Source organism: Triturus cristatus, chromosome 5_2, assembly GCF_964204655.1.
Source record: "Triturus cristatus chromosome 5_2, aTriCri1.1, whole genome shotgun sequence".
Lineage (NCBI taxonomy): Eukaryota > Metazoa > Chordata > Amphibia > Caudata > Salamandridae > Triturus > Triturus cristatus.
The window spans coordinates 1,104,818,178-1,104,962,356 of NC_140588.1; the positions used below are offsets into that span (position 1 = coordinate 1,104,818,178).

The 144,179-nt window shown below is 43.8% G+C and overlaps 1 protein-coding gene across 1 annotated transcript; it reads left to right on the top strand.

Moving 5' to 3' along the window:
- Positions 1–35,060: 35,060 nt before the first annotated feature.
- Positions 35,061–109,092, top strand: LOC146829782 (nicotinamide N-methyltransferase-like). The gene is made up of 3 exons (XM_085608497.1): positions 35,061–35,305; positions 60,854–61,061; positions 108,393–109,092. The coding sequence occupies exons 1-3, from the start codon at positions 35,158–35,160 to the stop codon at positions 108,826–108,828; spliced, it is 792 nt and encodes a 263-aa protein (XP_085464623.1). The 5' UTR covers positions 35,061–35,157; the 3' UTR covers positions 108,829–109,092.
- The last annotated feature ends 35,087 nt before the right edge of the window (positions 109,093–144,179 follow it).

Sequence of the window (144,179 nt, forward strand, 5' to 3'; positions counted from 1 at the left end):
GCTAACATTGACTGGTTTAACTTGGAAATTTTTCCAAGTGTGCAGTTTTGAAACTTTAAAATATTCATCTAAAATCAGCCAAACTACAAATTCGTATTTACTCACCTGTTATTAGGAGAGACCTCAGTGCTGCATCTTTCAGCCCATAGGCGTCAGGGCTGTTATAGTTAGCTGGACATTTCACTCGTACACAACCATTGAAATTCCTCCGTTATAGTTAATTGTATTCACTATAACTCGCGCGCCCGCAATCCACTGCTGATAATGTCACATATTGCATCATTCATGACATGGTCAGTGACATCACTGATGACATCACTGATGACATCACCGATGACATCATCCATGTGACAATCATACACCTCATCATACACTAGTATAACCTTTCATCACTCACTGTAAAATACAGAGTACCATATTTGAATCCGTTGACACACCAATACAAGTTTCTAAGTGATTCCTAGATCTACACTCACCTAATCACTTACTTATAGATCACTCATACATGCTGTCAATGATCAATAGAACACTATCAAATATACTTATACACCTATATCAACATTACACACCAGCACACATCCTATTCACTTATGCAGTCATCCTACTCATTTATGCAAACAACGAATCCTACTTACATTTACTCAGCTACACACATATACAAACACCACTTCATTTATTCATATAGATAGTAACTCATACTTAGTGTGTTATAAAATCACTATTACAAGTATATAGTTATCCATACAGTCACTCAGACAATCGCGGAGTCTTATGTATACTTATTTATATACAACTGTCACATACACTGCCTTTTATTTTTCTAGTTTGTTGGACATGTACCATTAAGAGATATATTTGCTCATCAGCACACCCATAAAGATATTCACTCACCCAAACAACTGTTATAACATGTAGTCTTGACCTCATATACCTACTGAATCAACTATTCACACATCTTTCGGCAGTCACACACCCCCACCGAACCACACACATATTTACTCTCCCATACAAATACTCAGTTAACTAATCAACAACTATTATAGACTTTCACATAGCTAGTAACCAACTGGTACAGCGGTTTATACAACAACTGACAAAGTGATTCAGATATTCACACAGTTTAGTCACTATCCAATATATTTACTGAGACACTATAAAATAGTCAGGTATACAGTCAATCACATTGCTACTAAATCCTCCATCCAGATATTTATATTTATATATCCACTCATTCTTCAATGCAGATTGCTATATATATCATACATATTTAACTAACGAAAAAAAAAAACATTCACTGGATGATGTCATTAGTGATGTCATCAGTGATGTCATTTGAGATGTCATCAGTGATGTCATCAGTGATGTCACTGACCATGTCATGAATGATGTAATATGTGACATCATCAGCAGTGGATTGCGGGTGCGCGAGTTATAGGGAGTACAACTAACTATAACAGAGGAATTTCAATGCTTTTGTACGAGTGAAATGTCCGGATAACTATAAAAGCCCTGAAACCTATGGATTTTTCAATGACTATATATATATGTATATATATATATATATATATATATATATATATAGCCTTTTTTGAAGACACTTCTGCTGACTCCGAGGGTTCCCTGCATGCTGAAGCTTTTGCCTAGCAGTTGACTCACGTCCCCATGTCTGAAACAATAACAGGGTCCTACACTCATACCCACCAGTTAAAGTTGGTAGAACATCCAGAAGGTGGTTTCTTGGTAGACCATACATTCACACCCTAGACACACAGGTTAGGGTTATCATTGTAGGAGTACGCTGGACTGTTATAATATTTTATATGTACGCATATATAAGATGCCTTAACAAGATGCTGGAACTCTTCATTTTTTTCACTATTTTGACACTCATTATATCCGTTGTCTGCTTCGTTCTATTGATCATCGCTGCTCATATTTTTTATGCAAGAATCACTATGGTTCATTAAATACTGAAAAACGTCCCTTTGTGTATGCTTTGTATATTTCTCTGAGCAAAAGAGAGCATGAGTGACTGGGCAAAAAGTTCTGTCTATCTCCATGTTTCCTTTGGGAACAGAATTGTCATGTGCAGTTGTTGTCAGAACTGTTTGTTCCCTGTCCAGGTTAGGGGGGCTAACAGTGGCACGGTGCGCTGAGGTTCTGTAGCGATCCGAACCCGTAAATTCGGTATCGTAGTACTGACACGATTTCGGTACCAATGAACCGCAAATGATCCATTATAGGCATGACAGTGTTTTCGCTGCGCAACTAGCATGAATTCACTGGGAAATAGGGCATTCTGTTGTAAAGTCATGGCATCCATTTTAGTTACGGCATCCATTTTGTTTCTTGCCCTCACATAGTCAATGAACGGACGATGACCCCGGCAGAGTCACCTTGTTAAAGACACGTAAGCTCGAGCCCGAGAAAGGCTGACGCTGCATGACTAGGCAGAATCAAGCTGCCTCCCTTGCCTGAGGCCAGTCCTGCTATACTGGTTCTCGTGTCCGTTGTCCTGACTGAAAGGCCGAAGACGGTAGCCATGCCCGTTTATGATCCATAAACACCTCTTATCCTACTTTTCAATCCTTTGCACCTGGCTCTGCTCCTCTCCTTCTGGGCTTTTACAATGGGGAGGTTACGATTTTTATGATGGGGAGGATCGGGCGAAGAATGGAGAACTGTCGAGAGGATCTGATCGAATACTGAAAACCTACGACTAATTATTGTTTGATGTCAAATTTACTGTTTGTTTGGGATACCGGGCTGGGCATGAGAAATATTCGTGTAATGTTGCCTAAAGACATTTTGCGTGTATTTAAAGAGCAACCCACTTAATGCAATTTGAACAGTCTCGTAGATTCTGCCTCTGTGTGGTTCCTATGATTTCTGTGTCCCTGCAGTAAATAATCCTTGGTCTTTGACGCCACCATCGAGAAGCCCGTGTCTCTGTTTATTTGTGCACCGGGACAGGAGGAACTCAGGGGTCTTCGGGTGTTGTTTCCCTGGCACCTCTGGACTCTTAAAAGTCCAGAACCTCAGCGCTAGCTGGTCCAAAGCACAACATATTCATCGGAGTGCATGGAATCAGTCTGGCACCATCCTAAATTTATGTTGCCATCACACTTGCAGTTCCTACTGATTAGTGGAAAGTTCATGCAAAGGCCATGGAATAAGTTTACAGCGCAGTGTAATGCAAGCAGTGATTTATGCTGCGTTATCCCAGATTTATGAAGCTACTCAAAGCCACACAAGGTGGCCTTGCATGGCTTTATACATCACATGTTTTGCTTGTGTCGCACTTGCACCGCATTGTGTAGTAGAAGAGTGACACAATTCCGTTGTAAATATGACCCTCTGCTGCACTGCACTGTGGTGTGTGCAAAGGAAAGAGTATCAAAGTCTCAATATTAATGCATTCATCACATAAATGTAATGGTATTACAATTTATGAAGTCCAGTCAAGCCCTGCCAAGGTTCTCAGGTCTATGTTTGATGTGCTGCTCCAGTTCAGGTTGTGCTTTGAATCCTGAGATTTGCAGTGTGATGTACATTATTGGCTAGACTACAACTCCTACAACACAGGGGAAAACCTATACTGGAGCAATGCATCATGCATGGACCTTGTAAACTTGCCAGAAATACTAGTGCCAAAGCATGTCCCCTTGCACCATGATGCAAGGGAGCTTGTCTTGGGGTTAGGCAGCCAAAAGTGGAATGTAATGTTGCTTAGCAGAGAGTCAACATGTCACCTTTGAGGGTATCCAGGTGCTGAGCATGCACTCCTAGTAGGATAACTTGAAGAGCCAGGTGCACTGTAACTAACACATATCCGCATTGCACGCAGTAGTCATGATGTGATGGGTCAGGTTTTCATAAGAGTTACCTGCAATGTAAGGGGCCGCCCTACTGCCTGTTTTTCTCAGATGACTTTTGGGCTGGTGGTGAGTGCAAGTGATGCAGACCCGAGGCCCATGATTGTTTAGTGGAAGCATGGATGGTGTGTGAGCTGTGTGGGTCTCTGCTAGTGAGAGAAACATAGAGAAACCAAATACTGAATACTGATTGTATTCTGAAACCTGCACTGGAATACTTATTCCAAAGGAAGTGTGTCGTAAATTGGCTGCGATTAAATTAGCGTTAGCAGAATCCATCTGGTATTTAGAGGCTATCTTGTACATTTGGTGGAATCCATTTTGTATTTCTGGCAGCCATTTTGTTTACCCTTGTGCTCTGTTTAAAGGACTGGCTATACTTAGACTCTGCTACCCTGCACATGCGCCCGAATATCTAGCTGTCCATACATCTGTTTTTAGTCTGTAACTATCAGGTTGTTTCTACCAGAGTCAGCAACTGCTAGCTCCTCCTTTACTGTCGACTGTGCATTTCTGTATGACCATCTATGTATGTAACTCTTCTCATGTATGCTTGTACCGCCCTTTTTCTGAGCCCCTGTGTGGGTATAAAAGACCCATGGTTCTTCTACTCTGTGTGCTACCTTCATTCAGCACCACAGGGTGCTGGGTGAATGTGGTTCCACCTCATGAGGTTTATTAAACTCTGTATTTTCTATTTCAGTTTCTGTGCCAACTTCTTTCTAATAGTCTGAGGACTCTGTGCAGAGAAGGGCGAACCCCTTGCACCGGTATGCCTAGCTGAGGCCTATTTTCTACAATTGGCGCCTCAACGTGGGACTCATCAGTGACTCGGATGCCCAAAGGATTGGTCGCGACGAAGGATTGGAATCTCGCTCTGGACGTGATCACTGCCCGATAAGACCCGAGTCTTGGCATCCACGGCGGCTTTTCCTTTCTTTCTGATCCGACCATCCAGGTGGCGCCGGTCCTCGACTGAGATCTCTTCTGTTGATTTACCGTGCAGTGACCATTTGGTCGATTTTAGAACTTGGCAGGATGAATCTGGACACCAAGTGATTGGTAAGTGTCCTTCTGCGGCGCTTACTGTGGCTTTGAGTATGGTATATTTGTGTTGGCCAACTTGGTTTGTTTTGACATATGTGACTTGCAATTCACATAGGCAGGTAATGAGGAGAATTTTCTCTAACTGAATTGATTTGAACGGCACATCGTACTAAAGGTACCTTATGTGCTACTTTGATTATAATATTGCATATTCTGCACTATATTTGGCATGCCTGTCTTTAGCACACTTCTGTGTTGCTTTTGTAATGATACCAATTTGAGATTTGATGAAGCACAACCGCCCCCCCCCCGGAGAGGACACCTAATAGGGAATGTATATTAAGTATGGTCTTTCTTCTATAATGTACTGCACATTATGGAATAAATACACTTTTAAGGATCCTGAGTTGCGTTGGCCTATGTATGGGTCATTTGATTTTCGGAAAATTGAATATGTGGAACAATGTATGTTTAAGCAAAAGACTAGGCAAGAGATGTTTGATTGTGTACAAATGTGGGTGAAAAAGTACGTGAATGAATGAATGTGTTGCTTTCTTGGATGTACCATTTCTTTTGTATATAATTAGCCGGCTCCCCTAGAGGGGATACTTAACTAGGCTTAGGTTTATAAAAGTATTTCTTCTTTGGTGACTAGTACCCCGAGGAACTAAATATGTACATAAAAGGATCCTGGTCTGTGCACTTAGTAACATTCATAAGTGGTGATATGCAGAGCGTTTTTTTCTGGTGTTCTGCCAGCCAAATCTAGTGAATATGACTTGCAACCGGTATTTACAAATGGTTTGGTTTAAGTACAGTCTGTGGGCTGCCTTTTGTTTCTGTCTTAAATGTTGATCTGTGGGTTAAATGTGTGTTTAAATGTTGTGGTGTGGTAAATTGTGTTTTGGATGTTGCTAGCACTGGAAAAAGCGTGTGATTGAATGACTGTGAATATGTGATAGAATTCTGAGAAATGAAATTGTTAAGGAGTAAATTTACTTTGTGGGTATTTCGAATTTTCAAATTGTTCCCATGCAGCTTTGTGTTCTTGGTGGTTCAGTGAGCCAATGTGCTGGGTCCACAGGGATGTAGGTTCTAATTTAAGCTGAACCTGCTAATCTGAGAATTGAAAATAAACTTATAACCCCTGAAAAGAAATTGTATATCAAAATAAATTTTTCCATAGGGCAAATTATTACAGTTTAGATGAAATTAGGAAGGCTTTTTGTCTTTGACAGCTTCTGGGCTGTGCAAGGCAGATTTTGACCTTGCAGCCTGTAAGGTGGGGGCTAGAAATAGGAGCGACTGAACCAGGAGGTGAAATCACGGCTTAGAAAGCGTCTATGACATGAAAATGTGTAATGCTTGCAGTAGGAGAGCCTTGGAGAGAGGTGGGGGCCAGGAGTACTCGCTGTGGCCCGGTTCTGCGCTGAGGGGCTATTTTTAGCTTCTCTGATGAGACAGGGCAGCTGAGGAACGAAACTCAAGGAGCCTTCCTTGGCCCTATTTTGTGCAAGACTAGTTAGACTTTCCATAGAAAACTGTTTTTTTTTTTTTTAAACTGTTGCATTAATCCTAGACAAAAAGTAAAAAGAGGTTCTTGCTTGAAATTTTAAGGGCTCTATGCCTATATAAAAACGATTTTCCAAATAAGAATTAATTTTCTCATTGGAAATTGTGGCCCAAAGCTAACATGGTCTATCAGATAATAGTTTTACTTTTAGAAAGTTACAATTAACATGGTCTGTGTGTCAGAAGCGACACAGTCAGTTCAGCTGACAGCTGGTCATCATAGAGATGACCTACTGTCAGATGGGGGTGAGTAAGGCAAGGAAATCAGTTATTGATTTTAAGCCTGACAAATTAAGCAGGCCAGAATATTCGACTCTGAGCTGTAGGTTCAGTAATTGCGCATCACTGCTCATTTATATATGTTATTGTAATTTGTCTATGCTTTCTGTGCTTGGTATACTGATGGCTTGGCATATGTATTTTTATTTCATATATGTTTTGTTTTTGTCGTATTGACAATTCTATTTTAATACTAGTACAAGTTCTCCTGTGAGGTAAGGAGATGGTCGTGACGACGCCTATCTTTGCGTAGCAGATGGCTGGTACTTGTTCAAAATTACTAAATTCCACAGATATGATATTATCATTATCATGCTGTCAAAATGGCAGACAACACGTTATCAGTGTATGTCTAATTGGTATTGGAGATGAATACAAAAAAAAAGAGAAACAAAAAGGTTATGCAAGACTAAAATATGTGTCACTTGTGGTTAAGCCATGACTGCCCTTCTCTTATAGACAGGCAGCCGTCAGTCATATGTTTCCAGATTGGATATTATGGAACCATTATGATTTGTAGCCCCTGCAAAAAGGTGACCTGAATTTTTCTAAATATCGCACTAGCTAAATCCTGTTCTGTTTCTTTGGAAGTGTATAAGTATGCCTTTAATCCCTTAAAGGAAATCAGGTTTCCTTTTTTATATTCTTTATATGGGGATAAAAGGCCTAAAAAAAACAAACAAACAAAATTGTGTGTTTTACAATAGATTAAATTCAGATACAAAATGTCACAGCATTCATCCTTTTGTATAGGGTATTCAAAGGCATTCACATTATACAGAACGACAGAGTTGTGTTGGCTTGAAAGGTTAACTTGAAAGGCGTGTGAATTCGACGCCTTTACGCGTCAAACAGCTGTGTCAGCAAGACTATTTCTATTCTCTGCGGACTCCGGCCACAGAGAACAGCTAAAGTCAAACACGGTGTAAAATGCGGCATTTCAGACTGCTGTTTTAAAAGTTAGAAATATAGTTTCATTATTTTTGATAAACAGAGGACAGATTGACAGTAGGGATTTCTTTTGTTAATGCCTTTTTAAATAAGGATAAGAGTGTTTTTTTGATGTTACATAATAGAAGTGGCGCAGACTTAAAATGATTATATTAAAAATGTTATCTAACATAGGTGCATTAAATTCGTTTTTACTATTCATAATGCCTAAATCATGATGCTCTGACCTCCTAGCATCCAAATTGAATTTAAGCCGTGCTATACAGCAATAGGGGGTCAATTACATGTGAAAATGTCACTTTATCCAGGCGTACAAAACTCCTTTTTATAAGGGCATACATTATACATTTCTGATGCCACATCTCTGGGATATGTAGAGGACATTCTGGGGATGACTATTATGCAAAAACATTGTAGGATATTAATTTTTAAGTGCCCTACACATCAAAGTCGAAATTGAGTAAGATTCATTATTTAAATGAGATTTCTCCAGTCAGAGCAGCTTTAAACTGCCTTAGGCTCCAGTAAATGCACATATGTAAGCATAGACTTAATAGCTCACATCTATGCTGCTCAAGCACTCTGCACACTGCTTATACATATAACTATATACAAAAACTGGCAGAAGTTATTAAGCTTACCTCTGAATTGCTGGTAGACACATTGGAGTGGGTTTTGCTGTTTCGCCTTTGGTCTCTAGGGTCACTTTGACTTGGGAGCACCGCATGACAACCTTGCATACAAGATGGAACAGCTGCATAGGTTAAAGGCCGAACTCCTACATTTAGAAGCCTGGCAGGGCTCGGCTTCACATGAGCCTTGATATTTTGACATTTGAAAGACAAGTTTTTGTGCACACAATGAACATAGTATAATGGTATATGTGACCTCTCTTTAAAAGACAATGGCTCTGCCATATATATAGTCCAACTGCTTTTAGGGCTGAATTCAGGACGCAATGGGATTTAGTTTGAATTCATGCGGCCTCATGTTGCACTACTACATTTGCTAAGGGAATATGTTCTTTAGTTAGCTTACTGTGCTATTTCACTCCTCAGAGTTTGTTTATGCCCAGTTGCTATACATTGGGGTTGATAGTGTTGACAGAATGAAACCTATTATAGGTCTCTTACTGTCAAACATGGGGGAGGAGGCTAGCTCCTCTACAAATTAAGGGTAGGCAAATTTATGTGTTCTCTCTCTTTTTCTAAACTGTCTGTGAAATAGCCACGAGACATTTAATTGGCATTAATAAAATGAATAAATATATTTTGCTATGTTACTACCCATCCTCTCTGATGGAATTATGAGAGGATGAGTAGTCTAGATTGCTGCTTCCTTATTTGATCTTTAAGGGGAACTAGCTGTGGGTAGTTTTTGTTTGAAAATTCTCAGGTGACAACACCACTATTGTTTGTTATTCTCATGCTACATACAGTTTTGCAAGGGCATTGCTAGTTTTTATTAGCTAGTCTGTGTAACTAAACTGACAGTCCTTACTAGAACTAATGTTGCATAGTTTGGATTGTGAAAAAGTAGAATGCAGGGAAGAGGTCTATGCGATCCTTAGCAAACATTTTTGAGGAAAATATTGTTTTATGGGAGTCTGTTAGTCACAAGATGTTCCACTGGAGAATGTGTACCCATTATGTTGAAGTTTTTAGTTCTTTATGTAATAAGAATCTTTGTTAAATTAGCAGTGTTAGATTTTCCTGTTGCTCCTACAACATGAGAGCATGGTCCTGAGTATACAATGTAGGTGCTTTTATTAAGAAAAATCATTTTAGAAGTGTCTGCAGTCCTGTACAAGTAATGCAAAGTTTATGAGTATAACATTTCCTTTTTCTTGAGGGTCTTTAGAAATGAACACAGACTTCCTTGACTGCTTGGGATTGGGTGACGTATTACTCTTGTCAGTTCACTAAAGAGTTCCTTTTATACTTGCCAATAGGTCCAGGTTGTTGTTTTATTTACTCTCACATAGATGAAAGTGGTTCCAGGGTGCCTTGTTAATATATGGGGCGTCCCTAGACTAAGAAGTATTCTGAGACTATCCTCTCTGTTGATAGATTATTCCTGTGCCTTGTCTAAAGACCTTTTGTTCTGTCCACCAATAGATATTTGCTGCTTTACAACCATTGCCAGAGAGGCGCGGACATCAGATCCAGCTTGAGGATTCAGCAGCAGTCCAGCTTGAAGTCAAAGTGAAGGTAACCAGCACAGGCATTGCTGGCAACCAGGACCTCAGTGAAGGTAGAAGGCCGGAAGCATTGTGATGAGTGTACCCCTGCTACTATCTTGGGCGATACACGGGGCCACAAATCAGAAAGGAGAAATCGTGGATCAAGCTTTTGATGCCCAGCCGAGAATCACAGACCGACCAGGAAGGCGAGAAAGTTTTTGCTTGAGGTAACCCCCTTTGAAACAAGGGTTGCTTCAGAGATCCTAGCATCAGGCCTCTGAATCCTGGTCCTAAAGTAGCTATAAAGTTTTCACCTTTGTTGGTCAAGAGATGTGGCCCCAACGAAAGAGCAATGTGCCAGCAGAGCAATACAGGAGTTAGGGAAGGACTTGAGTACAGGGTACAGGTGCTGTGTCTCTGGTGCCTGTTAGATTGAAATGAAGAAAACTGGTGCACTGCCTGAGACACTGGACAGGATCGCTGAGCGCATTTGCCCTGGTGGGTGATTGCGCTATCCTGAAAGAAGAAACTTTTCCCTTGAAACTAGGCCCTGATTCCTGAGTTGCGAGTTGTGCAGCTCCACTGTGGGAACAACAAGAGCCTGCCTGTGAAGCTCAAACGGACACAGGGAGAAGACTCCCCTCTGGTTGGTTGTACAGCGGCTTTAATTTCCCAAGGACTTCTTTTTCTTTTCTTTTTGTTGGGAATGTACCCCATTGATCGTCCCATTTTTGAGGAGGAGCAACCCTTTGCAGCTCTTCGTCCTAATTCTCATGGTCCTGTGTAGTCCTCCTGGTCCTCTGGATCCAGGATCATTTTTGTAAATAATAAGTCTGACTGCTTTAATGTTTGTATTGGGTATAATGATAGACACTCTAGCCATCATAAAGGAAACACTGTAAAAGTCTAGCGAAAATGTTTTTGAAGTTGAAATTGATGGTAACTGAAATGCATAGGAGCCTTGAAAATGTTTTTACTGGATGGTTTTAGGATTTGCTTAGGACTAGAGAGCTAATAATTCTGTTTATGATAATAGTAATTACTTTCTCCTGCTATCTGTATGATCCAATTCTCTGTTTCCTTTTGTACTTCTGTTTATACCTTATACATACTCACTTAACAATATCTAGAATGAGAAATGCCCACCTAGCAATAAATTATGATATTTATGGAAGAAAAAAAATTAATGAAAAATTAATATGCATATTTTTCATTTTCATACTGGATTATGGGAGATGTCTTCAGCTAACGCTAAAAGGGTCATCTGTCGTAAATTGGCTGCGATTAAATTAGCGTTAGCAGAATCCATCTGGTATTTAGAGGCTATCTTGTACATTTTGTGGAATCCATTTTGTATTTCTGGCAGCCATTTTGTTTACCCTTGTGCTCTGTTTAAAGGACTGGCTATACTTAGACTCTGCTACCCTGCACATGCGCAGGAATATCTAACTGTCCATACATCTGTTTTTAGTCTGTAACTATCAGGTTGTTTCTACCAGAGTCAGCAACTGCTAGCTCCTCCTTTACTGTCGACTGTGCATTTCTGTATGACCATTTATGTATGTAACTCTTCTCATGTATGCTTGTACCGCCCCTTTTCTGAGCCCCTGTGTGGGTATAAAAGACCCATGGTTCTTCTGCTCTGTGTGCTACCTTCATTCAGCACCACAGGGTGCTGTGTGAATGTGGTTCCACCTCATGAGGTTTATTAAACTCTGTATTTTCTATTTCAGTTTCTGTGCCAACTTCTTTCTAATAGTCTGAGGACTCTGTGCAGAGAAGGGCGAACCCCTTGCACTGGTAGGCCTAGCTGAGGCCTACTTTCTACAAGTGGATACGGGTAGAGGGAGCAACCACACTGGGAGGCAACAGTCACGCACCAGAGAATTTGAGTACCCTCTACATTTGTGTAGTGTATAGCATTCATTGTTCTCCGTATTAACATACTTCTGTTTTCCAGAAATATGCAATGGGCTGGACAACATATTATTACAAACCTGGAAGTTTTTTGTGCTGATCCTCTTGTACCCTCAAACTTACTTGACACCAATACCATTGACCATTATTTGCTGAAGGAGCTGTATGGAGTCAAGTTTGAAGTGCGAAAGTATGATGGACCTCAGGATATCAGAGACCAATGTCTTAAGCCTCCTTGATTGTGACCCAGTAGCTCATGCTTGAGCTGTGCCCCCCAATGAGGTCTCATCACAGTCCATCATAAAAATAGATAACTAAGCTTGTTCTCTCAATTAGATCCTGTTCTGTGTCTGCATATTGTTGTCTGGCTAGTTAGCCATACTACTGGTTGGAGGAGAAGTTTACTTTAGTCCTTCCCCAAACAACAGAATGCCAGGAGGCATGTTTGTAGAGTGGTGGAGAAAGGGGGCATAGCCTCCAACTCCTCTTGGCAATCCCATTATCTGGGACTTACTGAAGGTAACAGTAGGGATTCAAGGACCCCAGGGACCATCAGCATCTAAGGGGACTTCACCCTCTAACCACCACTGTACCAGGAGGCACAGTTGCAGAGTGGTGGTAAAGAGGGTGGGCTATGTGGCCCTCCTTCCCTGTGTTATTTTTGTCGCTGGGGACCCATTCAATGGGTTTGGAGGGGTGGCGCAGTCCCCCAGGGGACCCCATCCCCTGTGGCCTGGCTTTTTACAGTGGGCACTCACTCACCACTGGGACCGTGGAGGAGCCTGAAGGCCCCTTGGTCCCTGCTGGCTCCCTGCCTCCTGCAGGAGGCGGCATTGCTTTTACACAACATGCAGCTCCCTGTGTGTAAAAGCAAATTGTGCTCTGCTTTGAGCAAGCAATAGCAAATATTATTGCTTGCTAAAAGCAGAGCACTGTTTGTTATGGCTGCTTGGTAGGAGCGGGTCTCCCAGCAAGCCATATCAAACTGTAATGTCTAGTGGATGGGCACCCCGAGACATTGCAGGCGACAGCCCTGGGGGTGGTGGTCCCCATGGCCATCTAGGGCTCTATGAGGGGGTCCTTGTTGTCCCCCTCCAATGCTAGTTTAACGCTGAGGATGTGTTGGTCTCTGGGGCTGTGGAGGGGGCATTTAAAGCTACAAAAGCCCATGGAAAGTGGCAGACCTCAAGGCCCCCGCATTATATAAACACAGATCCCGAGGCAGATGGTGGCCCCTGGGGCAAGGGGGGCCAGAGTCTCACTATTTATAAAACAATAAGCCCCAAGGATGAGGTGGTCCCCAGGGCAGTGGGGAGGTTGTACATTTAAAAAAAAGAAGCCCTGGAGCGGTGGTGGTCCTGGTCGCTTTAGTAAGCAACAGGAGGGAAACCCGTGCACCCCCTCCTATAATTACAAATGCCCTGGGACCTGGCTCACCCAAGGGCCTAAATTCAACCTAGTTTGGGAGCATGCGCAGAGTGTTTCACAGATCCATCACCACTCCAGCTGAAATAAAAAAAATGCTTTTTTGACCCCTAAGGCACCTAGTGTTTCTACCCTGCCCTCTTTCATTTTATTTTAACCTTTTTTCTGTGACCCAAGTCACAAGATGACTGTCAATACTTCCTGGTTTGAAGTATTGGCAGCCAATGAGATCTCAGCATGAGTTCATGAAGGGTCGTGGATCCACCACATCCCTTTATATACAACTGGAAAAAAATGAATAACTCCAAACCTACTGAATGGATTTACACCCTTTAGTTCCAACAGCCACCTTTCTGCAAATTTGGTGTAATTCTGCTCAGCAGTTTGGTCTCTAGCCTTATCTAAAGTTCCTATGGAAATTAACATGGGGCAAATGCATTTTGGAACCCCCATTTTGCACGCCCCTACTCTTCCTATGTAAACTACATCCTAACGCTAACTACCTACTGGCGACTGTCAATAGATTATACATGTATGTATGTAGGTAATAGGTGGATACAGTTATGTTCTATATCTTTGCCGTCGCTTGACGAATCTTCACAAAGTTTTCCCCCCAAAAATTGTGCTGTGATTCCTGTAGGGAATGAAAGGTTTTAGGTTGAGCCATAAAGTGGGGGCCGGGAAAAAGGGCAGGGCAAAAAATTAGCTTTTCTCATGTTAATTCCCATAGGAACCTTTTAGATACGGCTACAGTTTGAACTGCTGAACGGAATTACACCAAATTTGGCAAGAAGTTAGATATTGGGCCAGGGAAGGGCCTTTTTGTGATTTGGTGTTGAGTAGTTTTTTTAGATATTAACCAAAATCCAAATTTGGATATATAGAGATGAGGATCCTCCCACGATCTGACAGTCCCCGTCATTGGCTCCCAACAGTTCAAACCAGGAAGTGTTGGCAGCCATCTTGGGACATGGCTTGAGCTGAGTCCCTAGAAAAAAAAGAAAAGGTGACAAGGTAGAAATACTCTGACCCACTAGGCCTCTTGGGGGGCTCCCACAGGGACTCTGCAGTGCCAGAAAATTGATTTGTTTTTAAATTTTCCGCAGGATCTGAGGATCCAAAAGAAATACATAAAAAAAATAGAGCACTGGCTCCCTTGCCTCTATAGATATCAGCACCAGGTGGGCCAGGTCCCTATGGATTTTTAAAAATAAAGACGGGGGCACTTGCCCTCTGCAGGGCTCAATAATGCCCCGGGGGATAGGCAACCTCCATGGGCCTCCCCAGCATTCATTTAAAAATTAATGTGGGGGAGGCCCGTACTGCCTCCCATACTGCCCCAGGGACCACCACCTACCCAGGCTGATTGATTTATAAATGGGGGTGCCTCTCAGATCCACTCAGCTCCAGAGATGCCACCTTTCTGGGACTTTATCTTAAATCAATGTTGGGGGCCACACAGAATCCTCCCTGTAGCCCCAGGAGCTGTCCCTCTCTGGGTTTTTAAGTATAATGAATGTGTTGGCAGTGAGAGGAGCTTTTCTAAATTAAATGTGGGGGTTCCACACAGACCCCCTCACAGCCCTGTGGACCACCACCTCCCTAGTGCAAGATCTAAGAAATGAGGGGGCCATGCAGCTCCTGGAGCCATTGATGGACTTTGGAACCACCACACGTCAGGGCCAGCTCCTGCTATGTTCCAGGGTGGCCTAGCCTGGGACATAGCTGTTTGCTATTTGTTGTCATGATATTTACTGCACCTGCTAAGCCATAGCAAATGGTCCACTTTTAGCAAGCAACAGAATAAAAAATGCTGTTGCTTGCTAGAAGCATAACACATTTGCTTTCAGAGAGAAGGAGCTGCATGTTCATCAGCTCCCTCTCCATAAAATCAATGTCGGCTCCCTCAGGAGTGTGGGAGCTAGCAGAGACCACAGGGGCCATCAGGTTTCCCCCTCAGTTCCCAACAAATGCAAGTGGGTGTGCTTGGTGGGACCAGGGCACCCCCAATTGAGGTTAGGCCTGGGTGATTTAGCCCCCGGGGCCGAAATCAGCTCTCAAGGGAGTTTGCTTGGCAATCTCCATTCAATGTTCTACAAAAATCCACAAAAAAGGCCTGAACCCAGGGAATGGGGTCCCCGGTGCCCAAATCAGCCCAGAGAAGGGGTGCCACGTGGCTCCCTCCCCATATGAAATAAAAATGACAAACAAGTTGCCCATTGTGAGAAGTTGGCCTGATATATGCTGTCCACTAGTTATAATGGGCACCCTGTATCAGTCCAAACAACCCTTTATGGTGATGGGTTAAAGACAACCTTTATTGAAAGCTATCCTAGTGGCAGGTATGGAGAGCAGCCTTCAGGCTAAGTCTTGAAAGAATGTAAAGAAGCTTGTTTTACCAGTCTATAATCTCTTAAATGACCAAATGAAAGGACAACCACACCAGGTATATATTTAAAATATATGTATTTAAGATAAAACACACCCCCCTAGTCTCTTTATAAGGCTAGAGTTCGAAGTACTTAAGTTACAAGTCAGTATTCAACAGTAAAAGCACAAATACACGTTTGGGCCCTAGGGGCGTACCAAACCATATACCAATAAAGTGGTATAAGAACCATGACTGAACTAGACACGGGGCCTAGAGCCTGTAGAATCGCTGGGACCCCAAGGAACCACCCAAGGTAGTGACACAGGGGACCCACGGGGGCGTGAACACAGCCGCAAGCTCTCGTTAGCTTCTATGGGGAAAGTCACGGTTGGAAATTTAAAGGTTAGGGACACCTAGGAGTGAGTCGAGACCAATCCCTTTTGGACTTAGGAAGTTCTAGGGCTAGCACCCAGGGGAGCACTGGAGTACTCGTTTTACCTCACCCAGGGAAGCGGGGTGCATAGGTGTCTTTTGGTATTGGGTTGCGTCGTCGATTTCAATGGGAGCTGGCGAAGAAGTGCTGCTTCTGTGAAGAGTAGAAGTGTCCGTATCGAGGATGGAAGGAACCTGACAGCAGAGGGGACAGAGTCTGGTTCACTTACCAATGACCAAGGGCACGATAGACCAATGCCCACATATGTCGGGTGCTTCAGGTGAGTTGACAAGTGTCTTGACTCTTCAGCCACGAGATCCAGGAGGTGTAGGAGATGACCAGGAGCTGGATTTTAGCTGTCCCATAAAGTCTGTTGAGTGCTGTGGTATCAGTGACCAGATTGGACCAAACAAGCCTTGGCAACGGCAAGTCACAAGGAAATAGAAAAAGGATTTCGGTGCAGACCAGCATGGTCTGTAGGACTCACCCAGCAAGGGTAAGTCAGCGCAAGTCTGGAGCAACCAGGAAAGTCCAATCAGAAGAGGAGTTGCCTTCGTGGGGACCCACTAGCCAATGGGCGAGCGATTGCAGAGCAGCCTCAAACAGACGCACTGGAAACTGGCCCACGGGTCACTCGTGGAGTGGAGAACAGAGATCTTCGGTGCTGTAGATGCACAAGGCTGGGAATATTCAGAACCCAAAGCACAACTTCGAAGAAGACCAGGAAGTTGATGGATCAGCAAAAGAGCACGGTGTCCAGGGGTCACAGTTCCACGTCACCCACAATAGCCACGGGCCACAGCTTTGCTGTGAACTCAGGGTAGTCTCAGGGAAGTCTGGAAATCTACCTCTGGTAATGCAAAGACTTCAGCATCCGGTGGGAGCTTCAGCGATGCAGACTGGTCAGTTGCTTCTTTGGTGCCTGCCAAGCAGGGGAGTCACTCCTTGACCCCAAGGGAGATATCTTCAGTCTTCTAGTTGAAATAGAACATCGAATGTCCAGGATATATGTTGCAGAGTTACGTCCAGGGTAATCTAAAGTCTCAAGGACTGAGTTCCCATTCTTATACTAAGTTTGTGGGTTGAACATACTCTAGGGACCCACCTATGGGAGGGTTTGGAAAGAGGGGTGGTTTCACGCATTTCCTTTGTCCAGTTTCATGCCAGAGCAGGGACAGGTAGCCCCTGCAACCGGTTTGAACTGGACTATGCACAGGGACACCAAGTGTGCCCCCAGTGCAGGACTTGAAAGCACCAGAGTGTGCTCCCACCCAGCCCCAATACACATCTGCCTGTCTGGGCAGGTGGTTACACCTCCCTGGGACAGGAAACCTATTCTCCAGGCCTCCCCTGTCATAGTTTCGGTCGGCAGGAGGAGGCCAGACCAATGTCAGTGGCAGTGGCATCCATTTTGTGATGCCAGTGCTTTAGAAAGTCTTAAGCGGATAGACCAATGTGAACATGTCTCTCCCTCTAGAAGGGTGGAATGCTACCCCTGCTGCCAGAACTGGTGGGGGGGTAATATTCCAAAGCGATTGACACCAAACATGACATGTTTCCGTGCAGCCAGTGCAAAGTTAGCATTTACCGCGAGGTGATAATGCACTTAAGATTATATGGTCAGGCTGCACCGCAAACAGTATCAGAGGAGGTACTCTGAACGCTTCAGAGGGGCTCTGCTCATGCAGGGGCACCCTCTCATATAAAAACCAAGCACACTGCCTTCAGGATTGTGAAGGCCTGCCATAGGATTTACTTATAGGTTTTATATGTGTGTGCAATGGTACTGATATAGTTAGCCTATTCCACTGTAAGGGGTGCATGCACCACCTTACCCAGACTGCAGTACCAGGCCTGTGGTGTCATTTTGGGTGGCTTCCCAGGGGTGGCATAATACATGCTTCAGCACCTGGTAGGCTTCTGAGGTACCTATGCCCTAGGTACATAGTATATCATATACTAGGGGCTCATAAGGCACTCCAGAATCCAATTAGAAATGTACCTAATGTACATGGAAACCGTTTTAGAGAGAAAGCAGCTAGGCTGGGGTCCTGATTAGCAGAGCCACAGCCACACTAAGGTCGAAAAACAGTGAAACACCAGCAAAAAGTGGGGGGACCCATGTGAAGCAGATCCTACTCTCCTACACCAATGGTCCCGCCCCCTTTCACCACCACCCTGCAACTGTGCCTCCTGGTGCACAAATTTTTGGGGGCTGAATTCTCCTTAGCTGCCGAGGGTCCTTGGGGGCCAACAAACCCTCCTGTTACATCCAGTAAGTCCCATAAAGGGGAATTGCTGAGAGATGGTCAGAGGCCCCACTCCCTTTCTTAATAACTTTATAAATGTACCTCCTGGTTCATTACTGGTTGGGTAGGAAGTCCCTTTGGATGCGGATGGTCCTTGTGGTCTAGGAACCCCTTCTGTTATCTCCAGTAAGTCCTAAACAGCAGGATTGCTGACAGGTCTTTGGAAGCCACAACTCCTTTCTCCTCCACTCTGCAAACACACCTCCTGGCACACTACTGGTTTGGGAATAAAGTCCACTTTACTCCTGATGGTCATTTGGGACCATATACCCCTCTTGTTATTAGGGAGGGGTATGAGGGAACAAGAGCGGTTGTCAGAGGCCATGCCCCCTTTCTCCACCACTCTGCAAACATGCCTCCTGGCACACAACTTGTTACAGGATGAAATACCTGTGGCTCTTGAGGGTGTGTGGGTGCCAATTACACTTCCAGTTATTCCAGTAAGTCCCATGCAGCTATATTGGTGAGAGTTTGTAGTGGCCGCGCCTCTTTTCTCCACCACGTTGCAAATGTACCTCCTGGCTCATAACCGATTGGGGGATAAACTCTTTTTGGCTGCTGAGGGTGAAGTATCCCTTCTGTTATCTACAGTAAGTTCCACGTAGTGGGATTTCAGAGAGGTCTTTAGAGTGCCCGCCCCCTTGCCCCACCACTTTGCAAACCCACCTCCTGGTGCACTATTGGTTTGGACTTGAAGTCCTTTTGGATGCTGAGGGACCTTGGGGACCAAGAAGCCCTCCTTTTACATCCAATATTTCTCGTAGAAGGGGGATTCCTGAGAGCTGGTCTGGGGCCCCACTCCCTTTCTCCACCACTCTGCAAGCATGATTACTAGTTAAAAAAACATAGAAATTCACTTGAAAACCAAAGGTTTCAGGGACATTTAAGTTAGGAAATAGAATAACAGATTTCAATGGCTACATTTGTCTAAGATGTTATGGAAAAGCAATATTTTTACCAGTGTTTCTTTTAGGAGAACTTTGATAATGATGATTGGAGAACAAAGGTATCACATGATACTGTCTGTAACAGCTAGTTGTCTTCTTTCAACCTTAACATTTTATGTTCATGCCTGAGGCTGAACTGTCCTCCTCTCGCCAGTGTAGCTGCATGTATTTGGAGAGTTAGGAGATGGCAGCTGAGTAGCCTGGAGTGCCCTGAATCAGTAGTTGCAGACCTGGGTGACAACGTGGGCCTGTCTCCCTGAGGGGATGAGTGCAGGGATAGACAGCTGGTGCTGTATTTATGAAGCGTGGTGCTTTCACTTCAAGATGATGCCAGAAGTGACGTAGTGGCAGCAGCAGATACCTGCCTGGAAGCCTTGGTTAGCTGAGTTATGTGAGGGTGTCAGAGATTTGAACCGTATGTCAAACTCTCCAGCACCGTACCTTCTGATTATGGGTGTGAGAAATTGCGTTGTAGGTTGACTGTGGTGGCCCTGGTCAAGCAACAGCCACACTCCCAGGCAGGGTGAAGCATAACACGTCCCTAAATTAACCTGTGCTTAACCCTGAGTAGCTTGGCAAAAATGCAGTCAGAGTTAATACAAATGTAATGTGTAAAGTATTTATGCAGCACACAAGCAGTAATAAAGTATTAACACAGCACTAGAAAAAGCTCACACCAATTTAGAAAAATAGACTTCATTTTAATGAATTATTTGTCACAAAATCCTATCAGTAGAGACAGAGTTATAAATTTAAAATGTTTTAGTACAAACTAGCACCTTAAAGAGCAAAGCGCCTAATGAAGTCATCAAGTCGTGCTAGACCGGATCAAAGTATGAAAATATGGCAAACCATGATGGAGCACGGTTCGAATACAAGAAGGAGAATGGGCCCAGATTTAGAAGGATTTTCAATAAAAATGTACTGAGGCGGTGCAGTCCAGTGGGGAAAGGTTGGAAGAGGAATCTGGGAAGGGAGTGTCATTGTCAAGAAGCTTTGTGTCGACGCCATGGTGAGGATATTCTTCATTCATACTTAGTGCCTAATTTAGATAACAGCTGACAGGTTACACCATAACAAGGATGACAGATACCCCAAGCACCGATATATAAAAACATTTATATCCTATGGGATGTATATTTCGACAGATAGCCCATCCACCGAAATCTAATTCAGGCCCTCAGTCATTTTTATGGAAGTCAAAAATCTCCAGCAAGATGGGGCAAGAGGATGTAGTCGAAGATAGTTCCAGGAGCTCGGATGCCATTTTGGTAAAGGCTCGCTGTAAAGGATTGGCTGCTGAGGAGAACATAGAGGGAGTAGCAGACGATGTGATTATTCTCGACCTTACCCCATTCTGTCTCCAAAGGAATCTGGATGCACTTTCAACATATACTGAAAGGAATTTCTTAATCTCAAACATAGCAAAAACAAAAATAGTCCCTTTCCGAGGAAAACATAAACATACAAACTACAATTGGACCTTAGGAGGGAAATTGCTGGAAATAGTGGAAGAAAACACCTATTTGGGGCGTATTTTTACTCAAACTTTAAAAAATCTTTCCCTCTTCCAGCACTTGGCCCACAAAGCAGATGTTCACACTTGTGCGCTTCAAAGACTGTACTCTTCTACCGGGCGCAGGCATTTCTTATCCCTTCTGCAGGTCTTCAGTACAAAGATTCCATCTGTTCCTTCATATGCTCTCGAACACATCCCAATAAGTCAATGGCATTCAATACAACTTAAAGAAAGCCAGAGCCTCCGGAAATTAACTAAAGTGCCTCAATCTGTGCCCGTGCAAGCCCTGCGCCTTGAGTTTTCTCTAACCAGTACATATGCCAGGGGAATTACCAACATAATACGATGGGCATACAACATCTTGCACGCAGAACCAGGAACCCTAAGAGCACTATTAAGATCGGAAATTTTTGATCAAGGATCTACAAAATATGTTTTTTATCAAAATCTAATGTTTGCACTGAAGTTAACAGAATGTACAGTGGATCTGCTGAAATCCTGGACTCCGGCACATTTGAAACTTTTTTTAAAACACTCAGCTCCAAGAATAAGTAACAATCTTGACATTTGACACTGTTCAAAACTGCTACTGTACAAGGCATATGCAGACTCAATGGAATTTAAGCAAAGGCAACACTGTCTTACTTTTACTTTAAGTCACGGCGGCCGGTGATGCATGATTTTACTTCGACTTGGGATTCTCCCTTTTAAATCCCTAACTTGCAATTGGACACAGAATAAAAATGTCGGAAGCCTATGCGACCTCTGTCAAGGAGGAGTTCAAGACTTGATACGTGCACTGTTCATATGCCCTAATCCCACAGTCGATGCTGCTAGAAAGAGGTTCATAAAGCCTATCCAAAGAAAGTGCAACTGTGCAAATGTACAGAGTTTGATTTCTCTTTTAAAATAACCTCCTAATGAATTTACCTGTTAGAACCTGTACACATTTTTAAAACCTTTTATACATTTATATTAGGATGAATGTTACAAAGTCTTTTAGTCACAGATGTAATTTTGCTGTTTTTAAATTTCGTATTTGTTGTTCTCAGTAAAGAACTAAATCAAATAAAAAAAATTGAATTTGAATTTGAATTTGAGGGAGTAGCAGCAACGTCAGACCGACCAGTTATGTGCCATGGCTAGATGGATGATCAAGTGGATCCGGATCTTCCCTCAGTTCTTAGAACAGATTTTACCACAACATTATCAATGTCTCAATGATTTTTGTAACACAAAAAGTAAGGGTTCAGGACGGTTGGGACACCACTTGGGGTTCAGGGCTCACTCAGACTAGGTTTAGGTACAGGTTTAGGATCGCTGAAGCTTATGCTCTTGTGCCTCTTACCGGGATGCAAGCAAACTAGACCTTGGGGTCACTTTGGTTTAGGTAAAGATGTAGGGTTAAAAGAGCAGGGCTGGTCTCTGATTATTAAGGCAGGCTCCAGGCAGTAAAGCAGTCCTTTCAGGTGCAGCAAAGCAGTCTTGTAGTGGACACATCAGGCCACAATAGGAGGCAGTTCTCTGAGAGTCCTTCTGTAGGTCTAGAAAGTGAATTGAAGAGTGGGTCTAAGGGCCCTATTGTTATATCTGGTGCTTCCTTAAAAGTTGGGAGATGTGTCTAGGGGCTTGAGACTTCCTAAATCCACCTTCGCTGGCTCAAAACTGTCAGCAGAGCCTGTTTGGAGATGACAAGTCCTTTATGTGAAGACAGAGCACTGCCCTATTCAGTTGGAAGGGGGGCTGTGTCCAGCTCTGCCCCCATTCTGCCAGCAAATTTCCCAATTAGGCACACCTTATTTATTTATTTATTTAAGCGATTTATAGAGCACGCCAATACATGTGGGTGTCTCGGCGCTACGGACTGCAAGGAGTAAACGTTTATTGGGATGCTCATTGATTGAAAAGCCAGGTTTTTATACGTTTCCTGATAGTTTAATAGTCTGCCCTATTGTGTGACTGTTTGAGAGGAATTTACAAAGTTTTTCTGTGAGTTAAGCTCAGTCATGTAACCCAGGAGGCTGCAGGCACTAAATGTCTGATGGCAGGAAAATGACAACTTTTTAAAACTAGCATTTTCAAAATTGTAATTTAAAATGCAACTTTTCCATTGAAGAGAATTATGCTTATCTATTTTGTAGATACCAAATATGAAATGCTTACTTGTCCTCTATCAAAAGTTAGCACTTAATAACTGCAATAAGGCAAATCAATGTTCAAAACCTAAAGGTACGTGCCTAACCTTTAAACTACAATGCACAATGCCCTAGGGGCTACCTATGATCTACCTTATGGGTGACATATTGAATAAAAAGAGAGTTTGAGCCTGGGAAAGGAGATTATATTGCCAAGTCAAATTGCCAGTCTAGAACTGCATTCAGAATTCAATGTCAGGCCTGGGACATGTTTTGAAGAGCTTTTTAAGTGGGCGGCACATTACACACTGCAGGCATACCGGTACCCTTTAATTTACATGCCCTGGCTATATTGTTTATCACCCTACAAGGGTCGTATAAGTAAATAAAATATGCCAATCAGGTGTAAATCAATTTAACCATGTTTAGGGCCGTGAGCACACTCTCATTAGGCAGGCACCGGTTAGCAGTGGTAGAGTCCTAATGGCACCAAAAACACATTTTAGCAGAGAAATCAAGGTAAGTAGGAAAAACATTTGAGGGAAGATCACCCTCAGGCTAATAGGCCTAAAACTGAGCATCTTTATTGTCAACATATGTGGTACAGATGTGTCATGGCTTTGGCTAGTTCACTGGGCCCAAGTCTGCTTGGCAATATACAGCTGCCATAGTCACACAGAGAAAAGCTTTGTGTTGGTGATTTGCCCAGCACTCTAGCCCCTCATTTGACTTGATGTAAGTCAGGGGCTGTGTGCCATACATCCCAACAGATTCAAGCAAGCCTGGCTGAAGACGGCTGAAATGCCAGAAACCGGTCCTAGGAAGCTTGTTTCCGATCAAGGGAAGGCATGGCTTGGCAGTTCGGGCTGGACTGTTCCCATGAGGCACAGGGTCGGACTGATTTGCATATGGCCATGTCTGAACTGGGGTGGCAGAGTGGGCTAAAGAACGGTGATGGATCAAATCCGGATCTGTTGACTGGGTGTGAGTGTTTGATTGGTTCTGATGCTCCGTCCATCACCACCCCCTTTTGTACCGCTACATCCCAACAGCACCATAACGAAGATGGGACATCATCATGTTCAGCACATTAAACATGATACAATTCTCCTAATTACAAATAAAGTATTATGTGGTACATATCACTCCACAGGAACACCACACATAATCAGATAGTTGGGGAAATGAAGTGGGGATGCGAAAAACCGACTGCCTTTTATTATTTTGGTCACATGACCTGGTGATGCCTGTTTAGGGATACAAATGTGAGTGTGTGACAGAAGAGGGGGCTGTCGAGAGGCTGTCCCCTTTTGGGCACACCAGCACAGGCAGACAACTGTAAATCTGGCAGCAGCTGTAAACCACAACCTCATGATGATTCATACATCATCGCAACTTAGTGAGGCCCTCATTCTGAGTGGAATGGTAATCTTCTTGGGAAGCCTGCTGTGAGAAATATTGTTATTAGTTGTGACGCCTGTGATTGCTTCATAAGCAATGGGTCTGTAATTGATTTCCTACTTGGCACCAAATACTTCAGTGTAGCACTTGGATCTCTCAGGATAGCAAGGAAGAGCTACTGAAAGGAGGCGTTGAGGGATAGTAAACTGAGCTCACTGTTACTCAAAAACAACACTAACTAATTTATTGGAGAGTAAGTGTTTTTCTTTTAAAAAGAAAATGTACCGTTATTAGATACACAACTAAATACTTCACATTAAATTACAAATATGCACATCAGGCAGAGAAAAATACCTTTGTTGTCACCCTCATACCACATTAAATGCCTAGTGAGTCCTACAACTGATAATCACAATACCCACAACTATAACACATGTAACATCTGAAAAATAGGGGAGCCATTATCAATAAGGAAGACTGACTGGCTTTGTAAGTGTGTCACTTCATCATAAAAAGCAGCTCCGTGTTACACATCAGCAATCTAACCCCTTTGGAGTCAGTGGGGATAATATCAATATGCAATTTATCGCATGATCCACTATTGAAGTAAATTGCATTCCAACAATAGACAGTGGAGATTATACTGATGTCCCCTTCACCGCTGAAGCTTTCCCACTAGAATGCTGAGCCTTTTATTGCTATTTGGTTCACTTTTGTTTGCTCTTTCATAACTTTTTTGTTTTGACGTAAAGTATCCTCACCAAGGGCCTCATGTAGGTAGCCAAATACCGGTCGGTAACGGCCGATTTTCGGTAAATATGCCGTTACCGACCGGTATTCAGACAAGTGAGATGTAGGAGTCCAAAAACCACTTTTCGGTAAATATGAGGCGGTAAATACCGATTCATAGTTACCGAATTCTAAAATACCGATTCATATTTACCGAATACATTATTAACGAATCGGTAAATATGAAGTGGTAAATATGAAGTGGTAAAAATTTAAAATGACATGTAGGAGCAGTCGGTAATTAAGAAATCCAGGAAAATCGGTAAATAAGAGTCGGTAATTAACACGGATGGAAAGCAGGTGGTAACCATCAACAATGCACATAAGCAATCCCAAAATGCAACAGCGTGGACAACATGGCCGCCATGTACGTCATTGCAAGGCGCCTACGTCTACAGGCAGCAGGACTGAGGGTGTGGCGACGGGAGGAACAAATCTACAGACAGCGCATCACACTATTCCAGCTGACTGATGCAGAGATACATGAGAGGTACAGGCTACACCCCGAAACCATCATGGACTTAATCAGGGACCTTCACCCACTCCTGGACCAGCCAATAAGAAGGGCGCACGCCATACCCCCACATGTGCAGGTGCTCTGCAGCCTACATCTGTTGGCATCCGGCAGCTATCAGGTGGTGATAGCTGCGGTGGGTGGGGTATCCCAGAGTTGCCTGTCACGTTTCTTCAGGAAGTTCCTGGATGCCATGATGCAGAGAATGCACCACTACATCAGCTTCCCAAACACACAGGCTGCACTGCAGAAAACAAAAACAGACTTTTATCACATGGCACAGTTCCCCATGTCATCGGCTGTATTGATGGTACACACATCCCAATCTGTCCTCCAGCTGACACAGAGCACATCTACAGGAACAGGAAGTCCACCCACTCCATCAATGTGCAGGTGATCTGTGATGCAGGGAACATCATCACAGATATTGTTGCAAAGTTTCCTGGGAGCACCCACGACTCTTACATCTTCCAGAATAGTGGGATCTACACACGACTGAGAGCCGGAGAATTCGGAGACGGATACCTGCTGGGTAAGTAACAGTGACGCCCCTTGAAACCTGCAAATCAGAGTGTATAGAGGCATGTAACTGATGGTTCCCTTTTACTCATCCAGGCGACAGTGCATATGCATGCCGTTCATTCATCCTCACTCCCTACCTACACCCAGCAACCCAGAGTGAGAGACGATACAACGTGGCACACAAATCTACACGCAATGTGGTGGAGCGCACGTTTGGACTGCTGAAGAGCAGGTTCCGCTGCCTCCACAAGAGCGGAGGCGCACGCCAGTACAAACCCATCACCTGCTGCAAGATAATTGCCACTTGTGCAATGCTGCACAACCTTGCCACGAAAAAAGGTACAGATGTGGAACTAACATATTTTGAGGACAACGAGGATGAGTCAGGCCAGCCAGAGGGCAGCGCAGCTAGAGTGCCAACTGCAATCGATGGGAGAGAGAGACGGGCAGAGATCACATGCAACTATTTCTGAGTAAGTGAGGGGACACAGCGAGTCGTGAGAAGTCATGACGTAGTTTAATGTGGCACCACGCCATGAACACATGAACAGGCCAATCTGGCAATATGCCATCTATACAATGAGTATGTCCAGGGTTACGTCACCCAATGGCAAGTGGATAAGCAGGGCCTCATCAATGTTTGCGCATACGCGCTGCAGTGGTGGATTGCACGGCCTGTGCATCCTCACTAGAGCCAACCCCAAGCCGCCTGCTGCTCCTGCGTGCTTCTGGGACGGGGGGTGTGATGCTGCTGCTGGTGTCGATGCTCTCCGCAGCATCCCCTGCAGCAGTTGTCGACGCCTGACTTGTCAATAGCACCCCTAGTGCACTTGTCACCTGCACCATCCCCCGTGACAGGTCGCTGCAGCACTGTGTTAGGCCCTCCTGCATCGTCACAGAGCGCCGGCACAGTAGGGAAGTCGCAGTTGCCAGACGGTTGAGTGCCCTGCTGGTAGTGTCCCTTCTCTGGCGTTCCCGGCGCCGTGCTTCGATGTCAGCATCTAATTTGCTGCACAACTGCTGGATTGACTGGGACATGTCCCGAATGCCCGCAGCCATGCCGCCAATGTTTGTGTCCATGTTGACTAAGCTTGTCCTCATCACCCGCATGTGCCTCTGGACTGACATTACTTCCTTTGATTGCAGGCGCTGTTGCTTCAACATTTGGCCCTCGAGCCCCAAGAAGACACCATGGCCGTCAGTGGGTGCTGGTGGACTCTGGACACGCGACCTGCGGCGCCCTCTTGCTCCCGTCTGTGCTGCCTGTGAGGTGTGGGGCACAGTGGGATGGCTCCCTTCCTGGGGCATGGAGCGGTCTTCTGGGCCCATGCTGTCGTCTGACGAGGTGTCTAAGGCTCGTAGCCTGGCTGCTGGACGCCTCCTCATTCTCACACCTGCAAGCGGAGATGTGGCCGGTGAATCGAACATGAGTGGCGATGCTGGCTCTGGTGGTGGTGATGCTGGCTCTCGGTGAGGTGATGCTGGCTCTGTGTGCGGCGAGGCTGGCTGCGTAGGTGGTGCGGCTGCAAGTGGGCCTGCTCCCTGGTCTGCACTCGTGCTGGCTAGAGGTGATTTTTGTGGCCGGTGTGCCGTCTCCCCTGCAGCATGCCCTGTACTGCATGATGTCACATCTGTGGACAGAAAAACAACATTGGCTCAGTGTCCCCGAAGGGCTGCATTGCAAGCGTCACAATAAATCATTTCACATTCCAATCTGTCCTCTGTCTCCTTGTGCCTCGAGTGCGTGACATGCCTTGTTGCCCTGTGACATTTACGTCATGGTTAGTGTTGCCCTGACTACATCTCCCGGAATGCATTGCCTGTCTGCACTGACACGTGTGGACTGCAGTGTGATTCTCGTTTCACAATGGGGGATGTGGGATAGGGGTAGGGGCGGCTACATTGCTGTGCTTTCGTCTTACCTTGGTGTGTTGCGGCTCTGGCAGAGCTGTCGGCGTCCCCAAGACCCACGACGCTCTCTTGCTCGAGTGTGGCCGCCACCAGCTCCTCCAGTTCGGTGAGGGCAGGTGCCCTGTTGGTTCCACCTCCGGTCTGGCTGGCCTCCTTCTGGATGTCGCCCATCTTCCTCTTGGTCACAATCCTCAGGTCATACCAGCGCTTTTTGAGGACCTCAATTTCCCTGTGGGTCCCTCCCACAGCATTGACCTGCGCCTGGATGGCCAGCCATATGTTGCGCTTTTCGGCCTCAGGCACTTGCAGGGATTGCCTCCCAAACAGCTTCTGGTGCTGCTTCACCACCTCCTCCACCAGCACCTGGAGTTCCTTGGGGCTGAATTTGAGCTTCCTCCTCCTTTCCCCTCCGTCTTTCTGTGTGCTCTGGCTGGACATGCTGTTCGTTTCCCGCTCGCACATGCAACTGCTCCCTGCCTCTCCTCTGCACTCCGAGCCTCTCCAGGGTCGGCTAATTATGTACACCTGCCTGGGTGTGGCCACTTCGGCTAATTGTGTACACCTGCCTGGGTGTGGGCAGTTCCTGGTTGGGTGGGCTGTCGTTGCACAGGATTAGCTGTTTCGTCAAGTCATGTGATGTTATTTACCGAATCCGTACGTACCGATTCGGTATTTTCCGATTCGGTAGATTCCACCTCGGTATTTTCCGATTCGGTAGATACCACCTCGGTATTTTCCGATTCGGTAATTATCACCTCGGTATTTACCGATTCGGTGAATTCCGATTCGTATTTACCGACTGTTACCGAATCGGTAACTGTTACCGAATTTTTACCTACATATAACTTACCGATTCTAATTTACCGATTCGGTACGGCTCGGTATTTAAGAACCGGTAAAATTTATTTACCTACATGAGGCCCCAAATGAGTATGCTCTTTTCTACCATTTTGGGGATTCTAAAGATACCAAGGGTTTGTGCTTTCCCTGGAGGAGACCTTGGAAATAGCTAAATATAGCTACATTTTCTTTGCGGAAATGGTAAAAAAAAAGGCGCTGAACAAGGAAGCAAAAGTTTAATTTTCCAAAATTGCATTAGAAAAATGTTTGCTGCACTCATACCTTCACCTTACAAGCTTTTAGGAGCAAGCACATATAAATAAAAAAAAAAAAACAAAGTTTTAAATCCACTTGCAGTTTATGGTGCAAACAGCTAGACGGAAAGTGGAAAACCAGCTTCACAATCACAGACAGAGCTACCTAGAAGGCTGTACAACAGTACTACCATAAGCGACTGAGAGACACCAAGAAAAGAACACCAGCTTAATGCGTTAAAGGGGATGCCAACAGCTGAAAAGAAATGTTCTCCATCATCAAGGACTTCACTACACCCCCAGCCTTTGTTAACAGTATCACCCCCCTCAAAAATACAACAATGACCTATCAAACTGATTCCACAACAAAATCCCAAGCATCTACAGCAACTTTCCACACCAGCCAAATTCTGGCCATCTCATAGCCAGTCTGTGCATCACCAGCCTGTATACCAAAGGTATGGTTGTGTTATTAATGTTTGCATAAATAGTGTACATTTGTGCGGATAAATTGGAGAGTGGATTTAAAAGTACCATCCATCATCCAAATAGCACTATTCTCAAGACTTACCAGGTTACGTGTGTTAAAAAGATTTTTAGTCTTTTTTTTAGGGTTTTTGGTATCATTCAGTAGAAAAGTTTCATTAGTAAAAATAATGAAAACATTTGAGGAATATTAATATCCGAAAAGGTCTGTGGAGTGACCTGTTGGGAATTACTTGCCTGTTGTCCCTCGGTATCAACCTTCTAAGATAAGGTATTGAAGGCTCACTGGTAGCAAAATATTGCACATACCTTTAATGACTCCTGGCTCAGTCAATCTATCCTTTCAATAAACGTACTCACTATATTTCAACAGTTAATTACCCCTTCTTGACTATACATAAGTATAAGTATGAAAATGCTTATTAAGCGCTCGAATGCCGAGGAGCCTTGGTGCTGGTGTGTGTAAGTGAAGCGGAATGATAAACTGATAGCTACTCAGGGTTAAACAGCGAGATTTCAGGTCTTTCCTGAAGGAAGAACGATTCGTCTGGAGTCGCAAGGCCACCGGTAATTTGTTCCACAGTTGGACTGCGCAACTGGAAAATGAGCGGCTGCCCCATCTGGCCCGTCTATATCTAGAGGTGCAGATCAGGCCAAGATTGGCCGAACGTAGGACTCGTGGTGGGATATAAAGCCTAAACCTATCCTGACAGTCCACAGAGCCACCACCATATTGTGCCTTGTGTACCAAGCAGAGTGCCTTAAACTCAATTCCCTGCTGGACAGGGAGCCAATGTAATTACCTTCTTCCCTGAGAGGTGGGGTGGCCCTTGGGAAGCTTTAGAATAACACAAACTGCAGCATTCTGTAGTGATTTAATTTTACTGACCTGATGCTTATCAATGCCCAGAAACATCGCATTACAATAATCTAATCTGGACATTAGGAGGGCGGCCATTACCGTCTTCTGAAGTGCCCGGGGAATGAAGGGGAAGATTTTGCGCAGGGTCTTAAATTAAAAGAAGCAAGCTGAGGTTAGGCTGTTCACCTGAGCTGTCATGTTCAATTTGTCATCAAAAATAACCCCAAGATTCCTGACCTTTCTTACTGGTAGAGGACACTCTCCCGCCTCTAGTGGCCACCACAGATCGCTCCAAATTGGTGATCCGTTCCCAAATTCAATCACTTCTGTTTTCTTCATATTGATCTTCAGGAAACTCAGGCCCATCCACTCCATAACATGCTTCAAACACGCTGTTAACTCTGGCATGTCCGAGACAGATATCACCAATTGCGAGTCGTCCGCGTACGACACGAAGGTGAAGCCGTGTTTCCTCACCACCCTGGCCAGCGGCTTCACATAAACATTAAACAGTGTTGGGGACAGAGCTGAACCTTGTGGAACACCGCAAGGCAGATTAAAACTGTCCGATTGAAGGCCCTTCCAATTCAGACTTTGTTTCCTGTTGTTTCGAAACGAAGAGAAGAGGGCTAGAGCCAGCTCACTAATCCCTATCTCCTGTAGTCACCGCACCAACACCGTATGGTTAACGGTGTCGAATGAGGATGACAGATCAAGGAGAACAAGGATTGGCCCCCTCCATCGACTACAGACCGAATCCCCTCAGCTGAGGTGATTAGGGCAGACTCAGTGGAGTGTTTTGGACGAAAGCCATGCTGGGATGCTTACAAAGCTTGTCTAGTTGTATACATGTTTGCAGATTCTGTTGACAAAAAAAGAAAGAGAAAAAAGATAATGTGTTTTTACACTGTTTTAATTTTTTGCTAATTGTTTGGTGAATTCTGGCTTCTAAAAGAGAAAATACCAGGGTAGACAGATTGTTTGAAAATATAAAATTGCTTTGTTATTATGCACATAACATCCTAGAAACATAATCCTAGAATATTAATGTTTAACTTTGAACCCCTCTCGGTGGAAGGCTTCCATACCTTGGTCATGGCCACTCCCTCCGGCTACCCTCACCTACATATTCTCCCAGTTAAAATCTGTAAGGATCATGCAGAAGTTCTGTTTCCCCTGTTCAAGCTAATTTGTAATCAAACTTTTCTCTCAGTCATGATGCTCCCCAATGGGGCACATATAAACCAATTTCTCGCCTACCGTACCCGGTCAAACAAGTCTAATACCTAGAAAACAGCAATTACCTGGAAGAAGAGCAATTTGGGTTGAGGCCCGGGCACCAGAAGGAATCAGCTCTGATTACAGCTATGGGTGAACTAAGGATGTGAGTCGATGAGGCGCGATCAGCGATGCTGATCCTACATGACCTCTCGGGCACAATCAATACTGTCCGTCATACCAGGATTTTAGATCATCTGGAGTCTATTGGGTAGAGGTGAACAGTCCTCCATAAGCCTGATTCTGTTTAACATCTACATGGCTCTCCTGATTTGGCTCATTATGACCTATAAGGTGACATTTGTCAACTATGTCTACGTTACACAACTCATTATTTATTTGGCAAGCAATAAGCAACTTTCCATTTTTCATGACAGTATGAAGGATATCATACAGTGGCTCAATCTGAACTCCTCAAAATGCAATGATGATAAGACTGAGCTGCTCTGCTACACCACCCAAAAAGTTCCAGCTTGTACTTCTGTGATATTTATGGCCTAGGCACTTCGGGGGGCCAGCGGTTCCCATAAAATTGGTCTGAAATCCTGAAGTCATGTTTAATGACAAACTTAGTCTGGAGACTCACGTGAATAAGGTTGCAGGCACATGCTTCAAGCACATGAGATCCTTGAGAAGATCCTCCCAGTACTTCTTTATTCCTCTAGAGTTTTAATAGTTCGTTGTGCCATTCTTAGTTGCCTGGACTATTGTAATGCCCTTCTGTTGGCTACAGCGGAGCACCTATTATATCGCTTGTCACGGGTTCAGGCAGCAGCAGCTAAACTAGCCCTCAATAGACCTTGGAGAGCGTCTTCCACCCCAGCCCGAAAGGAGCTACATTGGCTACCACTCAAGCAAAGAATCTTGTTAAAATCTCTCTGCATTGTATTCAAAGTATTTCAGGGGGTTTTCCTGCCCCTTTGCACAAGAGGCTAAAAAGATATACTTCTAACAGAGCTCTCTGTTCTACATCAGCCTATCTGCTATGCACAACCAAGTTAAGGAAATCCAGGCAAGGTGGCCGGACATTTATGGTTAGCGCAGACAAGCTTAGGAACTCACTCCCTCTTTCAGTTCTCATTTATTCCTAGGTGATCCTCTTCTTTTTCTTTTTAGGGCTCTCTTTTTTGTGTTATGCAACTAGCTCCATTTGATATTTTATACATTTTATAAATAAGCACATTTTTTATAATTAAATATTAGAGATGGATAAATGGGAAGGGGAGATTTCTTTACCAGAAACATATTTTATTATGTTCAAAATTCCACTTTGGCTTTATGTTTGTGCCTTGCAATGTTCTTGATGTTCTAGTTGGGGAGTTAAAAATTCAGTAGGATTTAGTATTGTGTTTTTATCATTCTTTGTTATGTGTTCCACACTGTTTCTTGTACCTGTTTGGAAGAAAAGACAAATTATTTGGTAAATTTTGCCTACCAAGAGAGAAAAAGAACATTTTCAAACCCTGTTAAAAATGTGAAACAGCATTGACAATTTGTCCAGCACATCCTAGAAACAATGTTGCTTGCTACTGTTGGAGAAATGGAAAGACGGCATTTTTTTGCCTGAAGTTTATTGTGCTTTGTTTTATTAGACAGACTGTGATGGTCAAAATCTAGATTATCTTTGTGTTTTTCACTGTACAATGTTGTTTGTTTTCATGTTGTGGAGTAAAATAGATAGAGCATGTCATTAGCTTTGAATGCTGTACCATTGTTATGTTTTGGTTTGTGGATGACTTCATTGTAAAGGTTGGCTCACTTAAATATGTATGCAATGTCTCCTGTTGGCATGGGGTTGAAAGGTGAATCCTTTTGGAGACTTCACATTACTTGCAGTATATTGTTTGACACTGCCACAATAGACAAAAATAATCTATTTCTCTATTTCTAAAGTTAATTTTGGCCCCTAGTTTCTGTCCAATACTTGCCCTGAGGGACACACCCAGCAGAGTTAGATTTTTAAATTTGCCTCCAGTCACTTACCAGCACCTGCCCTGAAGGATGCCCCCAGCAGAGTTAGATTATTAAATGTGCCTCACGTCACTTACCAGCACCTGCCCTGAGGGATGCCCCCAGCAGAGTTAGATTATTAAATGTGCATCCGGTCACTTACCAGCACCTGCCCTGAAGGACGTCCCCAGCAGAATTAGAATAATAAATGTACCCCAGACACGTTAGATTAATTATTTTGCCCCAGTCACTGTCCAGAACCTACTCTGAGGGATGTCCCCAGTGGAGTTCTTATAACAAATGTGTCCCCAGTCAATGTCCACCACCTACCATGAGGGACAATCTGGACTAAAGGTAGACTATTAAATTAAAATTAAACTGACAGAATTTTTATAAATTTAAGGTAAATGTTTAAATTAGTTACAGGGAATGTCTAGTTGAAATTTACTCACATTACTGTTATTGAATTGATTGCAATATGAGTAACGTTTTTGGATGAGATGTCAAAATCTGTGAAATTAAGACAAAAAATATTAATATTTTAATTTCAGAACAATTTGCTTATATTGTGGATCTGTTTTGTGAAATGTTTGTACTCACTTTATCTGGTACGTGGTACTGTCTTCACATCTAACTTTCAAAGGTCTCACAGAGGTGAACAAACAGGTGGTAATAAACAGTGTCAGTGTACCACTAGTCACAAATGTAATCACTGCTGAGGAAGATTACCCAGGAATTCTAGGTCCACTATCCCTGGTAGTTCCTCATTTTTCAGTAGAGTTTCGATCAGACATTTTAGATGTCCACATCAACTGGAAATCTCCAAAGAAAAGTAAACAGGTCTGCAGTTTTGTGTTGGATCTCAAAAGTCTATTGGGGCTAGAACTTACAGTTACAAGTCCCACCGAAATTGAGTGCCCACTCATAATGAAGGGTAATTTTCTAGGGCTTGTGAAGCATTTGCCAGTCTGCACTGAATTGCTAACTGTACCTGTTTACGCCTTGTAAAAATAAGAGCCATTGGATGCTTTTCCATTTGGTCAAGGCAAAGAGTAGAGTTTTTGCCAAGGCCATCATTGGAGACCATCTTCATAACCTCATACGTTTGTGGACATATATTAATGTTGAGTAGGGAGTTGCATCATGCTTCAAAGTTCAATACTTGCAGACAGTAAAAACTCACAAACAGCCACAAGCTAAAAATGCTATGACAGTTGAGCATCATTGTTCCTGAGGGTGAAAGTGAAATTATGTGGGAACTAATATAAATTACACATGCATGAAGAGTCCTATCTATTTGAAGATAATTTAAAAGTTACATTTCAAGCCATATATAGCAGAGGAGCAAGTAGCACAGCTTCAAAGTAGGTAAAGGCTTCACCAGAAAAATGGCTTCTACTAAGAACGTGAAAGAACTCTTTGAAAAGTATTTCAATCCAAGAAAGGTCCTGGAGAGATATGGCATGCGAGATGCTGACTTTTTTGGTGATATCACTACTCGGGTTTTTTCTAAATTCCTCAAATGCACCTCATCAGGTATGTTCTATTCATGGTCTTACTTACTTTTTGATTTCTGCTTGCAGCAGATAAACTCAAAGTGTGGTACCAGAATAACGTCTAACATAAACAATGAGCTCAAACCATTTGCAGTAGAGGATTGAGTATAAATGTTATGCAACAATAATGGTATTAAGAAACAAAATCTCTAAATTATTGATAAGAATGTCTCTTTTTAAGAACTTGTGCTGTGGCCACTACAATGGAACAGGGAATACGGTAACTACTTCCACACCAATAAAATGATGCAATATAATTAACATCTGTCAGCTGGGGGATCTGGCCAGGTCACCCATGGACCATGTGTTTAAAAAAGAATCCATGAAGTCTCAAGCTACATGAATTTGTGCTCTTCCCCTCTCCTTCCTTTTAAATAACCCTTGCCCTAAATACTGACAAACGGTATACAGCCTGCATAAGGAGATCATTTATTAAGATCAGGTGTGTTTTGCACAGAAATGTAAGAAATGTAATAAGATTGTTTAAAATTGCTTTTTTAATTGCTGAAGAATTCAAAATGCATTTATATCAACACAAAAGGCTATTCTCAAAGGTAAATTACATTGTGAGCAGTTTATGTGTAATTTAGTGTTACACTTTGAAGTAACTTTGCTTGCTGTTGTCAGGTTTCAGAAGTACGAAAGTTTGCACAATGCAAATGTATTACAAATGGTTGATAGATCTGTAATATTTTTATCTTTGACTCAATAGACACAGACAACTGATCCCATTCTATATGGAATTGTGATCGATTAAATATTTTCTGAACGCTATTCTGCAACATCTTTAGAAGCTACTTTTTGTACAATTCAGATACTCAATTCTTGCACTGCTTTGATATTTATTATTCCACTGAACAGCTGGAAAATTACAAATGTTTATATTTATTCAAATGTTCGTGGGTCATCCAATAAATTTACTGAGGTAGAGAATTTTTCTCATTTTTTCATTTTGAGAAAATGAGTAAAATGTATCAACTTGGGGAATTATATGTGAAAGATCTGTCACGTTCAAAATTCCAGGACAAAGGGCTCAATGTTTATTGTTTAAAAATGTACAGGATTTTCTCTTTTGAATAATTTTATCACAATTGGTAACTTTATAAAATGTCAAGCACATATCCAATTATTTTTCAGGACATTGTATGCACATTGAAATGCAAATGGGATTTGCTAAATACAGAAGAGGCTCAGTCAGAATAAAAAAATGTCAATTCTATCAGAATTAAATGTTATTAAATGAAAAATCGTAATTTTACTATTTTTGACTGACATTCTGAGTATAACATTCATCAAAAGTTTAGACTTGCAAATCTCCCCTCCCTGAAATTAATGTAAAAGAAGTCAGTACATCATTTAAATAAATGACGACTTCATGTTGTTTTCTTAAGGAGGGAAATTACTTTTTTTAATTTAAACTTCAGTTAAACATTTTTTTATAATATTTAATATATTAATATTAATTATAATTCAACTTGGGTTGTGAATTCTTTTAAATGTTTTTGTCCCTTTAAATTGTATTTAAAACAAATATATAACAGATATTTACCTTCATATTTAACTTAAAAATACTTTATTAAGTTTAATATTTTGTAAGGGTGCTTTCCAACTTGACTGTAGATTTTATCTATAGTAAAATATAAAGTACATTAAAAAAGGTTATATAAGTCAAGAGAAAATAGTGAAAACTTATGATGCAATATAATTAACTTAATACATTTACTTTAAATGTGAAACAAAATAATACTGTTTACTTTAGTCAATTCAATAAAAACAAATACATTTTCAGAAGATAACATAAAAAAATGATTTCCCACCTCAAATGAAAATATATTTATTTTCTGAATATGCATTAATAATTGGTGTAGAGAATTAACTAAAAGTAATTTAAAAAAATATGTTTGAATAAAAGTTAATTTTACATTAATTTATTAATGCAAAAATGCTGTGGGCTGGGTGCTTGTGAGGGCACTGCATGTTTTGTGGTCGCTGGGGTGGCAGCTTCTCACGGACGACCTGGGTGGACACCTGTATTGAGAAGTGAGAGTTCCTAGGAGGGGTTGAGCTCTCTTCACACAAGCCCCCCACTGAAAACAGTGCTTATATTTATGTCAGACTGCTGAGAGCTTCTGAAAAAGTCTGGCTATAATTGAATTACGTTATTTAAATACCAGAGGCCTTCAACTGGGCCACTACTGAGTGCTGCGGCAGAAGGTGGCAAAAAAGGAGGAGAGATCTTGTGTCTTTACTTGACCAACTGCTCAGCCTAGTGAGAGGGTGGATGTGGTGACCTGGAAGAACAGGGGAGGCGGTGAGTGGACTTTCTATTGCTTTTTATCACTTCATTAATACTACCTGCTACCATACCTCTCACACAGACTTTGTGCAGCTTTTCATCCCTTCAATATTACTACCAACTATCATACCATACTTCTCGCACAGACCCTCAAGAGAACTAGGGAGCGGGGACTGTCATCTGAGGACCATATTGACCTCAGGGGGGCTATTCCCTGCCCGAATTGATCACAAAAGTGAGCCAGCACTGTTGGAAGAGCACTTCTCACCCACAACGCTAGAACCTGAACCGTCCATTTGTCTTCAAACTCCAAGGAAGGCCCAGTTTTGTTATAGATGCATAAGGTTCCTTGATCTCCAGTGATTGTCTGCTGCTTCCTGCTGCTCCTGCTTGCTTTTGTTGTACTGGTTCTGATACTGGTATGGGACTGGTCTTCCCCCTCAAGTTTTATTGTGCCCTGCTGTATTAGAGGTTGTGCAGTCTGTCCGAGTCCCTGCCCCTTTGCATACTATGGGGAAGAGATAGGCCTTGGAAGGAGGGCCGAGTTCATCAAAGGGGAACACATTTAAAAAAGACAGAAATCCGTGCTATCAACAGAATAGATCACCTTTTATCAGAATGTGAACAGTTTCTTGTTCCTTCCCCCTCTCCATCATGTTCAGGTGTTCACACAGGAAGTCCGATACCTAATGCTGCCCCTAGCACTGTCCTGCACAACTACAGGAGAGTTCCGGGTTGTTTACCAGGTGGGGTAGAGCAGGCAAACTGGGAAACCGGGGTAATTCAGGCCAGGAACCCATTGATAACCCTAGTGTAGGTCCACCCTTACCATACTCTTCTGTTTTCCCTACTCTAGCTCCACTTGATGACATACCTTCCAGTTGTAATTGCTGTGCTCTCATGAGTGAGCCACCTGTAGAGCAACTATCCAGTCATACTACACAATCCATATTGTTCCCCGATCAAATAAAAATAAAGCAAATAATTTGACCCATGCTAGTGACCCTAATTCACTTGTATCACCTGTATGACTCTTGAGGCCCACGGGGTTACTCCTTCAAAAACTTCTGGATTGATTCTTGGAGGTCTCACTCGAGAAGTTTTGAGCTATCCTGGCAGCCGGGATCACCCTCTGCTGGCCAGTTTCTATCATCTAGAAGGGAAACTGTTGATTCTGAAAAACCTTCCTACGGCCACTGGAAGAGAGGGACCACCATCTAGCCCAGTGATCTACCCTACCAGACCACTCCCAGTCTGTAACATGTGATTCAAGTTCTGTTGTCCAAACTCAACCACACGTACTTCTCCGGTTGAAGATTTCTAGTGACCAGAAAACAACGGGTATTCGGGAGGGTGAGGGTGGAGCCAGCAAAAGCAGGAAAAAGTTTCCATCCCCTTGACATGACAGCACTCCCCTAGTTTAGCCACACCTTACTTCTGAGTGTACCCCAGGTGATATTCCTGTGTTGTTGGGGAATAAGTCAGCACATTGGCTATAAACCAATACGAGGTGGCCCTGTGACTTGACCCAAGAGATACTCTCTGTCAGACATTCACTGTGGTTGGGCATCCACCCTAAAGCTCATCATGGGAAATATGTGTTAGTGAATTTTAAGTCCCCTTTAACTGTGGAATCTTTATTTAGCCAGCTTGATCTGCTGGCACCCTCAGCAAGACTTATTAAAACACTACTATTGGGGTATTTTTATCGGCCCTCCCGTCATTTGCTCTCCATGACCGTTGAGGCGAGATCAGACATTAAGTATGACTATTTCAGATTTTCATGTGCCCATTCCTATGATAAAAATCCTCTTCTAACGGTTTACCTTCTTCATGCTGTTATATGAGTTGGCCACTCTCTATTTACAACACTAAGTTAGCATAACCGAGTCAACTGTTAGAAAGCCAGCTTGCCGTTTCTGCTGCTTTGCACGCGACACTGTTGTTATATGTTATTCATTTTAGAAATGCTTACTCGACTTTGCCTTGCAGGATAACAGTTTATTATTTAACATTCTTAACAGTGTGCTGCGACCTTCGTCTGTACATCATGTAAAGAACAAGGCTAGGACACTAGACGGTGCAGAGTGTTGTGTTCAGATTGATCGTACCACTTTTTAGACATATCATACATGCAGCTGCCAATATCTGAAGGACAAGTGCCTTTAATATTACAGTACAGAATGTTTTAGAATTCATTCGAACAGAAGAGCTGATGCATGAGAGAGCTGATCCTTTGATGTGATTCTACTAAGCTGATCTATACGGTATGGGGTCCCCCCTGTTAGCCTATGAGGCCTTCTATTAGTCTAATAATAATTTATTAGTTGCTAGAGAAAGGAGTGTGGCTGTATACCACTGTCATTATTATTATGATTGCTCCTTTTATTCTGTATGGTATTGTAACAATGCTGATGGTTTTGATCTTAACCATTTGTCTGCTAGTGTTAGCCAAAGTACTGCATCTTAGGACGCGAGGTTTATAAAATAAACTCTTTCAACTTTACTGTGTCTGTATTATTCTGTTGTGGACTGATAAATAAGTACAAACTGGTATTTCGGATGCACACCACTCCTGAGAAATATCTAAGTCGCATCTTCTGGTTTGTCTATACATTGGGACCGCCTAGCTAGATCTAGGCTAACGAATGGGACACTAAGCTAGTCGGATATGGGGTTCTTGGTTCTGAGGGGAGTTTCTGGTACACCACAATTCTCTGAGGTCCTGGTTTCCTGCGCATAGTTCTGTGCATACGCAGAATCCCTGCAACATGGCGCCCAACGTGGTTAAGTTCTGATACGCCTTAGTAGCACTTTTATTAGTCCACAACGCCCTCACTCTGGTTTCCGGATAACGGGAGTGATGGCTTAATCTACCTGAGTTTCAACTAAAGGTTCGTTCAAGCTTGACAATTAAAAAGATTAGTTTTTACTGAACCCAAGTGCTACTGTGAGACTTGTCGTTATTCTTTAGTGTGTCCTGATGGCGGTCAATATAGCCACTCATAGTAGGGTTCCTCTACGTCAGCACTTGCGGACGTATGGGGTGCCTGATGATGGGCTGGCTGTGGTCTTTGTGGTAGCTGCTGACACAGCGCACCCTTATGAGTTGTTTTACTCTTGGGTGACTTTTCCAGAAGTGGATGAAGATGGTACGTTCCACGAGTATACTGCCACACAAGTACCTGCAGCTTATGCTCCGTATAGGACACTAGAAATACCTATTTCTGCCTGGCAGCATACAATTTGGTTTAATGGCTCCCTTCCCCATAGGGTGGCACCGCCAAGACTTGGCCCTTTGTCAATTGCAGGGGCTGATTGGCTGGTGCTAGCCGGTTTTACACCCCATCCAAATTACATGACGGTTGGGGTGGCAGATTTACGAGTACTGCACACTGCCCTGATTACGGTCCATAGGGCTTAGTGCAGTACGTGTCTCGCAACGTACAGGTGGGGGCACCTACTGTTGCGGGTTACACGACTGACCACCGAGCTGTGGTCATTAGTCCCGTGATGGTTAATGCGGTTGTGGGCAAGCGCCCCCAAAATAAGGATGAATTTCCTTACTGGCTTGCTGAAAAGTTTGATCAACTGGAAGCCGTGTTTCCAAACACTTCTCCTGTGGATAAACACAGGATACTCACCATTACTTTACCGAAGGATCTGGTACCTGATTGTAACAATTGGGGCACGGTCTTTGCTGCGACCTATTCGAAGTGCTATGGCACTCCGTCTATGTCTGTACTACCCTCTGTCATCAAGAAAGTTCAGGAAAATCATGGTGCAGAGGCGGCCATTGAATTGGGAATGAGGCTTGTCGACATCTTCGATGTGGTTTCTTCCATGGTAATGGGGAACCTAAAAGGAGATGCTCTGTAGTTCCAAGTAGGCAATATGCTGGAACTTGTGGCTCCTGCCGACAAGCCCAGGGAATTTGCAAAAATTATTGCAAAAGCCTACAGAATGGTGGGACGTAGCGCTTTAGGAGTGAAACCCACTGTTAAGATTCCTGATGTAGTACAGCAGACTAAGGTGAGTTTGTCTACAAAAGACGAAAAGCCCAAGTTTCCGAAAGAAAGTTGGCGTAATAAAAAACAGGGAAAACAGCAACAAAAGCGTAGGTCACGTTCTGCCTCACCAGTTCAGTCGACTACTGAACGCAAATATGATTTGCGCGATCGTTCTCATATTAAGTCACCTGACAGATTTCAGGTTTCTGAACGCTCTCCTCGTTCTTCACAGGAAACATCGGCTTCACAATCCGGTGGCGGAGATCGTGGAAGAGGAAGGGGTGCTCAAGGTCGTGAGCAACCTGTCAGACTGACGTAAAAGGCAAGCAGGACGACGCTGCGCGTCGAAGACATCCATTTCAGAAAAAGAAGGTTGCTGCTCTAACTGCGAGATATGCCTCAGATGGTACGGACACTGCTTCAGAACCAGACATGGGCTCTAACGGTGTTAGACAGCGCGGCGGAAGTTACAGTAGTGCGGCAAGCACTGCGTCCGTATCTGGAGGTGACAGCAACTGATACATATGTGAGTGTTGAAACTGCTGATACTCGCGAAAAACCCCCTGAAAGGATGTTTGACATAATCCTTAAAATAGAGGGTGACATACATCGTAGAATTAGAGTAGTTTTTTGGGATAATTTGTCCTCCTCCTGACATTCTGTTAGCGGAAGAGGATTGGCCTCCGGCTTTCATTTTAGATGCTCCTAGAGAGGAGGTGGTGATCCTCCCCTCCTTTGGGCACACAGTGCCTATGGAACATACTAACAGGTTGGACGGGGAGTGGGCGCAGGTGCAAGCGCCTGCGTTGTATCGCAATCAAGTGGGCTGGGATAAAATATCTCCCGACCATACGATTCCGTTGCGGTCTGATCCCCAGCCTCAACCCCGTTATCCCATGCCTCGCGAGGCTAGATCTCACGTCGCGACTATCCTTGAACAATTGGAATATCAGGGAGTAATTGAAACTTGTGTGTCACCTATGAATAACCCTTTATTCACTGTGACGAAGCCTGACGGGTCGTACCGCCTAGTTTTGGATTACCGGCACTTAAACTCTCACTGCCGGACGTGTGCGGTACAGAATACTCACAGTTCGGCTCTCGTCGATAGTCTTGTGAGAAAACGGTTTAAAACCACACTTGACATTTCCAATGGCTTTTACAGCCATAATCTGTCCCCTCAGAGTAGTAAGTGGACGGCTTTTACCTCGGGCGGTAAACAAAGAAAGTTCAAAAGGCTACCTATGGGCTATAAGAACAGCCCTGGGGTCTTTGCTGCTCGAGTGGTCTCGCTCCTAGAGTATATAGACCCGGATGAATACTCGTATGTCGATGACATCTATCTAACAGACGACGAGTTGCTCCCACACCTTGCTCGCGTGGATGGCATAATTACTGCGTTTGCAGACTTCGGATACAAATTCAATTTTGCGAAGTGCCACATTGCCGAGCTCACAGTGTTGTTCTTGGGGTACGAAATCAACAGTGAGGGTCGCGGCTTGGCTCCGCACTTCCTTGAGAAGTGCGCACGCCTTTGTCCTCCTACAACGCTGAAAAAATTACAATCATTGCTGGGTTTTCTGAATTTTGGTCGTACCTACATTCCTGATTATGCCCAGCGTATCAAGACGCTTTATGCCTTGGTACAACCTACTTTTACCAAATCATGCTGGCTGCCAGAGCATACAGCTGCAATACAAACTTTGCAGTCTGATCTTCTTGCTTCTAAATACTTACAAACTCGTGATAACCACACTAACCTGGTCATTAGAATTGTACCAGGCGCGGTGGGTTTCACGTACTTAACGTTCAATGAGGGCGACACCGTTCCCATTGCTTACAAATCACATCTGTACACATCAGCTGAGCTGCGCTTTTCCGCTGTTGAAAAAGTACTGACAGCAGTTCAGATGGCGATCTTGAAAGAACGAGCGCTATCACAGGGAAAGCACATGCTGGTGGTAACACCGTACCCTGCCCTCGAGTCAGTCACTTAAGCTAGTGTACCAAATTCTAAGGCTTTGCATCCAAGGTGGATACAATGGGCGACTTCCTTGGCTTTGCACGACGTCACATATATCTTTGACGCAGCGTTGCCGTCTCAGGAGTTCTTGGATTATGAATTCGTTCATCCGACTCCTTCGACATTGCGCCCACTTTAGGAGTACCGTTGTGTCATTTACACTGATGGGTCTGCGCAACCCGCTACTGGATCAAAGCACGCCTATTCAGCTGCCTGCGCAATTGTTGTGGGTACCTTCGTGAATAGAGAGTTCCAATCTGAAGCTGTGCATACACAGACTTTGGGTGATTGTACCTCGCAGTTGGCTGAAGTACGTAATCTGGTGCTTGCACTGGAGTACGCTGATCTTCGAATCCCCACTCTTGTGGTGTGTGATTCGTTCTATTGTGTTCAATCTTACAATGACAACCTACATTTTTGGATTCAGAATGATTTTCATGATTCCAAAGGTAGCACAATAAAGCATAAAACGCTTTGGGTTCAAGTGGCAGCACTTAAAGAAACGCTACCACTCGTGAATGTAATTCACACTCTTGGTCACCAACGAGTTGGTGTCCATGCTGTCGGTAACAGTTTGGCTGACGAGGCAGCAAAAACAGCAGTGGCAACATATCTAGAATCAGCAGTTACAAGATCCAAAAGTAAGATTGATGATGACATCTTGGCAGCTATTTGGACGACTTTTCCGAAAGGCTTCCCTTCACGATACCATTATCGCTTAAGTCCTGATAACGTCCCGTTAGTGAGGATTAACGACGTTGGTGACAGGGTGATTCCCAATGCGGACCGTAGATGGGCTTTGATATCAGCAGCTCACAAAGGTGTTGCGTCTGCGCATGCCGGAGTGTCAGCTACTGTATCTTTGTTGCAACAACGTTACTGGTGGTACCGTTTATACAAACAAGCGCGGGCATATGTTCTTACTTGTGACATTTGCCAGCAGATTAAACCTTCCTCTGCAGCGCGTCCACCACAAACACAGTTGCATATATCTAATCAACCACTAGCGTGCTTTAGATCACTGCGGTCCTTTTACCTCTGATACTGCATACAAATACATCTTGGTTGCAGTTGATTCGTGCACACGTTTCCTGTGGGTATGGCCACAAAGGAGTGCTGATGCCAGAACTGTCATCAAGGATTTGCGTGTCTTTGTAGGGAGTTTTGCATGTGGTACCCTTAATTCTGATCAGGGTCCTGCGTTCGCCTCACGGGCGTACAAGGAGGCCATAAGAGATCGGGGCGTCCAAGTCAAATTTTCGTCTCCGTACCGGCCTGAGGGCAACAGTGTTGTGGAGCGGATGAATCGTGACCTAAAGCAATCTTTGACAGCGAGGGTATTAGGTACAGGCCGGAACTGGCTCTCCCACTTGTATGACGTACAACGTGCACTTAATAATCTCCCTAGAAGGTCTCTGGGTGGGAGGACCCTGTACATGATGCTCTTTGGAGTAAGAATGTTTGTTCCGGACCTTGATGGTCTAGACATGGCGGCAGCAGCCGCCCCTTTTGACCTAGATGATCACTGTGCTGTATTGCAGAATCTACAAGAAGCCAGAGACACTCTAACGAAAGGACACATACCCTCTACATCAGAAGCTGCGCTCCAGATTCCGGTAGTCGGCTGGCTACCTCGAGTTGGTGACCTGGTCGGTGAGAAGGTGGAGAACAAGAAGGAGTTTGGTCCCTCTTATCGTGCACCGGTCCCGGTGCTTGGAGTCCTGGGTTGAGGTTCTGGACTTTTAAGAGTCCAGAGGTGTCAGGGAAACAACACCCGAAGACCCCTGAGTTCCTTCCTGTCTCGGTGCACAAAATAAACAGAGACACGGGTTTCTCGATGGTGGCGTCAAAGACCAAGGTTTATTTTACTGCAGGGACACAGAAGTCATAGGAACCACACAGAGGCAGAATCTACGAGACTGTTCAAATTGCATTAAGTGGGTTGCGTCTTAAATACACGAAATATGTCTTTAGGCAACATTGCATGAATATTTCTCATGCCCAACCCGGTATCCCAAACAGACAATAAATATACATCAAACAATAATTAGTTGTAGGTTTTCGGTATTCGATCAGGTCCCCTTGTCAGTTTTCCATTCTTTGCCCGATCCTCCCCATCATAAAAATCGTAACCTCCCCATTGTAAAAGCCCAGAAGGAGAGGAGTAGAGCCAGGTGCAAAGGATTGAAAAGTAGGATAAGAGGTGTTTATGGATCATAAACGGGCATGGCTACCGTTTTCGGCCTCTCAGTCAGGACAATGGTCACGAGAACCAGTATAGCAGGACTGGCCTCAGGCAAGGGAGGCGGCTTGATTCTGCCTAGTCATGCAGCGTCAGCCTTTCTCGGGGCTCGAGCTTACGTGTCCTTAACAAGGTGATTCTGCCGGGGTCATCGCCCGTTCATTGACTATGTGAGGGCAAGGAACAAAATGGATGCCGTATCTAAAATGGATGCCATGACTTAACAACAGAATGCCCTATTTCTCAGTGAATTCATGCTCGTTGCGTAGCGAAAATACTGTCATGCATATAATGGATCATTTGCGGTTCATTGGTACCAAAATCGTGTCAGTACTACGATACCGGGTTCGGATCGCTACGGAACCTCAGACCGTCCTTTTGCCCTTACATAGGCAATAGCTTACTCTATGTCAGAGTCCATTTCTATGTTCATCAGGTCACTGATATGTTGCTGAAGCATTACTCTATCCCGTGGCGTATCTCTAAAAACAGGTGGTCTTCTTACGCACGATGAAACACAAACGCTACATAAGGCAGGACCACACTGAACAATGAGACAGCACGAAAATAAAAATACCAACGCAACACCAGTGACTATCAGAACCTTCCATCCCCACGTAGATAACAGGCTCCAGAACCATCCCATTATTGACCAGTCACCTTCCTCTACATGAATGGAGTCCGAGATTTTGTGTAACTTAGAGATGGCCTTGTATACCGTTGGTGCATTATCTGGGATAAAAACACAGCAACTTGATTGGATCATCTTACATACCCCACCTCGATCTGCAAGTAACACGTCAAGGACCATACGGTTCTGTAACGTCATGAGGCGATCCGCTTGAAGTTCAGCTGTCAGGTTACTAAGGGCACCCGCAGTTTCGGTAATAGTGGATTCAACTACCCGTGTTAGTTGACGTAAGTTTCTACTGTTGGCCATAGACCCCCAGAATGGGAGGAAACCTTTAAAGAAGTCTCCTGCTTCTTGGCCAGCAGTATCTTCTTTACTGAAAACACCTCTCACAACTCTAGTTGTGTGATAGTCCGGTGCAGCAGTGTATGTTAGAGGTAACAGTTGAGCGATATAACATGAGCCTGAGAAATCAGCGGGCAGCCATGTGTATGCTCTGTCTTGACAAACAAAATAAGTGCCCTTAGCAGCTAAGAATGCAGGGGAAGACTGTGACGGGAAAACGTATGTTTCGATACAGTCACTCTTCCCAAGTCGAGCTTTCGGATTCCTCCCATTTCCTTGCAAACAGACTTGACCTTGGTGGGGTACGACCCAAATCGGAGTCGAGCTTTTACGTTTGTTCTCACCCATAGTAATGCCATATTCCGTAACGTTCCAACCCATGTAAACTCGCAATTCATCCTTGGGAATAAACGGAGTGTTATTGACATCTCTAACCATGTCAGTAATTCCCTTAACCAAGGCTCTATTAGCGGAATTATATCTAGTGGAACGCGGAGGTCGTGGGGGATAGGTCTCTAGGGCATAGGCGAACATGGTCTGAAATGCCCAGAATGATCCATTATAACTAAAGGGCAGAACCAGATAAGGGATGCCCTTATCCATGGTATGTGGTATCAAGCCACACACCCAGCAGTTCGTTGTGTTAATCACTAGTTGATGTTGGTGCAAGAGCTGAATGGAAGTGTTATTTATAAACTCGGAGCGTCGAGCTTGCTCGTGTGCAGGAAAAGGATGGAAAGAATGAATAGAAACAACAGTCGGAGAAACATGGGGAGATACTGTAGACGTAACAGGTGCAAAGATCAATTGAATACCAAAAATAATTCCGCCTACCAAAGTTATTAAAACAATCAGAAGTGTCAGAGCGCATTGCATTAAGAAACATTTGCTATACAATATGTCATATAGTTTTGTCTTGTGCACATTTATGACGTAAGACCGTCGCAGTTCAGGAAGCTCCATCTTCTACAACCGTTCGCAACGGATGGTTTGTACCTGTTAAAAAAATTGCCTCTGTTCACCCTGGGGGTTCCCAAAGTAAACAGAAGAAACCGACCTTGTGTCTGGTTCCCTGCAAATTAAAACAAGGCACACGTTACGACCCTACGGTAACCCAGACGGCAAGGTAAAAATTAAAGTAAACTTCCTGACTGAATGGAATGCGAGAAGATCAAAAACAGTTTTCAAACAAAAAGGTAATTATGCAATGTCATTAGTTCATAGCATGAGAACGTAGATTATATCTGTACTTTCCAGGTCTTGTTTGATTTTGAAATAGCTGGTCTACAGATGTAGAAATGTTTGACTCCACAGGTGATAAATGTTCACTTTGTACAATACTCTGTTCTGGGTTCGAAAGAGCGGTTCCTGCTGAAGTGTCAAAGTTCTGTGTTTCAGTTCGTTTGTCCGTTATGTACTCTGCGTCACTGAATGGGATGAGCCTAGGAACAGGTTCTGTCTCGGATACACCAAATCCCTGTCTAACCCAGTTGTCGTAGGGGAGTGGGAGAGGGACACGCTTCGTATGGCTGGTGTGCACCCAATTCTTTCTTCAGCTAGGCGTACAGCAGTTCTCGTTGCTAGGAGCACCTGGAACGGGCCCACGAATCTTGGCTGGAGGTTCCGGGTTCGTCCGAAATTCCGGACCACCACCTGGTCGCCGGGTTTCAACGTGTGGCCTGGACTCTCTGGCAGTTTAGGCAAGGATTCGAATACCTGTTGACGAATAAAGCTTAGTTTAGCAGTCAGGTCATATAGATAATCAATCAACATTGGATATTCGATCTGTTTGAATTCCTTTAGCCTAGGGACTCCCCAAACATTAGCAGGGCGACCGAACACAATTTCATATGGGCTAAGCCCTACTCGAGAGTGTACAGTCGCTCTGGTGGACAGTAGCGCTAAAGGCAGTGCATCTGGCCAAGATAGACCAGTGGAAGCTTGAATTTTAGCAAGTTTCAGCTTCAAGGTACCATTGTACCCTTCAACTAAACCTGCCGACTGTGGGTGATTCGCACTGTGGAACTTCTGGGTGATACCCAGACCCGTGCACACACTCTTCATAACTTTCCCTAGAAACTCACTTCCATTGTCCGACCAAACAATCCGTGGCATACCATATCTAGGGAAGTACTCTTTGAGGAGGATTTTGGCAGTGGACATAGCAGTGTTATCCTTTAATGGATATGCCTCAATCCATCTTGAAAAGGCACAGACTACCACTAGGACATACTTGAGATTGTTACACCTGTCCATGTGGATAAAATCCAACTGAATCACTTCAAAGGGACAAGAAGGGGAAGCAAAATGACGAGTTGGGGTTGGGGTTCCCTTGCCAGGATTATGCATCAGGCATATCATGCAGTTTTTCACCACTCTTTCCGCACACTTAGTAATTCCATCATTCTTCCATACTGGAGCTAACATTTTACAGATACCTTTCGAACTGATGTGCGCCGTTCCCTGCGCCATCGTGACTACTGCGAGCACATACGCATCAGGTAACATCCAACGCTGCTGTTCAGACAAATCAACCCAACATCCACTTGAATCCATTTTACCCGTTTTCTTCTTCCATTCATTTTTCTCATTTTCAGTTGCTTCATTCTGGATTGCCTTCACACTTTCAGTCGTTTTCTCACACATCCCTGATTCAGCAATCCATCTTGCAGACGTTGCAACGTACATTCGGCTCGTCATGTTCTTGGCCGTCTCTTTGGCGACCTCATCAGCAAACGCATTCCCACGGCCAACATCATCCGTAATCTTTCAATGTGCACTGCACTTCACAATCACAACTTCATTTGGTATGGTCAGGGATTCCAATAGATCGCTGACTAACTGTCCATGTTGGATCTTAGTCCCGTGGGACGTGAGAAAACCTCTTTCTTTCCACAGGCGTCCAAAACTATGTGCTACGCCGAAGGCGTATTGGCTATCAGTAAACACATTCACTCTCTTTCCCTCAGCTAAAACACATGCTCTTGTTAGTGCAATTAATTCTGCAGCCTGGGCAGAATTCTGACTCACTCTTGCGGTCTCCACAATTGTACTCAAAGTCGTAACTGCTTACGCGGCCGTCACATCACCATTCTGTAGTTTAAAACAAGACCCATCGACATATAAAGTGCCATCTGGATCAAATAAAGGAGTGTCTTTTAAATCAATCCGACCTTTTGTCTCTTCCTCAGTTCTGAAACAACAGTCATGAGGCTCTGAATCACTCGACTCTTGAGTAGTCGGCAACAGCGTTGCTGGATTCAGTATGTTGCATCGCTTGATCTGAATGTGACTTGCCAAAAGTGTCAGCTCATAGCCTGATAGTCTAGCACTGGTGAGGTGCTGAGTTTTCATTCGATTCATGAGTGTATCCACAGCATGTGGAACCATGACTACTAACATGTTGTTCATGACTAGTCCAGCAGACTGTCGAATAGACACTGCAGCTGCTGCTGTAGCTCTTAAACAACTTGGCAATGCTCTGGCTACCGGGTCTAATGTGGATGAGAAATACGCACAAGGCCGCTGTTTGTCACCAAATTGTTGCGTTAAAACAGTCAACGCACAACCTTCTCTTTCATGGACATATAGTGTAAACGGCTTACTGTAGTCAGGAGTACCCAACACAGGAGCTGAACACAGCGCATCACGTAAGTCGGAGAAGCTCTGTTGACATTCATCAGACCATGGCAAAGGGCTCGGAACACCTTTTCCAGTCAGGGCCACCAATGGTTTTGCCATGAGAGAAAAATTTGGAATCCATTGCCTGCAGTATGACGTAATACCCCAAAACGCACGCACTTCTTTCTGTGTGCTTGGTACAGTCATCTGCGAAATTGCTTTGATTCTCTCTGGGGTCAACCTTCTTCCCTCCTTTGACAAAAGATGACCTAAGTAGGTCACTTCTTGGCAACAATATTGTAATCTAGAAGGTGAAACCTTGTGATGCAAATCTGACAAGTGACGTAATAAAGAAATTGTAGCTGTCTTGCAAGTGTCCTTGTCATCAGCAGCCAGTAAAAGATCATCTACATATTGGATCAGAGCAACACCAGGAGGACTTTTCAATGCTTGGCTATAAATTGAAGGGCTCTCACAATAAGCTTGTGGAGCGCGCTTGAACCTGAAACTGCGACCTCCTAAGGAAAAACCAAAAATTTCTCTACTTTCCTCGGCTATCGGGATGCTAAAAAATGCATTTTTCAAATCGATCACTGTAAACCATGAGGCTGAGGCAGGAATCAACGTCAATAATGCAGTGATATCTGGTACCACAGGAAATTGCGGAATCACTATTTTGTTAACCTCTCTGAGGTCAATCACAAATCTGTAGATTGGAGGTTTGGAAGGGTCAGTGCGTTTCAAAATCGGCAGAACAGGACTATTGCAGACATTTCCTCTAGTTTCCTCTCTCACATCTTTCTGTATTAAATCTTTCACGATTAGTAAAAGTGCACGTTCACCTTCATTTGAAATTCGATACTGTGGGATTCGTGGGAATCTAACATTCGCTTTCAGACTTACCACATAAGGGGGAATTTCCAAAAGGCCTACATCGTTAGGACCAGTTGCCCAAAGAGTATCAGGGAGAGAACGCAGCTCCGGTGGGAGCTTATCCATCGACATGTACATTGGAGAAATGACTCTCTTGCCCAGCGTGAGCTGCACTCCTGAAGGAGAACAGTACAGTGTTGCATGCAGGCGTTTCAACAGATCTAAACCAAGCAGATTCTCATTACAACCGGTTGTTAGGATAAGGGGTGCTTCTAGTTCGCATGGCCCAACAGAGATTGACAAAGGACTAGAGACAGGATTGTAAACAGGGGCGCCTGAGAAACCTACTGAAGTGTTCGTTAAGCCAGACAAAGGTGCGCCAGGGAGTTTCGCATGCATAATTGAACTTTTTGCCGCACCAGTATCCAACAGAAACGGTTCAACCACGCCTGATGTAACTACTGCGACATAAGGTCCACTCTGATCAACTGGAACTGATACTACTCCCTCTCTTTGCCTGTGGCTGTCCTAGTACTCGCTTCTCTGAATCTCTTCATTATGATCATAGTAATCCTCAACATGATACTGTGAAGATCTACCTGGTTGCGCAGATTGTACATTTCGCTGATCGAAATAATTTGAGGGGCGATCGGCCTGTGGTGTCATAGTACCATGTCCTCTACCTCTAGGAGCTTGCATAAACCCGCCATTACCTCTCTGAGCTGGGACACCACTGGTCTGTGTGTGCAGTACTGGACACTTGTTCTTATAATGGCCCTCCTTTTTACAATAGGCACACTGATTCCATGCTAACTGTTGTCGAGGAAGACCATAATTAAATCTTTGGGACGTCCCTTGCTGGAATTGTGGCTGTTGCTGAAACTGGGGTCGCTGCTGTGAATCTGACTGATTCGAGCGAGGCGGATATGCCTGTTGCAATAGTACTTTAGTCTTTAAATCTTTTGTCTTCTTTTCTGACTTTTCTTTCTCTTCTTTCTCTCTATTCTCGTAATACTGAGCAGTTGCAAGTATCTGTGCTGTCGTCGACACTGCCCATGCACTCTCAGAATCTTTTAACTTGTTGCTAAGCTCAGGCAGTAAATTATACACGAACTTGTCGACAAACAACCTCTGACCTCCCTCAGTACTCATATCTTGCCCACTGTGGTCTATGAAGGTCTCTTCAAATGTAGTAAAGAAGTCAGAGACACTTTCGTCCTTCTTCTGTTTGCATGCTGATAGTTTATCCCAATTTACCCGTAACGCCGGCATCAGCGTTTTCATCAGATTAATTATTCTGCCAGGTAAGGCAGCAATCAGAGGTTCAGGTTTAGCACCGCCAACTTGTTGCGCATCTGCTGCTATAATAGCTGGCCAATCACCTCCTAGGGCGACTGGGTGGTTCTCTTGACGGATCTTGACCCATATAGGCTGTGGCACTACATTGCCAAATAGCATTTCCATATCTGCCAAATTCATGACACACGCTTGAACCGTCTGCGTTAATTCTTTATAATAACCAGCAGGATTTTTACGCGGATCCGGCAACGCTTGTTTTACTGCTAATACTTCGGCCCGCTTCCAAGGGATGTGTATCCACACTCTATGGAAATGTGCCGGAGCAGCTGCAACATTATTAACCGCATCAGCTTGAACTGCATCACGCCATATGGGTGGAACTTCCCTCATCGGATATTGATTTCTGTGGATTTGTGGCTCATGACAGGCAGAATGCCACTGCCAGTCTAGAATATAATTTACAGCCTCAGACCTGGCTGGACCATTTCCAAAAAATGTACATAGCCAAACCCAACTGGAGTATGCCTATTCAGAAAATGCTACAGGCCTGCTCCCAGATGAAGGCCTCCCCTTATCCTTCCATCTAAGGATGTAATGGCAGCAATAATGTCACTCCCAGCAGATAAAGCTCCAGACCTCGATTCCCTCCCCGGGGTCCTCTTCCGTTCAGAACCTCTGATCTGGGCCACATACTTCCAGGCACTGTTGCATTCTATACTTGCAGGCAGTCCGACCCCAGTCCCTGGCTTACTGCAGAGAATGTCCCTATTTACAAAAAAGGGCCTAAAGATGACCTGGGGACCTATAGGCCTATCAGCCCTATTGAAATCCTCACAGAAACTATTTTGCCACCTTATATTTGACCAACTGCTTAATTGGCAAACAACAATGCTGTTTTCTCAGAGCTCCAGGCGAATTTCAGATTTACTGTGGATCAAATACAATTTCAGTGCCCTATATCGGAAACAGGCCCTCATTATGTGGTTTTTGTTGACCTGAGGACAGCTTTCAATTCTGTGCCTAGGAGCAAGCTGCAGGAAGTTCTGGAAAAGATGGGTGTCGCCCGATACATTTTTTCTGTCTTTATCAGGTTGCATGGACTCAATACTGCCAGAGTCAGGTATGGCAACTGCGGTGTGTTCACAGACCATTTATAGATTAAAACTGGTGTTTGTCAGGGATGTTTGTCTTGCCCCGACATTGTTCACACTTTATATAAATGACTTTGTGCACATGTTTGATTTCCCCGAAAAGACACAAACCTGGCCCTTATAAAACTGCAATGCTACTTTTTGCAGATGACATGCTCTTAATTTCCAATATACCATGTGGTCTGCAGGCATAACTTTACCACTTTTTAATCTTCTGTAATGAGCATGGTCTGGATCTAAACATCAACAAAATAAAATGTATGGCTTTTAATCCATATAAATCGGGTGCAGGGCACTGAGTTGGTCCTCTCATATCAAGAGATATTCATTAAAACTTTAACAAGAAGTTGATTCAGTACGCAAACTGTGCAAATGGGCCTATGCATTCTCTAGAACCAGCGGTGGAGCTCTACAACATCAAAGCAAAAAGCTTAGCCATGAACGTGGTCAAATTATGGGGACACTTCAAAGGGAATTTTCTCGGGAAAACCAAAAAAAAGGTTCATGAGGAGCATTCTCAACCTTCCTCAGAGTGCCTCCCACCTCCCCCAACTGCTGGTTCTGGGAGTTGTTCCTATAACCAAACTTATGCAGTGTCACCCTATCTTATACTGGCATATGCTGTGGTCCATGGACGAACTAGAATCCCATAGAACTGTGATTATACCCTAGATGCACCTCCCTCTCCTTTGAAATCACCCCTTTACACACTATTGCACTTCTCATTTATTTTTTTCTTTCCTGATCTTATTGTCGGACGAGGTTTTATGAGATCGTTGATTTATGTATTTCTCATTTTTTTTTTTCTAACCATTTTAAATAGTCCTATGCCATTATTTTCTGTGTGAGGGTATTGTTGTATCAGTGGTTGGTCCAGTGGTCTTAATTCAGCTAAAAGTTGAAGTAATTATAGTTTTTGGTACCTCTGTGGCGATAGAGAAAATGGCTCACCCTTTTGAGGGTGGGCACATGCCCTCTGTAACCCTCCTTAAATCACTCCTAATTGCTCCCTACTATGTAGCGAAAGCACATGTAAGAATCTCCCAATATAAGATACAGGACAGTAGAGCTGGAGATTTATGCTTATACGTTTTTAAATAGCTTTTTTGTATTTTAGTATTACTTTTGCAGTACTTCTAGCTGTACTATTAAATGCAGGTTGTCAATATGGCCACTATTTTTTGCATTTCATAACTCTGCCAATTCCTCAAAAGGCTTGTTTGTCCTGAATTACTTTTGGGCATGTAAAGTATCTTGTACAGTAGTTAAAGTAAAGCCTAGTATTAGTTTACACTAATCTGACTAGATATCAATATAGATATAATTAATGACATTCACTAAAAAAAAAAGCATAAGTACAAGAATCATACAATACATTTTAAGTAGATTAATTATTCATGTAACAATTCAATCAAATTTATAAATTCATTACATCAATCCTCCCCAACAGTACTCATCGTTCTTTTGAGGAAGAACATCAAAACAATTATCAGTTGAGGATATTCTACCCGAAAAGATAGCTTTAGAAGTCGATGTTACACATGGTGCTAATGTGGGGGGGCAGACAACCAATATGGAATAGGAATTTTCCCTTAAGCTATCGACAAAATTGGCGAGCAGAGTGCTGTAGGCCCCTTCTAAGTGCCTGATCGTAATCAGCTGTTTGGCTTTCCAACTAACCTATACTGAAAGCCTCCAGTAATCCCTCGGGCAGCTCTTTCCGCACGACGGATTACAATGGCAGATTCTCACAGCCTTTCTGTGCCAGCCTTTCTGACACAGAAAGGCTGTAGGAATCTGATTTTGGGGGTCCCCAGCAGGGCCTCCATGGATTCAAGGCCGCCGGATGGTGGCCAAGGGAGAATCTATAGGCTGTGTGAGGAGGGGACGCTGTGCAAGATTTCTGCTTCTGACCAATACTGGGGGCAAGGACTGCTAGTCTCCCTGCTAGTGAATGGGACATCATGCAAGGCAACCAAGAAGACCTTTTTTGGAGCTCAAATCACCATTACCAGTCTGCTTGTCAAGATAAGAGTGTCCACTGAGGGAGAGCAATGCATTGGATGGGGTAAAATCATGTGGGGAGCCCAAGCGAGTGGACTCCCAGTGCAAGGTGTGTGGAGTCTGCAGTTGCATTAGTTGGCCATTGTCCAGGTGCAGATTCTAGCTGCAACTACTGTATCCCAGATGTCTTCACAATGATTGCCATGAGAAGAGTGCCTTGTACGGTGAGTGAAGTCTCCACAATGCCCTGATGACCCTATAGGCCAGGAGGAGCAGATGTGAAAATATTGCTAGAGTAAGTTGCCAAGGCCTGTGTGGAGTCTAGCAGTGACCCAATATGGCAGTAGGAACTGCTGTGGTATGGACTAACATATGGTGAAGGACAGTGCCTTGGCAGGTAGTGATACAGCAACTCCGTTTGCCAGGAGGGGCTGCTGCTATCAGGGATTGCGGAGGATCGGCCGTCGTCTGACAATTGTGAATCGCGCAACCCGTGAGTCACCACCAAGCATCAAGAATTGTGCCAGAGTTCCCTGTGACATGAGGAGTACTCTGGGATTCATGAAATCCAGTTCAGCCCCCCATTTGGGAGCATCAGGCTATTAAGGAGGAGCAATGCATCACCTATGGGTACTAATGGAGCCAGCTGCATAAGCTCTGGACACTGAGCATGCATGCAGCCGACACCTTCACCAGGACCAGAGCAGTGTGAGTATCCATGGTCAGGGCAATATCTGAGATCCCGCAAGCTACCTCGCTGCTGGAAGACTGGTTAGGGGCCTGTCATTGGACTTGCTGCTAAGGATGCTGAATCACCCAGACTACTTTATTTAGAGTCAGAGTGGACTCTTGAGTTAAGGCCTTTAATTAAGCAACCCTGGATTTGGCTCCAGTGAATAGGGAATAACACCTACCACATTATGAAGAGTGGTAGGACAGGGATTTTTCATCGAAACACTAGACCCCAACCTCATTTTTCCTGCATGTCACAATACTATTTGAATGTGTAGAGTTACAGATAAAATAGGTTTTTGACTGGACATCAATTTGTTGACACTGCTGCATGCTCTTTTAGTTGTGACTTGTGTTCACTAACCTGTATTTAGACTTGACATGCAAGGTAGCTTTGGACTGCTGAGCTACAGCTACCATTGAGAGTCAAGTGCAGAAGGAGGACTTGGCCACGTTGCTCAAGTCCTATAGTAGTTCAGGACCAGTACATCAGGAGTAAGAGGTCTCAACCCCCTATATTGCATCTATTAACCCCTGTATGCCCTGTGGCCCTCTGAAAGAGGTTCTGCCACATACTTTGACATGTCTATATGCTCCAACGTTGTTTCAGATAACAGTCTAGTCGATCAAGGTATCATTTTAGGTGCATAAGAAGGAGAGAATCAAAAGCACTCATTATCACACAGGTCAGGGAACAATACGCAGTGCAGGTATTGGTCCCACAAAATGACTCACTCCTTCTCTTGAAAGTGCCAACACAAGGTATCATGGGGTAAACAGCATATGAGCAAGGAAAAGTGAAATGAGAAAGGCGGAGAAAAAAACATGCCTCTTCGGCTTTTAATTCACAGACATTTCGCTGGTATGCACCCACAATCTGGTCATGCCCTGTACACTGGATAACATGGCACCAGAATATTGTGGTGTAAATGTAAGCTTACATACATAAAATGCCCACAATATCCTATACTAAGATTTTGCTTCATTAGGGGTAATAAAAGAAAACAATACTTAACGGGGCAATATATTTGTAAACAGCTGTATTGGATGTGATGTATTCAGTGTGAGATTGCTATGGTGGAAAAGCCAGCAGATAATTTAGCAATTAAGTTTAATGAAAGATTAGCCTGCATTTATAAAATCATCTTGGAAGTCTCCATCTGATCATATACTGCTCATGAGGCTGGTTCTGCTCTCTCTGTAAAGCATGGTGAGCAGCGCAAGGTGTCTATATTTATTGGTACTATCAACATAATAAAAACAAGGATGACATAGGCGAGTTTAATGTGATCAGGAAATCTCCACCTTTACTAGCACACACTAATGGTGAAAGGCATTGTAATTTTCTTTGCATTCACACATTTAATGTCATGCGTCGAGATAAACACCTGAGATCTAAAATCACTAAAAAAGAGAAGCAGTGCAGATAGAATTTATTCAACATGCAAGGACCTTGATGAGTCTTGAATAGTGCACTAAAAGGCCATGTTCAAAATGCTGTAATACTAGGTAAATGTTTGCGGTTGATACACAAGACTCAAATGCAGTTTTCAGGTGCAAAACTGAATTGGATAAGTCTAGACAAATTCCATATGTAGATAAACTTGACTCAATTTGGTGGAGGGCTGTTAATCTCCATTTTCAATAATGGTAAAATAATAATTCATTAAACAAATGAGAGATGTGCACATTTAAAAAAAACTTCGAATTAGCTCTTGAAGGACTTTCCCTACTCCCACCCTTTACTAAACTCATCCCTGCCTAGGTCACATTACTTTCCCTGTGACTCTTTCGTAGTTCCTCTCCTTATCTTTCTCCTCCTCCTCATCCCCTATTCCTCAGTTTCCCCATACAACTCTAAGGGCGTCTAGACAGTTAAAATGTTTTTCCCACATCTACTACATACCTGCTGGTTAGTAACTTCTACAACAACAGGACACGCATTCCTTGCGATGTTCTGTATCTCTTTCATTACATGGACATTGATGGAATTGTAATATGTCACTGTTAGAATATTAGAATGTATATGAGTCATTTACTGTGTCATCCACTGGGCTCATAGTGTTCTAGTGGAGCTTTGAAGATAAACTAAGGAGTTATTGTTGATGCTTGGATGCTGTTGGATGGGATCCTTATTGAGGAATAAACTGGAAAATATTCATCGTAAATGTGTCCTGATTTTGTCATCCAGAACACTTCATTCCTCTTCTGCCCTCCCCCTCAGTTGATAACTTTCTCCAACTAATTTATTTCCTTCCTTGGCACATTCCCCTACAGAGCAAATACATGAAAAGAGTCTATCATCAAGCTTTAACTGAAAAATATGTCCTAATATTTCTGAAGTGGGACCACTTTTAGAGTCCCATGGCCCTATTCACAGGTCTCTTGATTTGAAAACTTACTAAACTGTCCCCCATTTCCCCCTATGACACGAGGACACCTTTGATCACCCATAATCAGAATACTCTTATCGACAATCAGCACCGTTGTATCTCTGAAATGCCGTATTTATCTCACCCATTTTATTATTGAAAATTATCCTGTCCACCCTTGAATCTATGTTCAACCCTCTCCTTTTCTCTCATTGATCCACTAGTACCTCTAATGGTCATCTCAAAACATCTCTCCAATCCAATTATTCTCCCTGTCTCAGAATAGTCCAACAAATTTTCTTAAAGAGTGACATTCAATGCTATGACTATCTCATCCAGTTCTCTCACCTCCCAATCTCCTATTCATTCCGAAACCTCCAAGTCTTACTGTACGATGTTCACAACTAATTCTCTTCAGGATAGCAGCAATACTCCTTCTGATATCAATCCATCTTCCCAAGATACCGGTCTGCATAGTACTCTTCTTGATTTCTTACATGACAGCCATCCACCTTCATACATCAATCCTACCTCCCAAAGTACAGCTGATGCCCATACCTATAATCCAGGTATCAAATGAGATTTATGGTTTGTTTTCTGTCCAAGAGAACTCAAACTAACACATAAACTACCTTGAAAATTATGAATAAATCCCCACTTAGAAGATTCATTTTAAATATTTTGCTCCACTGCAGATCGGAAGCAGACAATGCATTGAATTTGATCCAGTCCCATAACTAGCCGCATTTTCTTGATGGAAACTTGGTTCTCCGACTCTTCCCATCCTGTACTATTCTCCATAAATGGGACAATAACAAGTTAGAGGGGTTGCATTTATTCACTGTTGTTCTTTGCAGGGCAAAAACCTTAGGGTATCTCAAACGTCTCTCTGTTGAAATGAAGATCTCCAACCCACAGCCTTGAATATTACCATAATCTACCACCCTCCTGATTATAATCTGCTGTTCGTTGAACATCTCATGGATCAAATACAACTCCATTAGCTTCTTTCTGTGTGACTTCATTTAAACAGAGGAGATTAATCTGATTCCGCTGTGTAACAACTAACCCTCTTTCTGATCAACAATGACCTCATACAATTCTGTTCCAAACCTAACTCATTAGAAAAGGGTTTTTCCTCGACTGCTTCATTAGCAGAAAAAATATTATGGAGTGCCACCTATGACATGATGGACTGTCTGACCACTTCCTTGTTTCTTACTCCCTCGGTCGTGCACATCAACCCTTACTAAGTTTAAATAACAACTAAATAACATTTTTCCGGGTTGATTCACACGCAGAGGTTTTCAAACAGGTCTGGCATTGAATACACGCTAAAATGTTATGCCTTACATGCACCCTGTTGTGTGGTACAAAACAACAAAAGTGACACAACCATGTAAAGAATATGGCCCTAAGTGACCTGACATTGACACAAGCACTGTGATGGGCAGATGCAAGAGACATGTTGATTTCTAGTCCTAGGCACTTGAAAGGGAATTCCTATAGCCTAGATGTATATCTTTCCAAGGCAAAAACACACTGCAGAAAATCTATAGTCTACAAGAGGTGCAAGTACCTTTGACAAAAGAATCAAAACCCACTCACCCCCACTGAATAACACCTCTAAAACAAATGAAAGAAAGGGATAACCTTCCAACTTCCTTTACCACCCAGTCACAGACGCTGAGTCCCAAATTAGACACTGCAGACTCCAAATTAGATCTGGGGCAGTTATGAAGGTCAAAAGAGAGACTGAGAGGATATATGACAGACTCATATGATGCAAGAAGACCACAATATTTAACATAAAAATGATAATGATGAGCGTACTGAACATATTTATTCATTCTAGTTTGCTGATAAAAACGAGACATTTACATGTTATAGATTCTTATTTCACTCAACTATGAATGTTTTTGTTAACAGGTGATGTTAAAGGAGACTCCCTAATTGGACTTTGCCTTGGGCCCTATTTACATTACACTCTCCCACTTTGTGACTATTTCAACGAGATCACCTTTGCCTGCGCTGATGACAATTCCCTCCAAGAGATGCAGAAATGGTTGAAGAATGAACCTGATGCCATGGATTATAGTCACGCAATCGAGATGATTTGTGAGCTTCAGGGCAGAGGGTATGTATTTTGCTCTGTATTAACACTGTCCTACTTTGTTTTCCTATCCATCTTCTCTATGAATTACTCCTATATAGAATGTGAGTACTCATAGAGAGGAGCAAATACACCAATGGTAAAGATTATGAAATTAAGGTTTTGATACCCCGATTAGAAGTATAAAAGAAGGAGTAATCTTCTGTACTTTATTCTTGGCCTTCTATGATCACTGACTCAGTTACCCAGAATCACAGATAAACCAAAGGCTCTCTAAGCTACCCTAGATTCTTTTTAGTCGTACCTTTTTTGTAGAAAAGCTTCAATGCCATACCAATTGAATTTCAGATCATGATTTTAAAAAGTGTTGACTTAGTTCCTCACTCTGACATGTACCTGTTTATGCACTTCATGTCCTCAGACTATTTAATGAATGTTGAACACAAGTAGGAAAGTGAGAGGATGTTGTAGATTGTTGTCGCCCTCATTACTTTATAAAGAACATGCAACAAATACACCTCCTCCAGTGGTTACCAAATCTTTAGTGGATTACCATCTCATGACTCTCATCTCATTGGTTGATGGCATGCGTCATCACTGGAATAGACATCTAGAACTTGGAAGCATCTAAAAATTCTTCTGTCTTAAAACCTACCTGTCCTTCATTTTGGAATATGAGGGTCCAGTTGAGAGCAGGATTTTTCAAATATGTTGAAATAAGTCAATGTTAAAAGACATAGAGGCTCTGAGGTTTGGATTGCACAGTTTTAAATGCATGACATGGAAATCACACCAGTAAAATCTTTTAGGGCCACTCCACAAACAATCTTAGTTTAGAGTTAAATGTATTAAATATAAAACCTGGCAGTCTAAAATCTCCCAATCCTATCACTCCAATAACATACCAATTGTCAGACTGGCTGATGGAGAGACCATCGCACATAAGTACATCTGGTGGAACTGAGCTCTAATTGTCAGTGACAAGGCCACTCAGATCTCACCTTATGGTTTCTATAAAGGCACAATAAAGGTAAAAATATGGATTTGTGACTTTATGTGCCTTTTAAAGCTACCACACAGAAAAAAAAGATCCAAAGTAGATCCAATACAGAGAAGAAAGCACTAGCTATTAAGTCTCATAGAGCCAGTTTGGGTTAAATTCTAGACATTAGCATAAGTCATTTATACAAATGTCATATACAAGAAGGGCTCCAAGGGAACTATTTCTCCTTTCAAGTACATTTAAATTAGAGGGTAAACACATACACCTTCATTGGGTTGGCTTGGTTGCACTATGACACAGAGTTTTGTCCAAGGAAGAAGTAGGATAACTCTTTAACTAGAACCAAGTTTGTTGTTGACTTTTGGCTGTAGTGGATGGCTTTAAAGGTAGCACTTCCTATGAAACATAATGCCTGTGCTTCATCTATTCTCACATTTATCCTCCACTTTCAGGGGAACAGTCTCAAGGATGGGAAGATTTAATGGCAAAACTAACACTCTCTAACTGGAGGACTGCGCTTTAGACAGAACAGTATTACAATTACTGAAAAATGCTTATAAATGCTTGTCTAGGATTTCACACAAAGGTCTGCAAAACTCCAGGTGGGATGGTAATTCTTCATCAATGTTTAAACATGGTGTCTTAGTGTTGTCAAACAAAACTGTCTGGAGAAACTTCATAATTTTGCTACACGGGGGAATTTAGACTCATACGTAAAATATCTCAAGTATATCAACCAATGATATTTATAAATGGCTGGGGCTATGTTATCCCTCAGTATCATTGCAACTTTTTACAATGCATTCCTTCATCTGTCTCTAAGCTTCCCCCTTGTCACCTATCTGTGTTCTGCCTTTGAACTGAGTCTGCCTCCTGTGAGAATTGCTCTACTTTTCTGGTAGAGGAACAGTACCTGTCTGCAATAATCTTCACTTGTGGAGAGAGGGTGGCATCCAAATTCATCCACACACAAGGAAGTGTGTGGTACCTGGAAAAGTCTCCTTATAGTAAAGAGAGTTGGTACCCAGGCAACTTTTTTTTTGCCATGTGCCCTTTGTGTGGGAGGTTGTTGTCTTTCTCGAATCCAAGTGACTTGGCATTGGGTCAAAGTGAGGGATCCAATCTGTCTACTTTCATGACTTAGATCAAGGTTTGGAGTAGTTGTAGCTTGTTGTTACTAGAGAATAAAAGTAATTCTGTTTTGGTTCTGATGAGCTTTAGATACGAGTTAGACATCCAGGTATGGATAAAGAACACAGGGAGATAATGGATGCTTGATGTGGAAAAGAACACCAAGTAGAATTATGTGCTGTTGCATGCATCTGGAAGTAAGCTTCTAAGTGCTTCCAGTTAGAAGTTGAAGAAAACTGCTATGGTTGAATGTCAGAATATTGTTATCAAAATATTGTCTGGCATAACTAGAATTAAAGGTTACAGATTAATCTGATTTAGTTCCAAATTAATTTTAAAAGTTTCAGAAGGCACTATGCTGTTGACAGTGTTGAAAAATTAGTAGGTGAATTACTCCCAACTGTGTTGAGGAATTTTTATTAAAACTTTTTAATATAATCACCGTACTTTTTAATCCATCAATGCAAATCAGATAGAGTCCTGACAGTGAGTGTAGAAAATAGCAAGATGTGAGAAAGGGCAACAAGATGTGAGCGTAATTGTTGGTGGGAGGGCAATGCAAGCAGCTTCTCTTCATAAAATAGATTAATATGTCGATTGCAGAACCCCCACATTACTTCTCATTCAAATTAAATATTTGCTTTATAACACTCATTGCAAAACAACACATTTTGACAGTTTTGTCTATTTTGGGGGCTATGCAGCAGAATAAAAACCAATAAAAACAGATTTCAAAATATTTGAAAAACACAGAAAAAACACTCTTGAAATCGACAAAATATAAACATTGAAAATAGGCAACCTAACAAACTTTAGGAAAATTAATTTTTACCAGGAGATATTTTGGCAACAATTTTCTGGTACCATTACATGGGAATAATATATTGCAAAGGGACAATGTACAAAGTGGATAACAAGAACCCCAGACTCGTCCTCTAGCCCACAGATGTTTTCCTCATAGAACATTTAGGTTAAAGTCATCCAACAATACCACAGCACAGCCACCTTGAATGTTACTAGAACATTTCTCAATGTCCTTAAGCAGAGGGCACACTATATCAACCTTTGTGTTATCAAATATGTTAATGTATAGAATTATCAGGAACAATCTTGTTGCAGAAAACTGAAACAAGATCATCTGATAGCATGCTGAATTACAATTTGACACCTTCACCCTAAATGTAAGAGAATTAAACATAATCAGACCACCCCTGGCCCTGCCAATGTTACTAGCGACTGTTGGATATGAAAAGTAGCATTCCCGTCCACATAAATAGGGTCAGTAAGCCAAGTCAAGGGGAGAGGAGTTGGCCTAACAGCTAGGGCAGTCGACCTCGAATCTTGGGAACCGGGTTCGAGTCTACGCAATGATGCTGAACATCCTGTAATTCTGGGCAAATTACTTAATCTCCCTGTACATAACAAAAATGAATGTGTCCTCATGTAACAGAACTGGTGCTATGTAAAGTGCTCTGATACCCGATACTGGGTCAAGTTCGCGCTATATAAAACTCCGTAAAAAAGAAAGAAAAAAAAACGTTTTGGAGACATATATTAGCATGGCTTCTAAAAAACCTAAACCAATCATACCTATCCCATTCTCTGGCTAATCCAGCAATATCCCAAGTGGCTATAGATGGTGATTGTTTTGTATGACCATTACTGACCTCAATGGTAATAGGTTTATAGCTGGAAGGAACAGAATGCTCTGAACAAATATCATCCCAGGTTTCACACATTCTACTAGTAACTTCACCAGGAAGTCAATCCTGTTGATCCAGTTGTGAATGGTGAGTTAACCCGTTTGAAGTTGGAAAAGTAGGCTCATATGGTAAAGGATGGGGAGACGACCCTGAGGTTTATAAAACAGCAAAGCGGGAGGGCCTCAATAGCAATTGGCACAAGATGAGTCAAACTTAACTTGGACAAGATGTCGTTAGCCACTCTTCTATCTTTGAAGTTAATAACAATACAATCAGTGTCATCTGATTTCAGAGTATTACCCCCTAAAGGAACTCTATTCACAAGATTTATCTGTTTATGACCACTCCCTCCAAAGAGTGGAATATTTTTGCCACGGAAATCACTATTCCTCCAAAATCCAAAATGGCGACAGCCTCTCCTTTAGAGCTAGATGTGGCAAAACCAACCCACTGGAATGACTAAGATTGTCTGACACTCCCCTTCCTGCCCCCTTACTATTCTAATTACAGGCGCTCCTGTTTGGCTGGGGGTGCAGGATGTGGGGGTGAGGCTGTGTCCTGTAAAAACATTAATTCCCTCTTTGAAAACCAGTTTGGCCCTTCCACCCCCTTCCTGCCTTGTGCTCTGCAGCTGGCAGTTCTCCTCTTACAGGTAATCCTTTGTCTCAAGGCAGGCCACTTGACACCACATTAAGCCAGCTTCCCTTAGCCTGACAGAGACTGGCCAATCAAAGAAGGTCTGCTGGAAGGCTAGATTATGGCTCACTAAAAAGAAAGTTATATGAGTTTTCTGTTATGCTTATAAAAAATGCAACAATGTCAAGTTGTTGAATTTATCATAACTGGAATTATATGTTTCAACTATTTTTTTCAATCGATATATTTTTATTAAAGTATTCCTATGTTAGACTATAAAGCCAATGCATTATAACTGGAAAAAATGAAATAGGCAGTTGTTCCCTCACCAGGCCATGTAAAGCATCTTTTAGAATGTCCCTTATGATAGTTACAAGGCACCCTATCCCTGGGGCACCCAGGGTAGACTTAAAGGGTGACACATGTGTAGAAATAAGGTACTTTGAAACTTTGGAAATACCTTTAATTCCAAAGGCGAATTTCAATTTAAGAGCAGCCTGCAAGGCAGGGCTGGTTTTTAAAACGACAGCAGGCTCAACAGTACTTTTAACTTAAGTGCATTAAATCCACTGGGCCTCAAAAGCTACATGCCCCACTATAAAATAGGGATATAGGTTGTTAGTACCAATTCCAATTATACCTACTTACAATGTACTTTTAATCAGAGCACAGTCCCTAGATAGCATATTCTAAGGTACCATACCATCAATCAATCAATCAATCGATCAGAGCATTTGTAAAGTACACTACATACCCATGAGGGTCTCAAGGCGCTAAGGGGGGGAATTCTGCTACTGTTTGAAGAGCCAGGTCTTGAGGAGTCTTCTGAAGGTCAGTAGGTCTTGGGTCTGCTGTAGGTGAATGGGTAGGGTGTTCCATGTCTTGGCGGCGAGATGGGAGAATAATCTGCTGCCGGCGGTCACTCTTTGGATGAGGGGGACAGTGGTGAGGGCGTGGTCTGCAGAGCGGAGCTGGCGGGTGGGGGTGTAGAAGCTGAGTCGGCTGTTGAGGTATGCTGGTCCGGTGTTGTGGAGTGCCTTGTGTGGGTGGGTGAGGAGCTTGAAGGTTATCCGTTTGTTGACAGGGAGCCAGTGTAGGTCTCTTAGGTGGGGTGTGATGTGGCTGTGGTGAGGGATGTCAAGGATCAGGCGTGCGGAGGCGTTCTGGATGTTTTGGAGCCGTTTCAGGAGTTTGGCCGAGGCTCCTGCGTAGAGGGCATTTCCATAGTCCAGTCTGCTGCTGACAAGGGCCTGGGTGACCGTCCTTCTTGTTTCAGTGGGGATCCACTTGTAGATCCTGCGGAGCATGCAGAGGGTGTTGAAGCAGGAGGAAGAGACGGTGTTGACCTGCTTCATCATGGAGAGGGTGGAGTTGAGGATGACCCCTAGGTTGTGTGCGTGGCCAGTGGGTGTTGGGGCTATTCCTAGCACAGTCGGCCACCAGACTGAGGGTGTGGATCCGAGGATGAGGACCTTCATCTTGTCCGAGTTCAGCTTCAGTCGGCTGTTCCTCATCGGCGACAACCTTCATTCCTTCGTGGAGGTTGGTTTTGGTGGTGTGGGGGTCCTGGGTGAGGGAGAGGATCAGCTGGGTGTCGTCGGCATAGGAGATGATGTTGAGGTTGTGCAGTCGGGTGACGTGGACGAAGAGTGCCATATAGATGTTGAACAGCGTTGGGCTGAGGGATGAGCCTTGGGGTCATGCCGCAGATGATCTCGGTGGCTTCAGAGTGAAATGGGGGAGGCAGACGCTCTGTGTTCTTCCGGAGAGGAAGGAGGTGGTCCAGTCCAGGGCCTTCTCTTGGATTCTGGCAATATAGAGGCGTGTTCGTAGTGTGCAGTGGCAGACCGTGTCGAAGGCGGCTGACAGGTCCAGGAGGATGAGGATAGCGGTTTCACTGTTGTCCAACAGTGCCCTGATGTCATTGGTGGCAGCGATGAGGGCAGTTTCGGTGGTGTGGTTGCTGCAGAACCCGGACTGGGAAGGGTCGAGGAAGCTGGTCAGTTGTTTGTTGGCGGCCTTCTCGATGACGTTTTTGAGGTCCTTGGGGTCCGCCTTGGGTTTTTAGAGTAAGGCGTTGATCTCGGCGTGCTTCCAGCTCTCCAGGAAGGTCGCTTTCTCAAAGGAGATGTTGATGGCTTTCCGGAGATGGGGTGCGATGGTGGTGCCCGCTTTGTTGAAGATGTGGTGTGGGCAAGGGTCTGACGGGGATCCGGAATGGAAGGTGTTCATGATCCTGATGGTGTTGTCGTTGTTGATGTTTGTTGATGTTGGTCCAGGAGAGCAGGTGGTTGGTGTGGCTGGTGGGGGCGGGGGTCTTAGTGGGTAACAGGGCAGTTGTGGTGTTGAATCTGTCGTAGATGTCTGCGATCTTGCGGTGGAAGAAGGTGGCTAGCGAAGGTGGGGTGTCGTTGGTGTTGGAGCTGGGGTTGGAGAGTTCCTTCATGATGTGGAAGAGCTCTTTGCTGTTGTGTGCGTTGTTGTCTAGGCGGTCTTCGAAGAAGGTCCTTTTTGCGGATCTGATGAGGTGGTGGTGTCTGCGGGTGGTGTTCTTGTGGGATGCGTAGCTTTCCGGTGTTCGTTCGCGGATCCAGTTCTTCTCCAGTTTTCGGCAGGTTTGCTTGGAGGCCTGGAGGTCTTTTGTGAACCAGCTGGCTTTTTTGTGGTGTGGCTGTTGGAGAGCTTCTTGAGCGGGGTGAGGGTGTTGGTGCAGTTGTTGATCCACTGTCTGAGGTTGCGAGCGGTGGTGTCGGGGTCAGTTGGGTCTGTGGGTGGGCTCCAGGCGAGGGTGGTGGATAGCTGTACTTCGGTGACTTTGCTCCAGCAGTGGCGCAGCATCTGTTGGGTGAGGTGGTGCTTGGTGGATTTCCGGAAGGTGAAGTGGATGCAACGGTGGTCGGTCCAGTGGAGTTCGGTGGTGTGGTTGAAGGAGACATGGGAGCTTGCGGAGAAGATGGAGTCAAGCGTGTGGCCGGCGGAGTGGGGGGTGTTGTGATGAGTTACCTGAGTCTGAGGTTGGCGAGGTTGTCAATCAGGGTGGTGGAGTTTGCGTTGTTGTTGTTCTCGGGGTGGAAGTTCAGGTCCCCGAGGATGTAGTCCGTGGATGCGAGGGCGTGTGTGCTGACGAAGTCGGCGATGGAGTCGCTGAACTGTGGTCGGGGTCCGGGGGGGGTCTGTAGATGAGGGTTCCTCTGAGGGTGGTGTTGGGGTCAGTGTGGATCTGGAAGTGCAGGTGTTCGGCAGTGCTGAGGGTATTGTCGGTGTTTGTCGAGACTTTGAGATTGTTCCTGTGGACAATGGCGATTCCTCCTCCTACTCCATTGATGCAGTCCTTGCGGGATGGCTATGGCGATGTCGGGTGCCGAGGAGGGCTTCAGCCAGGTCTCCGTCAGGAAGGCAACATCTGGGGTGCTGGAGTCGAGTTTGCGTGCGGTGCGGGTTTTGAGGAGGATGCATCTGAGGTAGTTGGGTTCTTTGGTAGGTGTGGTGGCGGGCCAGATGCTGGTGAAGCTGCAGTTCCGGCAGGAGAAGGGTCCTTGGGTGCGCTTCGGGGCAGCCAGGCAGCCGGTGCGCAATTGTCCGGCGTTGAGTGCGTGGAGGGTGCTGGAGTCGTAGCGGAGACGGGCGTGGTGGCGTTCGCGGGGGCCAGGGGTTCTTCAGCACCAGAGGCGCACCCGCTGTGTGCAGCTGCACAGCGGCTGCCTTATAAGGGAGGGAGGGAGGAACAGCTGGGAGGCGGGAGCGGGAGCGGGGCGGCGAATGGATGAGCTAGGGGACAGGGCCGCAGGGAGGCAGCGTCTGGAAGAGACAGGAACACTAAAAGCAAAGGGGGAAAGGGGCACAAAACTGTAGGCAAAAAGGAGCAACCAAGTAATTGCAGCACAGAACAGTTAACACAAGGGGCAACCAAGTAGTAAAAATGGCACAAAACAGTTGAGGAAAAGAAACAGCACAGTAAAGACAAACTACACACAGCAAAGGGGGAGCGGCAAACGCAAGGAGCGGCAGCAGTGGGCACAGATGGCAGACACACACAGACAGAGCTGTGCAGCATGGGGAGCGGCCTCACCTGCAAGCAGAGTCAGAAAAGCAGCATCTTGTTGTTAAAATGGGAGCAACATGTTGGAAGATACAGCAAATAAGTCATGATTTCTCACACAATCCCTCCTCTCCAGCCATCACCCCAGAGAGTTTCCCTGGTCTGTCAGGCATAGAAGAAAATACAGAAATCAGGCTGTATGACTGCAGGAGCTACTCTGCCTTACATCCTCTTGCCAAGGTCACTTCCTCTCGGGAGCTGACCCATCTCTACAATAACATGACCCATTCTAATCTGAAACTTCATCACAGCAGTTTTGTCATATTTCTCCCTCTTTCGTTTGGGTAGTGAAGTGACCCCCTCATCTGTCCCTAATTTTGCTCAAGCAACTCTTAGCCTACCCACAGAGGCTACCCAACACTTGAGCAACCCCACTATGATCATGCCAGGTACAGTGCTGTCATGAAGGCCAACACCCAGCAAAGACTACTGACAGCTGTCTGGAATCCAAAACCACACCATAGGCTCTCGACTGACAGGTGGATTAGCTTTTTTAGGGGCAACTGTGGGTTCCTGGGACCTCTGTGATTGTTTGGTGGGCTAAAACATCCTGTGGCAGACATCCTTCTTCCCGTCTCTCTTCTGTCAGTGCGGGGCAGTACCCTGCTGTTTTATAGCAGTCTGACTGCTCAAAATTTTCTTGCAGTCAGTTGAAGCATAATTGGTCTCAACTTCGGGTTTCTCCCTCCATGCTTACTGAAACTCTCTTTCAGAGTGGCTTACCTTTCATCTTCTTTTTCTTTTGGGACCCCAGTTTCTTAACTGTAGGGACTGGCTCTCTAGGAACTTTGGGTTGGGGGGCCTCCCTTGATGACTGCCCCACTTGGGATCAGACAAACCTCTTGGAGGTCATTGCAGGAGACAATCTAAGGGGAGGTTGGCAATGGCTATCACCTTGTACCCTTCCACTCTAGGGGGACTAAGACTACAGTTTTGGTATGACCGCACATGTGGATACCCTGACTCTTTTTGTATCACCTGCACATACTTGTCTGGGGACACCAATCTGTCACTCACTATAGTGTGATTGGCACATGTGTCTTGCAGGCTAATGACATGGTTCCCATTCACCTGAATGGAATGGAAATGTCCACTCCAACCCTCACAAATCACCAGCTTACCACCTGGACCTGACTCCCAACACAATGTTTAGAGGACCCCCTCGTCTGAGGAGTCCTCTTCTATGACTGCACTGGACAGCCCAGTGCTAAGCTCTTTCTTGGAATAGGAGTGGTCACCACCGAAGTAACTGACTGCTGACAGTCAAAGCACAATCTATTGTTTAAATACTTAGGGTTAGGGTGGGATCTGCCCTCCTCCTTTTGATGGTTCTGGGTACTGAGGGAGTCTCTGTGGTGGTCTTACTGCCTCCCTCCTTTGGCTTTTGTGAACCTAACCTCCCCTTCTTGGTGTCTCTTACCTGGTGCTGTTTGTTTATATTGGTTTGCATCCACTCATCAGCTTTCAGAGCCAGCTCTCTGGAACTAGACAGCTTTGAGTGCACTAGATGTTGTTGTAAATCGTCTGAGAGTTAACTAGCCAATATGTGCTCCTTTACGAACGAATATTAGGGTCTCTCATAGGCACTCACTAGGTTACCATTGATCCAGCCCTCAAGCATCTTTGCTGAGATGTCTCCAAAGTCCAGCCAGCATTGGGTGTTGATTTATTGGGTGTCCCTGAACTTTACCCTCTTCTGCTCTGGGGTCATTCTAAATTTCCTAATTAAACATTTCCTCATGTGTGGGTAGGATTTTCCCTCATCCCCCTGTAGGGTCAGGAGCCTATTCATCCCAGCTACTGGGATCTGTACCCATAAGAGTGAACCCCAATTCTTGTAATGGACCCCCCTCATCTCAAGGGCCATTTCAAATGCAGTCAGCCATTTGTCAATTTTAATCCCCTCAACACACATGCAAACTATTCCTTTGGGAAACCTGGGGGAAAACCCACCACCCCTGGACATCTCAACATCTTCATCTTTGTTTCAATCACCATTTATTCCTGCTTTCCCCCTTATCCACTTCTTCTTCTCTAGTGCTACCTCTACTTTCTCCGTGGCCATGTTTGACAGCTAATCCTACAGCTCCTGCTTTCTGAGGGCCATCTCTGCCTCCTCTGTGGGGGAGCCTCCCCTCCCTCCACTAGTTGGAAGTATGAAGCTGGTACGAGATGAGGTGTCATCATCCTCCACCTGGAGATTGGTTGAGGAACCATCCTCCGCCTCCCTTTCATTCCTGCATTGAACCCTAGCTCAGCCACTGTGAGTGTGTTCAGGTTAATCAGATATACTTCCATGCTATCCATAGTTTTTGGTCACACATACTTTACAAATCAGATATGGAGCAAATTTAGAAAAATCAAAAAGATGGATAACAAATCAGTTAATTCTGCATTTCACAAAATCTAAAATCTTGTTCTAAGTCAATAACTAGGATTTTTAAAGATCTTAACTTAATATATTGTATTGTGTAGTTCAAACACAAGTACATATCCTCACCTCTGAACACCAAATGTTGTAAAGTGGTTTATTGGTAGTGATACGTAGGGACCTACCACTATAAATAAGTGCACATACACAATAAAAAAAGGTTAAGTTAGGGTCTCAATAAATGATTCCCTTGCTCAACCCTTGGTAGCTGGCAACAAGCAGACAGGCTTAACTTTGGAGACAGGTTTGTAAAGCATTTAAAAACATCAGTACATCAAATAAGTAAGACAAAATACACAATAAAAATACAGCATCAATGTATATACATAGGTTAGACTTTGAAGAATAAACAGACACCAAAACAACAAAAAATCCAATATAAAGAAGCAGAGATATGGATTTTTAAAGAGCAAAAGTAAAACTAGCGATTAGAAGCAAATATAACTCGAAATGGTTACAAAAGGTTGCGCTGGACTGGGACAAAGTCAAGAGTTCTTCACATTTACTTCCAGGAGTATTTCTTGGGGCAGGAAATTGGACCACAGTACAAGCCAAGAGTTCAGATGCTCTGGTTTGTCTCTTGGGGTCTGGGACTACAACTCCTACAATGCGCCTGGTCAACCTATGGAGCATTTTACAAAAGTTGCTCCAAACTTCTGGAACTTCTTCCTGGACTTCTTTTTGTGGGTTAAAAGTAACCAAAACACCAGTCCAAGGGTCTACGAGATCTGAAATCGTCCTTGGGGTCTTGGGACTACAACTCCCAAAATGCGCCTGGCCAAATCCTGGAATGTCCACTGGACGAACTCCCGGCTGGGGACGTCTTGGAGGAGATGATGTAGTTGATCTCTGCTAATCAGTGAAGTCAGCCAAAGTCCTTAGGGCTATAGTCCCAGATTGTGCAGCAGATGCAGCCTTCAGAGTGCAATCCTTTGGATGCAGATCATGGTTCCAGCAGAGCATTCTCCTTCTCCTAGTTGTTTCATGCAGTATATATCTTGTCACTCTTTTTTACCTACTGCTTTCATGGAGACCAACGTCAATCCTTTTGAAGTAAGGCAAAGTTACTAAGGCTCTAGTTCCAAAGTGTGCAGCAGGTGCCTCCGTATGGGATAAGTTGTCTTGGGGTGCAGACTAGTGGTTCCAGCAATGCAGTTCTTCTCTTGATTTTTTGAGGAAGGGATCTGAGTAACTTGGCAGCTCTCCCATATGTATTGAGAGTTCCTGGGTATCAAGGAGGGGGGGCACCGCTGACCAATTGGTACACCTAGGTGTATGACCACTTCCTCCAAAGTGTTGCCTAGTCTTGCCCCAGAAAGCAGTATACTTCCAAAATACAAATTGGAGAAATTTCTCCTGAAGAGTAAGATGTGGCTAAGCCAACCTAATAACACTGCTCTAACTGCCCCATCACTAATCCAATTACTGGGACTCCTGTTTTGGCTGGGGTTACAGCATTTGCGGCTGATTAAACTGTTGTTTCCTGTTTAATGACAAATTTGGCCCCACCACCCCTTTATTGTCTTGTCCTCTGCAGCTTGCAGTTCTCCTTCCAGAGGAAATCCTCTGTACAGCCAGTTTGGTCAGGCTAGCAGAGGTTGGCCAATCGGAGATGGTCAGCTGGAGTGCTGGATTTTAGCTCACAGGAAAGAAAGTTCTATAACCTATTTTCTGTTATAGTTACAACAATTCAAACTGGCAAGTTTTAGGATTTATTATAACTATTCTTTTAGTCTTGAATTTTATTTTTAGCTTCTTCCTATTGATATTTATACTTGATTACAGTATTCCCACCTCAGCCTATGAAGCCAATGCATTATAAAGGGGAAAATGCAGTTTTTCCCTCACCAGTGCACATAACATATACACTTATGCCTACTCCTGGGGCAACTAGCGTGGACCTTAGGGGTGAGTTATCTATCAAAATTAGGTATATTGAGACTTTGGAAGTACCTTTAATTCCAAAGTTGAATTTGCATAGCATTTCTATTTAAAGGCAGCCTGTAATGACACCACAGTAGTGCACACTTAATTGTATTAAAACGTCTGGGCCTCTAAACTCACATCTCCTACCATATGCTAGAGACTTACAAATAGGTTGTCTGTACCAATTGTAATTATACCTAATTACCATTTACTTTCAATCAGAGCATAGGGCCCGGGTCTGGTTATCAGACGCCAGGGTACCATCCAAGTCCAGCATTTAGAAGTCAAAATGAGTGCAAACATTTGGGTCCTGATCTATCTATCTATCTATCTATCTATCTATCTATCTATCTATCTATCTATCTATCTATCTATCTATCTATCTATCTATCTATCTATCTATCTATCTATCTATCTATCTATCTATCTATCTATCTATCTATCTATCTATCTATCTATCTATCTATCTATCTATCTATCGATCTATCTATCTATCTATCTATCTATCTATCTATCTATCTATCTATCTATCTATCTATCTATCTATCTATCTATCTATCTATCTATCTATCTATCTATCTATCTATCTATCTATCTATCTGTCTATCTATCTATCTATACAAAAACCTATCTGGGGCCATGAATTCAAATAACAGAGGCAGGGGAGCCAAGCACCCCCCTTACTGTACCCTTCACAGCCCCTGGGGATCACCACCTCCCCCAGAGTATTCCTATTTTTTTTAGAAGCATTGGGGCTGTGCAACCCCATCCTGCTCCATTCTCAGCCCTGGGTACTGATGTTTAGTTCCTATATTACCTATACACAATCTGCGTGTTTTGGATAACATAAACTGTGGGTTTGGTGGCAGACTAATTCTGTGCACCCCCACCGGATATGTTAGCCTGTTTGAATTAGCTAGCTCACAGTGCCAGTTGAGTCTGCTCTTATCGGGGAGAGAATAGTTCTTGGCAACCTCAGAACATGACAACCCTGACCCCCCAGGATCGTGGAAACTTAGTCACTTGTGCACACTTAGTTTGTCTCAGAGGTACACAGAATAAACAGTCTGGGCGTTTCAATAAGTACTTATTGAACAGTTGTTATTCTAGTGTAGAATATATGAGCTGCAACAACCATTAGACAGTAGCAGAGATATATGATTAACATCTTGCAGAAATCATGATTATATACATGTACATAAAACACATGATAAAAAGTGCATCCTAAAAGTGCGCACTAAAGGGGCGTACTCCTACGATGTCTCCCTAACTAGATGTACCTTAATGTACCTAGCATCTATGTAGGTGTTATGCCAATAATCCCTCTAGGCTATCGGCCTGAACTTTATACAGAGATATTATACAGGAGATGGTAATCCTACTGTTAGCCCTGCTGTGCTTCCAAGAAGCCTCATGCATAATGTATGAGAATGAACCAGGGAAAAACCTGCGTTCTGAATGCAGTGTCATATCTGGGTAAAAGGTCAGTGCCTAAGAACTGTTATATATGTAATGTAGGGAAGAATATGATGAACGGTTGCAGTGTTACCTGTGCCTATATAGGGTATATATATATATATGGAAAATAACAGTACCACCACCTTCACGGAGCATTCTTATTATTTTAGAAGGAGGGCGCAGTGCTGCCCCCCCTCCTTGAGACAATAAAGGCCCTGGGTACCGCCAGCCCCAGGGCCAGCTCCTACTATCTCCTAATGTGCCTACCCTCTGTAGATAGCCGTTTACTTTCAAAGCTCCCTCCAAGCAAGAGTAAACAGTAAGTCAGCTCTCAGTAGAAGGGAAGCGGAAGAACGCTCCCATCTGCTGGGAGCTGACGTTTTCTTGTTTTTTTTGCCTGCTGTGAAGCAGGCAGGAAAACAGATGAAATTATTGCTCCCACACTTAGAGAGCTGCATTTTTGCTGCTCCCTAAGTGTTGAAGCAATGCCTACTGACGCTAGAGCTAGGGAGCTGGCAGGGACCATGTGTGCATTGAGGCTCCCCCAGTGGTTCCAAACATTGCACTACTGAGTGCCCTGGGTTTGCTTTTTGATGGGATACCCGGGCCAAAATCGGCCGAGGGACGGGAGCCACGAGGCCCCCTCCTACATTAGGTTTTATCTGAACTAGTCTGCCCTGATACTCATTTCACAGAAATTTGACCTCAACAGGGTGCACTTACAAATATGAACATAGCAGATGATCTAGTTGAAGCTCCACTACTGTTAAGAACAAATGATTCTAATTTTCTGTGCTTGGAGGAGGTTAAGCTAGTGTGTTTTCTCTCCAGTTCCGCATTGAAAAACGATCTGAATTCTTTGGTGTAGGTGAATATATTGTTGAGCTATTCTGTAGTGACTGTGATGAGAGGGTTCTTTCTTATTTCACCTCTCCTGGTGAAAGCAGAGCACATGATTCTCCTTCTAAATAACTGTGAGTATTTAAAGGTACAAAATCACCTGAAGCTCCACCCTTAAGAAAACATCTTCCTCCCTTTTACCAGGATGATGGATACCGTACCAAAAACCCCCCAGCACAATTCCTGCTGATTTTGGTGATGTCTTCTTGATCCCAGAGAATATGAGGACATCTCCACCACACTACATATAGCTAAGAGGAAGTACCCTTGTTTGGTGGAGATTCACCTCTTTGTAGTCTTACGTCTTCGGTAGAATTTGTTGTCATAGATTTCTGGAAGAAGACACAAGAGGAACAGTCACATTGCCAAAATGCACAGAAGGTCCATTACACAGCTGTAATGTGACACATGCAACTAGGTAGCACTTATTAATTAAACGGTAGTGGCTATTCCAGTTGAGCAGATATTTTATATAAAGTGTTGACTCTTGTTGGATAAACAGGCAAGTGAGATTGATTTTTTGGCCCAGATGCTCATTTCACAGAAATTAAACCTCAACAGGAAGCACTTACAAATAAAAACAAAGCAGGTGCCCCAGTTGAAGCTCCACTTCTGTAAATGCCAAATTATCCTAACATCCTCCATTTGGCTAAGACAAGCAAGTGTGTTTTCTGGGCAACTGTACATTGAAAAAGGATCTGAAATCATTGGTGAAGATGAATGCATTGTTGATTTATCAGAGTGCAATCTGTACTGACTGTGACAAGTGTGTGCTTTCTTGGCTTCTCATGGTGAGAGCAGAGTACGTGGTTTTCCCTTTAATTTACTATGAGCATGAAAAAGTGCAAAATCACCTGGGGGCATCACCCATTTGCCCCATATCCAACATAGCAGCATACACCTCATAGCCAGATACAGACACTAACATAATCATTCACAGACCCATTCAGCTAGTAACAGACCCAGAAAACTACTCACATGCCTGCTTATGTACCTATACAGCCACTAATACACCCACTCACAGACCATGTAGTAGAACATTTTATTGTGTGTTTAATTAAAACCTTATCAATTTAGAGCATTTCAAAGAAAATTAAAGCCATGTTATACAAGGGGCGGGAAAAAAGGTGTTTCTAGCAGTGTCCGCCTAAAGTGGAGCAGTGACGGGCAACAACTGAGGAAATGCGAGAAGGTTTCAAGTTTGTAGCCACACTGCTTGCAATTAACAATACTGGAGAAAAGCAACCAGTTTGGAATGAAGTCTTTGATTTGTAGTGTCACAGACCCATACAGTCATTTACAGACCCATTTAGGCAATCAAGCACCCACTCACAAAGTTTAGATGTTAGAGTTAGGAAATCCAATTAAAAAACTTTCAAAATTCACTGAAAAAAATAGTTAGAGTGATGTTATAGTTAGGGAAAACATACAAATCTCTGAAATTGACTAAATGAACCATAGGTTACATGAGTGTAATAGTTGGGAAATAACATGAAAAAAATTAGAAAATAATTAAAAGAAACAGAGGTTACAGGGACGTTATAGATAGGCTCAGATTTCACTTGTGCAAAACCATTGAAATTTCAGCAGTTATAGTTACCTGAGCTAACTAACATTTACACTCTCGCAATGCACTGCTTATAACCTCACACATTACATCACCCATGACATGGTCAGTGACATCACTGTTGACATCACTGATGACATTTCACATGCATATATTTATGTATACTCAAAAGGAAAGTCTGTCTACACCCCTCTGTTCCCGAATGGGTCCCGGGGCAAGGGACAATGCTGATTTCAATATAAAATGCCAGAAAAAAATTATAATCATGTCTCCTGTAAAACACTTCTAGCACTAAGCACTCTTCTGCATATAATGAAACTTCTTGCTGGAAAGACTCAACTGGCCAGTTTTCTTGTTTCTTCTTGAGCCACTAGCTCATTTAAAAAAACAATAATATTGATTTAACTCTGAAATGCTTGTACTTTAATGTGAGGACCCTACCTAAACATTGTCTAGAGATCTAGGACAGCATGTTTTTTAGACAAAACTGGCTTAAGGACTTAACTGTACCAGAAATATTGCTGGCTATACTATTAAGGAGCAGGATGGCTCTCCCTACCTCTTTAACACTGTATCTTCTTATTTTAGTTAAAATGACATATTTACTGTGGATTTCTTTGGAATGGAATCCCCCTACAATACTCTAACCCTCCTTTAGTCATATCATTAGGCTATAAGATATTGAAGTTTGATAGAGCTGGCCATAATAGCGCTAATTTTTAAAGATGCTTTTACCTGCTACATGGTACGTAGCTCCCCTATAACAGACTGCTTACTTTTAGTATTCCAGCTGTTTTGTAAATAACAAAAGATACTTAGAGGTGTAGTCCACGAGGTTATAAACCCCAAATGCCCACCAACCTCCTGGTACTGCTAAAACTGCTACGTATGAAGCACCATTCATTTACTAATTCTAATCTAATATACACCATTAATATACAAGTTGATAACACCAAAGTCCCCCTTTGCAGACAATTTTGTAATGATAAGAAAATGTTCCAAGTAAAACAATGTATCACTGGCCCCACCCAATCATCTGGCCATTCTTTAGACCTCCTTTTCTCAAATATTGAATCCACAAAAATGTGGGGCGGTGCTACTCCACCTCCCTGATTACTTTCTCTCTCACGCTACCAGCAGAAAAAAAAAAACTTCCAGATTCATCAGTAGCACTCAAAAGAGCTTTTAGTTGTATTAATGCTAAAACTTTGTACAATAATTTTACTCCACCACTGAATGGCACTTCAAAATCTCTAGAAGATTACATTGAAAACCCTAATACAGCCATTTCAAATTCTTTAGATAGATATGCCCCCTCAACAACTAGCAAACCAACTAGAGGTTTTCTCTCAGAAAAATGGTGTTCTGAAGATTTAAGACTCGCAAAAAGGAAACGTAAACCACGTGAACATAGCAGGTGGTGCTCAAAAAATATAACTGATCACCTAATTTATAAAGAGCATTCAATCACTCAGAGGCATGCTGTGGGGAAATCAGAGTGTTTTTTTTAATTTTCTTAGCTTAAGTCTCTGCATATTCATCTCACAAACATCACCTGTGTAAAGATAAAGAATAATTATAATCCACAATCCTAGTCATAAGGGTGACTGCAAAGAACTGCAAAAAACTGTAATAGTATTCTAGCATATTTTTCCTATCAGTAAATGCTACCAATTAGCAAAAAAGAACAGTCATTTCTTCATCTTGATTCAACCTCATGGGGTACTTAGTGTTAACATTTAAAGTGTAGAAAAATTCCAGTCTACTGGATGTTTGGTGAAATTCAATCAAATACAAAGAAGGATGTTCCTTGAAATGCCTCGCAAAAGGATAGTGTTTATAACACAAATGTGCTCCAATACTCTCTTTTTTGCCTTATGAAAAGTTTGAATTTCAAGATAAATTCTTCTGAATCACAAAATAAAAATATGTGTTCATAACAGTGAATCAATCAATCAATAAAGAAATTTGTACAGCTCACTTCTCACCCGGGAGGGTCTCAATGCGCTAAGGAGGGGGCGCTGCTACTGCTCGAACAGCCAGGTCTTGAGTAGCCTCCTGAAGGTTAGTAGGTCTTGGATCTGCCGTAGGAGGATGGGGAGGGTGTTCCAGGTCTTGGCAGCGAGGTAGGAGAATGATCTGCCGCCGGAGGTTGCTCTTCGGATGCGGGGGATGGTGGTGAGGGCGCGGTCAGAGGAGCAGAGCTGGCAGTTTGGGGTGTAGAAGGTGAGTCATCTGTTGAGGTATGCTGGTCCGGTGTCGTGGAGTGCCTTGTGTGCTTGGGTGAGGAGCTTAAGGTGATCCTCTTGTTGACAGGCAGTCAGTGCAGGTTTCTCAGGTGGGGTGTGATGTGGCTGTGTCGAGGGATGTCGAGGATCAGGTGGGCCGAGGCATTCTGTATGTGTTGCAGTTGTTTCAGCAGTTTGGCCTGGGCTCCCGCATAGAGGATGTTTTCATAGTCCAGTCTGCTGCTGATGAGGGCCTGGGTGACCGTTTTTCTTGTGTCGGTGGGGATCTACCTGTAGATCTTGCAGAGCATGCGGAGGGTGTTGAAGCAGGAGGATTAGATGGCATTGACTTGCGTGGTCATGGAGAGTGTTGAGTCGAGGACAAACCCAAGGTTGCGTGTGTGGTCGGTGGGCATTGGTGCTGCTCCCAGGGCGGTCGGCCACCAGGAGTTGTCCCAGGCTGAGGGGGTGGAGCCGAGGGTGAGGACCTCTGTCTTGTCTGAATTCAGCTTCAGGCGGCTGTTTGTCATCCATTCAGCAACGGCTTTCATTCCTTCATGGAGGTTGGTCTTGGCGGTGAGGGGGTCCTTGGTAAGGGAGAGGATCAGCTGTGTGTCATTGGCGTCAGAGATGATGTTGAGGTCATGCAGTCTGGTGACGTGGGCGAGCGGGGCCATGTAGATATTGATCAATGTCGAGCTGAGGGATGATCCTTGGGGTACGCTGCAGATGATCTTGGAGGCTTCGGAATGGAAAGGGGGGAGGCGGAAGCTCTGGGTTCTGCCGGAGAAGAGGGAAGTGATCCATTCCAGAGCCTTGTCTCGGATCCCTGCGTTGTGGAGGCATGTGCGTAGGTTGCGGTGGCAGACCATGTCGAAGGCGGCTGATAGGTCCAGGAGGATGAGGGCTGCAGTTTCGCCATTGTCCAGCAGGGCCATGAAGTCATCGGTGGCAGCGATGAGGGCAGTTTCGGTGCTGTGGATGCTGCGGAACCCAGACTGGGACAGGTCCAGGATATTGTTCTCTTCGAGGTAGTGGGTCAGCTGCTTGTTGACGGTTTTCTCGATGACCTTTGCCAGGAACAGGAGCAGGGAGATGGACCAGAAGTTCTTAAGGTCCCTCGGATCTGCCTTGGGTTTCTTGAGCAAGTCGTTGATCTCGGCGTGCTTCCAGCTCTCCGGGAATGTCGCAGTCTTGAAGGAGATGTTGATGGCCTTGCGGAGATGGGGTGCGGTGGCGGCGCTGGCTTTGTTGAAGATGTTGGGTAGGCACAGGTCTGACGGGAAGCCAGAGTGGATGTTGTTCATGATTTGATGCGGATGTTGCCGTTGATGTTAGTCCAGGTGAGCAGGTGGTTATTGTGGGTAGTGGTCGTGGGGTCTGAGGTGTCGTTGGTTGTTGTGGTGGTCCGGTTGTCGAAGGTGTTGTGGAAATCTTGGATCTTGCGATGGAAGAAGGTGGCCAGGGAGTTGCACAGGTCTTGCGATGGTGGTTATTGGTGGTGGAGCTGGGGTTGGAGAGTTCCTTCACGATTTTGAAGAGCTCTTTGCTGTTGCGTGCATTGTTGTTGAGGCGGTCCTTGAAGATTGATCTGATGAGGTGTTGGCGCATGGCGTTCTTGAGGGCTGCGTGGTTCTCCAGTGTCTGTTCGCGGTGCCATTTCTTCTCTAGTCTTCGGTAGATTTGTTTGGAGGTCTGGAGGTCCGTGGAAAACCAGCTGGCATTCTTGTTGGTGTGTCTGTTGGAGGGTTTCTTGATTGGAGCGAGGGTGTTGGCGCAGTCGTCGATCCAACGCCTGAAGTTGCTGGTGGCAGAATCGGGGACTGTGGCGTCAGAGGGTGGGCTTCGGACGAGGGTGGTGTTTAGCTGGTCTTTGGTGATTTTGCTCCAGCAGCGGCGGGGGATCTGTTGGGTGCGGTGTTGCGTGGTGGGTTTCTGGAAGGTGAAGTGAATGCAGTGATTGTCAGTCCAGTGGAGTTTGGTGGTGTGGCTGAAGGAGACATGGGAGCTTGCGGAGAAGATGGGATCAAGAGTGTGGCTGGCAGAGTGGGTGAGCATTGTGATGAGCTGTCGGAGTCCGAGGTTGGCGAGGTTGACGATCAGGGTGGTGGAGTTGGTGTCATTGTTGTTCTCGAGGTGGAATTTCAGGTCTCCGAGGAGGATGTAGTCTGTTGAGGCCATGGCGTGTGTGCTGACAAAGTTGGCGATGGAGTCACTGAACTGAGGCCGGGGTCAGGGGGGTCTATAGATCAGAGTTCCTATGAAGGTGGTGTTGGGATCAGTGTGGATATGGAAGTGCAGGTGTTTGGCGGTGCTGAGGGTGTCGTCAGAGTTGGTTGAGACCTTATGGGTGGACTTGTGGATGATGGCGATTCCCCCTCCTATTCCATTGGTTCTGTCTCTGCGGGTGATCTTGTAGCCGTCCAGGATGGCTATGGCGATGTCCAGTGCTGAGGAATCGTTCATCCAGGTCTCTCTCAGGAAGGCGAGGTTCAGGGAGGATGTGTCGAGCAGGTCCCAGAGTTCGACGGCATGTTTGCGTGCGGAGCCGGTGTTCAATAGAATGTATCTGAGGTGGCTGCATCCTGTACTGGTGGGCGAGAAGCAGGTGTGCGCTCGTCCAGTGTTGAGTGCATGGAGGGAGTTGGCGTCGTAGTGGAGACGGACGTCTCCATTACTAAATTTACAAGCCTTGCATTTTTTTGGGTAATGAAACCAATTATCTTCCACCCCTTTCTAACATTCTGTTCAATTGAAATCTTGATCTTACATAACATATCCTTCAGTGATTTACTCCTCCTGAAGGAAGTTTTTGGATGGCTCACAAAATATTTGGATATTAGTTTCTCTGGTGGTAGAACATGCCATTGTTTGTGCAGAATTCCTCTAACCTTATTGACTTTATTACAATATGTTGTGATGAATCTAATAGACTTAGTTTCATTAAAATTCCTACTTCTCTTTATGAGCAAATCATCTCTCTTTAGATTATCAACTTAATTTACTGCATCCTTCAGAATCTCGGACATATAACCTTTTTTAGCAAATCTCTCAAGCATGAAGTTCTAGTATTATTGCTGAAATTACTTCTACTCCGTAATAATTTTATGTAAGGGATACTGCAGATCAGATTTTTAGGGTTATTACTGGAGGTGTGCAACACAAAGCTGTATTCTGTTTCCTTACAGAATAGCTTGATCTCTATTTTAGAATCATGAATCCCAATCTTGAGATCTAAAAAGTCTAACAAACTGCTGGTGAAACTTAACTTATAATCATTCTTGTTCAGGCCATCAAACAGATGGATGTTGCTAACAAGCACCTCCTCCCACAAGCCATGTAGAGATATGCAGAGCTGGGGGCAAGGTATATTACAGTGCATTGGGGTTGCCAATAATATTTATTGTCAAAGAGTTAAAAAAATATTCAATTGACAAAAGTGAGTCATGTCTAAAATCATATCTTAGGGAAGGGATTGTGCACTTTTTGCATGCCAAGTTTTGAAAAGTTGAAGACTACATTTCTTGTGGTTAATGAGATTGCCTTTTGCATGTTTCACTAAATAAGCATCTTATCGGAGAACAGGAAATTGTCCTGCTTCTACATTTTCTTTTACATTATTTCCGTATCTGTAGTACTGAAGAATTCATATAGGCACATGTTTTCCAAGTGTAGCCTTCTTTTTGGGTAGTATATATCCAACATGTTTGTTTTTACTTTGTCAGTACTTCCGGGTCAAACGCTGATAAATACTACATTTCAGGAAAAGACTTTAACACTCTATTTGGAGTACTTGTAAGGCCTAAACCTAACCAAACTATTCCCCTAGACTTAGAATACAACTTGCCAAGTTCAACATCTCCAAGCACTCATAAAAAACAATCTCCCTAAGCAACAGCATTGAAACTGTAACTTTTGTTAGACTTTTTTCTTCACTAATCTCTTGCCACAGCTTTTATCTCAGTATTCTCTGATTGTGTAATGTACTAAGTCATATTTGGAGCAACAGTAATACAGTTGTCTGCAACAAATTGCATGTCCATATTTATATTCCATATTTTTAGAATGACTGCATTTTAAACATTAATGATTTTGGATGTCTCTACTCTTCTCAAATTGTATGTGCTTTTGTGACTTTCCTGTCACTGTATGTCTCACTGCAGACAAAAAGCTGTTCACTCTTCCTTGTGCAATAATAAGTTGTGGGTCCAAAACAACATCTTGTGTAAAAATGTCCTTTATATCTGTATCTTATACTACAGTATAACTCACATCTATGTGCTTGAAAGTGAATAATTTGTTGTCTCAGGTCTTTGTCAGTGGTGTGTTTAGTGATGGCGCATGTCCCATACTGTTCTATGAAGGAGAGCACACACTCATCGCTCTCTGTTGCATATTCTGGAGAATCTTTCATCCAAAACAACATGTGACTATGATGAGGATGTCTTGATTTGTACATTTTATGCCAAATAAAATCAGCTACTTCTCCAAGTGAAGGATTATTTGTGTTACAGATAAAACACAGCATGGCCTGGAATCTATGAATAAAATATCTGCATACAATAACGGGATCCAGAAAGCAAAGTTCTCCTGCTGTCTTTACATTCATGTCCTCAATGTTTGAATTTGCCTCTGTCAAAAATTTATGTATACTCAGCACAACTAAGTGTAACAAACCAAGTAGGTGCTCCTAGGTTTCTCAACATGCATTTGAGTCCTCCATGATGACAATACTAATACTATTTTTTTTCCCTTTGGCATACAATAAAATTCATTGAGTTATACTCCCAGTTTACATGTTTTTCTTGAACTTTATCTACAAATTCCCTTGCAAACAAATATTGAAGATTTGCTCCTGTCTTCAAATTGATTCACAGCATAAGAAAGTCCAGAGAAATCACTTAAAACAGAAGATGAAATATGTATTTAATACACAGACAATATATTGGTTTCTCTGTGTCTAATTGTGGTGAGCTGTAATCAGCTGCTGGTATCTGAACAGAGAGGTTATCACAGCGTCCAACTATTCCAGTGGAAAACGATTGCGTAAAACAACAAGTCTCTAAAGAAATTTAGCAGACACTTAAGGGACTTTGTTTTGCTTGCTTCATTTGAAAGAGTTCAATAGCATCACCAATAACTTATTTAGAATTCAGTGGATGGGTAATGCAGTGTTCAAATAATTCTTCTTGTCTATATTGATCCACTTTTATAATCTGTACGCATGACGATACTGTAGCAACGTGTATGCGAATTCAAATTTCAGCAGCATCAACATTTCTATAGTAGATATCGTATTTCATAAGGTATAATGTTTTTTTTAAACTTTATTCACATCTACTAACTCTTGCCAGATTTTTCTATTCTTTGTTAGAACACCATTTACCAAAATGGTAAGTGATCATTCTACCTCAATAACTTCTACTACAGTTTAAATATTCTCCTTAAAATCTAAAGGTAAATACACAACACTCTTGTTTTGTCATCTGGATTGCTCAGTTTGAGGTGATTCCCCTGTCTTTGGATCCATACAAATGATTGCTGAAGTATGTATGTGTTGTAGAAGAATTAATTCATAAACATTCAATGATTTAAGCTCTAGTGGAATGGAGACCAATTCTACTTTTTTTATGTATACCCCTAGCTGGCATTTTATTATTCTCTAACTTGTAGTAGCAGTTTCTACAGATAATTGTTCCTCAACTAATAAGTGTGCACCATATTCTTGCCATTTATCAGTGTCCTCTTTTCACTACATTTAGAGTTTGTGTTTTGTAGTGAATGAGTCAACAACAAATATAAACACCATTTTTTTTTCAAAGGAAACTGTGCTACACTTTGCATTGATTTGAGTTGAAATTTCTGTATCTTCTACATCTTCAGTAACCAACATCACATTGTCCCTATACTCCTAAAACTAAAACTAAAACTGAGTATCTTCTTAAACTTTTTCTATCTCTGCTAGTGTACCACACAATAAAGCTCTATTCATCAATCCTAAGCATAAAGCAGTAACCAAAGTTCATTTTTTTGGGTGTTATGTTATATAACTGCTAACACAACAAATGATGAAACATGCTTGTGCAAACTTCCCTTAAAGGGCCTGCCAGTGAATGTCGCTGTCAATTACTATATTTTCTCACTTTCCATGGATCTAAACCTTGCAAAATTATACTTTGCTTTCTCAGACTTCTGCATAGAAAATCATGTTTAAAATCTTTAATAAATCAATTGATTTTTGACAAATACTGTAAATACTACTACAATTCAATTTGTATACTAGGGCCTGTCTATGCCTTCCTTGCACCTCTTTAGCTATCACTTCCTCTACATTCATAGAACCCATCTCCTCTTTTGCAACAGGAGAACCATACGTTACTTGATTACAACAACCACTTAAATCAACAGAATGTTCTACTGTATTCTCTTGGAAATAGCTTTCCTCCTTGACATAATCATTTATACTAGACTTATGCATCCATACACCTGTAATACGTTTTATTAATATGCCTTTTTCTAGCACTTCTTCATACACAACATTGTTTTGTTTACTATCCTCATTCTATTCAATATCAAAATAAATACTTCCCTCTTTAACCCCTTCAGTGCCCGCCCCTTTCCCCGCCCTGTGCCGGCCGTTGCATTAGCGGGCGGGGTCTATGACGAGCTGGACTCGTCATGGGCACAGCGCAACCGCGGCCCATGACGAGTCCAGCTCGTCATGGGCACTGAAGGGGTTAAATCAAAAGCTTTTTCGACAACACTCTCAATATACTACATTTTCTTAAATGCATCGCTTCTCCTCTTATATTTCTTCATTCTTTCCTGCAATTTTTGTATGACCTTTTTCTGAAAATGTTTAGCTCTTAACTCCTTAAACTGTTTTTGTCTCCAGGAGAAACTCTCTGATTTCTTAGAAGATTTCGTACTTTGTGAAACACTCACTCCTCACTTTTGTTCAGTTGATGTGCAAATGCACTTTTAGATAAAACTGTACTCTCATTCTGCATTTTACAACATATTATTTTCCAGGAACTGCTAAGTACTCTTACAAGCTTCGTTTTTGTTTTCTCTGGACATTCTCCACCGTATTCTGCTTTTCTGTTTCACTTTGAAATGGGTAATACTGTTTCCTTCTTTTTTGTGTTTGTTAGGCATTGTAGTTCTTTTTCTTTTTCATAACTGTTTATCAGGAAAAGTAATAACCAATACTTTAAACTCCAGATTAAAACATCTAATTACTAAGTCACTAAGTAACAACTTTATCAATGAAACAATGTAACATATCAGGAGAAGAGGTGAGAGCCTGTATATGGGTATATGAATGGGTAAAACAGTATCCGCATAGGTATATCAGAGAGTATGAGAGTATGTGAATGGATGCCACGGAGTCTGGTAATCTATGTGAGAGGGTCTTATAGTCTAAGAGTAAATATGTGAGAGGGTGTGAAAGAATGTGTATTGGTATGTAAACAGATTTAGGGGTCACTACATGGGTTTGTCAGAGAATGAGATTGTCTGTATGGTTGTGTTAATGGTTATGACACTCCCTGTATGGCTATGTGAGAATGTATTATATTCTATTTATAAGTATGTGACAGGGTGTGTGACTCTCTGTATGGATATTTAAATGTCTATATGGGTATTTGAGAGGATGTAAGAGTCACTGTATGGATATGTCGGAGGGTATATCACTCTCTGTATGGGTCTGTCAGAACCATATGTAAACAAAGGAGAGAGCGAGGATTCTAAGGAGGTACGTCCCTATCCCAGGGATAAAGTACACGAAAAACAACATGGACGAACCCACTAATATAGTCAACTCACTAGTACTTTTTGAGAGCCAAAACCCCATCTGTTTCTCTGTTACTGTATGCATAGCTATATCAATATCTTCCTGTCAGATCTTACACCTGTGCTTGACCAAATTAAATCCCCCTCCCATCTGTGTCTGCTTCAACCCACCCTTTTATTTTACGCCGATGATATCATCTCATTTAGTCTAACCAGAGTGGGATTACAACATCATTGCACACACCATGCATGAGACAATGACCTGGAGATAAATATAGCAAAAACAAAAACAATGTCACTGAATATTCCTCTGAGCCCTGCCCCAGATTCTTTTTGAATGAATCGTGCCTTGAATCAGTAGTGCAATATAAATATCTAGACGTACACTTAGACTAGAGAGGGAATTTTACACTGCAAAAATAGTATATCAATCTGAAGGAGACACCCCTAATTTACACTTTTATCTCTTGGCAAGGAAACTGAACGGGCCATCTCTTCAGTCGCTCTTAATGGTAATGGCCTCCCAATTAATTCCAACAAGCACTTTTCCGAGTATGGCGATGTAAGAACGAGGTTCCGAAATACTGGACAAGATACACATAAGTGCATTTTGGAGAGTATTTAATTTACAGCGGGGTTCGTCCCTGACATAAATCCATTTGGCCTTGTTAAGCAAGATCTATCAAGATGAGTGACAGCAGTAAAAAACAGCTGTTCAACCAACTGTTTAAATGAGGGCTTATGATCAGCACTTCAACATAATCAGTTATCAGAGCACCATAAATACCTACATGCCTCCATCAAACAGTTAGATCTCACGCAGCTATGGACATCAGGCATGACCTATGACACCTTTAGAAGGGTAACAAACAAAACCACAAAAATGATCTCCACGTTCGGAGACAAAATCAACTTTAGTACCCAGTACCACATGCATGGAGGGTAATGAAATATTATACAGAGTTCTTTGCTGCCTTGTATATGACCATCCCTTTTTTGGCACATATCAAACAATGATTTCTTTCCACATGCATGGGAAACATACCAGCATTTGCAGCCTTGCCAATATGGAAATATAACGGCCCTACAGCATGCAAATACTGTAATTATAACAGAGATAATCTGTACCTGCTCGGGTCTGCAAACAACCAGACGACAATACCTAAAGAGCGGTTTAATAAGAGAAACAAATGCACCTGCAGGGAAACTGTAATTGCCTGTTTTCAGCCCAGAGCTTCTCAGTTAAACTGTACATTCATGACATTGTTAGACATAGCCTATTAAAACATCCCAAAAACACCCCTCACCTGCTGACAGAAGTATGATACATTACACACAATCATGTCATTTTACAAATGTATAGAATATACTGTGTTTCATAAAAACAATAAACTTAACTTGACTTGACTATATATGGGTACCTGAGAGGGTGTGAGACTCTGCATGGGTATATGTGAGCATGTGAGAATCACTGTATCAGTATGTAAATGGTATTACTGTGTGTGTATGGGTATTTGTGAGGCTGTGACAATATATGTTATGTTATGGTAAAAATATTTCTAGAGCTCACGTACACCGGTCGTTTTCTTGGCACTGAAAATAGGAGAATCTGAGACCTGGTGAGTTATTAGTATGCCTGCATAAAAAGCCATGTCTTAAGGAGTCTCATGAATGTCAGCAGGTCTGTACAGGATCTGATTCCTAGGCAGAGGGTATTCCAAAAGTGGGGGGCCAACACTGCAAACCTGCTGATGCCTAGTCTCTTCTGGTTGTTATGTGGAATGACCAGAAGATTTATGTGGCAGCCGGCAATTTGCAGGTGGGTTTAAGTCTCTCAATAAGATTCGAAACAAATGTTGGGTGGGCACTGTGCAAAGATTTGAAGATGAGACACCCAATTATGAAGGCGCAACATTGCATTATGGGAAGCTAATGTAGCTTCCTGATAAGAGGGGAGGCGTGTTGCCATCTCTAGCTGCCTGATTCTGCACCAGCTGCATTCTTTTGACTAGATGCGTTTGCAGACCAAAATACAGTGAGTTAGCATAATCTATATGGAAAATGACCTGGGCTAAGATAACCTGGACCAGTGCCTACATGGTAAGGAGTCTGCTGATCTTCCTTATCTGCCGCAACTGGAAGAAACTGGTCAAACTACTGTTCTAATCTGGGACGTCATAGACAGTTCACAATTGATTGTGGCCTCGAGGCTCTTAGCTGAAGTAGATGGAGCTGGGGGGAGTCCAGCTCAGTTGGCCAAAAGTGTGAGCTCCAAGTGTTCTGAGCACTGACTATCAGAATCAGTTCAGTTTTATCTGGATTTAAATTTACATGGTTGCTGTTCATCCAGTAACTGATGTGCACCATGGTAGATTGAAATTCAGAAATGGAGTCAGGCGTGTTGCCAATATACATTGGTATGTGGGAAGATGTGACAGGTCTGAATTGGTATATGACAGGATGTGAATATGTATGTGAGAGGGTGTTCGAGTCTTTGGGTATATAAGAGGATGTCAGAGTCTCTGTTTCAGTTTGTGAATCAGTATAATAGTGCCTGTGGGTTTAACAGTGTCTGAGTATGAGAATGGGTGTCAGATTGTCTCTATGAGTATAAGAATGGGAATAAAGCAGGACTTAATGAGTGAGGGAAAGGGTGTTAAAGTTGTGTATAGCTATGTGAAGGGGTATAAGGGTGTCTGCATGGATATGTGAGAGTCTCTGTACGCATATTAGAATGGATATGACACACTCTGTATGGGTATGTGAGAGGTGTTGACAGTATATGTACGGATATGTGAGAGGATGTGACTATCTGTATGGGTATGTGAATGGGGGTCAGACTGTATGGGTATACGGATAGGGTTCAGGAGGTCTAAATGGGTATATGACAGGATATGACAGTGCATGTTAGAATGGATATGACACACTCTGTATGGATATGTGAGAGAGGTTGACAGTATATGTATGGTGATGTGAGAGGATGTGACTATTTTTATGGGTATGTGAACGGGGTCAGACTGTATGGATTTGTGGATAGGGTTAAGGAGGTCTAAATGGGTATATGAGAGGATAGGACATTGTATGTATAGGTATGTAAGAGGGGATGTAGGAGAGTGGCATCGACTGCATAGTTGCCCCCAACTTTTTGCTGATGTTTTGACTGTTTTATGACTTTAGCCAGGGTGTGGCCCTGCTATCCAGGACCCCAGCCTATCTGCTTCCTCTGTTAAACGATGTGAGTACCCTAGGTACCAACCAATTGGATGCTGAGGATGCCCTGACAGTCCCTTGTAGATGGTACCCTAGGTACCCAGGGCATGGGTCCCTCAGTAGGCCTACCAGGGCTGCAGCACTTATTGTGCCACCCTGGGAGAGCCATACAAACTGACACCACCAGACCACTACTGTAGTCTGGGTAAGGTGGTGCTAGCACCCCTTACAGGGATATAGGTACCATATATCCCACCCCATTACAACACATGTACTCTCATAGGTCACCCCTATAGCAGACTTTGCTAATCCTAAAGGGCAGGGTGCTGAGGTATGTGTGAGGGGGGACCCCTACCTGAGTAGGGCCTCTCTGCAACCCTCGTAAAATCATTGCTGGGTTGTTTGTAGTGTAGCCATACCATATACTCTTAACCGCATTATAAGTCTATTGCGATAGCGTGATTACTTGAGAATGGCTACACAGAACCATATTGTGTTTGGTGTCAAACATGTAGGAATCCTACCCCCAGTCCAGCCATGGGCATGAGGGCACGATTCCCCCCTGCTAGAGGGGCGATATGGGAAAAGCAGCAGAATTCGGACACCAATTTAAAAGTGCACAAGTAGTACAAAATGGCTACTACCCGCCACCCACACGACTCTGGCTGGCTGTTGCTGGGGAAAACCCCAGCCTCACCAGCTGGACAACAGGGCTCCTGTGGAAGGGAGGTGCTATCTCCCCAGACAGGATATGTGGATTGGAACAGGGTGGGTGCACCAAAGTTGCCTTTCAGAGTTGCACGTAGGCAGCTACAGCGCCTACAATCTGCATACACCGCCTGGAACCGGTTCAGGGGCATCCTGCCCATCGCCCAGGTGGGAAACACACAAAGGGGAGAGGGTGTAGCCATCCTTTCCTGCCTCACCTCTCATTGGTGGACACTACTCTGGACACTCCACTAATCTTGGGGATAAAGGTGAATAACGTGGCCCCAGAGCCTCAGATTAATCTTGGACTTTACAGACTTGACCTTCGACGAGCTGCTGCCCAGCTGGATGAAGAAATCTCCCTTGGGGTAAACGAGTTACCCCCCTGCTTGGCAGGCACCTGAAACACTGCAAGTGACCCTGTTGGAACTTCGCTGCTCTCACAAACTTCGTCGACTTCCATCACCCTTGAGGTGGGTTTCCTTAGCATCCCAGAGGCCAGTGAGTGTGCACAGCAAGCCTGAGCACCGTGGACCACGTGGGTGCCGAGATTCCCAATACCCCAGGACAACAGCCACCTCTTACATAGCACACGACCCTGACCAGTGGGGAAGTTGTGCTTTGGCCCATTTTTTAGCCAACCATAAAGCAGCATTTGTGCCAAAGATCAGCACCCTAGCCCCCTTTGGTGGCCCGTGGGCTCCCTTTTACGCACTCCATTTTGCTGCCTTCTGCGGTCCCTTGTCTCTCAACTTGTGGGCCCGATCAGAAGACAATCTTGACATCTAAGAGTCCCCCTGGTTGCTCGAGACCTGCTCTACAGTCTCTTCAAAGGAGACCTCTCACAGACCTCGTGGGTGTGCACCAGTAGCTGATTTGTTTATCTTGCGTGGGTTGTGGTTGCCAAGGCTTAGTGAATCCAATCCGGCCACTATTACTGCAGCGACCCTCATCTGACATGGAACAGTTGCCCTCCCCAAGCTGGCCTTCCTTGAAGCCTCCCGGAGCCCGTGGCTGCAGATCCATGCTACACTTCTTTCCACTTGAAGCACCCGACATTGAAGGGCTCTTTGCTTTGAGCTCCCTGGTCACTGTGCCGTGACCCAGACTCTGTCCCCTCTGCTTTCAGGTTCTTCTCTACAAGATCTACAACTTCAATCTTCACGGCATCATCGACGCTTTTGGCTAGCAGCACTTTTAAACATTTTCCCATTGAAAATCAGCCCGCGACCCGACATCGAAAACAACCTATGCACCCGGCTTCCCTGGGGCAGGTAACAGTTGTACCTCGGTACTCTCGTGGTAGTGGGCTCTTCAAAAGCTTAACTCTAAAGTTTTAACTTTGTACTCCTGCTAGAAGTGACTTTAATCTGTTTAAATCAAACCGCAACATTCTCCATAGGCTTTAATAGAGATCCCGATAGCAGCTATTTCCACTGCATGCGCCTCCCGTGTGTCCCCTTCCTCATAACCTGGGGTGGATTCTTAAGGGGCCAGCGATCCTAAATGCCCTAGGCATTGTCTGTAGAATTGTCGTGGTTCTTATACCACTTTTTTAATATATGGTTTGGTCCCCCCCTGGGGCCCTATGATACCAGTGCTATTTTATTGTATCTATCAATGCTTGTTTGATTTGTAACTTTGCCTCAGCCTCATAAAGAGACTTGTGGGATTCTGTTTAGAATAAATACATATATTTTATATATATACCTGTGTGGGCTACTCTTTCATTTGGTCATTCAAGAGGTTATCTATGGTAAAACAATAAGCTTAACACTCCTTCAAGACTTAGCCTGAAGGCTGCGCTCCACAGCTATCACTAGGATAGCTTTCTTTAAAGGTTGTCTTAAACCTATCATCAATAGGAGTCGAGTTAGACTGGTGCAAGGTTTCCCCTATAACTAGGAGACAGCATATGCCAGGCCAACTTCTCACATTGGTGGCAGCGGTGGTATTCAAGCTTGCCATTGTTTTACCAGATAACAAATTGAATTTCTAAAGTGAAAGCCACTTGGTACCAAAGGTACATATAAATTCAAGCTTAGAATATAATAAGTTCTACTGAACTTAGGAGTTGTGTGTAGAGGGTTTAGCACACCTTGACTACAACTCAAGAAAGGGTTCAGTAGGCCACACCTAGTGTAGGTAGATACACCAGTACCACTACACTAGAAATGTCTTTAAGTTCAGGTGCCCAAAAGGCTCTGGAAGGACCCCAGAGGGTCCCAGTCGACAAATATGATCATCTCTCCTTTGCTGAGCTGAGGGAGATGTGCACCTCTAGGCAACTTAAGACAAACAAAGGTGCCAATACCCAACGTCTCAGGGAAATCCTGCTCATAGCAGACTTTTTAGCAGACTTTAATGTCTGATGGGGTAGACAGGTTGGGTGGGCATCCCCCAGAAGAGGACACCCCTGGGGTGGACTCTGATGAGGACCAGGAAGAGGAAGATGAACTCAACCTGGATGAACAAGACCATTCACAACATGGAGGTGATGGCCCAAAAGGCACTCTCTTCATCCCTAAAGGGAGAATGGTGGGTCCAAGCAGAAGGAAAAGATCCCCCTCAGAGGGGTCCAACTATTCTGAGAGATCCAAGGGGACCACTGCCTCTTCTCAGAGAAGAGAATCCTCCCAAGAGAGGAAATGCAGACTGATACAGTTTGAGCAGGCTAAACTTCAGCTCAGGAGAGAACAGTTAGCAGTGGACAGGGAATCCCTGGAGCTTCAGAACGCTTCAAGAAAGTGGGGTCTAGAGACCCCTGGTGGCAGTAATGAAACCCCTAGAGTTAGAGAGAAAGTCCCTGACAATAGGAACCTCCACAAGATTGTGCCCCCCTATCATACAGGGGATGACATCCACAAATGGATCTCTGCTCTTGAGAGGGCCTGTAAAGTACAAAGGGTCCCAGTAGAGCAGTGGGCAGCAATCCTGTGGCTCTCCTTTGCAGACAAAGGAAGAGACAAGCTCCTCTCTGAAAGAGAAGAGGATGCAGATGATTACTATATCTTGAGAGATGCTTTAATAGATGGGTTTGGCTTAGCCACTGATCAGCACAGACTTAAGTTCAGAGACAACCAAAAAGCACAAAATCGTGATTGGATAGACTTTTTTTATTGTGCTAGCAGGGCACTGGAAGGTTGGTTAAATCGCAGTAAAGTAAATGATTACCAAGGATTGTATAATCTCATAATGAGGGAGCAGATCCTTAATAATTGTCAGAATCAGCTCTTACATCAGCACCTGGTGGACTCAGATCTGACCTCTCCCCAAGAATTGGGAAAGAAGGCAGACAAATGGGTCAGAACCAGGATTAAGCAGATGGTCCAGCCCTTGGGGGGTGCAACTAAAAAGGAAGATGTCAAGAACTCTGAGAAGGGTGGGGAAAAGGGAAAAGACCAGCAGTCTTCAACAGGCCCCCAAAAATCTGCATCTGAGAACACCCAAGCTACTAAAGCTAAACAACCAAGGAAGCCATGGTGTAAATTCTGTAAACAGAAAACCCATTGGACTTCAGATTGTAATAAGGCCAAAGAGTCCAACAGTACCACACCTGCCCCTAAGGCACCTGTTCCCTCTAGTCCAGCTATAGGTGGTGGTACACAGAACAAGGGCATAGTAGGGTTGACCCTGGGATCTGGAGAGGACTCTGGCCTAGTCAGAACTCCTACTCAGTCTGTTCTAGTTTGTGATGGGGACCTGTCCCTGTTTGTGAGCCCCAGTGGTCTGGGCAAATACAGACAACAGCCAAAAATAAATGGAAGGGAGTCACTAGCTTACAGGGATACAGGGGCCAGTGTCACCATGGTGACTAAGGACCTTGTGGACCCTAAGCAAATCATACTTGGGGAAACTTACCAAGTGACCAATGCAAGCAATGTCAGTACTAACTATGCTCTAGCAGTTGTGAACTTCTCCTGGGGAGGGGTAACTGGCCTCAGGAAAGTTGTGGTGAGTGCAGACCTACCTGTTGAAAGTTTACTAGGGAATGATTTGGAGACCTCAGCATGGGCTGAGGTGGAGCTAAGTACCCATGCAGCAATGTTGGGTATACCAGCAGAAGTATTTGCCCTGACAAGGTCAAAAGCAAAGCTGACAGGAACTGAACAGGCCTTGGATCCTGTAAAAATGGACCAAGGACCTTCCAAGAGGAGGAGTAGCAGGGGAAGACGGAGCCTTCCCCCAGGATCAGTCTGTAGAAACTCTTTTAGCAGAAGAGGATCTATCTCCTGAACAAGGAACTGCCCCAGATGAACTGGAACCTGATCAGGTTGAGTTCTTGGGGGCAGGGGGACCTTCTAAGGCAGACTTGAGCCTGGAGCAGCAGAGCTGGCTTACTCTTGAACCCCTCAGACAGCAAGCTGCTGCTGAGGCTGCAGGGAATGCCAGTGGGTCCCATAAGGTATATTGGGATGAAGGGCTCCTTTACTCTGAGGGTCGAGACCCCAAGCCTGGTGCAGCCAGGAGGTTGGTCATACCTCAAAAGTTTAGGGGCTTCCTGCTCACACTGGCCCATGATATTCCCTTAGCAGGACACCTGGGCCAAAACAAGACTTGGGACAGAATTGTCCCTCACTTTCATTGGCCCCAAATGAGTGAGGAATGTAAGAGCTTTTGCAGCACTTGCACTACCTGTCAAGCCAGTGGCAAGGCAGGTAAATCCACAAAGGCCCCCCTGATACCATTGCCTGTGGTTGGGGTGCCCTTTGAGCGGGTGGGGATTGACATTGTTGGTCCCCTAGACCCACCAACAGCATCTGGGCACAGGTTCATTCTAGTGGTAGTGGATCATGCCACTAGATACCCAGAATCTATTCCACTTAGGACCATCACAGCACCTGTGGTGGCAAGAGCCCTCCTGGGAGTCTTTTCCAGAGTGGGGTTCCCTAAGGAGGTATTGTCTGACAGAGGTACAAACTTTATGAGTAGCTACCTCAAGGCAATGTGGAAGGAGTGTGGGGTTAACTACAAGTTCACCACCCCTTACCATCCTCAATGCAATGGCCTTGTTGAGAGATTCAACAAGACCTTAAAGGATATGATCAAAGGGCTCCCAGAAAAGCTTAGGCGAAAATGGGATGTTGTTCTGCCCTGCCTTCTCTTTGCATACAGGGAAGGGCCACAAAAGGGGGTTGGTTATAGCCCCTTTGAACTTTTGTTTGGCCATCCTGTTAGAGGGCCACTCTGTCTAGTGAAAGAGGGATGGGAGCAACCTCTCGAACCCCTAAACAGGATATAGTCGACTATGTACTTGGTCTCCGCTCCAGGATGGCTGAGTACATGAACAAGGCAACTAAAAACCTGGAGGCAAGTCAGGAATTACAGAAAGCCTGGCATGACCAAAAGGCTGTACTGGTGGTGTACCAGCCAGGACAGAAGGTATGGGTGTTGGAGCCAGTGGCCCCAGCAGCTCTCCAAGATAAGTGGAGTGGACCCCATACCATTTTGGAGAAAAAGGGAGAGGTTACCTACTTGGTAGACCTTGGCACTCTCAGAAGTCCCCACAGGGTACTTCATGTCAATAGGTTGAAAGCATATGTGGACAGGGCTGACATGGGCTTGCTTATGGCAACAGATGAGGGACAGGAGGAAGAGAGTGACCCTCTCCCAGACCTGCTCTCTCAGAACCCTGACGATGGGTCAGTTGATGGAGTAGCCTTGGCAGGCAGCCTCACTGACCAGCAGCAAGCAGACTATAGACAAGTTCTTCAGTCTTACAGTCACATGTTTTCTCTGACTCCAAGTCAGACCCCCTGGTGCACTCATGAAGTGGACACTGGGGACAGTCTGCCTGTCAAGAATAAAGTCTACAGGCAACCTGACCATGTCAGGGACTGCATAACGACAAAAGTCCAAAAGATGTTGGAATTAGGAGTGATCGAGCCCTCAGATAGCCCTTGGGCTAGCCCCGTAGTCCTTGTACCAAAACCTCACACCCAGGATGGTAAGAGGGAGATGAGGTTCTGTGTTGACTACAGGGGACTCAATGCAGTCACTAAGACTGATGTACACCCAATTCCCAGAGCAGATGAGCTCATAGATAGATTGGCCTCAGACAAATATCTGAGCACATTTGATCTGGCAGCTTGCTACTGGCAGATAAGGGTAGCTGAGTCTGCAAAAGCCAAAACTGCATTTTCTACCCCTGGTTGGCATTATCAATCTATTGTGATGCCCTTTGGTTTGAAAAATGCACCTGCCACTTTTCAAAGGTTGGTGAACCAAGTCCTCTCAGGCCTGGAAGACTTTAGTGCAGCATATCTAGATGATATTGCTGTCTTTAGCTCCACCTGGGAAGATCACCTGATCCACCTGAGGAAAGTTTTGGAAGCCCTGCAAATGGCTGGGCTCACTATCAAGGCTACTAAGTGCCAGATAGGGCAGAGTCAGGTTGTGTACCTGGGTCACCTTGTAGGTGGAGGCCAGGTTCAACCACTTCAGAGCAAAATCCAGACCATCATGGACTGGGTTGCTCCAACCCCCCAGACTCAGGTTTGAACTTTCTTGGGCCTGACTGGTTACTATAGGAGGTTTGTAAAGGGATATGGATCGATTGTGACCGCCTTGAATGACCTCACCTCTAAGAGGATGCCCAAAAAGGTTCAGTGGACTGTCAGCTGTCAGAAAGCTTTTGATGACCTAAAACAGGCAATGTGCTCTAATCCAGTGCTCCAAAGCCCCAACTACTCCAAAGAATTCATAGTTCAAACTGATGCTTCAGAGGTGGGGGTAGGTGCTGTGTTATCACAACTGAATGAGGAGGGCCACGATCAACTAGTAGCTTTTATTAGCAGAAGGTTGACCCCCTGAGAGAAATGTTGGTCAGCTATAGAGAGGGAGGCCTTTGCTGTGGTCTGGGCCTTGAAGAAGCTGAGGCCATACTTGTTTGGCACTCACTTCATTGTTCAAACAGACCATAAGCCCCTCCTATGGCTAAAACAGATGAAGGGTGAAAACCCCAAACTACTCAGGTGGTCCATGTCCCTACAGGGGATGGACTATACAGTGGAACAAAGACCTGGGAGCAACCATGCCAATGCAGATGGCCTCTCCAGATATTTCCACTTAGAACATGAAGACTCAACTGGTCAAGGTTAGTTTAATGTCCCTGCGTTTGGGGAGGGGGTTATGTAGGAGAGTGGCATCGACTGCATAGTTGCCCCCAACTTTTTGCTGATGTGTTGACTGTTTTTATGACTTTAGCCAGTCTGTGGCCCTGCTATCCAGGACCCCAGCCTATCTGCTTCCTCTGTTAAACGATGTGAGTACCCTAGGTACCAACCAATTGGATGCTGAGGATGCCCTGACAGTCCCTTGTAGATGGTACCCTAGGTACCCAGGGCATGGGTCCCTCAGTAGGCCTACCAGGGCTGCAGCACTTATTGTGCCACCCTGGGACAGCCATACAAACTGACACCACCAGACCACTACTGTAGTCTGGGTAAGGTGGTGCTAGCACCCCTTACAGGGATATAGGTACCCTATATCCCACCCCATTACAACACATGTACTCTCATAGGTCACCCCTATAGCAGGCCTTGCTAATCCTACAGGGCTGGGTGCTGAGGTATGTGTGAGGGGAGACCCCTACCTGAGTAGGGCCTCTCTGCAAACCCTCGTAAAATCATTGCTGGGTTGTTTGTAGTGTAGCCATACCATATACTCTTAACCGCATTATAAGTCTATCGCGATAGCGTGATAACTTGAGAATGGCTACACAGAACCATATCGTGTTTGGTGTCAAACATGTAGGAATCCTACCCCCAGTCCAGCCATGGGCATGAGGGCACGATTCCCTCCTGCTAGAGGATCGATATGGGAAAAGCGGCAGAATTCGGACACCAATTTAAAAGTGCACATGTAGTACAAAATGGCTACTACCCGCCACCCACACGACTCTGGCTGGCTGTTGCTGGGGAAAACCCCAGTCTCGCCAGCTGGACAATAGGGCTCTTGTGGCAGGGAGGTGCTAGCATCTCCCCAGACAGGATATGTGGATTGGAACAGGGTGGGTGCACCAAAGTTGCCATTCAGAGTTGCACGTAGGCAGCTACAGCGCCTACATTCTGCATACACCGCCTGGAACCGGTTCAGGGGCATCCTGCCCATCGCCCAGGCGGGAAACACCCAAAGGGGAGAGGGTGTAGCCACCCTTTCCCGCCTCACCTCTCATTGGTGGACACTACTCTGGACACTCCTCTAATCTTGGGGATAAAGGTGAATAACGTGGCCCCAGAGCCTCAGATTAATCTTGGACTTTACAGACTTGACCTTCGACGAGCTGCTGCCCAGCTGGCTGAAGAAATCTCCCTTGGGGTAAAGGAGTTACCCCCCTGCTTGGCAGGCACCTGAAACACTGCAAGTGACCCTGTTGGAACTTCGCTGCTCTCACAAACTTCGTCGACTTCCATCACCCTTGAGGTGGGTTTCCTAAGCATCCCAGAGGCCAGTGAGTGTGCACAGCAAACCTGTGCCGTGGACCGTGTAGTTGCCGAGATTCCCAATACCCCAGGACACCAGCCACCTCTTGTGTAGCACACGACCCTGACCAGTGGGGAAGTTGTGCTTTGGCCCATTTTTGAGCCAACCACCAAGCAGCATTTGTGCCAAAGATCAGCACCCTAGCCCCCTCCGGTGGCCCGTGGGCTCCCTTTTACACACTCCATTTAGCTGCCTTCCACGGTCCCTTGTCTCTCAAATTGTGGGCCCGAGCGGAGGACAATCTCGACATCTAAGAGTTCCCCTGGTTGCTCCAGGCCTGCTCTACAGTCTCTCCAAAGGAGACCTCTCACAGACCTCGTGGATCTGCACCAGTAGCTGATTTGTTTATCTTGCGTGGGTTGCAGTTGCCAAGGCTTAGTGGATCCAATCCGGCCACTAACACCGCAGCGACCCTCATGCGACGTGGGACAGTTGCCCTCCCGAAGCTGGCCTTCCTTGAAGCCTCCCATGGCTGCAGATCCAAGCTACACCTCTTTCCACTTGAAGCACCCGACATTGAAGGGCTCTTTGCTTTGAGCTCCCTGGTCACTGTGCCGTGACCCAGACTCTGTCCCCTCTGCTTTCAGGTTCTTCTCTACAAGATCTACAACTTCAATCTTCACGGCATTGGCTAGCAGCACTTTTGAACATTTTCCCATTGAAAATCAGCCCGCGACCCGACATCGAAAACGACCTATGCACCCGGCTTCCCTGGGGCAGGTAACAGTGGTACCTCAGTACTCTCGTGGTAGTGGGCTCTTCAAAAGCTTAACTCTAAAGTTTTAACTTTGTACTCCTGCTAGAAGTGACTTTAATCTGTTTAAATCAAACCGCAACATTCTCTATAGACTTTAATAGAGATCTCGATAGCAGCTATTTCCACTGCACACGCCTCCCGTGGGTCCCCTTCCTCATAACCTGGGGTGGATTCTTAAGGGGCCAGCGATCCTAAATGCCCTAGGCATTGTCTGTAGAATTGTCGTGGTTCTTATACCACTTTTTTAATATATGGTTTGGTCCCCCCCTGGGGCCCTATGATTCCAGTGCTATTTTATTGTATCTATCAATGCTTGTTTGAATTGTAACTTTGCCTCAGCCTCATAAAGAGACTTGTGGGATTCTGTTTAGAATAAATACATATATTTTATATATATACCTGTGTGGGCTACTCTTTCATTTGGTCATTCAAGAGGTTATCTATGGTAAAACAATAAGCTTAACACTCCTTCAAGACTTAGCCTGAAGGCTGCTCTCCACAGCTACCACTAGGATAGCTTTCTTTAAAGGTTGTCTTAAACCTATCATCAATAGGAGTCGAATTGGACTGGTGCAAGGTGTCCCTTATAACTAGGAGACAGCATATGCCAGGCCAACTTCTCACAGGGGATGACAGTATATGTATGGGTATGTGAGAGGATGCGACTATCTGTATATGTATGTGAATGGGGGGCAGACTGTATGGCAATGTGGATAGGGTTAAAGGTGGTCTAAAAGGGTATGTGACAGGATATGACAGTGTACGTATGTATGAGTTTGTATGGGTACGTGAGAGTCTCTCATTGGGTATATAAGAGGATGTCAGTGTCTCTGGTTCAGTATATGAATGGGTATAACAGTGTCTGTATAGGTATATAAAGGAGAATAAAAGAGGTCTGAATGAGTATAAGAAATGATGCACACATCAGTTTCTTCCTGACTATGTAATGTATGCATTACTGTAAACCTTTCTCTGTTAGTCTATGCATAGCTATATCAATATCTGTAAAAAGTAAATATCTTTAATTATACCCTGCTCTCTTTGCAAAAGCATCAGTGTGAACCAGCTCATCTTAATCTACATATCTGTGTATATCTCATTGTATAACTGTATACATAATAAAATGCCTTAATATCTCACAGCATACATTAGCATTTCACTCCTTGTGTTACTCCATACATTGATGTATGCCTCTGTTTTGTTTTCCTTCACCACTTTTTATTCATAGTTACTTATCAGTTCACTTCACTTTATTTTCATTATCTACTCACTTTCAAAATGTCCTTTGACATCCTGCTCAGTTTCATCCATCTTAATAATACTCAGACCCTCTGTTTCATTTTCTTTTGCTATAGATGGATACACATGCCTGTTAAATGTGATTGGTGTTGATCATGTTTGGTACTCACTATCAGGTTTTCAAACTTGTTTCAAGAAAGCATGCAAAAACCAAACAGAAGAATGGTAAACCACTCTCATCTTCGGCCAGTTAAAGTGGCATCACCTGCTTCCATTGGTTGAAAGTTTTATGGAGAACCAACATCCAGCCCTCAAGATTGTACACAGTGGTGGGAATGGCCTGGGCACAGTGACTGAGAAAGGACTGGAAATCCCAATGAAGAGTACCTTTGAACATTTAATGAAACTTTTCCCTTACACTGCCTTGGGGTTTTCTAAGATATGCCAGAGGCAGAAATTGAAGTTGTTTTCTGAATTCTGTCCACAGACAGAGAATGCCAGGAAATATCTTAATAAATCTCTTGTAACATGGACTCTGGCAAAAATATTTACCTGCATTTCAACATGCATGGAATATACAGGAGAGATGGTTTTCACTTCCCAGATGAAGGCAACAGAGTGTTTCTGAACAACTGGAAACTCTGCAATCACTCGTATATGTAGTTATCATAGACTCACAATTAACACAAAAGCTCTTCTAAGAGGCACGCTATGTCCCAAATGGTTTTTGACTCCGCAGCCCAATAAACCAAAAGCAGACATTCAATGAAAAAGAGCACATTTAATAATTCGATTAAAAGCTTCTGAATGATTTTTCACAGTGGGTATAACATAGTCTAAATTGGTGTTATTTTAGATGCATAAGTGGGTTTGCCAAAGGGTGTAATAGTGTTGTATGGGTTTGTAAATGGGTGTGACAGTGTCCCAAAAGGTTTGTGAATAGGTATCACAGAGTCTGTACGGGGTTGTAAGTATATATGAAAGTCTATGTATGGGTATATTAATTGGTTTGACAGTTTATATGGGGTTCTTAAAAGCTGTGACAGTGACTGTATGGGTTTTGGGTTTAATAGAGTCTGTATGTGAATAGCTCTGACACTGTTTGTTTAGGTACATGAATTGGTGTAACAGTGTCTATATGGCTTTGTGAATGAGTATGGACATGTCTGTATGTGCTTGTGAATGAGTGTGACATTGTCTGTATGGGTATATGCATTGGCATGACAGAAGCTATATGGGGTTGTGAATGTCTGTAACGGTGTGTGTATTGGTTTGTCAATGGGTGTGACAGTGACTGTATTGGATGTAAATGGGTGTGACAGTGTCTGTATGGGTATATGAATGGATATAACAAAGATTGTATGAGGTTGTCAATGAGTGTGACAGTCTCTATAGGTTTATCAATAGGTTTGACAGTGACTGTAAGGGTTTGTGAATGGTTGTGTCACTGTCTTTATAGGTTTTCCAATAGGCGTCATAGAGTCTGTATGGGGTTATGAATGTATATTAGAGTATTTCTTTAGAGTTGTAAATGGGTATGACAGAGTATTGACGGAGTTTTGAATGGCTGTGACAATGTCTGTACAGATTTGTTAGGAGGTGTAACAGTGACTTTATGGATTTGTGAATGGATGTAATTTAGTTTCTATGGGTGTGTGGATGGGTATAACAGGCTCTCTAAGGGGATTTGAATGGGTATGACAGTCTCTAAGGGATTGTGAATAGGTGTGACAGTGTCTGTACAACTTTGTCAATGGATGTGACAGTGCCTGGTTAGGTACGTGAATGGATGTGACAATGTCTATATGACTTTATGAATGGGTGTGACAATGTCTGTATGGGTTTAGGAATAGGAGTGACAGTGTCATTATGGGGTTGTTAATCAGTGTGACAGTGTCTATATGGGTGGAACACTGAATGTGTAAATGACTGTATGGGTATAAGAGGGGGTGTAACATTATCTGTATGGGTATGTGAGTAGCTGTGAGAAGAATAGGATACAAATATGTATATATTGTTCTATATGTATATATTTTTTCAGCTGCTTTAACTTAGCGGATCCCTAGCCTCGCCTCGCGAGGAATCCGCAGATTAAACGAATGATCAAAAAAAAATTGGAGCCATATTTATGGCCATAATACACCCTCACTCTTCATTGCAAGCATTCACAAGGGGTCAATAAACCTCTCACCTGTCCCCTTCACTTAATATTCACTCTATGATTTCAACAACTGCAACCGTTCCACGGCAAACATAATGATCTTTTCTGTCGAGGTGCAGCCAGCCAATCAGGAGTTCATCAGTGAATTTGAATCCACATCCCCTGATATAAAAATGTGTTTTCCAGTTAATATCTTCCAAACTACCGAACAGATTTATACCAAATCACAAAATACATGATCTGTGAACCAAGATTTAGCTTTCTGCCAAATTTGATATAATTCAGTCCAGCAGTTCTGGCTGTAGTCGTGTCTAATGGTCCTATAGGATTAACATAGGGAAAACACATGTTGGGACCCTACCTTTTTCTCTGCCCCTTTTACACAAAAGCACCCCAAAACTTTCCAGACCCCATGTGAAGTATCAGCATTTCATGAAGATTTATCAACTGTTACCAAATATATAGGCACCTGAATATATATATATATATATTCAATTGTAATAAACCGACATTTGGAGGCCCATTCTCAGCGTGTTTACATCTTTATTCTGCAAGGCAGCAACGGTCAACAGCACGGTATGTACAGCATGAACTTTGGCCATCAATGTCCCAACGCGTTTCGGGCTTCCTCTAGCCCTTGCTCACGGGAAGGCAATGAAGAGAGGCAGCTGGCAGTTTCCTCATAGGTATCCATGTTCCGCCCTATATATATATATATGGCCCCATGCATGCCACTTGCCCAAGGCTAAACATCAAATAAATGGGGGGCCTGCACAGAATTTCCACAGCCCCAGGGACCACCACCTCACTTGGGCTATATATCACAGTGGAGGGGGGCTGTGCCACCCCTCTCTTGGAGCCATAGATTGTCTGGTGATAGCTACCTCCCAGGGCCAGCTCCTGCTTTGTCCTGGGGTGTTCACCCTGGTATATTGCGGATTACTGTTCCATGGCAGGAGCTTTAACTGCTCCTGCCAAGCCATAACAAACACTCCACTTTCAGCAAGCGAGAGCGGGAAAATTCTCTCACTTGCTGGAAGCAGAGCATTCATCTGTTTCCTTGCCCACTTTCAAGCGAGAAGGGGAACAGGCAAATTGCTTTCACACACAGGGAGCTGTATTTTCAGCACCTCCATATGTGTGGAAGCAATGTTGGTTCATGCAGGAGGTGAGGCACCGACAGGAACTGCAGGTGCCTTCAGGCTACTCCTGCAGTCCAGGTGCAGACTGTGTTCCTTGGGGACCCCCAGGAAAATATGGCTGGGCCACAGGGATTGGCGTTCCTGGACAGATATTGACTCTGGGAGAGTGCCACATAGGCAATCTCCCCGATAGTATAGTGTCTGGAACTCTGGGGATGGGGTCCTCAGGGCAGAAATTGGCCGGAGGAGGGCTGTGCAGACCCCCACCCTGTAATATAATGGCCAGGCCCAGGGGGATGGGGTCCCTGGGCCAAAATCGCTCCAAGAAGGAACACCTTGCTGCTCCCCTCCTCCATGGCAAAAAGGCCGGGTGATAGGTCCCCGGGGCCAAAATCGGCCGGTGTAGAGGGGCAGTTCATTCCCTCACCCTACTGTAAAAAAGCCAGGCCCGGGGGATGTGAGCCCAGTGCCAAAATCGGTTAGGAGAGGAGGGGGTAGCTCCACAGCCCACTCCCCTATTAAAAACATAATTTAAAGGCTGTGACCTGGGGAATGTGGTCCCCTAGTCCACAATCGACCCCCTCCCCGGGTCCAAAATTGGCCCTAAGGTAACTATAACTCACACCCCCACGCACAGGTTTCTCATAAAAATGCTCACTTCAAATGTTGCAGTAATATTATTAATGATGTCATAGAAGATGTCATGAGCAATTTAATATGTGGGGTAAATAGCAGTGCATGATGAGGGCTTGAGGTATAGTTACCTTAGGGCACATATTATAGTTACTTGAGATAACTGTAACTATACCTTTTGATTTTCAGTGGTTTTGTGTGTGTAAAATCTGAACCTAACTAAAATGTCCCTGTAACCTTTGTTTTTATTCAGTGAATTTCTATGTTTTTTCACTGCTGTTTCCTAACTATAATGTCCCTGCAACCTGGGTGTCTCAGGGGATGTGAGTGTGTGTGTGAGTGGTTGTGTGGGTGTGTGAGTGTGTGGTGGCTATATGAGTGTGTATGTGACTGTCTGTGTGGGGCTGTGAGTGGGTATGGGACTGGCTGTGTGGGTGTGTCAGTAGGTATATCATTGGTTGTGTGGGTGTGTAAATGTATGTGAGTGGTTTTGACGATTTGTGAGTAGGTGTGAGAGTGCCTGCATAGGTGCGTGAGTGGCTGTGTGAGTGACTTCATGGGAGAGTAAGGTGGTGTTGGAGTATGTTAGTGAGGAATGAGTAGGGTTATGGATCTCTGAGTGAGTGTATGCTTATTTGTTGTGTTCTGGATTGGTAGATCCACCCTAATCCATGAGGATCTGGGGAGGATCTGCGGATTCTCTGATGCTTAAATCAAAACATTTTTGGACATTTATGGTCCATGAGGGATCCCTCACAGACCCCTTGCTTAGTCCCATGGGGTTAGGGTACCTTTACCCTGACCCCTTCTATCACCTTTTAACTTTATTTTCCCCACTAGGACCGTATATGAATGAACACAATGACAACACCAAATTTCCTATCAGGTGTGGCCAGTCAATCACTACATTGCTGTTGGCATGTTGAATCAGGAATACGAGGAGGATCTGCAGAGGGACAAACCCCTATAGATACACATTTGAATTACAGTTGCTATCTTGAAAACTACATAGCTGATTTTCACCAAATTACAAAAAGAGTCGCTTACTGGACCAAGATCTACCTTTCTACCAAATTTGGTGTAATTCTGTCCAGCTGTTCAGGTTGTATTCATGTCTATAAACCCTAAGGGAAATAGAATAGGAAACTCACTTTCTTACCCCCCTTTTTTCGTCCCCCACTAGTGGATATACTTAATTACACTTACAATCTCAATATTTTGGGGCTTATTTTTATGGACACAATATTCTAATCTATCAATAAACCGAGGAGACATTTAACCAGATTTCTGTTAGGAATAAAATAAAATGTTGAGGTTTTACTTAAGGTGTTGTCTTGAGGCCAGCAGCATTTGTGTGGAAGACATTTGAGGAGGATTGCTTTGGAAATCAGTGGAAGAGAATGGGGTTTGAAAGAGGTTAAGGTGATGTGTTTCATTGCCAGGGTCTGAGGACACCAGTCTTCCAATGCATCAGTATCTAGAAAGAATCTCTGTGGGGACTACTGTGAATTTTGTCTTGAAACCCAGGTAGAAATATATATTCACTCAATGGATTTTTTGGAAGTGAGGGTCTTATATTTTGCTGTTTCATGCTTTGGTGAGGGATTTGATTTGATGGGAAGGTTTATTGGTGCCGATTGAGATGACTGCTCCCACACAGTGGTTGTAATAATGTGTGATGTAGATGGAAGGATCACCGTAAACGTATCTGGTAATGACCATATTTAAGAAATGATGGATATTTTCACATTGCCTAGGAATAGAATGCTCTTTTACATCAGGGCAAACAATAATTCCAAAAATATAAACTGACACCAGCATGTCTAATAGGAGTCCAGGGAAGGCAGAAATGCAATGAGATGTGTATGTGAATGTGCTGTAGCTAATAACCCAGTGACCCAAAGCGCCGGGACACTCCCGGGAGTAGCCGCGCGCTTAATAAATACCTGTTAACATAACATAACAGAACATACTGATAGCTGCAGCGAAGTGCAAGACAGAAAGTGAACAGCACGGGCAGTGGAGCGGCCATCTTGAAAAGGTTTATACATTTTTCCATTGCAGCTATGAAGATGGTCCCATTGCATAATAAGTGTCAGTCAACAATTAAAAGCATATTAATCACCTTGTATTTCTTTATTCCAGTGAAACATTGACTGAGAAGGAACAGATGTTACGAAAAAAAATTACAAGAGTTCTGAAATATGACGTCATGAGCAGTAACCCTTTGTCTCCCGTCATCCACTCCCAAGCTGACTGTCTGCTCCTGGCTCACTGTGTGGAGCACTTTGTAACAGACAAGAAGTCCTACTGCGAAGCACTGAACAATGTCTCGTCACTGTTAAAGACTGGAGGACATCTGATAATGATTACAAAATTCTGTGCGACATTTTTCATGTGCGGTGATGTCAAGTTACCTATTCTCTGCTTGGATGCAGATTTTGTGAAGAATGCTCTCAAGGGGGCTGGTTATGTCATTGAGGAAGATCACATTTATCCTCGCAAAACTGAAGGTTTGTACAATCTAGCAGATTATAAATATTTTGCTGTTATAAAAGCACGCAAAGAAAGAGAACTGTAATCTTTCAGTAGATAAAGAGTAAAATTTCTGGATGCAAAATTATGAAAAATTAAGCTCATCTGAGCATCAAATTTCTTTCATTTCCATTTTCGCATTATATATAGTCTTTAAAATTATAATTATTTCTGTAATATTATAAAGAACTGTTCATAGAACATAGAAGTAGTCCACAAAGCTGGGCAATGTTGAGTAACCATGGTGAGTGAAACCATTAGTAAGTAGTTGGTTCATAAATACAATCAATAAACAATGATGTCATCCTAACTCCTGGACATGGCTTTCTTTTCAAGAGCTTCTCATTTCTGGTCCTTTCTTTTTAATTGTAAACCCCAAGGAACTGGGTCCTCTTGCAGGCAATTATATTCATAACCCAGAAGCCTGACAGTACTAGTGTCCAGTTTCCAGGATCAATTCATCAGTTGTACAGAAGTCGGCCACTAATTCCACTTCATCTCTGAAAATGAAATGACACTTGGGAAGGTTGACCATGCACTCATGATTTCTTCATATTTATTTTGAAAATTAGGAGGGTAGTTTATTTTGCTTCATTCCGTGGCACTTACTGAAATCTAATATTTTTAAACATTTGACTTTAAACAAAAGACCTAAAAGGTTATAGGACAGTGGTGATGTTATGGGTATGTTTTCAAGAGTGAGCCAATTGATAATTACAGTGGTGCACATTCGGCTCTAATCGAAGATTGCTGCTTCTAGCCCTTGAGCACTCTGGGTGCATTGGAACTTGCCACAGGTGATGGAGAGGCCATGTACATCAGATGGTATCATGATGATACAGATTGGGAGCAGAATAACACCAATTGCCATACTGAGGGACTTATTTAAAAGCCATGTGCACCTCCAGATATCACTTTGGTAACATTCAGCTGATATACAGGGCTTAGCTATATCTACAAGGCCACATAAAACCACCCTGTGTGACTTTTCATTGACTTGTAGATATGGAGTAAGACAAATCGGTGCATGTTGCTGCCTTGCCTTACTCTGCATGAAAGAGGCCTTCCATAGTTGTTGATGTTGGCTTTGCCGCTGAACACCCATGGAATTTGATATTGTCCCATCTAAGCAGCATCAAGTAAGCATGTGGGGTGTGGCCTGATGCCAATGGAGTGAACAGCATTGCTCAGAGCTCCGCTTGGCTGACCTGCACCCAGCTCCAATTGATGAACTGAGACCAGCTTAAGAGCCCCAACTCTCCCCTCCACATTGGCCTGCTACTCAGGGTACCATATCTGCTTTATTGCCGGCTGGAGACTGCTGCAGATGAGTAGGTACTCAGAGGAACCTGAAAGGAAGAAACGCAGTGGAGCCTGTGTCACACAGTGCAGGCCGGACGGCAGTGCTGCAGCACAGAGGCATACCAACTGAAAAGCTTTGTGAGAGATGTGAGGTATGCCAGTGCTAGAGGCTGCTGGGCCCCCTGTGTAGATGGAGGCACTGAATTCTCCCTTCAGACGTATTGGCCCTAGTCCTTTGAGTTCATGGGACATCTTGCTGAGCATTGCAAGGAGATCTGGGAGATCGCTGGGTGCTGTGGCCCAGGGCCCCTGGGCCTTAAGTCTGCATCAGCTGAGGACCACATGAGTGACTTTGACCCGGGTCTGAAGGAGTAGCTTGGATCTGAACAGCGCATTGCCATGCCAGTGACGGCTAGAAGAGGCTGTAAAGAAGAAGCCCTGTCTCAGAGATAACCGATATAAGTACGACAAAGGAAACAGACTAAAGCATTGCCAGCACTTTTCTACTAGCATCTCCTTGGAAAAGGGGGTGATTAATCTGACCAGGAGGTGATTTACAACCTATATCATTCCAGAGAATACAGAGAGCCCTGATTGGGCAGTGGTTATGAGGCTCTTGCTCAGAACAGCAGATGAGGCCTGTGTCTGGGGAGTCTTTGGCTGACAAGATGTGTTTGGGCCCTTGCTGTCCTTAAGCAGAATATTATCGTGAATGGGTTATCACCCCCCTGCTTGAAGCTCTTTCTGACCATCAGTTTGCACTACTATGGGGGTGGTGTGTATGACCCCTGCCAGATTGATAGCACTGTAATTGATCAGGTGCACGGAGAGAGTGTGTCCGCTAGCATTAGCCCAATATTGAGAATTATGGGCAAGATTACTCACAGAAGGGACCAGGGTCCTGAGAGTGTGGCTTACCTGCCAGAACATGCTGAAGGCAAGTCCTAGCCTGCGGGGTCTCCTAGAAATCCGATGTTACAGGACATACTTCAAGCTATGATAGCCTCCTGTGAGATACTAGAATGCAAAATAGCTACTATTAGCACAGACTTGGGCCTCTTATGAGATGATCAAAAGCACCTTGTGGAGAAAGTCACTACAAACTAACAGATTCTGAGGGAACTACCACCTACCGTTTCTGCAATGAAGGCTCAATTGACAGCAGTGAAATCTAAGGTTAGGAAAAGTGGAAATGTATAAAATTGTTCCCATCACAATAATATTCGAGTGGTCAGACTGCCTAAGATAGTGGAGGGTGCCAACATTATGAACTATCTTGAGAATTGGTTATATACAAAGGTTGTGCTTGAGGACCTCTCTACATTCTTTGCAGTTGAGAGGGCACACCAAGTCCCATCGCAATCATATTTTGATTAAGGCCAGTCGAAAGAAGGAGCTCCAAATTGATAATACAGTTATACAAATGTTCCCTGACTTCTCCAGAGACATCGAAACACAAAGCATTGTTTAATGATGCTAAAAAAAAATATGACAACTGGACCCTAAGTATGCAAGGTTTTTCCCTGCAAGGCTGATGGTGGCGACCTCAGAGGGGACACAGTTCTCCCACTCCCCACAGGAAGCCTGGGATTGGCTGGACTGCCAACAGGCACCAAAAGCTGACAAGAGCCCTAAACAACAGTGAGCTACTGGATTTGTACACAATTGCAGCGGGGCAAAATCATTGGATGACATTACCTGAGCTATACGACAAACTGGTAACATGTTGGGGGAATAGCATGGGTGTCACTCACGTGGGACACCTGAGAAAGATATTGATAGCTGAACAATGGGCTGAATTTGCAATGCTATTGAAATAAGCTGAATGTAAGTACAATAGCTGGGGGAACTCACTGGCTAACCCCCCTTCCTCATACATAGCATGGAAGAACTTACGTGAATGGCTCTATTTTATTTTACTGTTTGGATGGGTGGTGTTACTCTGCTTGTCCTGGGGAGGGGGAGTTGGGACACTAGTTATTGTTTCAAAACTAGGGGATTGATGAGTCTTAAAACATTGTATATTGTGCCCATACTGTGCATGTTGGGGTTGCGGGACAGGAGACATAAAGAGGACTTGCATAATGACTTTTCCTTACATTGCATCAACTGCAGGGCAAATGACACATAAATGCTTCTCGTTATTAATTGTTCTCGTACTTGAAAAGGAGAGGTGCACAAAAAGTCCTCCTTCAGGAGACACATTTGATAGAAAAAAAGGCAATTGCTCTGCAGCGTCGCTAGAGAGGCCAGGCGTAATACACCTCATTCTTGCCTATGCCAGGGGGGTGCAAACTTGGATTGGAATGGAAGTCCGCTTCCACAGGGTAGACAAATTAGTAGACCCAGATGGAAGATTTGTGGTTATAAGCGGTGACTCAAAGGCTGTGATGTGACTAAAGTGAACATGTAAGCCCTGAAAATGGATCGGAGCACATTCTAAGAAAACCTGTTGAGACAATTAGCACCATATCTGATTACTTCATCTATAGTAGGGGGGAAATTAATGGTGTAACTGATATTCAGTTGGGCAGGTTGCACCCTCCACTTCATGACTTCCAAACTGTTCTCACAGCCTATGCATTTAAAGACTCGCAACAGCATTGGGGGCTCATTGACTCATAGGGATGGCCATAACCGATGGGGTGGGACTACTCCCTCTTCTCTGGGGTTCATGATGTTCATGTCCGATTAGATCTATGTCTCTGTACCCCAAGTTTTCATAGCTTAATACACACTGTGGGGTATCTCTCCCGCACCATATTGGATCATAATCCTGTCCTATTACATTTACAATGGGCTCAATCCCGACCCACAATCGCTACGTGCAGGCTTAAACCAGAGTTGCTGGAAGACTAGGGGCCTCATGTAGGAAGCCAAATACCGGTCGGTAACGGCCAATTTTCGGTAATTATACCGTTACCGACCGGTATTTTGCCTGTTGAGATGTAGGGGGCTCATTTCTGCATTCGGTAATTTACCGAATTGGTAAAATTACCGAATCGGTAATTTTACCGATTCGGTAAATTCCGAATACAGAAATGAGATGTAGGGGGAGTGTGTGGGTGTTGTCTGGAGTCGGTATTTACCACCAACTAATAGTTGGTGGTAAATAAAGAATGGCTGTGTAAAAGCATTTTATAGCGCTTAGCAGTGTGCAATGTGGCAGACATACATGCCCTTAGGGCATGTATGTGTGCCACATGTGTACACATGGCCGAATCAGGGGTGCAACAGGGTGTCAATGTGACACCCTGCCACCCTTGCATGTGCTCCCCCATTACCGAATCGGTATTTACCGATTCGGTAATGAGGCATACCTTCCCATCAATGGGAAGGTATGCCTCATTACCGAATCGGTAAATACTGATTCGGTAATTACCGAATTATTCCGAATCGGTAATATTTACCGACTAATTACCTACATAGCATTTACCACTTCATAAATACCGAATCGGTATGATTCGGTATTTATGAAGTGGTAAATGCCAGCCCACCTACATGAGGCCCTTGGTCTTCTGCAAGATGTTTAGAACCAAGATAATCCAGTAGTTTACCGATAAAACTGCATTGGCTTTGTCTCCTCAGGTAGAATTGGACACTTTTAAGGAGGTTCTTCTGGGTTTTGTTTGGCCAGATTGAAAGGTATCAGGCACAAACTTTTGGGTGAAGTTCAAGCTGCTGAGAGAGCCTTAAGAGAAAAAAAAAAGACCCAACGACCGGCAATCCTCAGCTATAATCTGAACTCCTGGAAGCTAAAGAGGAGGTTTTTGTGCAGGTATAACGACTTAGATGTTTTAACTACTAGCAGTATATGGATAGAATCCATTGTTGAGTGAGATAAATCTGGTTCTTACTAGCTAGGCTAGTCAACCCAGATAAGCATAGTTCAGCAATAATGAATTGGAAGACAAAGGGTGTAACAGAATTTACTCGCATTAGGTTATGAATGACATATTCACCTGTTACTACTCCAACCTTTATACAGGTTCTACCTTACAAGACACAGCAACAATGCATTGCTGTTGCAACAACTCAAGGTGGAGGAGGCAAGAGATTTAGTGGAGATATTACTCCAGAAAAAATACCCTCTGCCATTCAGCATATGGTGTGTAATATGACCCCGGGCACAGATGGTTTCCTGGTGGAATTTTATGGCCCATTCTTTGCTGAGTTAACACCTAGATTGGTTTATCTATACATGGCAGCCAAGGCTACCGGATCCTTATCGGACACTACTATAGAAGCAGTGATAACCCCCAACCTAAAGCAGGGTAAAGCTGTCTATGATTGATCAGCCTATTGACCGCTATTGATGCTCAACCTCAATTACAAAATTCTGAGTAAGATTGTAGCAGCTAGGCTCTACCCGTAATCCCTACATTGATCCACACAGATCAAGCAAGATTTATCCCAGGCCGTAATGGCATTATATGTATGAAGTGATGACTAGGTGAAGACTTCATAACATGGACTATGTTACTTGACCTAATATTAGATGGCATACGTGTAGGGTCATTTCTGCTGGTTATCTGATGGGACAGGGAACACATCAGTGATATCCACTATTCCCCCTGCGGTTTGCCCTTGCTACGGAGCCCCAGAGGCTTTGGCTAGGTATGGACATACGTATAGGGGATTGTGTATAGGCTGGCATCATCACCGAATTGAGCTCTATACAGATGACTTACTCCTCTTTATGCTAGATGAGTTTTGTCTATTGTCTGGGTTGTGAGTCAGCTAACAGAAGTCCAAGCTCTTTCCTGTAGTACATGATTGGCTTACCTTGAGGTTAGGATCTAGCACAACCGGACCAACCTGTTAAAGGGAACCTGGGGTGAGATATTAGATCACTAAGGGCTTCCATTTACTTCTTTAGGACACTACCGCTTTTGGTGGGAGGCAGAATAGCACTCCAGAAAATGCTGGCTGTCCCCCGCCTCCTAAACGTTTTTTACACACCTACTGTATGGGTCCTGATTGCATTATTTTGGGAGTTGGACTCATTGGTCACTGTGTTTATTTGAGGGACAAGCCACAGATGAGTGGTTCTGGCAATCATACAACGTACTACAGCATCGGGTTGGTTGGCAGTCCCTGATTTCAAGACTTATTACGTTACAGCCAAATAGCAAAGGCTGATCCAAGGACTGACACAGAGACAGAATCGAGATCAGACCCCTGGCCCCTTTTGCCTCTACTGCCTGACCTCCTTAAAGTGTTTCTCTGAGTGAGAAAATTCTCACAATGACTCGCAGGAGTTCAGAGTGTTATCAGAGTGAGCAGAGGTTTACAGGAGGTTTGTACTAAAACTCCTTACTCATCAGAATTGCCTCTAGAAATGTTGAGGGCACTTCCACATGGCAGCAATTGTCAGGTCCTTGACCTCTAGGTTGAGGCTGGGACAACAAAAGTGGGTGATCTTTTAAGAGATTGGGAAGTCCTCCCATTTGAGGAACTCCATGCAAAATTCGACCTACCCCGGGGACACATTCTACTACACAGAACGTTCATGACAGCAATTCGCAAACATTGTCACACAGAAACCACTGACCCTCTGATATCGCTGAGCTGTAAATATATGGCTCTCTCTGCAGGCACCATTAAAGCTGCTTATATAGAGAGTTATGCACATACCAGCAACAGCTGTTCCAAAAAGCTGTCATCTAGGAGGGAAGAAGAGTTAGCCTCCCTTTTACAGCAAAGGACTCGTACAATATCTTAGACGGGACACCCAATATCTATGGCAATGCATGTTTTAAGCTCATTAAATACTATGTCCAACATAGGTCCTGTCTGACCCCGCAGAGCATAGGCATATATTTCCAGGTAACTGACGCAACATGTCCTAGATGCGGAAAGGGAGGGGCACACATCCTTCACATGTTCTGGGCATGCCTCATACTGAACACATTTTGGGCTGAGGCCTTACACACTATTGATAAGGTTATCAAAGTAGAGGTTCCCCATACCCAGGGGCATTGTTTTCTGGGATGGTTTTTCCACACATCTAAGATGAAAGTTGCAAGCAAGTTCCAAGATCTATGGTTTATCCTTGACTAACATGAAATAGCGAGGAAATGGAAGACACCTGGAGGTTCCGAGTGTACAGGCGGCGAAGAGAAATAATCAAATGGGAAGGCTGTGAGGGGAGAATACTCTTAAGAAAAAAGCCCGAAGAGACAAGGGAAAAATTGAAGTAATGTCAGCCTGGGGAATCCTGGTAGATAGCTTATTCAACCCTGAACCGGATACACCCAGAAGATCACCATGATTATTTCTCTATGGGGAATGTCTCTGCTACTCTGGCTTGTACTGCGCACCCTTAAGTAATTGCTCGGAATGGATGCCTAATTGTAAATGTCTAATGTCTCTTTACCTTATATGTTGTTCACTTCATGCTGTTTACTTTTATTTCTGTAATACTTTACTTACTGCATGGTAGGGACCTTGCGGGAAGACTAGGTATTGATTACGTCTTACTAAATAATTTTTCTTAAGTACTATAATTATGCAGATCTGAGTAGATAAGTGATAACTTTAACGGTAAGAACTATATCGTTGTATGACAATACCACACCGCCGGGGTGGTATGGTCCTGATGAATGCCTCAGTAATAATTGATAAGAGGCAGAAACATGTTGACCACTAAAAATCACTCTTAGAGGACACAACTGGTATAATCCAACCGGCTGTCAATTTCCTCTTTTAATTGTGCCTGTTTTTCCGCCAATAAAGCTTTTTTGGACAAAATCAAGGCATTTTTAATAACACTATTCTCCACTATTGTACTCACTACCTTTGCACGTCACTCCACACAAATTTACCCGCTCTGCTGTAAAACAGGAGTTGAAGCACGCCAGAGAGACATTCGGCCTCTCTGGTGGGAACCCAATGATGAAGCATGTCACCAACTAGGATGGTGAGTGTGGGTTCTTTTTACAATTTTCAGTGATTTTCTTTTTTTCTCTAGATGTGCTCTTTTGTTGTTTATATAAATTTATTCTAGGGGGATTAAGAGTATCCTGAAAATCCCTCTCTCTCTTGTTGTTGAAATATATTTAGGCAGCGCACAGCTGCAAGAATTATTTTCTCTCCTTATTGAATTTGTGACCAGTTGCTTTAGACACCATTATGGATAATGTCGGCCTATCGTACACTGATGAAGAGGTAGACGCCCTTCTGGCAGATCCCTCCCTTTTTGCAAATGCTTCAATTGCACAAACTATATCTCAAACCAAAGAATGGGATACATTATCTGAACAAAAACGTAACCATATAAGAACAATCTTGCATGGCACAATACTCACTGAGTATTTACAAAATAATATGGCCCCGAGAGGGCTGTTAGTCACCAATGCTCAACGAATATTCTTGGATGATGCTTTGTTCCGGACGGAATGGGCCCAGATCGCATGGCACTGGACTTGGTTGGTCTTGATAATAAAAACTGCATTGAGACTCTTTCAAGCGATTATGGTAGAGATCCAACTAACAGATACCCATTTTAAAGATACACTTATGGGGTATAAGAAAAAGTTGGATAAACTTAATAAAGAAATAACCAAATACAAAGACAATTTGACTAAGTCCAATGCTCAAAATGTTCAAAAAGACCTAAAACAATTTGCATTCACAAAAGCATACCCATATGCCGATCCTGATTATACCCTCTTTCAAAAAATACTAATAACTCTGTCACATCAGAGGATAACGCATCCACAACAAGTGGGACCAGTGGGGGCAGCTATAGACCCAGACAGCAGGGTAGAGGGAGAGGGTGGAATAGACAGTATCAATCTCAAGAGACATGGCCATCATTTCCACCATCAGGGGTTGTAAATTATCACAACCAATTCCACCAGCCCCAGCTCCCGATGATGAGCTGAAATCCAGCTTTCATGCCACCTCAACAATTTCAACAAAACATGTATCGCCCACCTCTTTTAGAGATGGGACGGAGGGCCCGAGGAAAAAGAAGAGGGACCAGTCAAGTGCACTGGGGACCAGAGGAGATGGTAGGCAACAACACCCGCAGCAAAACACAGAATCAACAAGCGGGACCCAGCAATCAGAGAGTTTAGTCACAAATCTCTCGTACTGTTCTGACCCCTAAGGAACTGTCGGTCCTGGAAAAAGGATTAGGTTTTGTGCCAACGGTACGTTTGGACAAGTTCCGGTTACATTGTGAATTGGCTGAGTTTTTTCGTAAATTAAAACTTAAGGCCTTTTTTGAAAAGGCAAACTTTACAGATACAGTAGACCTGGTCAATGAAACAGGATTACATTTAAAATCTACATTTAATCCTCCTGCCCACACTGTTCCTGCGGAAATAATAGCTTTCGAGCAGGCAGTGTCCAATGATGTCGAAGCCTTTCAAGTGACTGGTATATTTCAAAACATGAGTGCGGCAGAATTCAAAGCACTTCAAAATTTACAATCTAACACCTCTATAGTCGTAAAGGTGGGGGAGTAGTTATTCAAGATACTACTGCTTACAACAAGGAATATAGACGTCTCCTAGTTGATCGGAGCAGTTACACTCCCCTGACCAGAGATCCATCTCCAGAATTAAAAACTAAGATTGCAGACCTATTCAATGAGGCTAAATTGAATAAATGCATCACTAAACAAGAAGCAGATTATTTGAAATCTAGTGATGGTGTAATCCCTTATTTCTACACTCTGCTCAAAACTCACAAAAATTGGACCCCTTCACCTGGGCGCCCTATAGTTTCGGGCATCGGATCACTTCTGGAGCCACTGTCTCATTATTGTGACCAATTCTTAAACCTCTTGTGCAAAAAACCTCCACATATCTGAGGGATACAAAAAATCTTTTGGCTCTCATACAAGACTTAACAGTTGACAATGACCGTACATTTCTAGTATCATTAGATATTGAGAGCCTATATACTAACATTCCTCAGGGTAAAACAATCAGGGTTTTGAGTGAGGTTTTAGAGGCCACCACCTGGGTTCATCACACTCCCCGACAGTTCATCGTTGAGTGCGCAACCTTGGCACTCAAACAGAATTATTTTGAATATCAAGGGGATCTGTTCCTACAAACCACAGGAACATCCATGGGAAGTGTTTTTGCTCCCAGTGTGGTTGGCCTCTATGTTTATGATTTTGAATGCAAATACATTCTGACCACAAACAATCCCTACACGTCCAATCTTTGTTTTTGGAAACAATATACTTATGACGTGTTTGTCATTTGGCAGGGATCAGAAAATTTACTGAAGGAGTTTTTCAGCTGGATTAATCAATGTGATACCAATCTGAAATTTACTCACTCTTCTCACAAGGAAGAGATGGTCTTTTTGGATGTGGTAATTTCAAAGACCCAAGGTAAATTAACAACTAAAACTTACTACAAACCGACGGCAAAGAACAATTTGCTGTCTTTTTCCAGCTTCCATCCCAGACCCTTACATGAAAACCTACCGTATGGGCAGTATTTATGTGTAAGGAGGAATTGTACCAAGGTGGAGGACTTCCGTTTCCAGTCCACAGAACGTTCTAATAAACTCCTTAAACGGGGTTATCCAAAGATAAATCTGAAATGAAGCTGTAAGAGGGCCCGCAATCAACATAGGGAAATCCTATTGGAGGACAACAAAGAACAACCAGATGAGGTCCCTCTAATATGTGTGACTACATTTAGCACCGCATGCAATGCAATCGCTAAGTCAATAAACAAACACTGGCGGATTCTTGAGAGTAACAATAGAAAATGGGAAAAAACACTATTTTACAATATTTACACTATTTTACAAGGAGCATTAAAGATGCCTTGGTTCACACACGCCCAATGAAATCTTTCAATACCAGCGACCAGACAATACTCAATGCGTGGGGACTGCCTAGTGTCACGGGACATTTTCCCTGTAGTATTTGTCATTTGACTACGGCGACAAAAACATTGGAGTTAGAAACTGGGAAGATTTGGACACAACGTTCACATTCAAACTGTGATACAACCAACGTGGTCTACATTATCACATGTCCATGTTGACTACGATACATAGGTATGACCACGAGAAAAATTAAACAGCGAGTATGTGAACACCATAGCAACATACGATGTAGGAAAAATACCACAAAGCTAACTGAGCATTTTTTAAATGTTAACCACACACCCAATGACCTACACTGGACCATTATCGAACATCTAACACCAGGCTATAAGACACAGCAGGTGTTATTTGAAAAAGAACAGTGGTGGGTTTATCGATTAACCACTAATGTAGATGGACTTAATGATAATATACCCTGGGGTACAGTGATGCACCGTTGAAGCGATTTGTTACTGTAGTCAGCTGATAACGCCTAGCTTTACTTAGTGACAACCTTCTGGGTTTGATAAGAATATACCCTAGGGTATAATGATATGTTGTGGAAGCCATTAGTTACTGTGGTCAGTTAAAAATGTTTAGTCTCACTTAGTGACAACCTTCAGGGGTCTTCTAAAGATTTTGAAGATGGGATTCCAGATACAATGATCACCTTTTTTTACTGCAGGTTGTTTAGCAAAGTGTTGAACATCATACTGCTAAAATGAAAGTTTTATCACTTTTTCAATTAGTTTTTTTTATGATGGAAATGATATAAACAAGTGTGGATCCACTGGTTCCCTATTATGTGATCCACAATCGCACACTGTTTTGACTAATAATTACTCGTTTCGTTTGTATTGCTAAAGATTCATTAAGTTGTATTGAAACTGACTATTACAGTAGTCAGGTGAGCGTTCTAGTCTTCCTAGACGTTTTCGATTGCCTGACACGGCACGCATTGAGGGAGGCATGGTCATATGATCAATGACGTCCCCGCCACTTCCGCTTTTTCAAAACGGATATTCCCTTTAAAAACAACTCGGCTCGGAGGTAGTCTATTTTCGGGATTCCGTTGAAGGGAGCGGTTAGGATTCCTACGGGCATGCCACTTTGACGAAGTAAGTAATCTGAGGGCTGTGCTATAACTGTTCGTCGTCTTTACGATGCTTTTATCTTTAACTGGTGTCTTATCACTTTTGCAGTGTGTGACTACAAATGAGTGCCCCCCTTCGTGATCCATGTTGTAAGGCTAAATATGACTTCATGTGACTTGAATCTTTTCTTTTGAGAAAACACTACCAGATTTATGGGCCTCTCATTTTCCTGATTCTTGGTCACGTTCAATTTTTAACCTTTTTTATTATTGTAATTTCAGTTTTCTTAATTTGAAATACTGGCATATGCTTGGCAGTTATCAATACCGTGCGGATATAATTATCGGGCACGCCATATTTTGGGCTTAATAAGAGCCGATAAAAACCAAGCATTGAATAGCTAAATAGCTGATTTAATTAGAGCACCTAGCAGCAGTATTAAATAGATCAATACAGGGTAAAATGTAGCACTATACTCATTGTTTGTTTTGTCTCAAATATATTCATATGTGTTTTTTGCATTTTTAGGAACATAACGTCCTTCAGAAATACTGAAGACTGATTAATAGAAACCAGGAGTTATACCGGCTTTTCTCTCTTTATCCATCAACGGTTAGGGTGCACCTTAGCGTGTGCACACCGCCGGGGTGGTATGGTCCTGACGAATGCCTCAGTAATAATTGAGAAGAGGCAGAAACATGTTGACCACTAAAAATCACTCTTAGAGGACACAACTGGTATAATCCAACCGGCTGTCAATTTCCTCTTTTTTTGTTTTGGACAAAGTCAAGGCATTGTTAATAGCACTATTCCCCACTATTGCACTCACTACCTTTGCACCATCACTCCACTCAAATTTACCCGCTCTGCTGTAAAACAGGCGTTGAAGCACACCAGAGAGGCATTCAGCCTCTCTGGTGGGAACCCAATGATGAAGCATGTCACCAACTAGGTTGGTGAGTGAGGGTTATTTTTACAATTTTCAGTGATTTTCTGCTGCAGGCTCTTTTTCTTCTTTTTTCTAGATGAGCTCTTTAATTGTTTATATAAATGTATTCTAGGGGGATTAAGAGTGTCCTAAAAAACCATCTCTCTCTTGTTTTTGGAATACATTTACAAACTCAGTCACCCCTTCAGCTTTTCACAGATGCACTCGCTAACCCATTTAGCCACAACCTCACCTACTCTCTTATTCATGCAGGCAGTCAGATGCTCCCTTGCCCACCCACACAGACATCCATACACCCATACATGCACTCAGACACCCAATGAGTCACTCATACAGCCATTCATGTACCCACTCACCACCTCATACAGCCACTTCGATACCAACTGACAGACTGATACAGACATTCAGACAACCTCGTCACTCATCCATATATTCACTGAGACACCTAATATCTCTTTTATACAGTCAGTCACGTACCCACTGAATCATCCATACACAGGCATCCATATACCCACTGATACATCAGTACACCTTTGTATACATATTTAACACTCATAAACATTTTTAAAACACTCACAGTCACTGGATGATGTGATCAGTGATGTCCTCAGTGATGTCATTTGAGCTGTCATCAGTGATGTCACTGACCATGTACCGAATTATGTAATATGTGATGTCATGTTATATTATGGTAATGATATGTTTAAAGTGCAACGGTTACCTGGTGGTGTCCTGGCGCTAGTTACAACTCCTTATGGCAAGAAACGGAAGAAAAGAGTATTTATTTAGCAAATAGCCAGGTTTTTTAAGCCCTTCTTGAAAGTTAAGAGATCCGTGGCATTTCTCAGGTGAAACGGCAAGTCGTTCCAGGCAAAACCACTAAAACGCCACAAAGCTTTTTTTGTGTGTGGTACTGAGACCAGTTTGGCACTGAGCGAAGTGTTCTTTTCTGTCTGTATGCACTGGCCCTATCCCTTGGAAGTGCTTTAAAAAGCAAACAGAGGGATTTAAAAAGCACTCAATTCTTAAGCGGGAGTCAGTGCAGTTTTTTCATTTCCTTGGAAATGGGCGAGAACCTGTAAGCCAGTAAGTAGTCAGTAGCAATAGCATAGCAATGAGGCGGTAAGAAAGGAATCCAGCTGGCATATTTTGATGCAGATGGAACGGCTCCGGCCAACAGTAAGAGCCGTTTCTAAATGCATTGAAATTGTCCCCTAAGTTTCTCATTCACTGTATGAGCATTTGAGAGGATCTGTGAGATGTTGCATCTGTACCAAAATGCATGACTGCCGCAGTAAATCAATGATTGGGTATATCAGTGTCACAATGAGCTTGTGCTTGGGTGTGGAAGTCTCTCACTCAATCTGTGAGTAGGTGCATGAGTGTCTTTGTCCATTTGTAGGTAAATATAATACTGTCTGTCTGGATCTGTGAATGGATACGTTAGTCTCTAAGTGGGTGTCTCAGTGAGTGAATGAGTGGGTGCATGAGTAGATCTGTGACTGAGTGCATGAGTCTCTCAGTGTGTCTATGACTGACAGCATGAGTGTCTGAGTGGTTCTGTCAGTGGGTGTGTGAGTCTCTGAATGCAAATGTGAGTGGGTATATGGGACTAAGTGCATAACTGATGGGGTGCATAAGTCTCCAAGTGGGTCTATGAGTGGCTGTATGGGTGTGTAGGTACCTTAGTGGGCCTGTGAATGAGTTTATTAGTGTCTGAGTGACTCTGTGAGTGGATGTATGAGTGTCTCAATAGGTCTGTAAGAGAGAACATAAGTCTTTGAGTGGGTGAGTGAATAGGCACATACATGATTATCTGAGTTTGTGAATGGGAGGGTGAGTGTCTGGGTCAGTCAGTGGGTGAATAGATGAGCCTTGAGTGGGTACATGTTTTTGTGAGTGGGTGTGTGAGTTCCTGAGTGTATGAGTGAGTGACTGAGTCCATAAGTCTCTGAGAACTTCTGTAACTGACTGTGGGAGTGACTGTATTGATGAGTGAATGGGTATATGAGTGGATCTGTGAGTGCATACATGAGAATGTGAGTAGGTCTGCAAGTAGATTTGTGACTCTCTGAGTGAGTCTTTAAGTGGGTGCATGAGTACCTGAGTGGGTCTGTGAGTGGGTATCTGAGTGCAGTGGTGGGTCAGTGAGTGTGTGCATGAGTACCCAGGTAGGTCTGTGAGTGAGTGTAAAAGTCTCTAAGAGGGTATCACACTTTATGGATGAATCTATGCAGGTGCATAAGTCTCTGAGTGGGTTTGTACACAGGTGAGTAACTCTCCAAGTAAGTCTGTAACTGGGTGCATGAGTATGTGAGTGATTCTGTGAGATGGTGTATTAGTGCCTGATTGGTTCTGAGTGGGTGTAAGAGACTGTAAGAAGGTGTGATAATGTATATTTGAGTCTATGACTGAGTCTCCAAGTATGTACATGAGTCTCTGAGTGGGTCTACTCTGCACATGGGTACGTCACTCTCTGAGTGTGTCTGTAATTGGGTGCGTAAAAGTACCTAGATGGGTATATGAGTGAGTGCATGAGTATCTGAGTGGGTATGTTGATACTTGTCTAAGTGGTTTGTCAGTGTTTACGTGAGTGTGTAACAGTGACCCGTGAGTGTGCAAAAATATATATATATATTTTTTTATTTATTATTACTAATATTCATGATGATTTTGTGATGTCCCCACGATAGTACACAGGAGGTCTGCATTGGCGGCAGCAGCATCCTTGCGTATAGCACGTGCGATTAAAAAAATCTATTCTGAAAACATAACTGGTGTCACTAACACACCAATTAATCAAGCATAGAATCAGAATATCTCCACCCTGACCCCTCATTTTAGTTTTCAAAACAAATGTTCAGCTACGGGAACCATTCCCAAATGATAAAATGAAGGTCACACCTTTCTGTTGATGTTGCATTCAGCCAATCAGAGAATTCCCGTTGGCACACACATTTGCGATTCATCACAAAACCACTGCAAAATATCCACAGCCAGAGATATATCTGTAATTTTCAGCTTAAATTTCTCAAATCTACTGGATGGATTTACACTAAATAACAAGAAGCACAATCTGCATAACAACATTCACCTTTCTGCCAAATTTGGTGTAATTGCGTCCAGTGGTTCGGGCTGTCGGTTTAACAACTCGTTTATATGGAAATTAAAATTACAAAGGCACCCTTTTTTTTTGTGGCCCAATTTCTCGGTCACCACATCACGTATCAACCCAAACTTTCCACGACATACAGAACCTTCGTTGACACGTTTTTGGGAAAAAGCACGGAGATTGGTCAAACATGCCAAAGTTATAGGCACGTCCCCAGAACTTTTTTTAAACTAGTTCCTAACTATAACTACCTACTGGCAGCATTATTCAAACTTGCCTTGATCCCTCAATTACTTTTTTCGGGTATACTTATCTACCATCCTCCTTGGTCATCAAGCCCCTGGGCCTCATCATTCTCAGACTTAATCACTCCTTACCTTCTTAAAGCAGCCAACATTGCCTTTCTGGGCGACCTTAATCTTCATCTTGATAACCCTGAATGCACAATCAGCCGCACGCTGATCTCGGATCTTGCAGCAATGAATGTGTTGCTCTGCAACACCGGCCCTACTCAGACGGCAGGCCACTTACTGGATCCCACCTTTTCCAGCTTACCTAACATTCTATGTCTACCTGCTCTTCCCGTTTGCTGGTCAGACCATTTTGCAGTCAAGTTTTGTTGCACAATTCCGGTGAACTCGCCTACAGCTGTATCAGGAACTCAGGAAAAATTTAGGAATTGGGGCAAATTTGATATGGAACTTTTTAATAAACTCCTGTCAAATAGTGTCTCCGCCATTCATTAAAATGTCGACCATGTCACAGGGCGTAATCCCTAATTAGATTCTTAAAGCTATTAATGACTGTCTTCCACCCTCAGTTAAAAGGTCTTATAATCACCGTCTCCCTGCCCCTTGGTTTACAGAGATTAAAAACTGAAAAAACTAAATGTAAAGCCCTGGAAAGACGTTGGAGGAGATCCTGCTCAGTCTTCCAATTTCAGACCAATTTCTTTTCTTCCGATCTATTCCAAAATTTTGGAAAAGCACATAAATGTACAATTAGCCCAGTTTGTTGAATCCTCTAATTTTGTACATTCCTCCCAATCTGGTTGTAGAGCAGGTTTTTCGACCGAGACAACTCTTCTTGGAGTCACAGAAATGCTACGACATCGGCTGGACTGTGGGGACATGGTAGCCCTCATATTATTAGATCTGAGCTCTGTGTTTGACACAGTGTCTCACACTGTGTTGATAAAATCCCTACAGTCCTTTGGCATCTCTGGCCCAGCTCTTGGCTGACTTACATCTCTTCTCTCTTTCGGACTTTTCAAGTTTTCTCATCTAGGGCCAATTCCAAAATGTATTCCTCTCCTTATGGGGTACCCCAGGGCTCCATTCTTGGCCCTTTACTATTTAATGTCTATATCAGGCCTGTGGCGACAATCGCTGAGGAGTCCGGGCTTTCCCTTTTTACTTATGCGGACAACACCCAAATCATCTTCTCCCTTTCTGCCGAGTAGATGTTCGGACCATAAGTTCTTCAGACCGGTTTTAGGAAAATTGCATCCTGGATGCAAGTCAATTTACTTAAACTGAATGTCAAGAAGACTGAGGTCCTGATTTTGAGGAAAAATAAAGACCTTTGGGGCCCCCAGCATTGGCTTGAGGAAATCGGTGCCCTACCCCAGCCTACCCACCAAGTCCGCAATTTGGGATTCATTATTGATTACCAATTATCAATGAGAAAGCAAGTATTGAAGGTGGCAGCCACCTGCTTTACCGTTCTGAAATGGTTGAAAAAAATCATCTGGATGCTTCCTTGTCCCACTCAAAGGACCGTAGTCCAAGCGCTTGTGACTTCAAGACTGGACTACGGGAACATCCTCTATCTGGGGCAAACAAGGGAGTGATACGGAGACTTCAGGTGGTGCAGAATTCTGCTGCCAGATTACTTTGTCAGATCCCCAATACTGCTTCCATCTCTGGCTCTTTGCAAGATCCTCATTGGCTCAAGGTAGCAAATCGAGTTAAATGTAAAGCCTTGAGCTACATGTTTACAATCAAGTCTGGCACTGCCCCACAATATATGCAATATCTGGTGAACACTTACCAACCTCCACGTTTGTTCCGCTCTACAACTCACTGGAAATTCTTGGTTCCCAGGATTAAACTCTCAAGTGTGGGTGGTAGCTCATTTGCCTGTCTCAGTCCAACCTTATGGAATTCTCTTCCCACATCGCTCCGGAATAAAACAGTATATGTGAACTTCCGTAAATGTTTTAAGAATTTTCTTAAAGTCTGTTCAATCAATAATTCCGATTCTCTTGTTCCTTCAGGCTGGTGCTGGGAAACCCTTTTTGGGTAGCTCTGCGCCTTACAAAATCATTACTGGTGACCACCAGTAGGTAATAGATATTGATATTAGCGTCTAGAGTGGGAATGTTTTTTTGGACGGAAAGTTATTTTTTAGGGTTTAGGGTGTGCATGGGTTATTGAGTGGAAAACACTTTTTTAGGGTTTAGGTGTAGGTAGGGATTTTTGGCTAGTAAGCGATTTTGGGGAATTAGGATGGGTATGTGTTTTCTGGGTGGCAAGGGAATATTTAGGGTCTAGGGTGGGTATTGCTTCTTAGGTGGTGGGGGATTTTTTAGGTTTTAGAGTGGGTATGGGTTTTGGGTGACAAAAGGACCTTTATGGTTTAGGGTGGGTTTGGGTTTCTGGGAGGCAAGGGAATTTTTAGGGTTTTGGGTGGGTATAGATATTTTGGTGGTAAAGGATTTTTTAGTGTTTAGGATGGGTATGTTTTTTGTGTGGAAAGGGGATATTTAGGGTATGGGGTTGGTATAACTTTTTGGGTGGTAGTGTATTTTTAAGTGTTTATGGTGGGTGTGGGTTTTTGAGTGGCAAAGGATTTTTTTAGGTTTTAGGGTGGGTATGTGTTTTTGGGTGGTAAAGTATTTTTTTGGGTTTAAAATGGGTATGGGTTTTTGGGTGGCAAGGTTATTTTTAGGGGTTTGGATACGTATGGGTGGAAAGGTTTTTTTCAGGTTTACGGTAGGTGTGAGTTATTGGCAAGGAATTTTAGGGATTTTAGTGTGGGTATGGATGTTTGGTTTAGGGTCGGTATGGATTTTTGGGTGGTGGGATTTTGTCAGGGTTTTGGATGGGTATGGGTTTTGGGTGGCAAGGAGACCTTTAGGGTTTAGGGTAGTTATGGGTTTTTGGGTGGTAATACATTTTAGGGTTTCGGGTAGGTATAGGTTTCCGGCAGAAAGGGATTTTTTTAGGGTTTAGGGAGGGAATGGGTTTTTGGATGGCAAGGATATTTTTTTCAGGGTTTTCGGTGGATACGGGTTTTTGGGTGGAAATTTTTATAGTTTTAGGTGGGTAAGAGTTTTTGAATGGAGATTTTTTTAGGGTTTAAAGTGGGTATGGGTTTTTGTTTGGCAGGGGTATTTTTAGGGGTTTGGGTGTTGATGAGTTTTGGGTGGTAAGGTATTTTCTAGAGTTTATGGTGGGTGTGGGGTATTGGCAAGGATTTTTGGGGATTTTAGGTTGGGTGTGGATGTTTAGGTTGCAAATAATGTTTTAGGGTTTAGGGTCAGTATGGATTTTTGGGTGGTGGGATTTTTTTAGGGTTTATGGTGGGTACTGTTTTTTGGGAGGTACGGGATTTTTTAAGGTTTGGGGTGGGTATGGTTTTTGAGTGGTAGGGGATTTTTTATGTTTTAGGGTGGTTATGGCTTTGGGTGGCAAGGAAAGCTTTAGGGCTTAGGGTGGTCATGGGTTTTTGGATTGCAATACAGTTTTTGGGTTTCAGGTGGGTATAGCTTTCTGGACGGAAAGGGATTTTTTTAGGGTTTAGGGTGGGTATGGGTTTTTGTATAGACAAGAGAATTTTCAGCATTTAGGACAGGTGTGGGTTTTTGGGTGACAAGGGATTTCCTATAGATTATGGTGGGTGGGTGATATTTGCAAGCAAGTCTGGGGGTTTTAGGTTAGATATGGGTTTTTGGATGGCAAAGGAATTTTAAGGGTTTAGGGTGGGTATGGATTTTGGGTGGTTATTAATTTTTAGGGTTTCAGGTGGTTATGGGTTTTTGGGTAGTAAGGGATTTTTTTAGTGTTTAGGGTACAAATTGGTTTTTGGGTGGCAAAAATATGTTTAATTTTTTTGGTTGTGTATGTGTTTTTGGGTGCAACAGTATTTTTGGGGGATTTATGGTTGCTGTGGGGTATTGGCAAGGGATTGTTTTTTGGGTGGCAAAGGAATTCTTAGGGTTTAGAGTAAATATGGATTTTTGGGTGGTAGAGGATTTTTGAAGGTTTCGGTTGGGTATTGGTATATGGGTGGTGGTTTAGACCAGCTAAGCTCTACACAGGTTCAGAAAAGGTGATCACATTAGCCCAGACCTTTGTGCACTGAATTGGCTTCCCTTCTAAGGCAGGATACATTTCAAAACCACTTGCATGACCCACAAAGCTCTGCACCACAATACCCCCTACAACCTTTCCTAGAAACTGGTCCTATCAGGAGGTAATGGATCCTCCAGAATCTCAAGCTCCCTACTTCTCAAGCCACAAATATTCGAGAAAAAAAACCTTGCTTTGTTTTTTAAAGCCCCCGGGTGGGCCAGGTCAGGGGGCAATGTTTATTTATGTAGCGGAGGCCAGCGGGTACCCCTGCAGCCCTGGGGACCGTCACCTCCCGGGGATTAATGCATGGGGGGTTCCTGCACCTCCACACTGCCACGGGGACCACCACCTCCCCGGGGCAACCTTTATTAATCTACGGGGGCCTCACAGGCTCCCCAAGTCCCAGGGACTGCCACCTCCCTGAGGCTTAAAATAAAAAAGAGGAAGTGTTGGGGCTCCTGCTCCCTGGGGGACTCTGTAATTAAATGTGGGGGTCCATTATGGAACCTCGAGCCCTGGGGACCACTACCTCCCTGGGGCTTTAAACTTTAAGGAAGGGGGCCCTGTGGCCCCCTGCAGGAGCTCTTGATGGCCCTTGAGACCGCCACCCCCATGGCCTGCTCCTGCAATGTCCCTGAGTGCCCACCCTCGGGACATTACCGTTTGCTATAGCAGGACAGGAGCACGGCTCCCGCCCTGTCATAGAAAACCCTGGTTTGCTTCATTGAAGCAAGAGCAGGTAAAACCTGCTCCCACTTCAATGAAACAAAGACGGATTGCTTTTGAGCAAGAGGAGCTGCATGTTAGCAGCTCCCCTTGCTCAAAACCAATGCCGGCTCTTGCAGGAGGGGGGGAGCCAGCGGGACCATGGGGGCATTGGAGCTCCACCAATGATCCCCAATGCAAAGGGCCGGCCCCAGGAATGGGGTCCCTGGGGCCAGAAGTGGCCCAGGAGGGGGCCGTGAGGCCCCCCTCCACGTTAATTAAAAATATTTAAAAATAACAGAAAGGCCGACTTGGGGGGTGGGGTCCTGGGAGCCATAATTGGCCTGAGGAGGGGGGCCATATGGCCCCAAAAAGGATAAAAGAAGAGGGGCACACAGCCCTCCTTCTAATTTTTTTTTAAAAGACGGCATCTCGCCGGAGGCCCCGCCCCCTCCCTACACCACTCTGCAAACTCGCCCCCTGGTGCATTGTAAGTTGGGGAATTAATTCCCCTTGAATACTGAGGGTCCCTGGGGACCAACTAGCCCAGCAGGTACCTCCAGTAAGTGCCTCAGAGCTGGTGGTCCAAGGCAATGCCCCTTTTTACACCTCTCTGCAAACACACCTCTTGGTGCACTGTTGATGGGGCGATGAGGTCCTCTTGTGTCCTGAGTACCTCAGGACACAAGTGGACTTCATCCTGTGAGCAGCAGTGCACCAGGAGCCGCGTTTGCAGAGTGGTCACCAGTAGTTAGTTATAGTAACGACCTAGTGACCATAGTAAAAGCGTTTTTTGATTTGCCAATATCTTGGGCGCCGTTTGACAAATATAAATCTAATGGGGCAGACCGGTCAGCTCATGTTTTGAAAGTTTCGGGATGATTCATCAAGCATTGGCCAAGAAAAACAGGGGATCACAAAACACATTTCCCCTATGTTCATTTCATAGGAATTTTGAAACAGGTTAAAGCCTGAACTGCTGAACGGAATTACACCATGTTTGGCAAAAAGTAGGTCTTGGTCTAGAAAGTGTGCTTTTTGTAAAATTGTGTATATCCGTTCTGTAGATGCAGAGAAATTCAACAAATAAAAATATCGATATCTGGGCACCGAGGAGGGTTTGCGAACCCTCCCAGGCACGAGCTTCACTCTCCTTGGCTGCCAACACTCCAAACCAGGAAGTGTTGGCAGCCATCTTGTGACTCGATAACCGAGTCACAAGAAAAAGGGGAAAAAAGAGGAAAAACAAGAAAAGGGGGCAGGGTAGAAACACCCTGACCCCCGGGTCCAAAAAGAAATCTGCAGAATTCACGCTGGGTGCACAAATCCTGCCTCTGCTTCATTTTAATGAGCCCCTGGGTGGGCCAGGTCCCAGGGACAATGCCAAAATTAAATATTGGGGGCCCATGGGGGCCTCTACAGTCCCAGGGATCGCCACCTCCCTGGGGCTATGATTAATTTTATAACAGGGGTGGGGTATGTGGCCCCCTGCAGCACTGGGGACCACCACCTCCCTGGGGCTTCTTTATTTGGATGAGGGGGGCTCCCAGGCCTCCTAAGCCCCAGGGACCACCACCTCCCAGTGGCTTTATTTAACTATGCCAGGGGACACGAGGGCCCCCGCAGCCCCAGGAACTGCCACATCCCCAGGAACTAAGGACCTCAGGAGACTTCATCCCCGAGCAGCAGTGCACCAAGAGGTGTATTTGCAGTGGGGTGTAAAAAGGGGCTGTGGCCTCAGACCACCTCTCTGCAATCCAGCTGTGTGGCACTTACTAGAGGTACCCGGTGTGCTAGTTGGCCCCCAGGGACCCTCAGTATTTAAGGGGACTCCCAACTTAGAATGCACCAGGACGTGTGTTTGCAGAGTGGTGGTGAAAGGGGGTGTGGCCTTTGTCCACCTCTCATCAATCCCAATGTGTGGGGATTACTGGAGGTAAGAGGTAGGCTGGTTGGACCCTAAATGACCCCAGCAGTGAAAGGGACTTCAATCCTCATTCAAGAGTGAACCAGGGAGTGCGTTTGTGGAGTGGCGGGCAAAGGGGGCATGGCCTGTTATGAGAACTTAGCAATCCTGCTGTGGGGTACTTACTGGAGATGATAGGAGGGGTAGCTGGCCCCAAGGATGTCCTTGGGGGCCAAGTACCCCACTTGTTACCTCCAGTAAGTCCCACACAGTGGGATTGCTAAGACGTTTTCAGAGGCCATGCCCCCCCTTTCTCCACGCTCTGCAAACACGCCTCCTGGCAGACTACGGGATGGCAGATGAAGTCCACTTTAATCCTGAGGGGGAGAGGAGTTGGCCTAACGGCTAGGGCTGTCAACCTCAAATCTGTGAAACTGGGTTCAAGTCTTGGCAATGACACTGAACATCCTGTGATTCTGGGCAAATCCCCATGCCTAACAAAAAAAAATGAATGTGTCCTCATGTAATGCAACTGGTGCTATGTAAAGTGCTCTGATATCCGGGTCAAGTTCGCTTTAAAAAACTCTGTAAAAAAAAATGTCCTCCTCTCCTGGAATCTCCTGTAAGTCCGATGCAGCGGAATTCCTGAGAACTAGTCAGAGGCCCAGCACCCTTTCTCCACCACTCTGCAAAAGTGACTACTACTTAAAGAAGCATCTTTCTGAACCTCTAACTTAGAGGTAGTTTTAATCCCCCTGCCCTATTATGTACCAGGGCCTTACTGAGGAGGTCATGCCAATCCGAGGGGTACCCCAATGCACAGTGTTCTCTAGTGTATGTAGGTGTTTTCACTGTATTCTGTGTATTCTGTGTCTGTGTCCCCACCCACCCACACAGACACTCAGGCACCCATACAGGTAATCAGACAGCCAATCACTAACCCATATAAACAGTCATGTAGGTACTCACCAACCCATGTAGCCACTTACACACCAACTGACAGTCTGATACAGACATTCACACAGTTTGGTCACTAACCCATGCATTCAGTATGACACATTTAATCACTCACTTATACAGTATACGCACCTACTAAATCCCCCACTGAGACACTTATACACCCACTCATTCTGCAATACACCTTGGCACACATATATAAAATATATTTAAACAATTAAACTTTAAAGAAACACAGTCACTGGATGATGTCTTCAGTTAAGTCATTTGTGATGTCATCAATGATGTCATCAGTGATGTCATTGAACATGTCATGAATGATGTAATATGTGACATCGTCAGCAGTGCATTGCAGAGGCACAAGTTATAGTTAGCTCAACTAACTGTAACGGACGAATTTCTCTGGATATGTACGAATGAAATATCCAACTAACTATAACTTTCCTGAAACCTGTGTTTTTTTCAGTGAATATATATTTACATGCACATAGTCACCATCCAATCAGTCTCAAGAATAGTATTCCGTACGGGGAACTATTAAGAGCCAAACGAAATTGTAGCTCAGGTGCCTCCTATGAGAAGGAAGCCAAGAACATGAGGGGTCGCTTCAAAAGCAGAGGCTATACGGCCAAAACCATCAGAATAGCCTCCGAAAAGGTAGATAGTAAAAACAGAAACAGTTTACTCATCCCAAAGGAAAGGAAAGGCAATAGACATGAAGTGAGACTAATTACCACTTTCAACCATGCCTCACAAGAAGTACACCGCATCATACGCAAACACTGACACATAGTTAAAAACGATCTAATAATTGGAAAATTGGTCAGTTCATCACCACATGTAACATTCAGAAAATGTCAGTCCTTAAAAGATATGCTGGTACACAGTCACCTTTCTAAAAGGGGACCTGGTTGAGGCAACTCCCAGGTTTCCATAAATGTGGGCGCTGCAAAGCATGCAACAACAGCACAAATGTGAAAACGTTTCACCTTCCCAATGGCAAAACAGGAAGGATCAATGTTTTTAAAAATTGTAACACTGATTTTGTTGTATATGTTTTGGTTTGTATTCGTGGTCTTCGCTATGTGGGTAGCACCATCTTCCCGGTGAAGAGACGTATACTTGAGCATCAGAAACAGTGACATGTCCTACGCCATTGCCAAACATTGTGACCTGGCACACCCCGATGTAAATGATATCAGTTCTAAAATCTCTTACTTTGGCATTGACAGGGTGCCTGCTTCAGCAAGAGGGGGTGATCGGGAATCTCATCTGCGACGCCTGGAACCCGAATATATAGTGAAGCTACAAAGCAAGACCCCAGGAGGCCTCAACCATGAGGAGGACCTCCATGTCCATTTAGGCTGAACTGAGAATAATTCATGTCCCCTATTACTCAGTCTCCCGTTCTTCCCACATTGCTCCCCTTGCCACCCGGCTATGCCAATTCATGCCAACTCACCACCGCAGTAACCAATGTCAACCTTCAATTTTTGTTATGGTACCAGAAATGGACTTATTCCAGTGTTTCGTCCACTCACACTCCCTTAGGTATTGATAGGACAAACAACCCCAGGCACTTGCCAACTCTTATGTATCAATCTATATTCTTGTGCTCTGAATACAGACTTTACTCGGTAGTATTCATATGAGGCTTACATCATTGAACACAGAATGTAATCGTGTTCACTGCCACTTGGCATTTTTGCATTTTTTCATTCATAACTTCAAGGACAATTTGGTTTGTGCACTGTAATTTATTATCACTAATTAATTTAGTATAATAATTCTTGAAAAACTGTCCCGCTGCCTATATTATGAATTACAGTGATTATTTTAACTGTCACATTTTGTTTCAACTCACATGTATAAGGTTTTGCAGAGTCTGTTTTCTAAAAACTATGACGCAGACTAGCAACATATGCAAATGTTTTTTCTATCTTTACTAATTTGTAACAGGAACTGTTTGAAATAACACTGCCACATCCTGGTTTGTTTGTATGACTCATTGACAAAGACTGTGCTGTCGAAACGCGTCTGAGTCTTTCAATACAATCTCCTAAAAAGAAAACCCTGTGTGCGACTTCTTTTTCCTGCGCCCGGAACAGCGCGAGAAATGCTTTCTGATATATATATATACATATATATTTATATATATCTATATATTTATATATATATATATTACCTACTGGCGGTTGCTAGTGGGTAGTTATAGTTAGGACCTTGTTTCTATTCAAAAAGCATTTTTTTTGTTTTCTCAATAACTATTGCGTTGTTTGACGAATCCTTGCAACGTTTTTCAAACTATTGGGGCGCTTCAGTCAGCTCCTGTCTTGAAGGTTTTGGGGTGATTCGTCAAGCAGGGGCGGAGAAAAAAGGGGGTCCCAAAACGCGTTTTCCCTGTGTTAATTTCCTTAGGAAACTTTAGACAAAGCTTCAGCCTGAACTGCTGAATGGAATTAAATCAAAAATTGGCAAAAAAGTAGCTCTTGGTACAGAAAGCGATCTTTTTTTTTAAATGGTATAAATCTGTTCAGGAGTTCCTGAGAAATAAAAAATAAAGAAAACTTTCCATATCTGGGTGGAGCCTAACCACACATCTCCTCCTGAGCACGAACTTGCCTCTGATTGGTTGCCAATAGGCCTGGGCAAAAATGTTGTTCCGTTCGCGGAAATTGTGATAATTTGACATTTTCGCGTTCCGCGGAGAGCGCAAAAATGTCAAAATTTCCGCTTTCCGCAGCTTGGCGATAATTTGTTTCTTGCTCGCGCTGTAAAATAATACATTCTCGCGCACGTGCGATCGCCTTACCTGAATCCCTGCGTTCGCCGACAAGTTTTCTTGATACGGTCGCGTTCTCCATGAGATGTTGGATTGTTTTTAGCCATTTGCGCTGTCTCGCGACAGTTCGCGCCCGCAGTGACGTCATGCGTCGCGCGATCACGTCTTTCTTCTCGCGATCATGCACCGCGGGACAACTCAAAACAAGATGGCCGCGCCCGCTAGCAACCACATGGGTAAGTTGGCAACCCGCAACCATGCAGAAAATCTCGCGAACATGCGGGAAAAAAATTCGGCATCTTTGCGATATTTCCGCTTGTTTGCGATAATTTTAAACATTTTCGCAATAATTTGCGAAAGTGGATTTTGTAAATTCCGCCCACCCCTAGTTGCCAACACTTCAAACCAGAAAGTGTTGGCAGCCATCTTGTGCCTCGGACGAGAGAGAAAGAAAAAGGGAAGACCAAGATAAAAAACCAAGAAAAGGGGGCAGGGTAAAAACACTCTGAACCCCCAGGCTTGCTCAGGGACCCCCAGGATCTAGAAAAGCATTTTTTTTATTTTTGGGCGGGGTCGCCATGTGCGCGTAACTGTCTGAAAATTTTAAAAACGGAAGCACGGTGCTTTGTTTTCAAACCCCTTCAATCCAACCCTCTCCTCTGTCCCCCCATACAGGAAAGAAGAGTAGGTGAACTGCTTGGTGTGCCCGAGCTAGCTAAGAGCCCCCATGAGAACTGCTTTCTCTACCCCTTACCCGGAAGTCCAGGGCTGGATACACGGTTGTCATAGGTACAGATAGATTAACGGGTTGAACACCTGATGCAGAGATCTCCGTGTAACATGAAAGAGCACACGTGTCGTCACTCCCATAAGCCAGCTCTGCCGGTAAATGTGCATGCTGTGGAGATCACCATGCAGCCTGCTGGCCACATATTCCAATCTCATATAGGTATGCATTGTGGCTGATTTTAAAAGATTGCTGTGCGCATACTGCAGGGACACTGAGCTAGAAGTGCCAGCATTGAGTGAAATGGGCACCACGGAGCGTACCCACCAATACTTGCATGATGCAAACATCTCTATGTGTTCCTCAAAGTGAGGCATTTCACATTTTTCATTGTTTCTCAAAAAAGTATCATTGCAGAGCAAACCTACCTGAAAACACCTCATTCAAATGATTATGTTGTGAGGAAAATGTATGAAAATAAACAGCACAACTTAGATCTTTTTTAACTATATCCAAAGTAATCCGATTGCACATTACTGACACCTGTAACTTAATTGGCAAACAATATGTGCACTTTAATTCCTCTAATCGATGGGAGATTCTTCCTTCCAGCCCATTCCACATTTTTGGGGGGGAGGGGTTGTATCAGGCGTTGTTTTCCATTTTTTAATTTTGATTAAAAAAAAAGCACCCCCAAACCCCCTCCCCATATGTGGTCGGGTGATGTGTCCACAATCAACCCATGATTTGTTCTGTGCCCCAAATGCTTGGCACTGAAGGGGCTGGGATGGAAGGAAATGAGGAGGCCTTATTCAGACAGCTTCAGTTTCCATTTGACCTTCATTGACGGTCAGCACAGCACTTGCTCATTCTCGCTATGAATAGCGCATTGACAGGCCCAGAAGGTGCCCGTTTTGTGTATTGTCTGCAGCAGTCCTGCTCCCACAGCAGGAGCAGTGAGAGAAAGGGGAGATAGCGGCCCCTGGAGCACTCGAGGCTGCCAGCCCATAGTCTCCGGCCTCTCCCTTGTCACTACAGTGTGTGACCTTGGTTATGTGGAAATGTGGATTTTCCTGATCAGTTATGTCCCCTATCTTGGACCCCAACGGTTCTATATGCATGTTACAAGTACATGTATGTTCCCTCCAGTTCCAGTTTCTAAGACGCAAACATATGTGTGTCTACCGTCGATATGCTCTCTGTCAGATCCGCCATCAATGGGCTGGATATTCGATTTCTAAATATGAAAGACCACCGACTTTATATGGCTAAGTTACTCCATTTTTACAGTCCAGGCAAGTAGGCCCGATTCTGTCCTCAAAACCTTTCCCTGCTCTCTGTCTCTGACAGTTTCAGCTTGAGCTCGCATCTGTATCCATGAACTTTGTCCTACTCCCTGTGCAGCTAACGGTGCCTGCCTCGGCCAGTTTTCGCCTGCCTGCCAAGAAGCTGTATTTCACCTTCGAATTATCTATTTTGCTCTCCAGTCGATGCATTCCTGTCTAGTGATTTAGGTAAACATTTCCTTTAGCTCACAAGCAAAGGACTCAGCCTTTCCGTCCTCCTGCAAGTGATTCATAGCCCTGTTGCCATGGAAAGTTTTCTGCCCCTCGCATCTCATATAGGCACTTAGACGCTTGTACACGCACATACAGTTAGTATAGAATAGATTCTGTCCGAGAGTCCTTCCTTGTGGATAACATAGTTCTCTAAACATAGGATGTTAGATATGATTTGGGATTAGGTTGACTTGACCCCCCAGACTTCTCGTCTCCACATGTAGAGCTAAATGTCAAGTCCCCTTCACCCCCTAGTTGCACGTCAATCACACGTCATACTGCCGCGCGCGCATCTATGTTAAGTATTATCTTATAGATCCACCTATGTATTACATCATAGCCAATCATGTTCCTTCTTACTCATTATTACACCCATTTTCGGCTACGCACACCAAACGTCAATGTCCTTATCGATTGTTACGCCTACTGTATTCACTTCATTGTGATGTATGTATTATAAAAGTTACTGCTTGTCAATAAAGTATTGTACTTCACTTCCTGAACCCTCGTGGTGACGGAACCTGAAGGCCGCGACTCGAGTCGGCCATTTTTGATGGAATAAAGCCCATTTAGAAAACCTCTTATACCACGGATTCTGCCTCTTGTTATTCTGAGCTATTTTACTTTATTTTAAAGATTCCGTATGAAATTCAGTTTAGGTAAAAAAGAATATTTACCACATAATGGCGCCCGAACAGGGACGCTTTCTCATCTCACGCGCCGGCGGTGCGTTGCAGGCCCGGTCTCCTGCCACAACTGGACGGACCATAAACGCGTACCAGCAGGATTTCCTGTAAGCTCCCTCCGGTCAAGCGGGGGCGACTGAGGCTGCGATCAACCCAGACGAGGCGGTGAGAAGTGCGAAGTATCCCGACCAGAGCCTAGCTGAGAGAGCAAGATCCGAGGTATACAGAGGCCCACCAGGTTTCTCGAAATCCCGATGTCCAGAGGGTCTGCTGTCCGCAGTCATCGAGTCCTGTCCATTCTCTGAGGCCTTCCGTTTCAAGGAGCTACTCGGTGAGTACCATCGCCGGGGAGGCGTGTTGACGCGCACATAGGTTGTGCCGGTCAAGACGGATTTGGGTACACAAATCCGGTCTGCACTGTTTAGCAGTGTATATGTACTGTTTAGCAGTATATCAAGTATTCCGAAGTATTCAGTTACTGTCAAGAATTCAGCGTGGTGATTAGTTAGGCAGACTGTCATCATTGTCGGTCATTGTTAAAATATTTAATGTTCAATATTTAAAGTGTTTAAATGTCTTGCATATTGTGGTATGAATGATTGTTCATTGTTCACTGTTCATTATTGTGTTTTTCGTATTAAGTGAATTCAAGAGTAAGTATCAGATCAGTTGTCAATATGCCGCTTTTCTCGAAGTTAAGACAGATTACCACCAGAAAAGGGGTGCTTGAAGAAGCAGTTCCTATTCCTCCTAGGGACACTCCAGGGCATTTTATGTACCATAAGCATGGCTTAGATGCCATATTGTTTCTTGATCTATGGGTAGATTATACCAAGGGATTGCCGGAAAGTCAAAGGTGGCCCGCAGCGGGAACCTGGGATGCAGAGTGCATCATGAAAGTAGAGGAAGAGTTATGGAAAAGAAAGGTCAGACAGTCACAGAAAGACGCTGTTGAGTTATGGCGTAAAGAATCTCATAGACGTACAGAAAAAGCACGTAGACAAGAAGAGAGGAGTAAAGAAAGTTCAAATAAAGTTCAAGAAAATCTATTAATTGAGGAAGGTATCCGAGTGAAATCAGAACAAGTAAATAGACAAAGAAATGCTCTTATGAATGGTATGTATCCCCTTCTAGCCGAAGGACTACCTAAGGCTGTTACAGAGATGCCAAAAGACTTGCCACCCCCATTATTTCCAATTAAGGTACATCAAAAAGGGCATCCCAGAACCGCAGAAGATGTTTTTCTTTCCTCATATCTAGACGATGCAGCTCCCGAGTATGCTAACGCCACACCACATAGACCGTCTGGCGGAGGGGTTCAACGTCAGGATCAGGTATCTGTACCCGTGCAACAGCAAGTCCCGACGCAAGCTTCGGCAAGCACATCTGTTTCCGCATCTGTCTCCGCAGTCGATTCTACAGGGGCGTCGACGCCCATAGTTGCTGTGTCACGTTCGACGAACCCATTCACACCCGACGCCCCAGATGGGGCCACGGGAGGTGCTAGCAGTACCTTTACACCACCCAGAATAAATAAACTTGTTTTTCAAGAGTCAGCGCATTCACGTACACCTAAATTCGTAAGTGAACGTACGCTTAAAGAACTCCTTGTAAATTGTAGATATGACCCGGTGGTTGGTAAAGAGGATGAAATGGTCCTGGCATCATTACGTATCAGGCGAGCCGCAGAGTATTTAGCGAGGTTACCAGGGATGATTACGCATCTAGATAACATATATCATTTTGTTCAAACAGGACGAGATCCAGGATGTATTAACAGAGCTATGGAATTCCAGAAAGTAGAGATACAGGGGGAACTGTTACGTTTCCTCATAAACTGTGTGATCAGAAATCAAGACCGTCCGGGGGTAGACCCGAATGCAATGCTTATTCTTACAAGATGGAGTCAGAATATATCAGAAGGGAGACACGATAAGCAAAATTGTATAATAGCCATGTGCCGAAAAATCCGTAAAGAAATAGAGCGTATTCATGAAGAGAGATTGGGAACAGACGAGTTTGAGCAAGATGAAGTGTCCGAATCAGGGAATTCCGCAAGACAGTCAGAGACCATAGCCTATGTAGGCAGAGGAAGATCCTGTGAAAATACTAGATGTTTTTCTGATCCCATACACTCTGTATGTCCAAATAATAGCAGAACGTATCCGACGCCTGTAATAAATCTGAAGTCTCCTGAACATTCGTTTCAAGCCGCAGATAAAATACTACGAGAACGAAGGGGTTACCACCTCCTCGATTCCATGGATGAGCAAGAATTAGCCAGATCAGCTGTTCACTGGATTGACAGTCCTGAAAAATACGGTGATGAGACCGTAGCACACACGTTTTTTAATCTCAGTACAGATGAACAACGTTTAGCTGGAATCTATATGATTCAGCAACTCCTCATATTATATAAGAGCCAACATGCTGACCCTGGTCCTTTACCTGATATATTAACGGAACTACTCACAAACAGATGGAGAGGTTCTAGTAACAAGCTAATTAAAGAGATATTAGTGTCACGTAAGCAGTATGTCCTTTTTGTAAGTCCGGATTCTCTCTCGCTGCCCCGCAGAGAAAGAGCGCCGTACTATATGGATAGACAAAATCCCTTACGAGAAGTGCACCCAATAAAAGGCGAAGACAATGAGTTTCACCGTGTATTTGTTTACACACCCATATCAAAAATGGAATTATTAGAAATGAAGAAAGTAGTACCTAGTCATGATAAAGACCCAGCGGGTTTCCACCGAGAAATTAAAGACATGTTACTAATGGGAGAGTACACCTTTCCTGATATTATGACGATATTAAAGGTGCTTTTGCCTGCTGGCATTTATGAAAAACTGAAAGAAAAAGAGTGGGAAGTGGGAGACCAAAAGATAGACTGGACAGCATTAGCAGAGGAAGAAAGGGCCCGAACTGCAGGTTCAGGGCTCGGGGATAAAGTTAAACTGTTACCAGGTTTACTAGTACAGGTACTGCCACGTTTATTAACTACAAAAAAGGAAGATTGGGGTGCAATCACAGCCTGCAAACAAAAGCAAGATGAAGACACAAGCGATTATTATGCTCGATTTGAAAAATGTTTTGGTATAAATAGTGGTATAAAAGCAAGTAGTGACTCATATCCACATCTATTTGTGACAAAATTAGTGGAAAATGCATTGCCCCCAGTGAAGAATAGAATATTGAAATTCGAGAGTACCTGGCAAAGTAACACTCCGTCGCAAATGCTACAAATGTTACAGTATCATCACAATAGAATTAGGGATGAACAAGAACACGAGCATAGACGCATGAAGGATACAAAAATGAAAATGCTAGTTTCTCAGACAGTACCAGCAGATGGTCACAAAAAGGGTGTGACACATTCTGGTGATTCTGCAGTTCCTGTAAAAGGAACCTGCAATTACTGTAAACAACTAGGCCATTATGTACACGATTGTCCAGTCCTGAAACGTAATATAGCTACAGGCATTGCAAAGGAGAGACCACGATTAGTTAGACAAGATCAGAATGAACAAGGAGCTATGCAGCATGGACAGTCCATGCCAGTTCAGCAACAGTCCATGCCAGCCTCACAGCAACCCATACAGTTTGTGCCAGCTGCACCACCGTTGCCTGCTACTGCCACACAAACCACAACACGACAAATGTATCAGACTGCACAGTATGAATATCCTGAGTATCAGCGTTACGCATGAACAAGCCTAGAGAGGGAAGTTGACTTACCGCTTATCGAGATTCCTGTAGATCAAGAAGGACCTTATGTACATAGTGAATTATTAGGTCAAGATAGAAAATTCTTACTCGATACAGGGGCAAGTCGAACAACTATAAAACGTAGTGAAGTTCCAGGGGCACCCCTCTCAGGCTCTCAAAATGTTTCCCTTGGTTTTTCGGGAAAACCTATTGTTAATGAGGTATCACAGCCTCTACCACTTACGATAGGACCTTTGACACGAACTACAGATTTATTGCTTACTAAATCATGCCCAGAAAATCTGTTAGGAATTAAAACTCTGAAAGCACTAGGAGCCATAATATGTTGTTCTCCGGAAGGAGTAAGGTTGTTTTTGCGTGATTTTAAAGGTCACTATGTGTCTAGAGACATGGATCCCCGACTACAGACTTTACCAGTACATCTATGGGCACAAGGCCCTACGGATGTTGGCTGCATGAACATTACACCCTATCGAGTCACACTGAAAGCAGGAGTGGTACTACCACGAATGCGACAATACAAGTTACCGCATGATGCTGTAGTGGCTTTGCTGAAAATCATTGATGAGCTGATTGCCCAGGGAGTAGTTGTAGAAACAGACTCCAATGTATGTAATTCACCGATAATTCCGATTCTTAAACGAACTGATCCTACTGCCCCACCAGTATACCGATTGGTTATTGATTTGCGTGAACTAAACAAGTGTATTGTAACACAATTCCCTGTGGTCCCTGATATATCATCATTGTTGACAGCAATTGATTCCGAAGCAACATTCTTTACTGTAATCGATCTCAAGAATGCCTTTTTCAGCGTCCCAATAGATCCGGAAAGCCAATATTTGTTCGGATTCAGTTTAAATGGGCGCAGTTTTAAATTCTCACGCGCTCCCCAAGGATTCACAGAAAGCCCCAGCATTTACAGCCAAGCACTGAAACGAGAACTTGACAGTATCCACATGCCAGTCAATACTGCACTGCTTCAATATGTCGATGATCTGCTGATCACCGCGAGAAGCGGACCTGAATGTGAAAAGGCTTCTCTGACAGTTTTACATTTTCTAGCCGACAAGGGGCACAAGGTGTCTCCTTCTAAGCTGCAATTCTGTGTCCAGCGAGTTATTTATCTTGGTCACTCGCTGTCCAAGGAGGGAAGGCAGCTTACACCAGATCGCATCCAGTTAATTGCTAACATGTCAATACCCCAGACACAAAAGGAGGTGCGGGCTTTCATAGGCCTCACTTCATATTGTAGGCAGTGGATCCCTCAGTACGCATTTCTAGCAAAACCACTCATTCAGTTAACCACACAGGAGGCAGCCACATCGACTGTTCTCCCTTGGACTCAGGAACATACACAAGCTTTTGAAAGCCTAAAGGAAGCTTTATGTCAAGCACCTGTTTTAGCAACACCATGTTATAGCAAACATTTTACACTCTTTGTCACAGAACGCGAAGGTACTGCCTTGTCAGTACTCACTCAGGATCAAGCAGGATCACGCAAGCCATGTGCTTATTTTTCCAGTACATTAGATCCCGTAGCTCAGGCTTTGCCTGCATGCCTGAAATCAGTGGCAGCGACAGCTTTAGCAATCAGACAAAGCGATGCCATAGTGTTAGGACATCCATTGACAGTACAAGTACCACATGCAGTAGAGGTTCTTGTGAACCGAACACAAACACAA

What these genes read in the sequence shown, in the direction of transcription:
- LOC146829782 (XM_085608497.1), top strand. Translation starts at nt 35,158, where the DNA reads ATGGCTTCTACTAAGAACGTGAAAGAACTCTTTGAAAAGTATTTCAAT. An exon ending in CCTCAAATGCACCTCATCAG is followed by an intron (nt 35,306 to 60,853) that starts GTATGTTCTATT and finishes TTTTGTTAACAG; the next exon opens with GTGATGTTAAAGGAGACTCC. An exon ending in TGTGAGCTTCAGGGCAGAGG is followed by an intron (nt 61,062 to 108,392) that starts GTATGTATTTTG and finishes TCTTTATTCCAG; the next exon opens with TGAAACATTGACTGAGAAGG.